This window comes from Lissotriton helveticus, chromosome 7 (genome assembly GCF_964261635.1).
Source record: "Lissotriton helveticus chromosome 7, aLisHel1.1, whole genome shotgun sequence".
Taxonomy (NCBI): Eukaryota; Metazoa; Chordata; class Amphibia; order Caudata; family Salamandridae; genus Lissotriton; species Lissotriton helveticus.
The window spans coordinates 88,057,528-88,201,706 of record NC_136068.1 but is presented as its reverse complement, the minus strand read 5'-3'; positions in this window follow the sequence as shown (position 1 = coordinate 88,201,706).

The window sequence follows — 144,179 nt, the reverse complement described above, 5'->3', positions numbered from 1 at the left end:
CTGGTCCTGGATACCTATCTCCGCCAGTCGTGACAGCAGTATAGCATGATCGATCGTATCAAAAGCGGCCGACAGATCCAGGAGCACCAGCATCGCTGAGTCTCCTGAATCCATCGACCACCTCGCTGACTCTGCCACCTCAATTAGCGCCGTTTCCGTGACGCAGTTCTTCCGCGTTGAGACCTGACAATCATCAGGTAGGGTAAGGTGCATGTGGTACAGTTAGCCTTGAGGCTGCAGCATAATTGGGCCGTGGTATCTTGTGCAGGGTCTCAGGAGCAGCATGCTTTCATCTTTCTTTCAGCCTGACCTCGCTTTGTCTGGGCTGCAGCCTGCCTGGGATCATGTCTCCATGGTAGACTTGGATGACCAGTGTGCTATCTCTGGGGTTCCTGGCATAGGAGAGGTGTGAGATTCAGTCTCTTGGTTGGGTAAAATGTCTGCTAGTGATCTGGTTGGCTTCAATGGTGCCCCTCTTCCTCCATTGGGCTGGCACAGAGTTGTAGCACTCTTCTTCTCTGCACATCTCGGCTCCCTCAACTCTCTCATCACCTCACAAGAGGATCCAGGGCTTTGTCCAGTTTCATGCCAGGGACCGCTGGAGGCCTTCCGGTGTTTGGGCTGGATGTACGTTGTTACAACGCATGCTTTTACCACGCATGCTTTTACAATGCAGGTTTTTCAACGCAAGTCGTTACAACGACTTGCGTTGGGGGGTGCTGGATAGTGAATAGTTTAATTTACTATTCCAACTCCAGTCCCCGTGGATAGTAGGGAAGGTGTTGGATAGTAAACTAAACTATTACCTATCCTAGAGCGCCCCCCAGCGCAATTCGTTGAAATGACTTGCGTTGAAAAACCTGCGTTGTAAAGGCACTGCGTGGTAAAAGTTGCGTCGTAAAGGATGTTTCCCGTTTGTGCTTCTCATTGGCACGGCATCCAGGCAGTGCAATGCCACTGCTCAGCTGTGGAGGCAGCAACACGACCAGCAGTGACTTCTGTAGAAAGTCTGCCCTGGCAGGTAATGCAACCCCTGCCTGTGCAGGATCCTTAATGAGTGAGTGCCTAAAGCAGGTGAGCTCTCAGGCAGCTGGGCGGATACCTCAATGTTCTTCCTCTTGTTCTCTTTTGCCTGCGTAGTGCAGGTGTCCAGAGCCTTTCTATTTTACTGTACTTGTTAATGCCTCAGTGAGTTAGCGCCCACACTCTCTATTTTGTGTATGCTGTAGGTGTCCCAGTAAGCTGGTGCTCACAAAGCCTTTATTGAATTTTTTTCTGCCCCATATGTTGCGAGAGAGAGCTGACCACCTCCTGTGCTTCTTACCGATTGTGGGGCCATATTACCAACAACTAGCGATATTTATCGCTAAATGGGCTTAGCGAGTTTTTTTTTTATCGCCAAGCATCACCGGATATTATCGCAGAGATAACGTGCTATTAGCAACGTTTATCTCTAAAGCGATAAAATATCCGACGATAGCGGCGAAATGCGTGAATATCGATGAGAATACAGTGATATTCACGCATAAACGCTAATAGGGTCTTAGCCATAATATCCACCTCTGATTGGATGTAATGGCTAAGAACTGGTCTGAGCAGGCGTTAGCTTTTGGAGATATTCACGCTTAGCACGAATATTTCAATCACTACGCCTGCATTGATAATACGCGATAGCGATGTTAGCGACTGTTTTTAGTCACTAACAGGTTGGGTACGCCCACTTTGCATGTCATTAGCGATAAATATCGCTGACATGCAAAGCGGGCCCCAAACCACTCGCTATCACCTAAAAGCTGTCACTAACTGATGTTAGTGACATTTCGCCCGCCTTGATAATATGCCCCGTGGTGTCTTGGGACCTAGCCCCACATATTGTGTAAAGGATCACGCAGACACTGTAGCACGATACTGGAACTGGCCCAGGGCACGTGCGCCCCGCTCCTTTTATTACTAGGGTCACCTTACTGGTGACACCTGTGATGGGTGGGTGTTAGTGTGGGTGTATTACACTGGCAGAACACTAGAACGTGTCCAGCAGGACACTACACCGATGATGGGCCAAGCGTTTCCTGCCTGGCCTCTCATTTTGATTCTGCCTTTAGGGAAAGGGATAAACTGTGCCCTACTTCTTCCTGCCAGTGGAGGCAGCAACCAAGCAGGCCATGCTGTAGGGGATGGGTAGAGCTAGAGGCAGTATGGTGAGGCGAGGGGGAATGCTATGGTACTCTCTGAAAGGGGGCTGGAGCAGCAAGATTCCAGTGAGTGTGCGGAGCCTGCAGCTGGACTTTGGCCTCCGCCATCTCTGTCGACCCGCATGCCTCTCTTTGCCCCAGGCTTCTGGCTGTTTATTTTTGGGCAGTAGGTGTGCGCACTGCATTGTTCATGAAATCGTGTTTTTTAATTTTACCTTGCCAACTTTGCTTCTTTTACCGAGACATCAGCTAATTTAGAAAGCAGTGTGGGACTGGGAGACAGCACACAGCCCCATCCGACTGCATCTGCTTTTTAGGTCGAGCTGACGTTAGCATTCATGCGAAGCATGAATGCTGTCAGCTCGACAACTAATGTGATCCGTATTTAGGAGAGTGGACACCAAAGTGTTACGAGCGTTTTCAGTGTCGGATTTCACCTCGGGAGCGAGCGTCTGGTAGCTGCGCATGCGCAAAGCCCTTGCTCACACACAGGCAGCCCCCACCTCTCTGCATGCACGCACGCACACACACACACACACACACAGGCGCGCGCATGCACACGCAGGCATACAGCACCCATACAGGCACACATACAGGCACACTATCCCCTACCTCGCATTCTCTCTCAATCACACACAGTCACGCATGTGCACACACGTTCCCTCGCGCACACACGCACACACTCCCCCCCCCACGCATACAAACAGGCACGCACGCACTTTACATCAGCCCTGGGCCCCACTCACCAACTGCGCTCTTCCGGCGGGGCTCCTCACGGCGCGTCTCCATCTAAATCGGGGCTCCCTCAGGTCAGAGGAGCCCCGCAACAGGCGCCACACTCCTCCTTCTCCCCAGCCCCCTCCTGGGGACCCGGGCTACACCGGACGGCAGGGCGCTCCATGCGCCGGCAGCTCGCGGACCTGGGGAGACGGGACTTCCGGTCGGCCGCGAGCGGATTGGCCGGCCGGCCAAGAGCTTCCGGGTCCGTCTGCAATGGCGGTCACGAGGCATCTGTGGTTAAGGACGTTGAATTATTACTGTCCTGAAGTGTATGCCGTTGATCTTCCTAAACAATGCTGCTTTGAAGATCCGGAATGTCGCTGCCTGACAGGTCGGTTTGCCGGATTGCGTGACTTTATCATTAAAAACAATGTCCTTTCAGTTCCAAAGTGCCCGGGTAAAGAGCTGGCCGAAACGAGGCACCGTCCGTCATCTTTAAAGCAGATTTGTGCGTTTGATTCCACTGAATGTTCCAAGCCACAAACAAGTGTTTCTTTTGTCAGTGCATTTTTCATTGGTTTGATTTTTTTCATTGCAGCCCCTTTTGTGAGGCCGCCGACACTACCTCAACTAACCCAGCTGCATTTCAGGACCCAAGCCGCGCCTCCAGCACCACGAGCTCCGTGTGCGCATCTCACCAACGGTTGGAGCGGCGGCTCCTATCTCAGGTACTAGGTGCCGCTTGCCTTGCTGGAAATCTCCAAGACCACAGAAGCATGTCTTTGCTACTTGTCTGCTCCACAACCCCTCCCAAGTATCTGCTTGAACAACTCCCCCCTGCATCGCTGCATGCCCCCCACCCCCAATTGCCGCTTCTTCTAATGTACTTTGACTGCATCGCTAGTTGCCCTATCCCTCTCCCGCTTTTGAGCTAGGAGGCATCATCAGTGATTTTATGCTGTGAGTCTAGAGCCTTTTAGGGGAGGTTTCTCATCTCCTGGTGGCGCTCTTAAGGGCTGACTGCTTAGCGCTATCGGGGGTGAACAAATTGAGCAGCATGTGTCTTCATCTGTGTAAACATGCACAAGGCTCATTGAGCCTGATCAGACCGTCCAGTCTGGTCATAACAGTGCTAATGCCACTGAGATTGTGGTTTCGATACCCGTAAGGGCAAATGTTTAAGTTGATCCGGTGACTCATTGAGCAAAAACATCCATGGCAAGGGCTTGTGCCTTCATTCCACCAATGTTCCTCCCCCCACGCTAGTTTAGAGGGGAGGACAGCAGATCACTTCACCTCCTTTTATTTTCCCGATGTTCTTTAAATGCGCACTTCGGGATGCGGGGCACGTGATTTATTTAATTACAATGCCTTTGCCTGGCTTCCCTCGCCCTAGCTCAACTGTAGCGCGACCTCGGAGGAGAGGACACTGGAGGCTGTTCACTTATTCTTGTGGCTTGGAATATTCCAGCAGGTCAGTTGTGTGAATACCACTTGCATAATCGCACTCCCTCACTCGCGTTCTGGTTTCTCCCCCCGTCAACCGTCGCCTGCTCTCCCTTGCTCCCTGGCCTTGCCCGTCCTGTTCCCAAATAGCCTCCCATCGTTTCTTACTGTCTTCCCAACTCACTAGAACATCAAAGTGCCAACTTGATTCGAACATATTGAACTGCTTTACGTGATCACCAGTTACTTGCACACGGTCCCACCCTCTGACCCACTACTAGTTGTGAGTTTATAGCAGACTGGTTTCAATCCCCACACTACTATCGCGGTTTTCAATTCTCCTCACCCTCCTATTGTTTACAATTCTTAACCCACCCTCCCATCGTTGTTTTCAGTTCTCACACCTACCCGGCCATCGTTTTCAATTCTCAGCCTCCTGTGGAAGGCCTCAATAGCTACACCACGAGCTGTAAAGCATCACTGTGTAGCACGCTACTTCGCAACCGCAGACATTTATCAAAAATAGTGTTGCTGTGAATCTTACACCTCCGGCTGTTAACATCTGTCCAGCACTACCAACAAAACGGCTCAATAGGACACAGCACGGCTTCTCCAACTGAAATAACATCATAGAAGAGTATTCAAAATTTGAACAGATGTCAAGACATGGGTAAATAAATCGTGCACTATCGCCTTTGGCAAACACAAGTAAGTATTGCTCTAAAAGGGCCACAAACAGGTACAACGGCACACAGTGCACGCAATTGTTACAACAGACTCGTTATTGCCTTTCGTGGCACTGTAAGAGTACAATACTACAGTGCCACATAATTATATGCTACATAATTACAATGCAACATACACTCCAAACAATACCACTCAGTGCCACATAATTACACGCCACAATTAGACTCTACTGAAAACATACACGCCTCATAATACCACTCAGTGCCACAAAATTAAATGCTACAGAATTACACTGCGCTCAACGCAACATACACTCTAAATACCACTCAATTCCACATAATAACACTACACATAATTACACTATCCATCGCCCCTCTCTATCCATCCATCGCCCCTCACTCTATCCACCCATCGCCCCTCACTCCATCTGTCCATCTACCCATCGTCCCTCACTCCACCTACCCATCGCCCCTCACTCCACCTACCCATCGCCCCTCACTCCACCTATCACCCTCCCTCCCTCTATCGCATCACCACAGCATCACTCAGCACCACCACAGCATCACTCATGGGCACCACAACATCACTGACGGCCACAGCATCACTCGTCGGCACCACAGCATCAATCTGTGCAACCATTCAACAACAACTGGTTAAAATATGTTCTCTCAATGTTTCAAGCTTTATTACAAATGTCACAAAAAGATGTTAATATTTCACTTCTGTTCTTGGATTTTCGTCACAATAAAATACACTGAACATAATCTTCACAAACGTTATTTACAAAAGTTTAAGCTATTGCCATTATAAATTACAATAACTTATTTAAGTATTAATTATTTAAAAAAATAAAAGCCTGTTATTTGTAATATCAATACATCTAAGTCATGTAAATATAACACATATGGCATTACAAATGCTATAGGTGTCACATTTGCGAAAGTTATAACTATTGGCATTGTAAATGACAGCTATTAATTTCGCTATTTTCAAACCCAACAAATAAATTTAAAAAAAAATTGTACAATACCAATAGCTCAAACTTTCCTAATGCGAGACCTATTGCATTGCAAATGCTTGTTTCTGTTTGTTGTTTCATTTTACTGGGTTTGGTATATGTAAGAAATTGGGTTGTTGTTTGAGGTGGTGTTAGCCCTTCTCAAGAATCAATCACAAACCTTATCAGGGTGAACCACAAACAGTCACTAAATTAACCTGCTCTTTACCCGTTGCTAGTTTAGCACAAAAGCAGTCTTAACCTTGTGGCAATATGTAAAGTAATTATGCAATACTTAAACAGTAATGAAGTTAAAATACAACACAAGAAAAATCCTACACTAATTTACAAACATGCAGTACCATTTAATAAACATGTGACACCAAAACAAAACATCCCAATCAGTAGAACCAGAGATATGCAAATTCAAAGATTTAAGGTGTGTGCCTAAAGCACAAAGCGCCACTTACAGTAATCTGGTTGTGTCAGACTGGGTAAAAGTCACAGGTTCAGGAAGACTGCGATGGAGCACGGGCCGGATGCAGGGATCAGGTTAGTCCCATGAAAAAATATCCTTCTAAAGTCTAGCGCAAAGAGTTCCGTTCACAATGGAGGTCATGAGGAGCAAGGAGTGCATCTTGGATGGTCATGGCTGTAGCGCCAAGTGCAGGCCAGGAGTCACAGATGTTAGAAATCAAACCCAATATGGTATTTATAAAAAGACAGTGTTGTAAGCTGAAAAAATGCAGACATTTAAAAATGAAAAAATGAATTTGTCCTTTTCTATCTCGGCGTGGATGGCACTGTGCTAATCCTACGCTGGTGTTGAGAGTGCTCTAACAGGAGCTGCCTTCCACCTAAACTTGAGAACTACCCAGAGTTCTCTCCTTCTTTTTTGCATATATATATATATATATATATATATAGCAAGGCGTCAGATTGAGGGACTCTCGATTCACTTTTCAATGAAATAAAAATTCTGCAAATGCGAAACCTGACTGAAGTGTCCATTTCTCCCTGGAGGTGCTGTGCAGCATTCTTTTGGAGCATTTTTCGATATATATATATATATATATATCCAGCGTACAACTCCAACTACTTCCAACCCGCAACGCCGGCGGCAAAGAAGGAGACTCGGACCCCACAGCTCTTCAGGCAAAGTAATTCTTTATTTCACCACAGCCTACAAACTACGCGTTTCGAGCTATAAGAGCCCTTGATCACATACCATATATATATATATATATATATATATATATATATACACACACACACCTACACATAAATCGGCATTACTGCAGTAGGCTGAAAAATAAGGAGACCTCATAATAGGCTGCCATGTAAGGTGACCTCATGTTGTACATAGTTGTTTTACAGTCAGTTCATGAGTGTTTGGACAAAGCTGGGCCATTCTTCTTAGGTATTCAGTCCCTGATGGATGGGGTTACAACGTTCCATCCATTTACACTCCAACCTTTTTAGTACCTATTCTGCTTCAGTGTTGGCATATCTTGGTCTTGATATTTTGTGGTGTTTGACAAATAAAAGGCAGATCACATGAACACCAGATACAGTAAACAACATTACGTGAGCTGTGATTGGGCATAAATGTTAGCTCATGTTTCAAGTTGCCATATTCAAATACCTTTCTATCAAATGAGAGGATGCAGGCAATACAGTTGCCACACCAAAAGTGACCCCTTAGTTTGGGAAGGCCCTGTGCTGCATCTAATGTCATTGACTTAGAAGTATCTCAATATTGTGTCGGTGAAAGTATTAAGTGGTCCTTAATGTTCTTACCCTGTTTGTAAGCAAACAACAGTGATTTGAATGTGGGGTCTCTGTTCTCTATTAGAAGCCAATTTTTTGTGATTAGATTCCGAATTTTATTGGGTTTGAGTACAAAAAAGTGGTGGTACAGACTAGTTTCTCTTCAGAGGTCTTGTTTTTGGGAGTTAGTAGTTCTTCTCTATGGCAATACCAGGCACGTTTCAAAGAGCTTTTCACTAGTTTTTTGCAAACGTGGCCCGTGCAGGTAAGAGCGGTGGGGCCAGGTTGGGGGGGATTCGACAGACGTCCACAAGGGCAAACCAAATAAATAATTAATTTTCCCTCTTTGTCGCCTGTTGAAATCATCCCCCACCGGCCCCACCACTCTTACCTGCACAGGACATGGCTGGGTTTTTTGGGTATCCCCTGGCCATTCATTTATCTCTTAGTATTATGGCTTCTCTGAAGTAATCTTCCTTGCGTGAGCAATTTCTATGGAGACATAGAAATTGGACGAAGGGCACGCGTCTCTTAGAGCCCTAGGATGACTGCTTCTGTAGGATACGAGTGTGTTCCTCTCAGTAGGTTTCCTATATAGGCTCATGTACAATGTGCCATCATGATGTTTAATAAATACATCTAGGAAGGGGATCTCTATCCTATGTATAGTGCATGTGAATGTGAGGTGTTTTTGGACCCCATTTAGGTGTGTCAAAAACTCCTGGAAGAGTTGCCTATCACCTGACCAAATTAGGAAGACATCATCTTTGTATAATTTCCAATATTTAATGTAGGAGCGAAACCTATTCTCTGCCGAGAGTATTTGTGTCTGTTCAATGTAGTCCATGTACATATTAGCTGGATATGGAGCAAAAACTGCTCCTTTTGATGTACAGGAGCATTGTAGGAAATAGTTGCCATTAGACATGAAATAGTTGTGTTGTAGAGCAATCTTCAGAAGGGAGATAATGAAATCAGTGGGGACTTGAGAGGGGTGTTCACGTTTTTTGAGCAAGTTCTCCATTATCCCAATGCTATCTTCTTGAGGTATGTATGTATATAAAGACATGGGGCCTCATTTAAGAAAAGTGTTGCATTACTGCAGTAAAACAGCGATGCAACACTTTTCAGTGCGCCCTTCTTGCAAAACCATAGATGCGCTGTATTTACTGTACGGTAACCATGTCGTAAGGATTGACAGGTACGTCAGGAATCCTAATGTATCTGTTGGTGCAAAAAGTATGCATTGCTGGAGTGGGTCTGAAAACAGACACTACTCCAGCAATGTGTCCTGTCACATGGGGCAAGCCCCTTGAGAAATGGCCTGTGTCAGTCCTACGCCTGCTGTGAGGCAGGTGTAAGCATTTGACGCAGTAGCGTCTTAAAAGTGTCAGTGAAATCATATAGATTTCACTGTGACACTTCTATAAGCCCACCCTTCTTACATTATACCTGACGTAGGTATAATGCTGCACAGGGCTTTACAAAGGGACACATCTGCTTAGATGCGGCACTTTGTAAATATGGCGCAACGTGGCACATTTTTTACGCCACCTAAGCGTCACAAAAAGTGGTGCAACGGCAGCGCAAAGGTCTCATAAATAAGCCTCATGATGTCTATAGTAGCCGTGGGATCAGTTGTATTGATGCTATGGCCTGGTGGAAGGACACGTTTTCCCGAGGAACACGACAGAGAACGTGCCTTTGCAGCGGAACCACCGGCTATTGATGCACATGACTAAGCATGGGCGCAAAATCCGTTCCGCTCGCGGATTTTGCGAATTTTTGATAAATTCGCGATCCGCGAACTCCCGCGAATTTACTGCAAATTCGCAAATCCGCGAGCGGCAGATTCCGGGGGCAAAAGTTCAAGCCTTGCTGGCCTGTTGTAACTATTTTACGATGGCGCCGGCAAGCTGCCAGCGCCATCCTAAAAAAGTTACTAAGTTAGCTTCAACAGGAAGCTCTAATAGATAAAATAAAGCCCCTGCTTTATTTTATCTATTAGAGCTTCCTGTTGAAGCTAATTTAGTAACTATTTTAGGATGGCGCTGGCAGCTTGCTGGCGCCATCGTAAAATATTTATAACACACACATGGTCACTGAAACTAGTTGAAGCTCAAATGCAGTGACTCATTCATCTGCCCAAAAAAAATCGTGAGCGTCGTCGAGGCAGGTGTGCCTTCTTCCCAAATCTACCGTCGAAAACCAGCTGTGGCAAGGAAGCTGAAGGGACCCCTGCACCCCTCGGGGGATTGCATAGTAACACACACATGGTCGCTGAAACTAGTTAAAGCTCAAATGCAGTGACTCATTCATCTGCCTACCTTCGAAAATCAGCTGTGATGCTGGATAGAGGCCTTTGCATTTGCATCCTTGACTTTCACGAGCGCAATCCCCGTGCTGTTCCTGTGACCAGGAGCTTCTGTCTCTTCATCTGCTGTTCTGATCGATCTCTGACCTTTTATGCACACAAGAGGCATGTTGTGCACTCGCATGGAAGCCCCGCCCACACACTCGCGGTGTGCACCGTCTTCCCACCATTGACCCACTATGATGGACAGCTCACTCAAGGGACCCCTGCGCCCTTCAGCGCGATTGCATAGTAACACACACATGGTCGCTGAAACTAGTTGAAGCTCAAATGCGGTGACTCATTCATCAGCCCAAAAAAAAATCGTGAGCGTCGTCGAGGCAGGTGTGCCTTCTTCCCAAATCTACCGTCGAAAATCAGCTGTGGCCCGGAAGCTGAAGGGACCCCTGCACCCCTCGGGGGATTGCATAGTAACACACACATGGTCGCTGAAACTAGTTGAAGCTCAAATGCAGTGACTCATTCATCAGCCCAAAAAAAAATCGTGAGCGTCGTCGAGGCAGGTGTGCCTTCTTCCCAAATCTACCGTCGAAAATCAGTGTGGCCAGGAAGCTGAAGGGACCCCTGCACCCCTCGGGGGATTGCATAGTAACACACACATGGTCGCTGAAACTAGTTGAAGCTCAAATGCAGTGACTCATTCATCTGCCCAAAAAACAATCAGACCTTTTACCCACACAAGAGGCATGTGCACTCGCATGGAAGCCCCGCCCCAAATCCGCGGATCCGCAAATCCGCGGATTTTGCGGATCCACAATCCGTAAATCCGCAAATCCGCGAATCGTGGATCCGCAAAATCCGCCCATGCTTACACATGACTAGGTACATCGCGATGCCATGTATGCCCCGCACTTTTCTTGTTTCATATGCTCTCAAAGCCTACCAGCACCTTTGATGAAGTGGCATTGATTTCCTTTGGATGATGTTCTCCTTATTACCTGGTGACCACACCATTTCTTGGCTAATTGTTTTTAGGTATATGTGCCCGCATATGATGTACAGCAAGTAATGACATTATAGCAAACTGTTGTTGCCAACATATACCTTTGTATGATCGCGATTTTTTGAGATATGTCTACATTGTAAATTCTTTGATATGTTATGCAATCCATATAAGAAATGCAATAAAATATATTCAAACACAAAAATGATGTCCATAGTAGCCAGCCAGTCAGTTTCTACATCGAAGGATAAGTCCTCGACGAGGTTGAGCATGTACATACTGTCTCTTGTATCAGGACATAGTCCTTGATAAACATGTTAATATATATACCCAAGGGTTCTAATACCGTACCACAACCAGATAGGATTGGTCGACTAGGAGGGGTTGATAACACTCTTATGAATTTTCGATAGGGTGTATAGAACAGGGGTGCAAGCCGAGGATTTTACATATTAAAGAACTCAAATTCTTTTTTTAGAAATATAACCCTGTTCCTTTGCCTCAGAAGTGACTTTCAGAAATACATTTTTAATCGTGGATATGGGATTGGTAGTTAACTTCTTATAGAGTTTTGTATCCATAATTTGTTTCTGAAGTTCGTTCTCATAATTTGTTTGATCTCTTATGAAACTCCCACTCCCTTGTCTGGCAATACTATGGATCCGTCATCTTTTAGAGTTTGCAAGGCTTGTCTCTCAGCTAGCATGATATTGTATGGAACAAAGCATCTGGAAGGTTTTATATTATCCAAGCCATAGAGAATATTTTTTTCAAAGGACAGTAACTCCAGTGACATCATCGAGTCACTAGGGTAAAAAGTGTATGGAGGCCTAAGACCTTTTATAGAGTCATTCAGTGTGGGTGCTTGGTCAAGGAAAATAAATTGTCAATCTTACTTTTTGAAAGAAATGGATAAGCTCGGGTTTAAGAGTGGAAACATCTGTTTACTCAGTGATAACAAAGTATAAACCTTTACTCAGTAGTGAAATCTCAGAGGATGAGAGCATATGTTGGGACAAATTAAAAATGAGTATTTTTTCCATGTTATTTATGGTTTCCTGTATTGATGTTCAATGTCCCTGTTGTCCCCATTGGTGGTATTTCCTCCTGGCCTGGCATTCCCCATGGTATTGGTACCATGTTGTGGCTCTGTCCCTACCTCTCTGGCCTCTCTCTAAAAAAGGCTGCCCTGGATGTATGTTTGTTTGACTTGGTCCTTCTTGAGCATCACAGTCATCTGAACCTCCTGATGATTCTGAGAAGATAACAGGATTCTTCTTCTTAAACCTACCCCAAGTGTTTTGTCTGTCTTGTGTACAAGAGGTGGTGTAATAATCTTCTCTTAGGTAGGGATATAAATAATCCTGTGTAAAGTTTTTAATGTCTTTTGTGACTTTATCTGCTTTCTATTTTAACTCAAAGGAATTTAACTCTTCTATGAATTTGTTAATTTTATCCAGGAGGGTTTTAGCTTCTGCTATCCTGTCTTCTCCTCAGAGTTCTCTTTCTAGAGTTTCTATCTCTTTATGCTCTTCTTTTTCATGTTCCAGTGCAGTTTCTATGTCTAGCACCATCCAAATGCGCGAATAGGCAGTAGAGATATGGCTGAAGCCACCCAAAACGTTTGTCTTCTTTAAAGATGCCAGGTACATTCCTGACCTGTAGTCCTTGTGGTATGATACCTGTCTTTCGATATTCTGCTAACATCCGGGCATGTAATTCAGTTCTTACATGCTTCCTTTGAGCTTTTTCAAGATGATTTTCAAGAACAACTTGTTTAGGGCTAAGTGTTCTGCTTGGTTGAGCTGTAAACAGTTATGGACCGCTTATAATTTGGGCAATGTGTTCATCAGTGTACAACGGATCTTCTTGATTTGTCATCCTCTCTGGAGTGATTGTAAGACACAGGGAGGGCAAAAATCTCGACCTGGATAGATGCCCTTGCGGTGCAGCCACTGGTCAAAGTGTTGTGTTCAAGGAACAAGGACAACCCTACTCACACGGAACCAGGGTATATAGTATGCAAGGAGAAACAACTGTTCCTGTGGATCTTATAAATAAAATTAATAATAATATGTGCACAATCACAATTGTTAGTCAAGAGGATAGTCATAGAGAAGAAAACCTTCATACATATTTCAATATTATGACCAAACAATGTATTTTGTAAATATTCATATATATTTGGGGAAGGTATATAACCGTAGGAAATCAGTGGTGCTCAGTGTCCCAATTGAATATAGAACCAAAGAAAGTGACAAATTGTGGCTTACATCAAGGTTACTAAATGTATTTAAACGACCATAGCATGATGCATCATTCATAAGTACTGCCAACTGTATACTTTGTTTGGCAACGCTGAGATAATATTTCCAGGTACCCATCAGGCCCATCTGTGCCCTACTTCAGCAGGCTATATATTTTTATCCTTTTGTTTTTCTAAGTCATTTTACCCTTTTTGCCCTTGTTCTTAGCTGTCCCTCGTTTTCTGGTCGGGACAAGACCCCTCATTAATTCAGGATCAAAACGCAGTTGACTATTTGTGTAAATGAAAATCCAGGTGCAGTGGGACGATGCAGTGGCGATCCGGGCCCTGCATTGATTTCTGCAACCGCAGACAGGTGATTCTTCCAGGTGCACAGCAGGGCCTGCGTCACAGTCTTACTGGGCAACTGGGACTTCGAAGACTCGGAGCACGGGATGCACACAGGTGCTGTGTCGATATTCTTTAGCCGCACTGCAGTGGTGCATGGAAATTCTTTCTGCATGGCGGTGCTGCGTCATAAAAACTGGTGCTGGAAGGGTGATGCATGGATTTTCACCAGGAGAAACAGCAAAACAACCTCAAATGGCCCAGGGCTGGAATTTGGCACCAGAAGGCAGGTCATAACTCCCAGCAGTGGAGTTCAAGGATGCTGTAAGGGAAGTTGTTGTGTCTCTGAGACTTCTTAACAGGAGGCAACCTCCACATCAAGCCCTTAGAGAATCTACTCAAACAGGATACATGGCAAAGTCCAGTCTTTGTCCTCTCCAGCAGAAGCAGAAACTGAAGGTCAACCCAGTGAAGCATACATCTAGTGTAATGGGGTGACCTAGTGCCCCTCAGAACCTGGGTGTACAAGAATGTGGAGAAAGTTGGTTCTGTCGGTTAACAGAATTGATTCTTTGTATACTCCATAATAACCAATGCAGAACAACAGTACTCAAACTTTTCAGTAATAATCAATGAAAAAGGAGAAAAGACAAGGAACATGAACCATCGACACACCAAATTTGAATCAGCGATAATACTGACCCTACTCTCTCCGCCACATGTGAAATGGAAATTTAAAACCCAAGCTGTTCGGAGCTTCATGTACCCAGGGATGTATTTCCTCCGAATGATCATTTTTAACAATTCGTACAGCACTGTATATATATATATATATATCCTGTTCACATGTAGCACCTTTTTTTCATACTTTTTTCACACTAGCACTTGCGCCATTTGAACAAAGTGTATGTTCATGAACTCTGACAGCCGTATAATGTCAGTTCGACATCATAAAATGTAAACGAATATATGGATTTGTCCTGAAATACAGACTGTGTTTGATTCAAATTTGGTGTGTCGGTGATTCATGTTCCTTGTCTTTGCTCCTTTTTCATTGATTATTTCTGAAAAATGTGAGTGCTATTGTTTTGCATTGGCTATTATTGAGTATATCAAGAATCAATTCTATCACCCGACAGAACCAACTTTTTCCACATTTTTTTCAACCTAGTGAAGCAACACATAGCAAAGGGGAGGTAATCCACCTCAGAGCTCTAGACAAAGGCTCATTATGATCCAGAAGTGTCCTAAAGTTCTACTAGTATATACTACTTCAACTACGTATACAACTTTTATCCTTTGAAGTCAGCACATCTCAAAGAAAGTCTCTCTGGCTCACCAGAACCAGTTCTGCCCTGTCCTGGCTAGGTGCACTACAAGAGATGGAGACCCCATTGTGAAAGGTGTTCAGGTGTTCGTGACAACTCCGCCCACCACTTCAGCCTAAGATGACTCATCAGGATATGCAGGACACACCTCAGCTCATCTTTGTTTTACTGTTTAGAGTGAATGCACAAACCAGTCCCTGTCAGCTATAAACCAGATGTTGATTCCACCGGCAGGCTGAGGCATGAGTGGTTAGACAAGAAAATGCCCAATTTCTAAAAGTGGCATTTTCAAACACACAACTTAAAAAATAACTTTACTAAAAGATGTGCTAGTCAATTCTGAGCTCATGGAACCTAAACTCCAAATCTATATCCCTTCCCATTTGAAAGTTACACTTGTAAGATGTTACAAGGTATATCAAATGATAACCTATGGGAGAGATAAACGTACAATAGTGAAAAACAAAATGCACAATAGTTCACTATCAGGTCATGTAAAACACACCAACATGTCCTACCTTTCATATATACTGTACCCTGCCCATGGGCTACCTTGTGCCTACTTAATGGTGCTTTAGTTGGGTGTGCTTGCCATGTCGATGTGGAAGTTTAAAACTGCACTCACAGACACTGCAATAGCAGGCCTGAGCAAAGTTTACAGGGCTACTCATGTGAGTGGCACAACCAGTGCTGTAGGCCCACTAGTTATACCAAAGAAAGTACCTCTCACACCATGGATCAATAAGTGTTTTCCACACCAGAGATCCCCTAACGTAATCTCCGTGGGTGCTCAGTTAGTTACCCTTACTTATTTTTATGATTTTCTTATATCATCTTAAATAGCGTCTTTCCCTTTTTCTTGAATTTAGGATAGACAACTTGTATTGCTTGTACCAAAACTTTACTTATATGCCATATAACTTGGCTATTTCAAGCATGATGTCATTAAAAAGGAACAATACAGTAACACATTGACATATTTACATGAAGAAACATAAACACATGATGAAGGACAAACTAGAATGTAAATCAAAATATTAATCTACTACATTCAAGAAAAAACATACATAAAACATTGAATAAATGGATTCTAGACATAACACTCACTAGACATTACATGCATATCTTGGACATTGCCTATATATTAGATATTTTAATTGTCCTATTACTGGGCCAATTGTTCTGTATGTTAGATCTTCTATGCCCTACTCTACTTATCTAAGTACCGGGACCTATCTACTCCCTCTCCTTGATATTGGTTTAGTGTATGGTCCTACAGAGGTCAGAGTGAGGGTGTATTGGTTCTAGCCTAGGCCATCTCAATTACACATAGACTATCCGTCTTTTAACACAGTTTTTTCAGGTGGTCACTCTTGGCCTCTGGAAAGTATGTGCCAACGCGTTTCGACCTTCGTGGTGGGATCAGGAGCGATTTGGTGGAAGGTCTTCCTCAGGGCTGGGGAAACTTTGGTAGGACACAAAACTATACCTCAATCTTTCTTGGGCATATGGTGGAGGAGGAGATCTGACCTTAAAAGGGATACGGTGTCTTCATGATCCTTTATACTTGGCTCCTTTTTTTAAGCTTTCTTGGCATCAATGTTTATCTCTTCTCACTGGAGGACTCTTCGGTAATTCCAGCAGCTCTGAAGCTTCTGCTGTCAGCTACCAATGCTGTAGGCCCACTAGTAGCATTTGATTTACTGACCCTAGGTGCACACAGTGCACTTTACTAGGGACTTACCAGGAAATCAAATATGCCAATCATGGACAACCAATCAACATCATAATTTTACACACAGAGCATATTCACCTTAGCACTGATTAGCAGTGGTAAAGTGCCCAGAGTCCTACAGCCAACAAAAGTAGGGTAAAAAAAATAGGAGGTAAAATGCTAAAGATTTGGGGATATACCTGCAAAAAGGGCCAGGTCCAACACATACTCTGTGCATGCCACTGGTACACAACTCCAATAATTAATATTACAATACCTTTCACTCTACACATAATATTTATGAATACAGGAAGTCAGGAAGTCGGAGTACAAGAGAACTCTTTAACGTATTCTAACATGCCTTTGTCATTCGGCTCCAAGTTGTCCAATTGCTAAGCTCTTGAAAGGACAGTATGAAAATTTTGAACTGGCAGACAAGTAAAATAAATTATGCAAGCTACACATCTTGGGGTGGGGGGGGGTTCATAGTTCTTACCCAAAGAACATGGGGCCATATTATCAAGAAAGGGCGATACATTATCGCCGCTTTTGTTGGCAGGAAACTGCCGCTAAAGCGGGGATAATGGGCTTGATAATATGGACTTGTGAATTGCCATAGAAGCCCAGGTTCTGGTGTTAACTTGGGCTTCTATGAGAATTCACAAGGCCACCATTATCGCCGTTTTATCGGCCATTTCCTGCCAATAAAAGCGGCGATAATGTATCGCCCTTTCTTGATAATATGGCCCATCATTTGAACTTCCACATTGAAACCCACTTCCTCAACAACAACGAGCAAGTATCTCAGTGCTGAGCACTGAGAGGATTCACTGCTGTGAAAGCAGAAGAATGGACAATGGGTCTATTCACTATTAAAGTCAGAAAAGTGTAAAAGGAGATCTCCACCTCCACCTGTGTGCACTTCCCTGACTTCATGTTATTCACAAATATTCACAAGAGCACATCTGGAGAGCTGTGCCAAGCCGCATTCCCATGCTTACCCTTGAAAATGTCCTGTTGGCCATGCAGTATCCTGTTGTAACTTCACAGAGTTCTCCAAAGCAAACAACTCCACACAAGGCAATTGTAATCCCCTATGTAACTGCACATTTGGTAGGATCTGTACGAGGAAGTGGAGGAGAGAGGTGTTAGCCTTCATGGCTTAACGCCTCTCTCCTCCATTTCTGAAACGCAAGGCTGCACCATATTTGCAAGAATGTGGGGCAGACTTGCGTTTCCCCCTGCGATGGCGCTAAATTAAATGCAGGCACCCTTGCACTAGAGTGCAAGGGTATCTGCGTGCAGGGGAGGATTGTTTATGTGTATGAAGGTGTCCCTTCCTGCACATAAACAATTCTAGAAATGCTATCCTGTCACTCCTCATTTCACCAACTTAAGACCAGTTTTTACCTGGTCTTAATTTTGGTGCTGCCTACTATGTACGCCACCCTTGTACATAGGGGGCAGCGTCAAAATGAATGGGTGTTGCGGTGGAACACCTACGGCAACACCCACTGCCCACCGCTTTCACGCTAACCATAGCATGAAAGGTGGCCTTATTTACAAGACAGCGTTAAGCCACGTTAAGCCTTGTACATAAGGCACAGCCCCTGTGTTAAATTCTGGATTGTGGCGTAAACATTATCGGCGCCATCTTGTCCTTTTCAGATCCATACGTGCGCGTAAGCAGCAGCCATTTTGTGTGCCTTGGCCTCTCTGTCCACTGCCAATAGCCTGCACGTCTCCCCCCCCACTCCCCGGCCTCGCAAGCTTCCCCCGCGCCCTGCCAGCCCCCGATCTCTCCAGCCTGGGCCATAAATGCACCCCCAGCGCGACCCTGCCTCAGAGCCACTTCCCGTGCTGAACCTCCACACTCCTTTCATCTCACTCCTTTTGATAACCTCTTCCTCCCTGCCCGATTGCCCAAGCTGTTCCCAGGCCACCACCAGGCCCCGCAGATGTAGTTTATTGCCCCCTACAATAGGAACTCACCCCATCAAAAGAGCGGGGATTAACCAACGCTTTCGCACCCCGAAGATCCGACTGATCACACACATCCCCGTTCCCAGCGGAATGTCCTGCTGCGCGATAACCACCACATGCTGAGATCGGGGTGGGGACTCTACTGTAGATGTGTGTGGGAACAGGCCTGGACCGGGGATTCCGAGGATGTCTTTTCTGTCCTTCAAAGAAACATTACGGATGCAATGTATGTAATAAAGCTATAAACCTGTGTATAAGAGGCCAGGCCTCAGAGATGCGATTAGAGCACCTCGAGAAGATACCCTGTTGTCTGATTTGACGTGTTCTGCTCCGTCGGAATAAACTCCTTTTTCCTGCCTTCTGTCTCCAGCGCCTGCCTCTTTGTTGGTAATCTCGAATGGTATGAGAGGCGGCTAACGCCGGGCAAATACTAAAGGGTTCTTGGTCGACATCGGTCCTACCTTTTTAACAATTGGCGTCCCAAACGTGGGGCCCATCAGCGACACGTGGATCCAGTGGGAGAGGTCCTGACGACAGTGTGAACAACTGCAACGATCGGGAAGAGCTCCTGCCCAATAGACCCTCGTCTGGCAGCCGATTATCCGAACTTCACCGGTTCTGAACAGACCTCTCTCGAGTGATCTACGGTCCTGATTGGGAACCATCAGGAGTGCCACAGCAATTACGGAGAATAGAGGACGATCAGGCGCTGGAAGCGGAAGACGAGAAACCGTCCATGCGGTCCGGGTAAGGTCGTGTAACACAACGAATTGCGAATTGATTGTTTGATTGTCATTTGGAAAATACTAGTATTACGCATTTGATTGTTTGGTTCTGAGAGATTCTCTGTCTACAAACGGGGAAGGATAGGAGTATTCTCCCTTTGCAGATAGTGAAGGGTAGGTAACGCAGGCCTTTGCCCCCGTTGTAACCCGTCGTGCCTGCTTCCCTCTCCATTTGATTGATTGTTATCCAAGCATTTACTGTTTTGGAATTGGTTCTCTTTGGATCATTCTCTATTTGCAAACAAGCACAGAGTCGCAATACTCTGTTTAGTCTTTGCAGATAGTGAAGGATAGGTAACGCAGGCTTTTGCCCCCATTGTAATCCGTCGTGCCTATTTTTATCCCTCATTTGATTGATTGTTTATCCGAACATTGATCGTTCGGAATAGGTTCTCCTTGGGTTATTCTCTATTCACAAATAAGCACAGGGTCGCAATACTCTGTTTAGTCTTTGCGGATAGTGAAGGATAGGTAGTGCAGACTTTTGTCCCCTTTGTAACCCGTCATGCCTGTCTTTGCCCCGTTTGTTGGTAGTTGGTTCAGCCCGGACCGCTTATTAGAGGTGAACCATCCGGCTCCACTGGAGGGCACACTTCAGCTGCATTGAAAAGATGGGTACTGCTCTATTGCAAGCCTTTTGCAACTTAGCGACCAAACTCAAAGGCCCCCTGGTCACCCCCCTGCTAACTGTAATGAAAGCTAAGCTACTGCCCACAATAGCATATGGGAGTGTAATACATCATGGTAAAAGTGCCCAACTCATTGACAAAATACAAACGAAAGTCTATAAACGTGTATTCACCTTATCAAACAATGCATCACCGGCTCAAGTAAGACTTGAATTCGGTTTGCAATCCCAAGTGCTCCTGAAAAAGTATGAGACCATCAAATTCTGGTATGATGTCTGGAGGAATCAGGAAATTGAGGTGTACCGCGCTATGTGGGAAGCAATCCATAAGAGTCCTAACTCCCATTATGCCAAGTATTTAAGACTTTCACTAGAAACGACCGAGTTGGCAACACTCTGGGAAACCAAGCTTCCAGTTTCATCATTTAAACAGGTGGTAAAGAAGATTGCCAACAAGCACTCGCTCCTCAACGACAAGTTAACCTTTAGTCAACGAACCCACGCCTGGATGACAATCCAATCATATAAAAAGCCTGTACCAGCAGCCTATCTAGACCTCGCTTTCTCGCCATTCATAAAGCGTAAATACCTTAATCTAAGGTTGGGCAACCTTCCAACAAGTGCAGATCAACCGAAATGGAGGCCCCAAGAAAGTAAGGATTGCGATTTATGTGGCGCAGGAAAACAAGATTTCATCCATTTGATTTGCATTTGTCCTGCTCTGAACCAGGAACGTCGGTGTTGGCTAAAGGCCAAATTCAAGGAATACGGTATACGTACATGTCGGTCTGCGATTGTACAAATCCTATGCTCAGTGGATCCTCAATTCATTTGCAGAACAGTCAGACTTATTGCCTACTTCGAGAAAAAGCGAGGGCTATTGGCAAAGCCTTGAAATTGTAACATGAACCCTTTATCAATGTGGCTCAGCTAGGGTTCCTGATAAGTTTACCCTCGAGCTTGAATGATATCTGATTTTATAAATTTTATTTTTTATATAGCAGTGTTAACTCCTTGTTTTTTAAATACTGTGGTATTTTATACTTTGTAATGGTTTTTATTAACTATACAATAAAGGATTATATACACTGGAGGGCACCCCTAATAAGGATATGTTTACTAAATATGGACTAGTCGCCGTGGCTTATAGTAAGCTGTGGCATAAATACACGAGAAAGGATCGGGAAAATCAGTGGCCACTGATAGGATCCTTTGATAACGATAAAATAAACGCGCTGGGTACAGCCCTTTATAACAATAAGACAACACCCACTATGCTCGATAGCTTCGGCATGTGGCGCAAAGAAACAGAACAACGGAAAAAGAGAAATGAGGTCAGATTAGAAAAGGAATTACGCAAAGCAGCTCACCTAGCCGCTAACAAATTGAAGGAAGAAATAAAAGAAAGAGAGGAAACCAAGCTAAAACAAGATTCCGAATCATCGGGCCAGTGTCCCGTCAGGACACACTCTCCACTTTACCCCGAGCTACCTTAGAAACAGCGAACGAACGATGATTTACTACTAGGTCCCCCGATCATCTACATGCCCCCTCCATATGCCCCTTCCCAACCCTTAGCACAGCACCCGCTACCCCCAATGACAGGCGAGAGTAGTGCCGGAGCCTCGGTCCTCACGGCCTCTGCGCCGACCGAACCCCTTGCACTCAGCGCAGCACAAGCAGCAACTTCAGGTGATCCCGAAGCGGGGAGGAAAGACCCCGCGAGATCAAATAGATTAAGTAAGGACGAACGAGCCGGGATCGATAAGATTGTAAAGACACTGGTGGTGCGAAAGGAAAGTGAGGATTATGTAACGGATATGTACAATACACATGCCAATAGCCACAGACGACATTTTGTCGTACTCCTTTGTTACCACACCCTTAATGCCTACGAGGACCGATACCAAGGAAAAGGTCCTGAAAACCTAACGACTCTGTATAGGAAAATTGATGTAGGAGACGGAGACGAGTGTGATGTGGCGAACCTCTTCGCGCGTACGCTTGAAGTTTTCCGCCACCTCACGGAACTGAAACCAGAGACTAACACCACGACTCCTGCAGCGACTGAAGCCAGAGTAGAAAAAATTGACACTATGATGCTCATAAAGGAGGCCGCTCCCTATTGGGTCCCCCCACGAGGACAGGGAACACACGATGATATTAACCACCAAGATGCGAGAGGGGGGGTAGTTTACAACTGGGTTTACCAACGATGGGATCGGCAAGACATCCTGACGTTCCGAAAGTCCTTGCCTGACCTGCGAAAGAACCCCAAAGCCTTCTATACAGAATTAGCCACCGCTTTGGGTTCAACAATCATGACCCTAGCGGATATCGATTTGTTTTTCGGGTTATGTCTGCCAGCTGATGTGTGGAAGCAAATCCGGAAAGTCGACCACCTTGAGCTGTTCGGACATACCTGGATACAACTCAGTGATGTAGACAAACAGCGAGAGCCGGGACAGAAACCTATGAAAACCATTCTAGACTTACCAGATAAGATCGTGCAGAAATTAAAAACCTTAGTCCCAGAAAGGAAGGTGGACTGGTCGGTAGTAACGGCCTGTCGCCAGAAACCCCAGGAAGACGTATCAGAATACTTCTCCCGGTTTGAAACGGTTTTCTCCGATTACAGCGGCCAGGACATGACCACTGCAACCGGACATCACTTGTTTGTCCAGAACTATGTGAAAGGCCTGACACCAGAAGTCTCGCAGAAACTACAGACTAGCGAGAGTAGTTGGGCGGCCTCCAAGCCCGCAGCTATCCTTCAGATGGCTCAATACTATGAGCGACAAAAGAACGAGAACGATCAAGCGACTGAGAAAAAGAAAAAGGACTTGAAAGAGAGGGTAATGATTGCTCAGTTGCAAGGGGTGACTATAGGAAGGGAACAATATAGAGGGAACTACCAGTCGAATGCTCCTAGAAATCCACCCCCTAGAGACCGCACACCCGCACCCAACGCTCCACGAACAGACCTCGATGAGAACCAGTGTGCGTTTTGCAAAGGGTTTGGCCATTGGAAGTCTCAATGCCCAGTTCTGCAAGAAGCACTCAGAAATAAGGACACGAGAGACGTAGCCGGCGGGCCAAGAAATAGAGGACAGGGACGAGGGCACACAAACGACACCAACAACGACAGACCTAGCAGATCGAACACGTTTGACCGTCCCCGACAGAATCAGTGCCAACAGTCTGACTGCGACAATGCCCACGACTTTGCATAGGACTGCCAAGGGCAAGGAAGGGATCCAGTCGAGCCCTATGTTGACCAGTAAGGTCCTTATGTCACCGCTAAGGTCCTAGGTATGAAGTCTCCATTTCTGGTAGACACTGGTGCGACACGTAGTGCATTATCTAAACGACTGATTCCAAGGGCACCCTTGTCTGGCTCACACATAACATCAATAGGTTTTGATGGAACGCCCTCCACTAATCCCTTGTCCGCGCCGATCTCCTTCGACTTGGACAGTAACCCCACTGACACGACGTTTCTGATTTCCTCCAACACCCCCGATGCCATTATGGGACTTGACTTACTGAAGCATTTCCGAGCCACTATTAGGTGTTCACAGGACGGAGTTCGAGTCATTCTGTACGATAACCCGACTCTGCTCGGACCTTTTCCCTTACGACACATGTTCTCCATCTCTGACGCTGACTCATCCTTACTCGACTCTCTACCTCTGTATCTGTGGGCCAAAACTGACGCTGATGTAGGACGCATGATGATTGACCCTGTGCACATAACTGTTCGCCAAGATGCGATACTCCCAAAACTCCCACAGTATCGGATATCGCCCGAAGGTGAGAAGGCATTGGTAAAGATAATTCAGTCCTTGGTAGAAGCAGGAGTGGTAGAGGAAGTAGTCAGCAATATTTGCAACAGCCCTATCCTACCCATTGTAAAGAAGCAGGGTGAGGGAGATGAGAAAGCGTACCGCTTCATCATCGACCTTCGAGAGGTCAACAAAGTGGTTGTACCTCAGTACCCCGTAGTCTCGGATATCACCACCATTCTGACCCTGATTCCTTCCACGGCCACCACCTTCACGGTAATCGATCTCAAGACCCCCGAATGCCAATCTTCCTTCAAAGAACTTCGAGACGCCCTTTGTTCTGCACCAGTCCTAGGAACCCCCGATTACACCAAGCCCTTCTCTCTCTACACTCACGAAAGGGAGGGGTGCGCTTTGTCTGTCCTGACTCAAGCCATTGGCCCCAAGCAACGACCATGTGCCTATTTCTCTGCCACTCTTGACCCCGTAGCAAGAGCCTTGCCTGCCTGCCTTCGAGCCGTAGCTGCCGCTGCCGTCTCTATCAGACAAAGTGAGGGGATCGTACTCTCGAATTCACTCACGGTGTTAGTACCCCATGCTGTTGACACCCTCCTGAATCAGACTAAGACGCAACACCTGACTAGCGCCCGACTGACTGGATACGAACTGACTCTGCTTGCACCCCACATCACGCTGAAAAGATGCACCACGCTGAACCCAGCCACCTTGTTGCCTCTGCCCGAAAATGACCCGAATGTCCCCCCTATACATGACTGTGTGACCCTCACGGACGAACAGACTAGGAGTAGAGTTGACCTCCGAGACACTGCCTTCCCAAACCCTGACGGAGAGCTATGGGTAGACGGCTCTTGCATTAAACTCCCCGACGGCACCACCTCAGCTGCCTATGCAGTTACCACAGCCAGAACTGTAGTTGTAACCGCCCGCATCACGCAACGATCCGCACAGGCGGCTGAACTGATTGCCCTCACACGAGCATGTATCCTAGCAAAGGGGACGACAGCAAACATTTACACGGACAGCCAGTACGCCTTCGGGGTGGTTCATCATTTTGGGCTCTTATGGAAGGAGAGGGGATTTCTGACATCTCATGGCACACCCATCCTGCACGGAGATCTAGTCTCCGCTCTGACTGAAGCAGTTCTCCTCCCCAAGCAACTGGCCGTAATCAAATGCCAAGCACACAGAAAGGTGACAGACGTCATAGGACAGGGAAAGCACTGGCCGACATCACTGCTCGAACCACAGACGACTCACATGTACGTGACTAGGTCACAAGCAGAAAAATGGACGGACGCTAGGGAAACTATTAGGGACATCCAGATGGCCAGCTCACCACACGAATTGACTGAATGGGCACGGGTGGGATTGAAAGACGATGAAGGCTGCTGGCGGACAAAGGACACTAACAAATGGTTGCTACCCAACTCGTACCTGATCCCCATACTGACTATGGCTCACTCCCCTGCACACATAGGATCTGCCCCCATGACCGAATTTGTCTCCCGAGTTTGGCATAACGAAAGAATTGCAGACTCAGCCAAGCGACTAGTCCAGCAATGTCTAGTCTGCCTGCAACACAACCCTGGGAAAGGAACTGTCGTACCTCGGGGAGGGTTTGGCGTCCCCAACCATCCATTTGAGGTCCTACAGATGGATTATATCCAGTTAGAAAGATGTCAAGGACCGAAGTATGTGCTTGTTGTTGTGTGCGCTTTTAGCAAGTGGGTGGAAGCCTACCCGACTCGTGACAACACTGCTATTGCCACTGCAAAGGTGCTACTGAAAGAGTTCTTCCCTCGCTACGGCCTCTGTCGTATTTTATGGAGTGACAATAGCCCCCACTTCATAGCCGAAGTTATCCAGCTTATTCTAAAGGGGTTGGGGGTACGACAAAAGTTCCACGCAGTTTTCCACCCCCAATCTGCTGGACTGGTCGAGCGACACAACGCCACTCTGAAACTTAAGTTGGCAAAAATAGTGGCTACCACAGGCCTAAAATGGCCGGACGCTCTCCCCCTGGCACTACTGTCAATGCGTTCCACCCCCACCAAACACCACTTGACCCCTTACGAGGTCTTTTTTGGCCGACCCATGAGCATCTGGTCTGCGCCCAAACCGACATCTATTCACGACGTCCCGGACGTCCTAATGTCCGACTATCTGTATAACTTGACTAAAACACTGTCTGTTATTCATCATCAGGTGCTGCAGGCCATCCCCGATGCTTCCAGGGGCCCCGGACACTCCATCCAGCCTGGCGACTTCATTCTAGTGAGGAATTTCCAGCGTGCAAAGAGTCTGGAACCCCACTGGACGGGCCCCTGGCAAGTCTTGATCACCACCCGAACAGCTCTTCGAGTGGAGGGGAAGCGCAATTGGCTGCATGCACACCATTGCAAGAAGATCTCGCCGAATCTGACAACGACCGAAAACGTGACCACGCAAGAAGAGCTCCTGAACCAAGATCGACCATCTCTGAACTGCTACCCGGAAACAGACACGCTTGAACTGACAACATTTCCCGATCCCACTGTGCCATCCAGAGAAGGGTACAACCTACGACGAAAGGAGGGAGCTTCGGCTAAGTAGACCACTGACTAAGTTTATATTCTCAGAGTGGTGACCTAACACTACTAAGGTTGCCAGGAGAGAAGCCAAACGAAGTCTGTGGTTCTACCCGCTACCGAGCCCCTTGAAGATGATGGAAGCGCCCGATACGAAGATGATGGAAGCAACCGGATACCCAAAGACCCACTACCGCAACCCAAAGACTGACAAAGTGCACAGCTCAAAGACTATTGCCTTCTTCGTTACCCTTCTCTTCTGCCTCCTCCTCATGACCACCCTCTGGACCTTGGAAGAAGGTTCGCCAGCACATAAGACACTTCTAGCCACTGTACTACCTGTCACTGTGAAAGAACACCACTTGATCTCTCTTTCACCTCAACTCCGAGAAAGACGCAAGGAGTTCTGGAACAACTCCTTCGTACAACTGTTACACCAACACAACCTTGCCGCCAACGCCACCAATTGCTGGATCTGTGGGTTGCTGCCACACGCCACCGGACACTCCATCCCATTCATTCCTTCGCCATTCTCTGTTCACGGCTCCTGCCTCGCCTGGCTGATTCTCCTACAGGAGAGCTACAGAGATAGAGCAATCTCCAGCGAAACCATGTCTCACTTTTATCATGGGGCCTGGCCGAACAAAACAAAAAGAACAACTGCACCCTTTTGCCCTCTGACGTCCAACACCTCTGTTCACCTGGACATCCCAGCCAAAGAACGTGTTGAAATGCAGGTGTTCAACAACCCGGCCAGACCTACCTTCTCCTACCTCCGGAAACGAACGGCAGCCACCCTGACTGTGGCCCTATCTGTTGTCAATGTCTCGGGTCTTATATGCATCGAAGGCCTCGGGACACAATTTGTAGGTCACAGTGCCTGCAACATCACCAGAACCTTGGACACCACTGACCCACCCTCTTTTGTCGCTTCCCCAAACATGTACTTTGTCTGCGGTACGAAAGCCTACACCTGGCTCCCAAAAGGCTGGGGCGGTACCTGCTACATTGCCTTCATCCTTCCTCCGACCTATGTGGCATCTGCAAGCCACCACCGACAAAAACGAGAGAGGGACATTGACCAAGCCGACTCTACCGGAGCACAGTTCCTGGACGCAATGAAGGGACTTGTTCCACTCTGGGGTCCAATGACAAACAGCCGTGCCATCCGACATTTGACCCAGGCCGTTGAAACAACTATGAACATTACAGCTGGCATCCTCTCAAATAACACAGCCGAGCTTCAAGCGGTCCGCTTGGTGGCTCTTCAGAACCGCCTTGTTCTAGATGTAGTTCTAGCAGATCGTGGAGGAGCGTGCCGCATCATTGGGTCCAGCTGCTGCACCTACGTACCGGACAATTCACCCTCAGTGTACAAAGCCATCGAACATCTCCACAGACTTTCCTCCGAGGTTCATCAGGAACAAGAAGAATGGTCGCTTGGGAGTTGGTTTTGGAGTGCAATAAAAGACTGGGGGTGGAGGTTGTTTATGATTATCCTGATACCGATCATTGTAATTTGTGGTTTTTGCCTAGGCGTCCAATGTCTGCCACCTTTGTGTTCGCTTATTACAAATTGCGTCTGCCGCAAGACTCTGGACTTTGAAGCCGAACGCATGAAAGCCTTGTATGATGTAGAAATCCGTAATATAATGGGGATAGACATAAATTGACAAGCTGGCTAGATATGTTGAAAAGGGAGGACTGTTAAATTCTGGATTGTGGCGTAAACATTATCGGCGCCATCTTGTCCTTTTCAGATCCATACGTGCGCGTAAGCAGCAGCCATTTTGTGTGCCTTTGCCTCTCTGTCCACTGCCAATAGCCTGCACGTCTCCCCCCCACTCCCCGGCCTCGCAAGCTTCCCCCGCGCCCTGCCAGCCCCCGATCTCTCCTGCCTGGGCCATAAATGCACCCCCAGCGCGACCCTGCCTCAGAGCCACATCCCGTGCTGAACCCCCACACTCCTTTCATCTCACTCCTTTTGATAACCTCTTCCTCCCTGCCCGATTGCCCAAGCTGTTCCCAGGCCACCACCAGGCCCCGCAGATGTAGTTTATTGCCCCCTACAATAGGAACTCACCCCATCAAAAGAGCGGGGATTAACCAACGCTTTCGCACCCCGAAGATCCGACTGATCACACACATCCCCGTTCCCAGCGGAATGTCCTGCTGCGTGATAACCACCACATGCTGAGATCGGGGTGGGGACTCTACTGTAGATGTGTGTGGGAACAGGCCTGGACCGGGGATTCCGAGGATGTCTTTTCTGTCCTTCAAAGAAACATTACGGATGCAATGTATGTAATAAAGCTATAAACCTTTGTATAAGAGGCCAGGCCTCAGAGATGCGATTAGAGCACCTCGAGAAGATACCCTGTTGTCTGATTTGACGTGTTCTGCTCCGTCGGAATAAACTCCTGTTTCCTGCCTTCTGTCTCCAGCGCCTGCCTCTTTGTTGGTAATCTCGAATGGTATGAGAGGCGGCTAACGCCGGGCAAATACTAAAGGGTTCTTGGTTGACATCGGCCCTACCTTTTTAACAATTGTCGCCACCACTAAGTCACTATAGGTGATGTTGTGGTGGCAATAGGGGCTTGTACATATGCCCATTGATGTCTCTGCATAGAATATATTTATCGTCATGAAGAAACCCTTTCCTCTACTCCCCCGCCCCCCTCCAGCCCCCAGAAAATCAGAGGGTGATCCAGGCCCGTTTCCACAGCGGGGAGTAATTTACACCTGCCCACGGCTGTGGTAAAAACCCTTATTTTTTTAAGAGTCGAAAGGGGGATAAGAGGAGTATGTTTATACCCACAAAAATACATTTGTTAGCATTAACAAAATTCCAGTGCCACTCACGAGTTGGGACAGCCATTTCCCACCCCTGCGTAGGGATTTACAGTTGCAGAGGACTCTGCACTTTTGGCAGGGATATTATCACGTGTAATCTTCTGGTGAAATCCTAGGAGATGTAAGAAAGGTAAGTTTGTTTCCAAAATTAGAATTAAGCCCTTGGCCGCGGCAGTAATTCTGCCGCAGCGCTGGGGGGGAGGGGGGCCGCGCAGCGCCGCCTTGCTGGTGACGGAACTACTCCGTCACCAGCCACGGGCGCGCTGTGCTTGTGACGGAGTGGTTCCATCACGGCCCCGCCCGCATAATAGAACGCGCCGCTCAGACGCGAAATTGATGCCGCGCAGGCGTGGCGGCCGGGCCGTGACGGAACCACACGTTCATTAGCACAGCCCACCCATGGCTGGTGACGGAGTGGTTCCGTCACCAGCGCTCAAGGGGTTAAATGAAATTTACCTTTGAGAATGGGAACCCATAACTCTTGCATGGACTATTACCGGCTATAACTAACAATTTTCCAATATGTTGCATTAGCCAAGCTACTTATTGCTTTAGAAAAAATATAAATTAAAATCATAGTTAAAATTGTATCTAAAAGTTAGATTGTAAGTACAAGAAAAGCCTCTGCTATACATCAAAATACAGACATTCCCATATGAACGCCTCATTATTCATTGATGTTTCTGGCCTAAACCGTAACAAAGCTAATATCATGATCAAATTAACTGCATGGCAAATCTCCCCTGCACAAATTTCCCTCCTATTCTCATCAAAGGAGTACATAGATGAAAGGACTGTTTTATATATAAACCAACATTTTTTTAACTACAATAGAGAGGATACCCGAGTCAAATCCAATTCAATTGCATTATACTCCTTTGAAAAGCTTAAAATAGAAAAAGTAACAAAGAAATTCTAAATATAATTAAAAGCGAACGTTTTTATAAAGTGAAGCATTTATTTCCTCACTTTGCAGGTAGGATGTAAGTGGCACGAAAAAAAAAATGAATGTGCCTATGAGCTTTCAACAAAATAATCTCTCTCTGTTTGGAAACTAGCATGGAGGAAAATGGGGAGATTCCTCTGCCATTGATATTTATACACTGTAGCCCCAAGAAGAACATTTTGATTTACATACCATAATATTTTTTTTCACCATAAAAGTGCAGTGCAGGAACACACCACATTGTAATTATGAGTATATTGCTGATTCAGACCTTGACTTATATGTACCATAGGTTCTTGAAGAGATGCCCACAGAGTGAAGTGTTGTAGGAAGTACACATAAATGTAAATCACTTGGTTCACGCATTTATTGTAAACACAACTGAGTATCAGATGTTCAATAAAAGTACCATGACCAAAAATGTTTGATTTTATTTTGATAGTAAATATCCTATTAATTAGCAGTAATTTTCATTACTCCTGGCACTGTTTCCTCGTCCCATTCATTACAAGGTGAGATATATCTATTTTGCAGACAGAGAAAAGGATGAAAGGAATACTGGAACCATGCCACATCCCCACCCAGAGGGAGTACTGAAGGCATACCTACCCAGCTTGCCTTCTGAATTACCAAGCCACAAATGAAGGACGGCCATACAGGAGGAAGGGAGGGAGGGGTGTAATGAATGGGACAAGGGCAACAGGATCAGGAGTAATAAAGATTACCGGTAAGTAATAGGAAATTACCCCCAGATCCCTCCTGTCCTCATCCCATTCAATACAAGGTGAGAATACCCAAGCCAGAAATCCGGCATTCATATAGAAAGGAACACAAAAGGATACACCACCAAACAGTCGTACCAAAAAGTGATGCAGCAACACAGGCAAAAACACAAGTCCAGGGCCCACAGCATGTAAGCCCTGAATCGAAAATTGGTGAGCCAACACACAAAACAAGCATGAGATGACAATGCTTGTCAAGGTAGCAAAGGGAGGCCCAAGTAGCAACTCAGCAACTGTCCAAAACAGAGCCCTCGCACCCCTGTTGGGGGAGGATAGAGAACCCCCAAACAATGGACAAAGATAAAGGCCCCATTCCCCCTGTGCCCCCCTCCCACCAGGGAGGAAGCCCCAAAAGAAAAAACACAGAGTCAGGCTCCCCACGGAACAACTGCAGCCGACCCAGAAGCAGCCACCAAAGCAGGCAGAATCAGTCCCTAAGAAGTAGGAACTAGAAACAACACCCTGGGCACAAAGAAAGAAACAGATACAGCCCAAGGCCAACAGTAGAAACCAATGGACCCCAAGCCATCAGAACCCCCAAGGGAAACGTGTCATGTGCAACACACACGATCAACACTACTTTCTCAATTCTGTAATCAACAGTCAAAACAATAGAGAGAAAAGTATTGTCATTTATTTAACAATACCAGTTTTCAACCAATTGTCATTAAATTAACAACACTTTTAAAGAGCCCCAGATGGGGGGAGAGGAAAGGAAGTGAAGGGGGGAAGGGGTTGTGCTCAGGGCAGTGTACAGTCAAAAAGAAATAGACATAGTCAAAAATGGATTCAATCACAAATGATATTAACATATAACTCAAACCAAATCTAACACAAAGGCCTAAATAGTTAAGGCGTGCATTGCAGGATTATTACAATAAAGGCCATCAGCGGTCACACATGAAACATTAAATTTGATTAGAGGACATGTGCCGGAAGTCCGAAACAAAGGAAACAAGAGCCGTCGACGTTTCGACCCCTGGCCGTAGGCTGAATAGGGTCCTTTTCATCAGGACAAGTGCGGGAAGAGGAAGGGCAAAGTTGGAAGGGGCATTAATATCTGTGAAATTAAAAACAATGGATCAGATCACTGATTTTTAAGGCGTCATCTTATTTGACAGAAATCAGTTGTATTAACAAAATTTTAACAAAAAATTAATTAGCCATGGGCTCAGGGCCAAAGGGGACTCAGAGCGTGGGAAAAGAGTAAGACCAACCTATAATCTCGGTCACACTCAGCGATATAAATTCGCATATATACAGAGGAAAGGTGTATATTTATATGGGTGGACCCTCAAGCGACTGAAAATTGTTTTAAAGGGGCTCCACTCACATGATTTCTCAACCAATCAGCCGATTGGTAAGACTTTCTTGGGATACGTTCCCACTCGTCAACCAACACGAGAGGTAGGGTGCAGAGCAATAAGCCCCAACTGTAAATAGATCATTAAAAAGATTAACTCAAGCGCTACTTATAAGGATGTCCAGAGTGGATACCATTGGAACCTTCCCATTACTTACATTGAAGGAGCGATATCAATAGCCACTTTGGGTCTGTACACTCAAAAATCTTATGTTCATCACACTTCCAAAATCAATGATCACTGAAAATGAGAAAGTGGGTTCAAATTTGTAAAAGCTGCATAAATGGCTGGAATTATTTAAGAGTGTTCTAAGGGACAACACGTACATACCTTCAATTGAACATTAATCTAAGAGCCGACTTTCCTTAAGTGTGATGTCGGTCTATCTTTTGGTTTGAAGTCAGTCTCTCACATCGGATTACAGCAAAAGACCGGACTGATTTAAACATTCCATCACTGTCGAGGAGTGGCGACCTTTGCAGGAAAATTCAAATTAAAAGGTTGGAGCTTTTATCTCAAATACCTGAACGGTATGTATTCAGAGTTTTTAACGGAGGGGAGGTTGGGGGTAAACTAATCCCAAACTTACATGTTTTATTGGGGACGTTTAAAGTTCATCGCCGAAACCCCATACTTGCTTCGCGGGTTTATCTGGGCGGGAACCGTGATAGACTCAACTCATGGGCGGATGTTTCTACCGATGGGGAAAAAAAGAGAGAGAAAGAATGGGAAAGGGACGGGCATCAAGGATAGTAATATCCCGTCCTGATTTAACATAGTGTGCATCAATCGTTATAAATGCGGCGCACAGTACTTACAAGCGCTTCGGGGAAACCTAGCAGTCAATGCAACTCCGCGACCCAGCTAAGCGGAGTTGGGGGCGGAGACTACTTTTGATTGACATGTCCGAAATGGAAGAGTTACTTGGAGGCTAGCGTAGTCGGAAAGCTAAAGTTAACTAAAGACGGGTCAGCATTAAATTGGATGATTCCAAAAAATATGATACACATTACCAATATTAGGGGCTAGAATACAAAAGCTCGTGCACTTCTCGAGCATGAGTGTGTAAACGAGCAGCATCAGAAGTATTATTGGGAAAACTTGATATAGTAAGAAATGGACGAGTTACTTAAAGACTCGCATTGTCGAGGGGATGTTGTAGTATTAAAAACCACGTTCCGAGACATATGATACAAATTGACAATATATGAAGATCGAATACAGTAGCCCGTGCACTTCTCATACATGAGAGTGTAAACGAGCAGCATCAAACATGTTGTTGGAAAAACATAATACCACCTCAAGCACTTCTCCAACATGAGAGTGTAGATGAGTTGGATTGCACATATTACGATTTTAAATCAAATCCACAGTAGTTAAATTGTTCAACCAAGTGCTGCCAACTGTGCCAGACTGCTATCCTGTTCATTCAAACCATGTTTTATCGAATCCAAAAGGGACATCCATTTTGATTCTCGTGTGTTAAGAGCTACTTGTAGGTTACCCCCTCTTGTGCCTAGGGATACTTTTTCGACCACCCACCATCTTAACTCTGTCACTGCATGTCCTGTGCTCTGCCAGTGGTCTACCAGGGGGGCGCCCACTACCTTGCATCGCAGTCTGCTACAATGGGACGAGATACAGGATTTAATCTTCTGTTGGGTTTGCCCAACATACAAAAGATTACAAGGGCATTTTACAATGTAGATCACACTGCTGGAGTTACAGTTTGTATGATGTTTCAGGGTGTAAGTACGTCTACCATGAGTGAAGGACTTAGTCTGGATGGTAGTTTCACAAGCCGTGCAGGTGCAGGTGACCTGTAGTGCCCCACCAAAGGAGGTAGATTTCATAATGTCGTAAGTGTTGGATGGCTCTCAGGTTCCAGGTAGGAATGAACCACCATATCGCGTATGTTTTTAGCCCTTTTGAATGAGTGAAGTGGGAGGTGTGATTGTTTGATCTCACTTGCCACTAGGTGCCAGTTCTTGTTGATAATCTGCTTAACCTCATTACTCCGTGTAAAAAAGGTCGTGACACAAATAATGCGTTCCAGCTCCGTTGCAGTAGAGGGTTCCGGACTCAGCAGGCTTTCGCGTGGGTTATACCATGCCCTTTTCCTGGCCCGTCTGACCATTCGTGCTGGATACCCTCGTGCGATGAGACGATCACTTAAGATCTCAGATTCCTTTATATAATTCGCTCGTGTGGAGCAATTTCTCCTGATTCTCAGGAATTGCCCCACGGGTAAGTTGTCCTTCAATCCTCTCGGGTGGTGACTCCCATATTGTAACAAGGAGTTACGCTCTGTTGCTTTTCTAAAAAGTGTCGTCTGGAGGTGATCCGTATCCACATATATGGAGATATCAAGAAATGGAATGGACTCATTGCTGGATTCCATGGTAAATTGGATGTTAGGATTTCTGAGATTAAGCCACACATGGAATTCAGCTAGTTGTTGTTTGTTGCCCGCCCAAATGCACAAGACATCATCGATGTATCTGACCCAGAGGGTCAGCCTGGTATGAAACGGATTATTGATGGAAAAAATATGCTGGCTTTCAAAATGGTCCATATAGATGATGGCCAGATTTGGAGCAAATGTAGCCCCCATCGCTACACCCTTGGTCTGAACAAAAAACTCTTCTTGAAAAATAAAGAAGTTCTGTTTCATTGCAATGCTTAACAGCTCGATAATAAAATTCGTGGGAACTTGTACAGGGGCTGGTCTTTTGTCTAGTACCTCCCGAATAACATCCAAAGCATCCTGTTGAGGGATGCTAGTATAAAGCGATATAATATCGCACGTCACTAAAAGCTCCTTTTGTTGGTCAAATGGTCTTTCATCTATCAAATTGATGGTTTGTGTGGTGTCACGAAGATAGGCTCTGGTGTTAAGTGCAATTGGCTTTAGGAAGAAGTCAATATATTTACATAGTGGCTCCAACATCGAGCCGCAACCCGACACGATCGGGCGTCCAGGGGGACTCTCAAGGTTCTTGTGAACCTTGGGTAGGGTGTAAATTGTGGCCAATCTGGGAAATTTTTGGTTTAAGAATTTAAATTCTTGCTCACTGAGGAAGCCATCGTCCAAACCTTTCTGCGTAGTTGACAGGATGGTAAGAGCCAAGTCTCTCGATGGGTCGCTCTGTAACTTGCGATAGCTGATGCCATCTGACAATTGTCTATGAATCTCTTCCTTGTATTTGATCAGATCTTGCACAACAATCGCCCCGCCTTTATCGGCGGGTTTGATAATCACATCTTTGTTGGTGCTAAGGTCAGTCAATGCCTGTTTTTCCTTTTTGCTTAGATTAAATTTCACAAACTTTTTCTGGTCGAGTAATTGATCTACAGCGGATGTCACAATTTCTTCAAATGCCAAGATCTTGTGGCTCATCGCGTAGGTCGGTGGAAAAAAGGTCGAAGGTTCTCTCAGGCCAGTGATGGAACATTGTTGCCTTGCCGTTAAACGTCCCCAATAATACATGTAAGTTTGGGATTAGTTTACCCCCAACCTCCCCTCCGTTAAAAACTCTGAATACATACCGTTCAGGTATTTGAGATAAAAGCTCCAACCTTTTAATTTGAATTTTCCTGCAAAGGTCGCCACTCCTCGACAGTGATGGAATGTTTAAATCAGTCCGGTCTTTTGCTGTAATCCGATGTGAGAGACTGACTTCAAACCAAAAGATAGACCGACATCACACTTAAGGAAAGTCGGCTCTTAGATTAATGTTCAATTGAAGGTATGTACGTGTTGTCCCTTAGAACACTCTTAAATAATTCCAGCCATTTATGCAGCTTTTACAAATTTGAACCCACTTTCTCATTTTCAGTGATCATTGATTTTGGAAGTGTGATGAACATAAGATTTTTGAGTGTACAGACCCAAAGTGGATATTGATATCGCTCCTTCAATGTAAGTAATGGGAAGGTTCCAATGGTATCCACTCTGGACATCATTATAAGTAGCGCTTGAGTTAATCTTTTTAATGATCTATTTACAGTTGGGGCTTATTGCTCTGCACCCTACCTCTCGTGTTGGTTGACGAGTGGGAACGTATCCCAAGAAAGTCTTACCAATCGGCTGATTGGTTGAGAAATCATGTGAGTGGAGCCCCTTTAAAACAATTTTCAGTCGCTTGAGGGTCCACCCATATAAATATACACCTTTCCTCTGTATATATGCGAATTTATATCGCTGAGTGTGACCGAGATTATAGGTTGGTCTTACTCTTTTCCCACGCTCTGAGTCCCCTTTGGCCCTGAGCCCATGGCTAATTAATTTTTTGTTAAAATTTTGTTAATACAACTGATTTCTGTCAAATAAGATGACGCCTTAAAAATCAGTGATCTGATCCATTGTTTTTAATTTCACAGATATTAATGCCCCTTCCAACTTTGCCCTTCCTCTTCCCGCACTTGTCCTGATGAAGACCCCGTTAAAGGACCCTATTCAGCCTACGGCCAGGGGTCGAAACGTCGACGGCTCTTGTTTCCTTTGTTTCGGACTTCCGGCACATGTCCTCTAATCAAATTTAATGTTTCATGTGTGACCGCTGAAGGCCTTTATTGTAATAATCCTGCAATGCACGCCTTAACTATTTAGGCCTTTGTGTTAGATTTGGTTTGAGTTATATGTTAATATCATTTGTGATTGAATCCATTTTTGACTATGTCTATTTCTTTTTGACTGTACACTGCCCTGAGCACAACCGCTTCCCCCCTTCACTTCCTTTCCTCTCCCCCCATCTGGGGCTCTTTAAAAGTGTTGTTAATTTAATGACAATTGGTTGAAAACTGGTATTGTTAAATAAATGACAATACTTTTCTCTCTATTGTTTTGACTGTTGATTACAGAATTGAGAAAGTAGTGTTGATCGTGTGTGTTGCACATAACACGTTTCCCTTGCGGGGACCCCTTCCACATATATCATATAACGCCCAGGTCCCCGCGACTGCATGGGTTAAACCCCCTTTTGTGTAACATCAGAACCCCCAAGGCATGAAAATGGCTGGCGGAAACCAAAAAAAAGACACAACCGGAAGTATAACAAATGAAATGTTCACCAACCCCAAAGGTGCAAAGGGGGCACATTCCAGATCCCCCAACACCAAAGGCAGTCCCAGAAAAGGAGCAGAGGTCACAATGAGGGGAAAGAAGAGAACACCACTCAGTGCATTGCTACCCTGAGGACAACCACATCCAGGTACCACCAAGGGGACTAACCTGCAAATACAGGTGCCCACTGGGCTCCAAATAAACAACACCAATGGCTCACAAAAGCCCCCATACAGAACTGCAACACCTCCAACAGGTAGCATTCCGGGGTCCCACTGAAGAAACCCCCACTCACACCAAAAAACTACCCCAATGCCCCTCCACAGAAACTCAGTAGGGAAGGCCTATAAAACTGATGAAGGGACACCGTCAAATGCAGACAGAAGCCCTGTGCACTGCAACCCACACTCCTCAACATTCAATCCAAGAGATGAAGCCCTGGAAGAAACAACAAAGGTGCTTTACGCAGAAGAGAGGGGAGACAAGGAACCATCAAGTGTCCCTGTACAGGAAAGAGAATAAGACAGGCTTACCAAGAGTAACGGGCCACAAATAGGACTGTTCTACTACCCACTGGAAGTTCCCAAGCAACTGAGCCAAAAAAGTAGGGACTAGAGCAATATGGGGAAAGGCACACAACAGCAGAACTGGCCAAGGAATGAACAAAACAGACACATCCCATATTCCAACAAGCTAGCTGTGGGCACAAACCTGAGGAACCCATGCCCAAAGCCGGGAGCCAACAGGGCCAGGAAAGGAACACCAAAATACTGCACACCTAACAAAAAACTTCATTGGTGAGAGACATAGCCTGGGAGGGAGGAAAACCCTGACTGAAAGCATCTACCATCCCAGAGCCCTAATGGAACCTGCCACCAGAGCCACAGATGGGCCACTACCATCGAAAAAGATCCCCAGGCAGATCTGGCCGCAATGGCACCTAGCGGGCACAAAAACTGCAATGGAAAGATGGCCCTAGACAGACCACCAGTGCATAATCTGGACAAGTGCCTGAGTCATCAGTACCCACTGATTGAAATCCCAAGATCAAGGATCCTAAAACACAGATGAAACCACAGAAGCTGCAGGTGAAACTGGGCTCAAAGAACCAGGAATACAGCTGCCTCCATATGACCCAGTATACTCCACCACAGCCACAGCAGAAGTGATGCACCCCAGCAGAATCCAAGGACTCCAGCAACCTGAGGACCAATATCCAGACGCAGAAGGCTGCCCCCATTCGATACCCAAGAACACAGGGCCAAGAAGGAAAATCCAAAAAAATAGAAGTTACCAAGGGGCGAACCCAGTCCTGAAGGACCTCCCCACCAGCTTAAGCAAACAATGCAATGCTCAGACCATAACAATTAAAAGGGCATCAGACAGAATGCCAGTTATGTGGGTTGGCACAAAACCCAAGCTAGCAAACAAAACGGCCTGAAGCAACAGAAGGGGACACTGGCCACCCATATCCCAAAAGGCAGATCCCGAGAGCTGCCAAAAACAACTGGGCAAAAGACCCTCCTCCTGGGACCAAACTGAGAGACCAGGACTTCAAGACAAGAAAATGCTAACCAGGGGCACCAGCAACAACACCACAATGTACTGGCAAACAACCTGTGGCAGACACTGAAAGAAGAAAAGGAAATATGAAGAACTACAGGAAGGTGCCTACCCCACTGCCCAGACCTGAACTAGCAACAACCCAGGTCATCGGCAATCGCCCTAGTAGACAGACCACGTGGCACAGACAACCTCAGCTGCACTCCACAAAAACAGTCATAGAAGGAACCGCAATCAAATGGCCAGAACCGTGCGACAATTTGACCAACTCACAGGTCCCTTGGACAGAGAGAAGGGCATCGCGCAAACTGCAGCAGAGCCAGGCCACTGAGAAACACACCATAGAAAGATGGTATGGAAGCCAGGCCCAATCAATACCCAACCTAGCTGATGAAAAGAGGAGGAAGTCATAAAGCATCAAGGGCCAGATGTAGGTAATCCAAATTTACCGATTCTAAAATACCGAATTTTACCGATTCGGTATTTTAAAATCGGTAAATGCTATGTAGAAAAAAATATGGTAAGTATTACCGAATCTGTACGATTTGGTATTTACCGAATCGGTATTTACCGATTCGGCCTGGAGGCCCATAGGAATAAATGGGAATTACCGAATCGGTAAATACCGATTCGGTAAAAGAGGGAAACATTCAAGGGTGGCAGGGTGTCACATTGACAACCTGTTGCACCCCTGAATAGTGCTAGTGTGCACATGTGGCACACATACATGTATGTCTGCCACATGGCACTGTTGAAAATGCACAGATTTGCATTTTCAAAGGTATTCGGTATTTACCACCAACTAATAGTTGGTGGTAAATAACGAATCCTTAAAGCCCATAAGCACTCTTAAAGTGCTTCCTACATGCCATTTGCCGATTCGGTAAATACAGAATCGATAAATAATGATTTGGTAAATACAGAATCGGTAAATACCGATATGGTATTTACCAAATCATCCCCTACATCTGAAATGGCTCAATACCGGTCGGTAAGCCTGAAATTTACTGAATTTCGGGTTTACCGACCGGTAATGGGCCACCTACATTGGCCCCAAATGGCAAAACCCCCAAAAATACAAACTCCAGGGCAACCTGCCAGGAAGCGACATTCCCACAAAGTCGGGACCAGACGGGACCCCAGGAATCAAGACTCGTTACTTCGAGTCAAGCAGAAACATACGCATTCCTCCAGGAAGTACCCAGACAAACCACATTTTACTAGCTGTCCAGACATATCTATCAATCAATCAGGATTTGTAGAGCACGGCTGCTTCACCCATGAGGGTCTCAAGGCACTGTTGCTTACTCCTGCCTGTTCTATCGGTTGAACAGCCATGTCTTGAGGTCTTTCCTGAATTCATGGAATGGTGGTGAGGCTCTGAGGTGCAGGGGAAGGTCGTTCCGGGTTTTGTCCGCTAGATGGGAGATGGAGCAGCCTCTGCTGTTTGGCGGATACAACAGGTGCCAGCTAGGGCAAGAAATCTGGAACTGAGTTTCCTGGTGGGCTGGAGAATGTTCACGCATTGGCTGAGGTACACAGCTCCTTCGTTGTGTAATGCCTTGTGTGCGTGGGTGAGTAGCTTGTACTGGCATATCTTCATGACTGGTAGCCAGCGGTGTTTTCCTGAGGGGAGAGGTTATGTGTCCAATTGGGGAGGGCGAGGATAAGCCTGACTGTTGCGTTTTGGATTGTCTGTAGATTCTTCATGAGTTGGGCTGTTAATCCTATGTAGAGGGAGTTGCCGTAGTTGAGTCTGCTGGGGCCGGTCAGGACGTAGCCTATCAGAAAACCTCCCGCCGCACACAGGCCATGAGGAAGCAGGCGGTGAAGACAGCTCTGGCTTGCTTCTTCATAGATAGCTGGCTGTCGAGGATGATGCCAAGGTTGCAGACATATTCGGTGGGTATCAGGGTTGGGCCCTACTCCAGGCCCATATAAGCACACATATGCCCAAGAGACCACAGGAGATGAACACCGAATCGTCAGGGTCACAGGTAAAACTGTTGTGTTGCATGGCTATGTGGAAAAATAAGACTTTAACCACTAAAAAAATGAAACAAAAGAGCTGGTCAGGCCCTAAACCTTTTTAAATGTAACGTGGTAATCAGCAGGAATCAAACCCATGTAGTAGAGATAACCTTAACAGCAAATTCACAAGGGAATGCTACTGAGCTATAGTACCTGCCTACCCAAACTGCGCCCAAACCAAAACAAGAAACCATCCCATTGGCTTTCTTACCACCGCCCATCGTCTGGTAGGAACACGTGGAACCCCCCTCCAGCAGACAACCACACCCAGCTGAAATTCTGGCCAGGGAAAACTCCTGAGTTAGGATTCAGGTGCTCCACGTGCTCCAATCCCAGCTGCATCGACGCAGTCACCAGAAAAAACTCTAATATGGCCCTCAGATCCCACGCATCTCTGCACAGGCCCTGCAGACAGGGAGATGTGAATGCTGCCGGCTGACACCTACGACCAGCTGAAGAGATGGCTGGTGAAAACCGCAACCAACAGGGTGCTCAAGCCCCACAAGAGCAGCCTTATTCCTCGTTGTCAACATTCTGTTGACAGACTTAGAAAAGAACAGAAGAAATGCTGGGTAGGTATGCCTTAAGCACTCTCAGTGGGAGAAGGTGGGGTATGGTTCCAGTATTCCTTTCATTCTTTTTCTGTCTGCAGGATAGATATATCTCACCTTGTAATGAATGGTACAAGGACAGGAGGTACAATCACTCATGATCCAGATAGAAATAGACAATGGTTGTCTGATTGAGGTCTCTCGTGGAAACATTCTTCACATTACTCAGATGCTTCAGAGCAATGTAACATCTGCCAAAATGTGTTTCATCTCCTCAAGGACTTCTTCTAGGCACAGATATTAGATGCAGTATTTTTTAAACAGGAGTGTATCAAGATTTCCAGAGCGGCTGATAGAGGACACAAAGGTGTAAACTTGTGAAGCCCTTGGCAGGGTGGATGGACATGTGAACCACTGTAAGTTTTAAAGATTTGTGCAAAAGGAAGTCTGGAATATAAATGTATATACAGAAGTACTTGACAGAGAGGCCGTAACCAAGCATGTGTTGTATTAAAGTCCTGCTTACCAGAACTTCATAAACACCTGTGTACAAACCTTTATACCATTGGTAAATCAGCACTGATCATTCAACCATCAATTCCTAACACCGATTTCTTATCAATGTTAGATGTAAATTATCTTTTGGAACTGATTTCATTTTGTGCAGATGTGTGAAAACAACTATTCTACTGCTAACTCTGCAATTGCTTAATTTAGATCATATGTATTTTATATTATGGATCAGCACAATCTGCAGTTAACACAGTGCTTCAGTTGAATCTGTTAACTAGACTAGAACCCTGCTCTTTTAATGCTAGTATACCACAAACGTCCATACACTATCCTCTAGGTAATCAGGGCCTCACAGACGTCCGTTGAGGGGAAGATTGGAGAAATTAAGATTGATGTATCTCTCCTCAGGCAGGATCTTCGCAACGCTACCACGCGGCTCACAGAAGCCGAATCACGTCTATCCACAGCTGAAGACGATATCACACAACTCAAGGAGCAAGTACCTCACCTTCGATCACACTAAGGAGCTCCATAGGCGTGCTGAGGATGCCAAAAACCGGGCACGTCGCACCAACCTCGGCCTGGTGGGGTTCCCTGAAGGGGTGGAGGCGGGCCAAGGGCCACCTTCGTTGAAGACTGGTTGAAGTCGTGGGTGCCCAGCGATGCCCTGTCAACGTGGTTTGTAGTAGAGGGGGCCACAGGTCTCTGGCACCCAGACCTCCTCCTGGTGCCACACCCCACCCCATTATTCTCAAGGTCCTCAACTTCAAAGACTGCGATGCCATCCTGTGGGCGGCCCGTGTGGCTGGTCCCCTCAAGTTTCAGAACCAGGTCATCATGATATTCCCGGACTACACCAGGGAAGTCCAGGACCTCCGGCGCTCCTACACAGAGGTAAACTCAGTGCCCTGGGCCTACAGTATCAGCTCCAATTCCCAGCATGCCTTTGGGTCATTTTTCGAAATAAGACGCAATTCTTTGACTCACCCGAGGCGGCATGGACATGGCTGACAGAGGAGCGCCCCCTCCGCCAACAGCGCCCTGAAGGACGGAGGTCGCCGGGGCGCCAGCACCAATGCTGCACGCGGTCGCACAGGGGGTGCCAACTGCAAGCACCAGCACTCCAATCCTTAAGTGCAGCAGCCCCAGATCCTCAGGACTCCTCCGGCCAGTCATAATCTCCGCCAAGCCATAGGCACAGCTCCGTCGAGGGCTTGGCGGGCTCGTCCATGCCGTTGGCCCAGGTGGACTCGGACCTTTCCCGCACCCCCACCCTTTAATGACAATGTAGTCCAAATCTGATATATGTCTACCACTGGGGGGGAGCGCATCACCGGGGATGAGCGTCTGACTGTTGGCTTGTCCAAATGTTCATCTACACTGTTTAATGCCGATGTACTGCTTATCCGTTCTTCTGGAGGGGTCCTCCACGCAAGCGTTTTAGTTTGGTTCAGTTAAATGGGGGGTCGACAGATGCTTCTGTTCTCAAAGTATGGGGTGGAGGGAGGGCAAAGGGGTTGGTTTGGGACAGGTTTTTTTCTTTCTTGTTGTCAGGGGCTGCGATTGTTCGCTCCCTAGGTTTCTTATGGTTCTGTATTGTTTAGATGCACCACCATCCACACGGCACACGGGCCCACCTCTATAGGGGTCCAACTCACAGGCTCCTTCCCTCTAGTGCGCTGTCACACCTGCTCCAGGCTTCACATTTGCCGTCGACTCTCCAGGGTCAGATCAGCTTCGATAACGACCCCCGGCCACCATGACTGACACAACGACTCCAAAGGCTGCCTTCCATGTCTTATCCTGGAACGTTAATGGTGTACTGGACCACCACAAATGGACGGCTGTACTGCGCTACGCACAACGCCTCAATGTAGAAGTGCTTCTGCTCCAGCAGACACACCTGATGGGTAACCTCTGTCCCTTTCTTGTGCATTACGGCTACGATAGGGTTTGGCAGTTGGCACTCGGGCTTCGCTCGAGGATCTCGCAGTGTGGCTGTAACACTGAAACGCACCCTTCCCTTTGTGCCTACGCAAGTTCTCCATGACCCACAGGGCGCGTACCCAGGGGGGCAATGCCCTTAACCTTGTGTCCATGTACTCACCCCCTCGATGCTTGCCACGGCCCTGCTGTCTGCCCTCCCCTTGGGGTCCATCGTTGTCGGGGTGACTTTAACACGGTCTCCACCCCGCTTCTCGACACGAGAAGCCCTCTATCCACCTCCAGATTGGCACAGCAAAACAGTTCACAAAGAGCGCGGAATGCCTTGGCCTCTGTGATACATGGCGAATCTGGCACCCCCACGCTAAATAGTTCACACATACTTCTGCCTCCCACCATGTGCAGGCACGTATACATACAATTTTCCTTCCTACGACAGACTACTCCGCAATCCAAGATGTCCGCATACTCCCAAGAGGTATCTCCGACCATTCCCCAGTGCGCCTTAGTATAGGGGCTCCCCCCCACTCGCGCCCTATGTGGCGGTTGAATGCCTGGTTTCTACAGGACAGGGGCTTCAAGAAGGCGGTGGGACAGGAGTTAAAGCACTATTTTGTCACCAATGAGGGGTCGGTCCCTTCCCCGGGTACCCTGTGGGAGGCGGGTTAGGCCATGATTCATGGATATGCCAAAGGCCACGTCAAACAGCAGCGGCATGCCAAACTGTTGCAGATCACCTCACTAGAGGAGCAGGCCCTACGCCTCGAGCGCTCCCCCTCCACAGATGACAATGCTGATCACGAGCGGCGTCTTACGAATATTCAAACTGAAATCAAACACCTCTCCCTGGAGGACGCCAAATTCTTGTGGAGGTCGTCCGTGGCCAGAGTTTATGGTTGGGGTGACAAGAACGGCGTAATCCGCCACAGGTTTGCCACGTACCCCAGAGCGAACTGTATTATTCCAGAGATACTGGACCAAGAGGGGTCAACACAACATTCACCGGTGGCCTTGGCCGGCACATTCACTGCCTCCTACCGTCAGCTCTACGCCAAATGGACCCCCAATCGGTCACTTCGATGGCTGCTGGATGTGGCAGGGACCCGCCTCCCTCAAGTGGACTCTACTGCCCTAACTGACCTTGACCGCCCAATCTCACACAACAAAATCAATGAAGATATTGCTTAAAACGCCTCGGGTAAGACTCCTGGCCCAGACGGCCTCCCCCAGAAATACTACGCAGCATACCGTGAGGTCCTTGTACCTCGCCTGGCAGATCTGTATGCTGAGGCCTTCGAGAAAGGCTCCTTCCTGCCAGAGAAGAATATGGCGACCATTGTGGTCCACCCGAAATCACAACCGCCATCTCCCCACTCACTGTGCTATCACCCCATCTCCCTTATTACCGAAGGTAAACTATTTGCCCCAATTCTGGCTCAACGGCTGCAGCCCTATCCTACCACATTTGTCCATCCGGACCAATGCGGTTTCATGCCCCAGCGAGGCACCAGACATTGCTTCCGGTGGCATACCTGGCCCTGGCGCACCACCAGATGCTCTTCCCTTATTATTTGGCACTCCTGCTCATCGATTTTGAGAAGGCGTTCGACTCCGTGGACTGGACGTACTTAGATGATGTACTGGTGGAGATGGGCTTCGGCCCTCAGTTCCGACGGATGGTTGGGGTCCTTTACACCCGCCCCCAGGCCCACGTCCTAGTTAACAGGGCTCTTTCTGAAGCCTTCCCCATTCAGAGGGGAACGAGGCAGGGGTGCCACCCTATTGCCTCTTTTCTTTGCCTTGGCAATGGAGCCTCTAGTGTCCATGATCTGGTCTGCGAGCCTCGTTCGAGGATGGGAATGGCCCAGCTCCGAAGTGGACAAGATCGCTCTTTACGCGGACGTTGTCCTGCTCTTCTTAACCGATCTTGCCCAGTCTGGCCCCCAGATCCTGAGCTCCTTTGGGCAGACCTCTGGCATCCGAATGAACCCTAACAAGTTGTGATTTTGTCTTAAGTTATGATTTTGTCTTAAGACCAAAACTTAAGACAAACTTAAGTTTAACTTAAGTTTAACTTAAATGTAACTTACGACAAATTCTAATTTAAGACAAAATCCTCACTTTACTACTACTAAATGCCTTCTGTGAATACCAAAAGTAGTAAATTTAGGATTTTGTCTCAGATTAGTTCTGTGAATCTGCCCCTGTGTGTATACGTGTGTTGGTGAGTGAAGGGATGTCTCAGTGGTACATGTGTGAGTAACTACATATGTGAAAGGCAGAATTTGTGAGTGTTGGTGTATTTAAATGACTATATGTAAGAGTGAGTGATTGTGTCAGTGGCTGTATGGATGAGTGTGTGCTTGTATCAGTGATTGTATAAGAGAGTATGTATGTGTTAGTATCTGTATGAATACATGAGGTGGTGTGTGTATAACTGCATAGGTGAGTAAATGGGAGTGTGATTGATTCTTTGCATGACTGACTAGTTGTGTGACTAACTCTATGGATGAGTGATGGTGTGTGAGTGTCTGTATCGGTGTATGAGTGCCTATGATAATGCTGCATTGATGAGTGACTGCATGTATGAGTGACTGTATGGGTGAATGAGTGGATGTGTGTGTAGACCTAGGAATCAGTGAGTGGGTATGTAGTAACTGATATTGGTGTGTCTATGGTTTTGAAAATAGTAGTCTGTATTTTAGAGTGGGTGTATCAAAGTATATATTAGGGTGTGAGGAGGTACATCAGATTATCACGTGGATGATATAATCAGTGAAGTCATCAGTGATGTAATTTGAGATGTCATCAGTGATGTCACTGACCATGTCATGAATGATGTAATATGTGACGTCATCAGCAGTGCATTGCGGGGGCGTGAGTTATAGCTAGCTGAACTAACTATAACAGCCAAAATTCACTGGTTTTGTCTGAGTGAAATGTCCAACTATCTATAACGTCCCTGAAAATTGTGGTTTCTTCAGTGAATTTCTAAGGTTTTTGAAATGCTAATTTCTAGCTGTAACGTCCCTGAAACCTATGGTTTTTTCAGAGAATTACTAAGGTTTTTTAAATACTCATATCTAACTATATTGTCCCTGAAACCTATAGTTTTTTCTGCGAATTTCAAAGGTTTTTTAAGTGCTAATCTAACTATGCCTTCGGGGGTAGGACATGTGCAGAAAGAGAAAGAAAGGCACAGAAAGAAGCAAGAGAAATGCAGAAAGAGGCAACAAAAGTCCAGAAAGACGAAGAAAAGTGCAGATGGAAGCAAGAGATATGCAGAAAGAACCAAAAGAGGTGCAGAAAGTCATCCTGTGCCCTCAACTTTTTGCTGATGGGTATTGTTGGTATCTGACTCTGACTAACCAGGCCTAGAACCAGTGCTATGCTAAAAGACACTTAGAATACAGTGAAAATACCTACATACACTAGGGAACACTATGTTTTTGGGTACCCCTGTGATTGGCATGACCTCCTCCGTAATGCCCTAGTACATAATAGTGAGTGGCCTCTAAAGATGTCTTAGTGATCCTACTTTGTGGGACTTACTGGAGGTAACAAGAGGGGTAGTTGGCCCTAAAGGACATCCTTGAGGCTAACTACCCCTCCTATTGCTTCCAGTAGGTACCACATAGCAGGATTGCCAAGTACTCATACCAGGCCATGCCCCCTTTGCCCACCACTCCGCAAACATGCTCCCTGGTGTGCTCTTGGATGGGGATTGATGTCCCCTTCACTGCTGGGGGTCCTTAGGGGCCAACTTGCCTACCTTTTATAGCCAGTAAGCCCCACACAGTGGTATAGCTGAGAGGTGGACAGAAGCCACGCCCCCTTTCTCCACCACTTTACAAAATGCCTCCTGGCGCACTCTTCATTGGGGGATGAAGTACTCTTTCCTCATGAGGGCCCCTGGGGGCCAACTAGCCCATTAGGTATTTCCAGTCAGCCCCACACAGCTGGATTGTGGAGAGTGGTCCCAGGCCACACCCCCTTTATATTTTAGTATTTTTGGGACCCTGGGGACCCCATCCTCCAGGTCCTGACCCCTTTTAATTTATTTTTTTTAAAACAAAAACGGGAAGGAGACCGTGCGGCACCACTCCCGAGGCCAATTTTGGCCCCGGGGACCCCATCCCCCAGGACATGGCCTCCTTTTTTAAAATGTATTTATAGGGAGGCGTGCCTTATGGCCCCCCCTTCCATGGGCCAATTTCGGCCCCAGGGACCCCATCCCCCAGGGCATGGCCTCCTTTTTAGGTTTCCCACTGGCCGTAGCAACTGCGTAGCAGTTGCTCCGCCCAGGGCGAAATCTAATGTTATCTCAATAGTGGGGACTTGAAACCGCCCCTTCTTCCATTGGCTAGCTCCATAAATGGAGGCTAGCCATTGGAAGAGATTGGCTGTCAATCACGCTTTCCCCGTGAAAATGCGATTCGGGGGCGTTCCTCGGTCTTTTTTTAAGTCCCGCCCCTTTGTCCTGGGCCGCGTTGTGATTGGCTGCCGGCCCGGGACAACCCCATGACGTCATTCCCCGGGCGCACTGTGATTGGCTGGCCGGCCCGGGACCTGACTTGTTATACTGCTTGAACTCGACCCCAAGATATCGGAGCGCTTTACATGAGCGCCAGTTGCATTATGGAGGGACACATTCATGTGTTTTTTAGGCACGGGTAGATTAAGTGGTTTGCCCAGAATCACACTGATGTTGAGCCTCTAGCCAGACTCGAACCTGGATCCGCAGCTTCAAAGTCGGCCGATCTGGCCGTTAAGCCACACCCTCTTGAGGCTTAGCCGGGCCACTCCTAGTAGTTGAGCACCGTATATTCAGCCCTTGTATTTTTGCACGCCAGTGACCTGTATGAGCCTTATACTCAAGCTGCATGGGTTCGAATCCCACCTCAGCCACTTATTATCTTTTTTTGTTGTTGCAGTTTTTATACTGCTTGAACTAGACCCCAAGAACTCAGAGCGCTTTACATGAGCGCCAGATGCATTATGGAGGGACACATTCATGTGTTTTTTAGGCACGGGTAGAATAAGTGGTTTGCCCAGAATCACACTGATGTTGAGCCTCTAACCAGACTCGAACCTGGATCCGCAGCTTCAAAGTCCACTACATTCATTCATACCCCCACAACAGACATACATCCATCCCACCACTCGATCCATACATCCCCCCACTGCATCCAACCATCACACTTCATCCATCACAATCCATCCCACTAAATCCCTATTTACATCCACCACTCCATCAATCGATAGCCTCCCTCCATTCCATCCATACAAAACATCCACTCCATTCTGCCAGCCATCCCCTAATCCATCCATATATCCATCACCACACTACATTCATTCATAACACCACACCATACATCCATCCATCCATCCCACTACATCCAACAATACATCCCAAAGCATACATCCTTTAGCCACTCCATCCATGCATTACATTCCAAACATGTAACACTACATCCAGACATCCATACTATCCATCCATCCCATAAACTTCATCCATCCATCCATCCATACACTACTACATACATACATACAGCCAAACCACAATTACAAGTGCAGGGGATGAACAGTGCTAGTGTGAGTTCAGAGTGATGAGTGTGTCTTTGATAGTGCAGCCCATTAAGGTCATACTTATTTGTACTGGCCATGCTTGTTTCTTAACTTCCTGACATTTTGACGCAGCTTGAACACATTACTTTTTGTGGTCCAGCCCACGTAGTTTAACTTGTCTGATTGCAAAAGGCCTACTGTGTGCCTACAACCTGTCCATTGCTTACCATTGGTTGTGTTTATTGTCAATCTCATTTATTTGCTTCTTATTCGATGACTTTTTTTGTCTCCGATTGTACTCCGTGAGAGTGCATAGGTTTATCATCTCTTTTCTTCTGTCCCCAGTGTGATCCCCACAAAATTTCCACCCCCCTATGTTCAATGTTTCTCTCTCAGAGCTGTTGGCAATGTAAATAACAATGCCATTTATTTATAAGTAAAAAAAAAAAAAAAAAATTTCATGAGCAATGCCAATAGCTCTAACTTTTCCAAAGGCGAAACCATTGCATTGTAAATGCTTGTTTTATTTATTTCTAGGGAATGGGGGTGAAGGAAGTGGCCCTTAGTGGTCACTCGGGTTACTTACAACTACCTACTATGCCTTCTCAAGTAATGAAGAGTTGGTCAAACAGTAGAGAATACAAACATACGTTTATTAGCAATACTCTGCAGAGGAGTCCAATCTGACCTGTCCCCTAAGGTGTCTGCCGAGGGACTGACCCCCGAACAGTCTACAACACGTAATAAATCTTCCCAAAGGCCTCCAACCACGCCCACAGTGGAAAATTAAAGGCCTAGGCCGAACATGAACAAAGAGGGCACAGAGGGATGAGCTACCACCTGCCAGATGGGTACATGTTATCAGCAAATCAAGGTTACCGTGCTGAGCCTCAGCGTCTCCTAACGAGTGAGCAGAACTACACACTTGGATAGGTATGCAGGAGCAGAATGGTCTATTCATTAGTAAGTCGAGAAACAGCCTTGAACAGAAGAGAAAAAAATAACGAAATACAGTGTTCTGCTGAGACAAGCAATACGAGTAATGAGGCATAGTTCAGGCACAGTCTAAGAAGCCTAATAGGGATTACCAAATAGAAAATGGAGTCACACTCGCTAACTGAAACCTGCACATTACGGGAATAACTCAGTGGGTTGCATAACGTAAAAACAAATTGTGTCTTAGTATTTAGTCACACACTGTTAACCTAATATAGCATGAAAAAGTACATTGATGGAATGGGATTTTCAAACCTAACAGACCCTCCTTTTAGCATGGGTGGCTAAATGCTTTATTGAGGCTATCCGGGAGGGTCTTCACAATTCTAGTGGGGAGAAAGTGAATGAATAGTCACTCAAGTTACAAAGGAGAATAAAGCAGCACATGAGTATCAAAATCTACATAACACCTTAAGTGCTCATGACGAGCTCAGCTCGTCATGAGGCACGGTGCTCAGGTGCTCATGACGAGCTGAGCTCGTCATGAGCCGTGGAACACTCACATGCGGGGTTAATTCCCCTGCTGTGCTGAACATTCAACGGAAACGGGTGTGGTCATGACGAGCTCAGCTCGTCATGAGCACATGAGCACCATGCCTTATGATGAGCTGAGCCCCCCAGCACAGCGGGGGAATTACCCCCGCTGCGAAGGGGCTAGTATTCAAACATGCCCTCATCAATGAGCATCATGTCGTGGATATCCTACATCATCATAGTTGAGACCTTGTTATCACGGCCTGACAAGTTAGGGGTAGGGGTGAGCTTGCTCACACAATAGGTGCAAAACGCTGGAAGGCAATTAATACATAGGCAACATGGAAAGATGACAGAATATACAGTAGGGGCGTTATCAGGAATGTACACACAACAGCTGCTGCCGATGACGTGGCAGGCTCCACCCCTATCAGCAAGAATGACGTCTAAAACCATCTGATTTTGGAGAGCAATGAGCCTGGTAGCCTGAAGCTTGACTGTAATATTAGTCAGTATACCTGCAGTAGTATTCCTAACTCCCTCAACTACACTGGCAAGGCGACGAATATTACGACTATTAAACATGGGACCCCAGAACGGCAGAATGCCCTTCATTATGTCAGCAAATTGCTATAGTGAGGGATCTGTCTGATTAATGTTGTCTTGGTTGACAACTCTCTTAACTCAATGCAAATGGAGATCCCTACGCTGCAGCCTATGATCCTTGTGATAATTATACAGTGCAATGTAAATGGGAGGTAAGAAAAAAAGAGAAATAACACTGACCAGACCGTCCCTTGGGAAGCCATTTATAAGCCTGTTCCACAAAGATGAAGTATACATTTGGAGATATAAGCAAAGGTGGGCTACTAGTAGTGTTCAGTCGGTACGTATAGTTACAACTGCACTGTCCTACTGGAATGTTCCCTGAACCTTCAACACAGGAACTCGCTGTTACATTGATCAAAGGGACGGACATGGCTTTATCTTCAGTGATATTGCATTCCTGGACACATTTAAAATATGCAGTGACATTGAATCCTTGGGAATCCAGCATTTCATTTTGTAACCAAGTAACATTCTCAGTAGCTTAAAAAATGTTCATGCAAGCTTCTGGATGTAGAGTACCCTCCTTGCCATCTGCCCCAAATGTATATCCCTGATGTACCACTATATACTCCAACACTGCCTCGTAATCAGACCATACCATTTTCATAGCGTCAGCATGATAGTGCATGTATACCATTAAAAGCAATTGGAACCAGGCCTAACAGCTACCTAAATAAGAGAGGGGCAATGATACCAGTAAATCATCCGTGTGCATAACAGAGGGGAGTAACTCACACACCCAACAATTCAAGACATTAGTGGTACTGTGTACCTGATAAAGCATCTGCAGGAAAAGCGTCCTCGGCATAGGTCTGCCTATGTCTCTCCTTTTGCGGGGCCAGTGTTATGAACAGGTGCTCAGGTGGAGCCGCGGTAGTCCCTACCACAGTGTGCACAGGATGCTGTTCTCCTAAATACCAGACATCCCCAAATGGTGTTAGAGTTACTATGAGGATGACTACTACCACTACTACCCTACTCCCAGTAGGCCAACTAGACCACACAGGACCATTCTGCTGTAATGGAGGGGCCACCAGGGGCTGTTCCTCCTTCATGACTGCACGGCCAAATGGGTACATAGAAAGAAACGTTAGGAATTGGAGCCACAAAAATACAACCAACCAGAGGGGCACAAATCACCCAGTGTCCATCTAGAGTCTCGCTAGAAGGCTCCTATTGTTCATCAACGACGGTGCTATGAAGCACTCCCACAGGGGAGCTGCGCGATCGCAGCCCTTGCAGAAAGACAAATACTCTTCTTTCAGGATAGGGAACCCTCCCTCCGAGGCAAGTACCCTCAACGATCCTGTCCAGTGTCCAGGGTAGTGAACCAGTGTAGCTCACTCTAATCTAATACAGGCACCTTTAGGCATGGCACCTACGCCCTAAGCTCAAGTCCTTCTCTAACTCCTGGACTGTTCTGCTGGTGCACTGTCCTTCTTTCCGGGCTGCAGTATGTACCTGTTAACTCCAGGCACTGTTTTGTCAACAAAAAGGGGGTAAAACTCAGGGTCAGATGGGCATTGAGACTCAGATTCTGGTGTATTGGAAACAGGGTTATCTGGGGAGGCCCTTATCTCTGGTGGGACCGCTTCCAACAAGGCTGCGTCACTTTCTTCATCTGTTTGCGCTCACCTCAATCGGGCATCAGAGAAGGGAACGAAGCGGGGCACCAGCTCTCCTTCCTGGTAAGCAATGCCGTTGAATATCCACTGATCATACAAAAGTGGGAGCTGCACCTTTTTTATGTGAGTCCCATGGACCCAATGCTTTTGGCCCTCAAGGGTGGCGAGCAGGACAAGCAGGGGCCCCTTCCACCTCCGCTCCAGGCAGTTCTTTCATTGTAAGTTCTTTACAAGGACGAAATCCCCAGGCTGTAGCTAATGCCCCTGCCCCTCTGGTACTGGTTGCAGTGTGGCGTGAATCTGTTGGTGAATAGAACAAAGATCTTTAGACAACTCATACAGATAAACTATAAGCAGGGGGTACTCTATCTCAGAAAAGTGCCTGGGTCCCGGAACACTCCAGACATTAGTGGGGCGTCCGAAGACCACCTCGTACGGGAACAACCCTGTTCTAGAATGCGCTGTCGCCCTGGTTGATAATAAAGCCAAAGGTATTGCATCTGGCCATCGAAATCCTGTGCTCTCTTGAATCTTTGCTAGTTTCAGTTTGAGAGTACCATTGTACTTCTCAATCAGGCCTGCTGACTGGGGTTGGTATGCTGCATGAAACTTCTGTCTAATATGCAGACCTTTGCACACCAACTCAATGACTTTTGAATTGAAGTGATTTACGTTGTCACTCCAAATCACACGTGTGGGAAGAACTCCTTTAGGAGTGCCTTCACCATCGCCATAGCTGTATTCTCTATAGTGGGAGATTTTTTTTTTTTTTTTTAAGGATCCAATGACGACAATCCATTTACTGAATGCAAAAATCAGTACTAGCACATACTTCAAATCGTTGACCCTTTCAATTTTGATGAAATCCGCCTGGAGAACCTTGAAAGGGAAGGAAGGCGGTGCAAAGTTACCTGCCGATGTAGGAGTACCTTTCCCAGGATTATGCTTAAAAAAAATGATACAATGCTTCACTAGGTGTGTGGCCACCTTAGAAATATTATCGTTCTGCCATACCGGGTCCAGGAGTTTACATATTCCTTTGGCGCTAATGTGTGCTAAGCAGTGGGGCATGGTAACAACAGGGAGAACATAAGCCGTGGGCAGCAACCATCTCTGCTTCCCAGACAGATCAGTCCAGCACCCATTGTCACCCAAACACCCCGTACTCTCCTCCCATATTGCCAGTTCATCTGATGTTGCCTCACTTTGTATTTCCCTGACATTCTCCAATGTGTCCTCGAACATTCCATTGTCTGGGACCCACCTAGCGGGAGCTGCCACAAACACCTTTTTCATCTTTGATCGAGATGTCTCCTAAGCTGTCTGATCTGTGAACGCAATTCCCCTCCCAACATCGTCTGTAATGGCTTTGTGAGGGTACATTTTAGTATTGGCAACTTGTCAGGAAGTGTCAATGCTGATAGCAGTCTAAGTATCAATTGACCATGCTGTATTCGTGACCCATGCAGGGTCAATATCCTCTCTGCCCAGAGGCACCCAAAATTATGGGCCACCCCAAAGGCGTACTGGCTGTCAGTGTAGACATTAACAGCCAGTCCCTCACTCGACTCACAAGCCCTAAGGAGGGTAACCACCTCAGCAGCCTTGGCCAATTGGTATGGGATATGGGATGTCTCTACTACAGTGTGTAACGTTGTGATTGCATAGGCTGCAGTGGTAGTGCCATCTGGTAGCTCGAAACAAGAGCCATCAACATATAGTTCCTCTTGGGTGTCAGATAAAGGAACATCAGTCAGGTCTACCCCCCTTTCGTTTCTTCATCAGTCTGAAATAAACAATTATGGACATCATTGTCCTTTTCTTCTGAAAGGAGGGGTAGTAACGTGGCTGGGTTCAAAGTGGCACATTGTTTGATGGTAATGTGTGGAGCAAACAAAGTTAACTCATATCCAGTCAGAAACACACTAGTAAGGTGCTGCATCTTTGTCTTATTCAATAGCATATCCACAGCATGAGGTAACATTACTGTGAGATCAGTATCAAGGGCGAGCCCTGCAGATTGTCTGATAGAAACTGCCACCGCCGCAGCAGCTCTCACGCAGCTCGGGAGAGTTCTGGCGATGTTATTAAGAATAGCAGGGAAACAAGGGCAGGGTCTCTGCTTACCACCGAAACCCTGTGTTAGAACATAAAGCGCACAACCATCCGCCTCATGTACGTAGAGCACAAAAGACTTCTGGTAATCAGGAGTACCAAGCACAGTTGCAGAGCAAAGTGCAACCTTCAATTACTCAAAAGCTTTCTGGCATGCAGATGTCCAAGGCAGGGGTTCATGCACTTCCTTGGTGGTCAGGTAAAGGAGGGGTTTTGTTAGTAAGGAATAGTTAGGGATCCAATGACGACAATACAACGTTATACCAATGAACACCCATACCTCGCATTGGGTCTTAGGAACAGGCATATTAGTAATAGCAGCTATGTGTTCAGGTGTGAGTCTGCCACCCTCCTCAACAGTAGGTGACCTAAATAGGTGACCTCCTGTCGACAATATTGAAATTTGGTAAGTGACACCTTGTGCCCATGATGTGCAAAATACAACAATAATTTAACTGTGGCTTCTTTGCAACCATCATCAGTGTCCGAAGCCACAAGGAGGTTGTCAACGTACTGCAACATCACATTACCAGGGGGAAGTTTCAGAGAGTCCAATTGAGCTTTCAAAGCTTGACTATAGATACTAGGACTTTCTGTATAGCCTTGTGGAGCACAACAGAATCCAAAGCTCCAGCAGGCTATTGCAAATCCGAACAGATATCTATTATCTGTATAGATTAGAATACTGAAGAAAGCATTCTTCAAATCGAACACGGAGAAGAATTTTGCTGACGGGGGAATCATTGTCAAGATCGTGGTAATGTTGGGAACCACAGGGTACTGGGGAACGACTATGTGTTCACTGTTCTAAGGTCGAATACAAAGCGGTAAACATCAGGGTGGGCGTCAGAAGAATCCAAAGGTGCCTTTTTAAGAACAGGGCTTAGCGGGGAGGGGTGCATCCTTTGCAAAGCATTGCTTAGCACAGGCCACTTGTGGTCCAATAGTCATGTAAAAACCATCTGGAGAACAAAAGAATTGTTGCATGTAACCGTTTTAACAAATCCAATCCCAAAACATTCTCCCCACAATTTGATGTTAAAAAAAATGGTAAATCAACCGTAAAGGGGCCCATAGTCAAAGCAAGAGGTTTGGAAATGGGACTAACAACCGGCACACCTGAGAAACCCACGGAAACATTTTTTGGCCAGACAGAGCTGCCCCCGGGATCAGTGAACAGGAAACCGAGCTATTCATAGCCCCTGTATCAACTAAAAAGGTCTTGGTCGTACCTTGTATAACTTCAGTGACATAGGGTACGTGCCGATCTACATACACCAGAACTGGACCCTTTCCCTGTCCCTGGCTATTCTAGCTGTAAGGCAACCACGTCACTTCGTCCATGTCATAGTCATCATGATAGTGCTGCCTCCCTCAGGTGTCGTCGAAATAGTTCCAGCTCTGTCTATTAGACTATGTGTTCTTGGATCGCATCTCTCCGCGGCCTCCCCCTCCCCTTCCACCTCCTCTAAACCCTCGACCTCTGGGGCCTCACCTTTCTGCAGCAACCCCGGACACTCGTTCCGCCAATGTCCCTCCTGCTTACAGTACGCACATTGATTGAGCCCAATGGGTCCACTGGAAGCACCACCACAATTAGACTGGGGCAGCGGCTGGGCCGAACCCGAGCCTCTGCCTCCATTTCCCCTTGCTACTTGTTGCATCAACACCCTTGTCTTTAATTCCTTCTACTTTTTCTCCACTTTCTCTTTGTCCTCATTCACTCTATGCTCATAGTACTGTGCCATAATCAATATTACTGATGGGGAGGAGTCCTTTCCGAAGCCTGCAATCTGCAATCTCGGGGAGCAAATTAGTGACAAACCTGTTAACAAACAAACAAACACCACCCTCCTGTGACAAGTCCTGACCACTAAAGTCTAAAAACACTCCTTCAAATCTGGTAAAAAAATCGGACACACTTCTGATGACACACACTCAACTTATCCGAATCCACTCGCTTCGGCTGGATAAGGGAGTGCATGTAAGTGATAATATGCCCGACAAAGCTAGGAGCTCTGCTTACGCTCCTTATCCCATGCCTTGATCTCATCCCATGTGCCACCCAACTCCAGTGCATGATCCTGCATATGTACCTGCCTCCATATATCTACTGGTACCAACAGGCCAAAAAAGAACTCTATGTCAGCTAATGTCATCACTGTGGAGGAGGCCCCTCCGTCAATTCTTTATAATATGCAGTAGGGTTCTTCCGAGGCTCCGGCAGCTGGCCCTTTGGAGATAGGACCTCACTCCTCTTCCAAGGAGTATAGATCCACTGTTCTTGAAACCAAGCGTCGACTCGTGGTCTAATCACAGTGTCTGTGGGGTTGTGCAATTCTGGTATTTCAGGGTGGTAAATGGGATGGACCTACCTCATGGGATGCTGTGTCCCTATCATTGAAACCCTTTGGAGCAATCTGCCTCTGTAACCCACCAGTGTCGTTACATTGCTAAAAAGATAATTGGGAGCCATACCTGTAGCATATACCCTATCCCGTATGTCATAGATGATTTGCGGTGCAACACCTTGAAAACACTGTTTCCACAGTCCTATCAGCTTGGCCGACATATGCTTAAGAGCATGCTGCTGAATGAAGGTCTCATAATCTTTCATCACACTCCACACATCTTCCACACTATAGATCGCGTTCCAAGGCCACTGAGCTGCTTGATTCGCCACCATTTGTGTTTCCTCAGTACCCACAGAAGAACGCAGTAATACTTTCTCCATGCGTTCTGGCACTGCTGCCCAATATGCTTCATGTATCCCACGGACAGATGTTTCGACATTGACAATATTTGCAGTGTCACACTCAAGGGGGAAAGAGCAGACGCAGAGACAGGTACCATCAAGTAGAGAGACAGGACAGGAGAGCTAACGGCACCCACCCCTGTGACTTGCAGAAGTAGAGGAGAAGTAAGTGGGGCCGGGCCTGAGGCAGTAGTGCTAGAAACAGAAACACTAGAGAGCACGGCACTAGGGGCCGAAGACTGGGACATCGGAACTGTGGGGTATGTCCGCTCAGGGGCATAAGGAGGTAGGGGGCGAGAACCCAATTGCTCTTCAACAAAATCATCACCTTCCTCTCTAGTAACATTACATTTATCAGTCTGTAATTGGAACTTTCTATCTGCACATTCTATGCCTTTCTCTATCTTTTATCTTTCATAGGCCACTGCTTTCTGTGTTATCGTTTGCGTATGTCTCTTCCGGGCTTTTTTCTCTGCTCTCATACGCCGTTGCTTTGCTTCCTTCTGTCATATTCTTAGAGAATCAAACATCGACTGCCTACCCTTTTTGGCAAACAATGTGTCCTGCAAGAAATTCAATTTAGAAATTCAATTTTTGTCATCAAAAGAACCAGTGAGTGGCCATTGTAGCTCAGCATTGTCCCTCACATATTTATTCCTCAATGTGCTAAATATAATAGGGCCAATACCATGCTTGACGAATACGTCAAAAATTGGGGAACCCTCCGCAGGCGCAGGCTGTCTCTCTTCCAGTCGGGCATCAGTGGAACAACATAGACTTCGCAAACATCCTAACTTACATAAACAAGGCATCTTAATAGAAGACACATACACTGACCCCAACGAACAAGTATAACATCAACGAAAATAATAAAAGAACAAATAAACAAAAGGGAAAATTGTTCAAGAACCAAACCAAAACGGTCCAAAAACTGCTCACTGCAGTCCGGAGACTGCACCAAGTTCAAGAAAACAGGCTCTAGCCCCAGACCTTTTCGAGAGACGACCAAATTACCAGTTGGCCTGGCAGATTGTTTGCAAACAGTCCGCGTCTTTTAAAAGTTTCTACAAACCTACCAAGTTCAAACCACAACATCCCAAAGGCCGTACCAAGACACAGCCTGACGGCTCGTGTCGTTCAATCAAGGCAGTTTGAAAAATGCACCAAGACTGTCTGGACACTGTACAAAGACACAATCCATAGGCCTCTGCCATTCAAGAATGGCACAATTTTTCCAAGATTCAAATGACTCACCTGGTGCACATCATTTATTGAACTGGAAACACCCTGAGTGGGTGTGGCCTTCTAAATGCCTTGAGCTTCGAGAGGGCACACAACACCAACTCGCACCTTCCAGCAGTGCATGCCTCGCTGTACATTGATTGATGACGACTCTGTGCACCCACTCAGGGTGTTTCCAGTTCAATAAATGATGAACAAACCAGCACAGAGTCGTCATTCCCTCAGCGAAAGCGAATCCATGAATAAGGGGCGTTCTGCCTCGAAACGCGTCGGATGTGTATTATTTTTTAAAGGAAGGCCAGAAATCAATGTACAGCGAGGCATGCACTGCTGGAAGGTGCGAGTTGGTGTTGTGTGCCCTCTCGAAGCTCAAGGGCTCATTGCTACACAACATTTACTACACGGCTGCCCTGGACGTGGGGAGGGGCACCAGTTTCTCCTCGGACGATGCAGTCATATGGGAAACGGCTTTGGAGAAGAACCTTCTTTTCCCTTAAGCACACTGACTCGAAGGAGATAATAATTGATTTCTGGACTGCCCTGCCTACTCAAGGTTTGAAGAACAAGCGTTAATACCGCAGGAGGACTGAGCCTACTATAGGTATGATTTAACTCTGTGCACTATGGACTTCAGATACCAGGATGCTAACCGGCATTTAGAAGGCCACACCCACTCAGGGTGTTTCCAGTTCAATAAATGATGAACAAACCAGCACAGAGTCATCATTCCCTCAGCGAAAGCGAATCCATGAATACGGGGCATTCTGCCTCGAAACGCGTCGGATGTGTATTATTTTTTAAAGGAATGCCAGAAATCAATGTACAGCGAGGCATGCACTGCTGGAAGGTGCGAGTTGGTGTTGTGTGCCCTCTCGAAGCTCAAGGGCTCATTTCTACACAATATATATATATATATATATATATGTCCACCTCACTCCCTCCGAAGGAACCGGGACACCTAGACTGCGGTGCAATGCAGGGTCAGAGGACTCCCAGCCAATAGTATCGCGTCTCACACAACGCTCCAAAAGGTCGCGTCTTCCGTGATCAAGCCGAACCTTCGGTGAAACGCGTTGGGCTGGTTTCCGTTGCACCATGTATTATGCTGGAATAAAATAAGTATATGATATACGATAAGCTAGATTAATGGATTGGTGATTTTTGCTGAATTGGAGTGCAAGACGCGACCTTTTGGAGCGTTGTGTGAGACACGATATATATATATATATATATATATATATATATATATATATATATATATATATATATTACCTACTGGCAGCCGCCAGTAGGTAGTTATAGTTAGGACCTATTTTCCATAGGAAATCCACAACATTCTATTTGGAATAACTTTGGCGCCGATTGACAAATCTTCGCGAAATTTTCAAAACTGGTGGCCCGCTCCGGATTGCTCCTATCCTGAAAGTCTCTAGGTGATTCGTCAAGTGGGGGCCGAGAATAAAGGAGTCCCAAAACGTGTTTTTCCCATGCAATTTTCCATAGGGACCATTAATCGCTGCTACAGCCCTAACTGCTGAACGGAATTACACCAAATTTGGCAGAAAGGTAGACCTTGTTGTGTCTTTTGCTTAAATGGTGTAAATCGGTTCAGTAGTTCCTGAGAGAATCAAAATCACATATATATCTATGGCCGCGGTGGATCCGCGCACCCTGCCAATCACGAGCTGTATTCTAATTGGCTGTCAACACTCCAAATCAGGAAGTGTTGGCAGCCACCTTGGACCTCGGTAGAATCGAGGCACATGAAACCTAATAAAAAAACGTGCAAAATGCAAAAAGGGGGCAAGGTAGAAACACCCTGACCCCCTAGGTCTGCTCAGGGGGTCCGGCAAGCACCCCCAAGGCCAAAATAAATAACCCTGCACCCTGCGCGGATTTTGCCGATAAAAAAAAAAATTAAGCACGGGCTCCTGTGCTTCAATGCTAATTAGCCCCCTGGGGGCCAAATCCCAGGGGCATGTTAAAAATAAAGTGTGGGGGCCCAATCCCCCCCACACTGCCCAGGGACTGCCACCCCGGGGCAAAGTATGAATAATTGCGGGGGGTACACGTCCCCCCCGCAGCCCCGGGGACCGCCCCCCCTGGGGCTTAATATTATAATGTTGGGGGGGCCTCTAAGGCCCCCTGAGCCCCGAGGACCACCACCCTGGGGCTCAACTTCATTGAGATTGCGGGGGGCACATTGCCCCCCGCAGTCCCAGGGACCGCTACCGGATGGGGCTTATTTTTCATTAAAAAAAAAACCTGTGTCGGAGGGACTTGACCCCCCCACTCGCCTGGGGACCACCACCTCCGCAGGGGTTTGAAGATGTCGGGAAGGGGGTCACGCGGTCCCCCTCCTGGAGCCTTGCCATGGCCCTGGGGACCGCCACCCCCCAGGGTCAGCTCCTCCAGTGTCCCGGGATGCCCACCCCTGGGACACTGCTGGGACTGCCGGGACAGGGCGGGAGCCTCGCGGCTCCCACCCTGTTATTGCAAACTGCTTTGCTTCATTGAAGCAAAACAGATTGCTTTTCCACATGGGGAGCAGCATGTTAGTTGCTCCCCATGTGGAAAAGAAATGCTGGCACCTGCAGGAGGCCGGGAGCCGGCTGGGACCGTGGAGGGATTGGGGACCCCCACACGCCCCAACAAATAGGGCCAGCCCCGGGGGATGGGGTCCCTGGGGCCACAAGTGGCCCGGAAGGAGGGCCACACGGCCCCCTCCGAAATAATAAAAAAAGAGGCTGAAATGTTTTTAAAAAAACAATGGCCAGGCCCCGGGGGATGGGGTCCCCTCGGCCAGAAGTGGCCCGGGAGGGGGGCCACGCGGCCCCCTCCCAAATTATAAATAAAACATTGTTTTTTTAAAAGAGAAAGGCTGGCCCAGTGGGATGGGGTCCACGGGGCCATAAATGGACAGAGGACCGGGGCCACGCAGCCCCCCTCCAAAAAAAAAAAAAAGTGGCCTTGCCCCTGGGGATGAGGTCCACAGGGCGATCATGGCCTCGGGAGGGGGGCCACGTGGCCTCCGGGCTCCCCATAAAATTTAAAACTTTTGTCCCTGGGATTTGCCCCCCCCGGGGGCTAAATATTAAAGCCTGCGCTTCATTTTTTTTTTTTTTACGGCAGGATAAGCGCACCCTGCGCGTATATTGCCATTTAAAAAAATGTAATAATAAAAATTTCCTGCCCTGGGGGTCCTTGTGGGACCCCCTAAAAAGGTCTAGAGGGTCAGGGTATTTATACCCTGCCCCCTTTATACGTTTTACACACTAGTTCCACTGATTCCTTCAGCCTCGCTTCTAGTGAGGCACAAAATGGCTGCCAACACTTCCTGGTTTGGAGTGTTGACAGACAGTTGATAGCCAATTAACATGAAGCCGGTGATCGGGAGAGTGCGCTCAGGGTGCCCGGATCCAGCGCAACCAAAGATATATATGTGATTTTGCTTTTTATTTTCTCAGGAACTAATGAACGGATTTACACCATTTACGCAAAAGGCACGACTCTGAACCAAGGTCTACCTTTCTGCCAAATTTGGTGTAATTCTGTTCAGCAGTTCGGGCTGTAGCTGCGACTAAAGGTCCCAAAGGAAAATTACATGAGGAAAACACGTTTTGGGACCTCCCTTTTTTCTTGGCCCCAGTGATAGAGCGCGCGGGTCACCCAACCAATAATTTCGCCGCTTCCGGCTTCGGGCCCATATATTTCAAATCACCATATACATTGATCGGATGACCTCACGGTCTACTACCAATAATTGTGTGAGTCCCTCTCGTTATTCTTTAAAGTACCCGACTTACCATCCACCGATGCGGGTACCTATGACCACAATGGATCAGGGAGCTAGCTGTAAAAGGAAAGGCAGCAAAATACAAACCCAACAAGTAACATTCAAAACTCTTTGCAAATGACCACGGACAACTGGAAGTTTTAAAGTCTTTATCTAATTTAGTAAAAATCAGAGAGTATCAAATTCACAGTAATTAAACAATCAATAACCAGAATAACATAAATTACACAGCTGAATAGCAAATAAGTCAGCACAACCATTTATACTACTAGGAATCAGGGCACATTCTATAGTTGAAGAAGCAGGATTTAGAACGTTTAAGATGAATCAATAAAGATGGGATAGGCTTTGATTAGGACTAGTATTCTAGAACTATCTCAGGGAAATGAGACAGGATTTCGGGACACGTATATATCTATAGGAGAGACTATGAAGAGAAACACGCTATGCATCAAGGCAAAAGTTCTTTAGACAGTTTAAGTAAGGATGTTCTAGACCATATAAGGAAGTGACAAACTGCAATGCAAAATATAATTTCTAACAGGTAGGGCAACATAGGAAAACGTTATGAAATAAATGCAAATGATTTTGTGATTCAATGGTTGCGGAGAAAGCATGGAAAAATAACATACGCAAAGGTATGTCTTTATTGAAGCAAAAGACAGGAAATTAGAAAGGTGCAAGATTCAGAGTTTTCAGAGCAATATTTACCTAGACTGGTGTGGAAACCAAACCCTGGCCGCGGGTCAGTTAAGGACAGGAAACCCTCAAGGAAGGATACCCCTCAATGGACAGCAGGTGCAGAATGGACACCCAGGACAGCACAGGAAGACCAGATTAGGATCAGGACAGGAAACCCTCAAGACAGGACCCTCAGGACAGGACCGGCACCCGCAGTTCGGAAGCAACGCCTGCGCTCCACCCTCTCTGCAGCTATCGATCAAGACCCCGATTGGGTCAGCGAACTCCCAGCAAAGTGCTCCGCCAGCACTTTAAGGTTTAGTAAAACCTTAGTCTATGGTCAATTTCGGACAGAGTGCTGCGCAGCTCTCTGTATCTTCAGTCACCTATTGAGTGCGTTGGGTCAGTGACAGGTCAGCTAAACCAGACAAGTCGGACAAATTCCCTAGGTGAACCCAGGGTAGATATACTGTTTTGGGACGGTGTACCACCCCCCAATGTTGCAAAGTGTCAGAATCCCTCAATTTGGATTGGTCCTAAGGTAGGATTTGGGTAACACACCAATCAGAACAGACTATTTGGAGGCCTACTTTGCATCTCTGGGTACCGCCTAGCGAGATTGGGGTTCTCATGAGAAAGTCCAGTGGAAAACAATGAAAGAATTACAAATGTAACAATAGCAGTACAATTTGACTTCATCGGCTGGGTGAAGGTGCATCTTCCCAGGCACGTCTTGGCTGCCACTTCTGGTTGGCAGTCGTTCAATGACACTTGTTCTCCCTTGGACATGCGCAGTACTGCACTTCATCATGGACTCCCAAGCACCCCATCAACCCTCCATACCGTGGATACATGAAAAATAAGCGAAAACAAATTAGAACATAGAAATAAATGAATGTATTACACGTCGTGACTTTATACTTCAGATATATCATCATAAAAATGTACTATACAATTAGACATTAGTAATATATACACTGTCACAAGAGCAACTGCACGAGCAGCACCACGTTATTGCAAAAGCTGCGTATTACGCATGCGCATCCTTTCCCACCAAACTTATAACTACGTCAGGTCACGTGAGTGTGACTGACGCATGCACAGAAGCCATTTCAAAGCGGCGGCCATGTTTAGGGACACGGATTAGTTGTAGTAGAAATACACATAAGCAAGCTTCATCTACTTCGGTCGGATATGAAAAATATATTAGTAAGACGAACAAATTTTATAAATTGGTTACACACGGGCGAGGTTCATGACTCGAGCAAGTCGCAAATGCGAAGCTTGCTCTATCAATCCCCTCTTTGATGATATTTACTATCATCACAAAAATAATGGAACCAGATGCCAACTTCTCACACTCTATACAACTCTATCTCTTCCAGCAAGCGATTCAGCTTCTCTTTCTCATTTTTGGTAGGGTGAGAATTTTTCACCTTTTTGTATATCTGATTATTCATTTCCTCTAATTCAAGCTCATCCACACTTCGTTTCACTCCTCTGGCATTCACTTGATGCTTTCTGGTGTGCTTACGGCATTTGCAACAGACAAATATGAAAAATAGGATAAGACCTATAATTCCAATTGGCATCAGTACCTTGAACAATAAGCTTTTACCTAAACTAGCAAACCAATGACTTACATTGGAGAGACCATCTACCAGTCTCTTCCAGGCACTATCAACCTCGAGTGGTTTGAGTTCCTTTTCCAAATTAGTAATGTTTTTCACATATCTTTTGAGCTGCACACTTTTGTCCGGAATGTAAGTGCAACAATGTTGCGCCTTCAACATCCGGCAGACTCCGCCCTCTTTTGCTAATAAGGTGTCAAGAGCAAGTCTGTTCTGCAAAACCATTGATCTGATCGCAACCATTTCGGTATTGACCAGCAGAAAACCATGAGCTGTGTCCGTAGACAACACATCCACTATGGTGGATAATTTGCAAATTCTGTGAGTGTTCAGAACCACTACCACTCCAGGTATCAGTGCACTGAAAATACTACCCATTATTTCACCTACGCTTTCTCTTTTACTACGCACTAAGCCATTAGTATTTTCACTGCTTCCAGCAACTTCATTCACATGGTATATTTTCGGTAAGACAATGCCAAAATAGCAGCTTCCATACCAGTGATCCGGCAATTTGAAATAAGCCGTGTCTCCACATATATAATAGATTCCAGGAAACACAGGCTCTGACCCATTTTTGAAACCCCATCCTCCAATTACCTTATAATTATGTTCACATTCACTGGAACCAATGAAAATGTTATTATAATAGCTAGTCTTCTCGCGGTGAAGACATAGCTTTCCCTTCCTTTCAAAATCCAGCAACAGAGCAGGTCCCGCCCCACCATTTGAGGTGCCCTCCATGTCCCCAGCCCATTTTGGCGTTTTCTGTCTTTCGTCATCTGCCTTTCTTTGTATTTTTATTCTTCTCTTCTCTGCCATGTTCAGGAACATCTTTTCCTGCTCACGCAAAGAACAGGTCAAGTTATCTCTGTGTGCGTCACCTATGTCTATATTACCTATAGTCAGAAAGTATTCGCCCATATAGCGAGTAACGTCACTTTTGGTATGTACAGGATTCAGGTTCCCACGTATAGGAAGTTCAGAAAAGATCACGTCATTGTTAGAGTAATAGTACTGTAACGGTCCTCTTTTGTAAAATAAGCTTGCTAAAATGCTACAGGATATTCCGTATGTCAGGGGCAGGTGATGGTATGTCACGCCTTCAGCTACAGAGGTAGGTAGCTTCATGCAGACATAGCAATCTTCAATTTCCATAGTCTCTACATAGTGTACTAACAAGTTTGCGAAAACATTTAAATGTGTCTTGTTCTTAACTTCATGATAATGTAGTCCTCCCTCATCTGATGCTTCTAGGTCTCTTTTTGTTTGTCTGAGTGCTTTCTCATGTCTTGCTACACTCTGTGTTGTCAGCTCTTCAATGTCAGTATTTATAATCTCAGTAGGGTCAACATTAGTATTTTTGCTCACCGCAAAAGGAATGAAAACTGTTAGTCCTATCCAAACTAATATCACTATAATTATACTACATACACATACCTTGCAGCATGTTTTGCAACAACTGCGACTAGGTCTACCTCTCACGTTTGAATCAGACATTTTGGCTCAGAAGAAGTTTCTCGACCCCTCTTTGTGTCTCTGCACGAGTAGCTTACTTTGTGCAAATTCACGGTGGCTCGTCTTCTTCTTCGGCAGAGTACTCAGCAACTGGTTCTCCGTCACTTTCGTCAGTTATATCAAGATCTTCCAATTCTTCCAAAACTAGCGTCCTTTCAGGAGACTTGTATTTTTTGTTTTGTCTTTTTATTCGATCACTCCTCCTTTTGGAAGTGTCTTCTTGTTGCTCAGCTATGCGAGCACTTCTCCTTTCTTCTGCACGTTTTTCTTCCACCGTTTTTATCCTCAGCCTCAATTTCTTTACGAAGCCAGGTTCCAGGTGCTTTCTTTTCTTAAGTCTTTTAGTTGGCACTTGGATTTCGTCTTCTCCTCTTGCCCTTTTATTTTCATTAGTTTGTGGCAATTCTGCTTCTTCTTCCCTTCCTATCTGACTAGTTCCAGGGCTCGCATCTATTTCTTCTGCCTGGTCACTAATCTGGCCTTGTTCAGGAGAGTTTTGTTTTTGCTTTTCAAATGTCTCTGCTTCTGTTTCCTGAACACGTTCTTCTAACCCTATCTTATTCTGTTCGAGCACTTCGATCCCTTGATTTTCTTCTGCTCGAACTATTACACTATGTCTAGTCTGTCCCTTTTCGACATCAGGAGTCAGTGGAGGTGTATCAATTGTTTGCTCAGTCCCTGTCTGACCTACTCCTTCCTCAGTTTTGATGTGAATCTTAATAGTCTGAGGTTCTTCGCCTGTGCCTTGCTTTTCCTCTCTATTCCACTCTCTACCTTCCCAAATTCGCTCTCTTGTTCTGATTGGGTCTTCGGTGAGGTCAATCAAGGGTATCCACTCATCTGGCCATATGCTTGGCAGCTCGTCATCAGCTACTTCTGGACCAACTTCTGGGAACCCCTCAGCAGGCTTGACTCTTGGCAGCTCGTCATCAGCTACCTCTGGACCAACGTCTGCGGACCCTTCAGCTTGACTGGTACTGGGCTGTACGTTGTCAGTTACTTCTGGTCTTGCTTCTGCAGGCCCCTCTGCTGGACGGCCTTCTTCTCCAGGCTCCTTGTCTGGTAGTACCTTCTGGGTGTGGCTGGCGTGGATCCAATGGGGAACACCTGCACACTTCACTGCTGTGGTCGTTACCAGGATTACTTGGCGCTTCTGTCCCCACCTCGGTGCCAGGCAGCTCGACCGAGTATGCTTCTTTATTTTGACCCAGTCCCCTGGAACCAGTTTGTGAAGAGGAGTTGTTGGATTGGCGACGGCGTCTTCTCCGATCTGGCGAGAGATATAACGCACTTGGTCACCTAATCTCTTGCAGTATTCAAGCACCAAATCATCAGTAATACTCAACAGTTTGCTTCCTGGTACCCACGCTTGTCTCATCACTCTTCCCATCAGGATTTCATGGGGGCTCAGGCCTGTCTTCCGGTCTGGAATACTTCGGAGTCCCATCAGAACCAGAGGCAGGGCCTTTACCCAGGTCATGCCAGATGCATCACACAATTTCGCTAGTCTTGTTTTGATAGTCCCGTTTATTTGTTCCACCACTCCAGAAGCCTCTGGATGATATGCACAGTGGAGTTTTTGCGAGATCCCAAAGGCCTTACAGAGTTGATCGATCACATCATTCTGAAAATGTCGGCCTCTATCTGATTCAATAGTGACCGGAACCCTGAATCTAGGTATCAGTTCTTTCAGTAAACACTTGGCTACTGTCAGTGCGTCACTTTGGGGAGTAGGGTAAGCTTCCACCCATTTTGAAAATAGGCAGACAATGACAAGGACATAACGCTTCCCCTCACAACGTGGCATGGTGATGAAATCAACCTGTATTCTCACAAAGGGACCCCCTGACCTCCCATTTCTCCCTAGTTCCACCATTGTTCTCTTGCCTGTATTGAACCGTTGACATGACAAGCACCTCTGGCAGAGGGACTCTGCTACCTTCCTGAACTTTTTGCTGTACCAAGTCTGTTGGAATACCAGAATCATGGCGTCCCTACCAATGTGTGATCCCTCATGTATCAGTCTAGCCATTGTGCCAAGCAAGTGTCTGGGTAACACAGGCATACCATTTGGGCCCAAGATGACACCATCCTCACGTCTTGGTCTACACCCTTCTTCCTTCCACTTCTCTCTCTCTTGCCAGGGTGTCGCCTGCTGCCATTCTCTCACTTCATCCCATGTAGGCACTTCTTCAAACACTCGAAGTTGGCAGCTGTTTCCGGCCCCCCCCGTTTCGGATTGATTATCAGTCGATCCGTGGCGCAAAATTTTGCCACTCGATCAGCGAAATCATTTCCCAAAGATACAGAGTCAAGGCCCTTCTTATGGGCAACACACTTGACCACTGCCAATTCCTTTGGTAATTGGATTGCCTCTAAAAGGTCTTGAACAACTTTTCCATTTCGAATAGGGCTACCTGATGAAGTCAGGAATTCCCTTTGTAGCCATAATTGGCCAAAGTCATGCACAACTCCATAACAGTACTGACTGTCAGTATACACTGTTATGCGTTCATTTTTCCCCAATTTGCAAGCTTTTATCATGGCGATCAATTCGGCTACTTGTGCAGACTTTACTCCAAATAAATAACCTGCTTCTTCAATTTTTGTTAAGGAGACTACAGCCTAGGCAGCATTCAGACCTCCTTGTTCATATCTTAGGCATGAACCATCCACAAACAATTCTTTGTCATGCACAGGCAAAGGTGTTTCTTTAATGTCTGGGCGTGGTTTTGTGCTAAATTCTGTTAAATCAATGCAGTTATGCTCGTCTTCCTCCCCATCTTCCATATCCATTGAGTTAGGAAGCAGAGTGGCGGGGTTCAGAATGTTGCACCGGACAATTGTTATATTTGCAGCACCCACGAGAATCCTCTAGTATTTAGTCAGCCGACTAGGGGTGAGATACTGAGTTTTCGTTCTTGTTAGTAAAATCACCACTCCATGTGGAACATACACAGTTACAGGATGTCCCATGACAATGGATTCACTCTGCTCTAAACTTGTACAAGTAGCAGCTACTGCTTTCAGACATCCTGGTAATCCAGCTGCCACTGGATCCAGGGTGGCAGAGAAATATGCCACTGGCCTTCTGGTTGTGCCATGCTCTTGTGTTAGGACTGACAACGCGCAATTATCGCGAGTGTCACAGAACAGGGCAAATTCCTTGGAATAGTCTGGCATTCCCAACGCAGGGGCTGTACACAGACAATCTCGCAGTTTTGTGAAGGCTGTTAAGCTTTCATCATCCCATTCTACGATATCCGGTGTTCCTCTCTTGGTCATTTTTATCAAAGGTCTAGCTAGGACTGCAAATCCCAGAATCCATTGCCTGCAGTATCCTATCACCCCAAGGAACATTCTGATTTCTTTCTGAGTACGGGGAAACTGCATCTTTTGAATTATTCTGACTCTTTCTGACGTTACTTTCCTGATGCCTTTCTCTATCTGGTGCCCCAGATATTTCACTGATTTTGCACAGAACGGTAATTTTTCAGGGGCCACTTTATGTCCCTTCTCACTCAGGTGATTCAGTAGGGCAATGGTGTCAATCACACAATCCTTATGACTTTTGGACGCCACCAAGAGGTCGTCAATGTATTGCACCAAAACAAAATTTCCAGGTAAGACCAAAGTTTCCAAGCATTTTTTCAAGATCTGATTAAAGATAGACGGGCTCTCTGTGTACCCCTGGGGGACCCTATTCCAGACATACATGTGACTGTTGAAAGCAAATGAGAAAAGAAATTTGCTGTCTGGATGCAAGGGAATGGAAAAAAATGCATGACATAGGTCTATCACAGTGAACCACTCAGCATCCCAGGGAATCTGGTACAGAATCACTGCTGGGTTCGGAACAATAGGACAACAAGGAACCACTATTTTGTTTACCTTTCTTAGGTCTTGCACTACTCTGTACTTGCCACTAGGCTTTTTGATACCCATTATCGGCGAGTTGCATGGGCTACTCATTACTTCCTGTATGATGTTTCCTTCTAGCAATTTCTGTATTTCCAGGGCAACACCTGCTCTCACTTCTGCATTCATTCTGTAGGGTTTAGTATTAGGGTACACTGCATTGTCCTTGATGGCTATCTGTATGGGGTCTACGTTTTTCATTAATCCTACATCTTTTCCAGTAAAGTCCCATACCTCTGGCTTCACTGTTTCTTGGAGTTCTTTGGGCAAATCCTGCATAGTCATTCGTTTAATTTCTGAGTCAGGTCTGATTAACATTAATTTATAAATGCCATCTTCATCTGGGGTCTGAATTTCGACACCCTTTGGTGTGCAAAAGATGGCACAGTTCATTTTGCACAGCAAATCACGTCCCAGTAAGTTCACTGGACTGGTGTCACAAACGACAAATCTATGCATTTCTTTAAAGTTTCCAATTGAGATCTCCATGGGCTCGGTAACAGGAGTACTAATCAGTTGATTAGATACCCCCACTACTTGGATTGCTTCTCCCGAGAGGGGTAGGTTTGGAACGTCCACTGTTCTCACAGTAGAACGGGTAGCGCCAGTGTCCAACAGAAAAGTGACATCATTTCCGTCAACCTTTCCTTCAATGTATGGCCCTGACTGGTCTACCGGCAAGGAGGCGCCAAGTACGCACTCCTCGTCCTCCCCTCTCAGGCCCCGTCAGTACTGGTCATCACAAAGGAAGGTATCACTTAGTAAATACTGCGAAGTTGCTGTATTTCTGTTCTCATTGCTCCCCCAGACTTCTATGTCATCACCCTGCGTGGATTTTCCCTTAAATACTGGCTTTGGTGCTCGGGGCAACTGAATCGTTTTTACCTGTTGTTGGGTCTTTCTTGGTCTTTCATTCTGCGTCTGTGGAGTTAAATCAGGTGTTTGGGAGTTATCATCCTGCAAATAGGGACACTCGTCTCGCCAGTGTCCAATTTCTCCGCACTGGTGGCAGGGAAATTTCTTCTTTGCCTCCTCCCTGCTCATTTTGGGCCGGGGCTTTCCTCCACTCCCACCCCCAGGACCTGGATTCTGAGTAGTTTTGGCCATTTTATTCAATTGCTTTTCCTGCTGTTCTGCGAGCTTCACTTGAGCCCACATAACCTTCTCCTTGAGAGCCTTTTTCTTCTCTGCCATCTCGTCCTCACAGTACTTTGCGTACCGTAGGACCTCATCCATCTTTTTAGTATGCCAACAGATTTTGTTATCTTTTATCCATTGACAAATTTCGGGTCTTAAACCATTTACAAACCTGTAAATAAAATTTGTCATATCCTTCATCTCGATGTTATCTATACCACTGTATGTTTTGAACACCTGCAACAGCCTTTCATAAAAGGAATGCACTGTCTCGTCTCTTTCCTGCGTGGTTCTATCTATCTTGGTCCAATCAGTTTCCTTTGCTGGCACCTTTAGTTTCAGATGCTGTATTACCTGCTCATATTTTCTCATTACCTCTTTCGATGGTTCCCCTGTTTTTTCGTCTCTCTGGTATTCTTCACTCGGCCATGCTATGGCAATTTTACACTCGGTCCACAGATCTACCGGGACCACAATGTCGAAAAACCCATCCAGGTCTTTCCACAGGCATTTTTGCACCTTTACGAACCTTTCCACCTGTCTGTACCAGTCAACTGGCTTTTCGCGCAATTTCGGGAAATCGTTAGTAAAGGACACAATATCCTGTCTGGACCATGGAACGTGCACATATTTTCCACCTGGTACTTCGCGCATAGGGCATAACTGTTCTGGTTTCTCAGCTTCCCTTAGAACAAATTCGGGAGTTGCCTGTCTAGACCTGGCCTCATCCTTTTTCTTGACCCATCTGGCTTTCCATCTTTCCACATCTCCCCATTTTTGCAATACTGTCAATAGTTCCTTGACCTGTGCTTTCTTCCCTGAAACATTCAAGTTTTCCAAATCTTTGTCTGAGAAATCTGCCCTATATGGTTTTTGCAGCGGTTTCGATCTTGAAATATCTATTCCCATGCTAGCAGCAGTGTCTGTCAGTTTTTCATGAAGTACTCGGGTATTTCGGGTGAGACTTTTGCAGATAAACAGCATTTCGTCTTCAGAGTAGGTATTTAATCTGTCTAATCCTACGTTCCCTGCCATCAATTCCTCTATTTCTATTCTCAGTTTGTAGAGATCTAAAGTTTTTGTTGAGGACGTTTGCTTTTCCAATTCCTGACTCCATCTTTCGATTTCTTCAGGAGTCACCAATGTGACACTCCTAGTACCCGAGGTCGATTCTATCTGAATTTCCCTCGTACTAAACGTGTGCGGCTTCGGTATCCTTTTTCCGGTCTTTCTAACGGGCAGATCTAGCAGCGAGACCTCCGACTCGCACTCACTCGTTTGGTCATCTACAATTAATGGTTCTGGTCTAGTTGGTGCAATGACAGGAGTAATTACTGGAGGTTTCGGACTTCCTTGACGGTCCCCATATAACGGAACCACTGGTCCGATAGTTACTGGGATCGTCAAGGCTTCAGGACTTGCATTTAGTTGTGACATTTTCCGTATTATTTCAGCTCTCTGATTTCCCAGCGCTTCTCGCTCTTTCTCTTCTAATGACCTGTCCAAGGAGTTTCCATGTAACACCTGCGGGGTCAGAATGGGAGCATACCTCGGGGCAGAGGGATGAGTCTCACTCGTCCCTCCGCCATAGTTAGGCTTCTGAAACAAACTTCCTGTGCCCAGGATTCTTGTATCCTCCTCACTCTGGGACTGTAATAACGGCATTTCTGAACCTAAGGACCTCACCTCACCTCCGTAAGGGGGACGAGAGCAGAAATCTCCTTCCCGTGAATATCCCGTCTCCCCACCTACAGGTCTCCTGGGGTAAATACTTCTGGTTTCTACGGGTCCTAGATTTTCAGTATAAGGAGGAATTAGATAATTCCCTCCTACACTTACGGACCTGACCTCTTCCCTTTGTAGAGGTCTCCGGGGAATATCTCCTGCACTTGCAGGTCGGTGTCCTTCATTATAAGGAGGCGGACTTCTCATGCATATGTCATCTAACAATTCGTCATCTGATTCTCCGAGGGGCCCCCAATGTTTGTTTTTTTCTGTTCTTTTCCCCCCCCAGGAGGATCTTCTGCTGGCATCATGGGAAACAGTCCCTCAACAATCATGCTCTGTCTCCTTTCTTTCATCTTTTTGTCTCTAGTTTCTTGTTTCAGTTTTGGGTAATACTTTGTCAGCCCTTTGTCCATTCGGGGCTTATCTCTTTGGAAAGCCTCAATCTCCCATTCCTCTAATGCCTCATACTGCGTTAGTCTCGGTCTGGGATGTAATTCATTCATTCGGGTTCTTAAATTGAATAGGATCCTACCATTAAAGGTACCTTCTAACGGAAAAGCCATTATTCCGTCATCCTTTGTGTATTTCACCCAATTTTCTAACCACACACATGTACTGTACCCTCTGTCGAACATCATGAAAGAGGCGGGAGTATTTGGTGGTGGAATAACAATGCCCTCTCTAGTTTTGATCGGCTTGTCCTTTTTGAAGTAATTCTTTACCTTATTTACAAGGGACATTTTTCTCTTAGTTCCGTACATAATATTAGGGTTACGACCTTTCCACTGATCGTTCCTAAAACCCAACTGTCTTGGATCGGGTCGAGTATATGGCATATACGTATGCCACATATAAGTTCCTGTGAGCGACTTTGTTTACAAATCACTTCCAATCGGAGTACGTTTTCTAATTTTGTGTGGCCAATGAAATGCACGAGTTAAAATAGTTTTGACCAATGGGTGCGCGGCCCCTTTGCGAGACAGTTCTCACGCTCCGGCGCTCACCCCTCCTTCACAATTCCAGCCCCGCTACCCGCCCGCTGTTTCTACCAATCCCAGCGCGGCACGGAGTGACGTCAGAGACGCTTCGCGACTGACTCCCTCCCTTAACTAGGAAACGGAAACTTTCTTTCTTTCTAAAGTGCTAGTGCTTGGTTATTTTACAACGAATACACATTCGCCACAGTGCTCAAGTGTCTAGACAGGAAAGAGTTGTTTTACTGCAAGTAAACTACTTCCATTTACTTTTCACACACTGCGGGTAGATCTCTTCCGCCTACCCTTCACTCTAGCATCAGTGAACCTGTTACTTCCCTAGACCCATCCACTCTTTCCGGGATATATCCGAGTCTAAGGTTTCCCAGCGGACCCCTTTGCTTTCACCCAAGCTCCGATGAACCTGCTACTCTTCCGATGTGACCCTTATTAGGTTACGCCACTATTGGAATTTTGCCAATGAACCTCGTTACTAACATTTATTCACACATGTATTCAGAAAAAACCCTAGTTAGTGCTTCCGGTTCTACCTAACCTGCACCTAACTTTCCTTGAGCCTGCGACCTCAAGGCAAGTAGATTCTATTCACCACTTGCCATTCAATTCCCCGGGGATTTCTGACAACACTTAACAAACCGTTTTACATACGCATGGGTTAATACATATAACAATATAAGAACAAGAATAACAATTTTAAAACAATTCATAAATTTCAAAAGCAACGCATCTCAAGAGAGTGATCAAATCCCCGAAATTGCCGCTCTTGTAGCAGCATCAATATACTAGCAGCTACCGACTTGACTAGCCTAACTAGTCCTACTTAACCTTTAACTATTCCCTAACCATAACTCTGCTACCAGAAAATTACTGATAGAGCGCGCGGGTCACCCGACCAATAATTTCGCCGCTTCCGGCTTCGGGCCCATATATTTCAAATCACCATATACATTGATCGGATGACCTCGCGGTCTACTACCAATAATTGTGTGAGTCCCTCTCATTATTCTTTAGAGTACCCGACTTACCATCCACCGATGCGGGTACCTATGACCACAATGGATCAGGGAGCTAGCTGTAAAAGGAAAGGCAGCAAAATACAAACCCAACAAGTAACATTCAAAACTCTTTGCAAATGACCACGGACAACTGGAAGTTTTAAAGTCTTTATCTAATTTAGTAAAAATCAGAGAGTATCAAATTCACAGTAATTAAACAATCAATAACCAGAATAACATAAATTACACAGCTGAATAGCAAATAAGTCAGCACAACCATTTATACTACTAGGAATCAGGGCACATTCTATAGTTGAAGAAGCAGGATTTAGAACGTTTAAGATGAATCAATAAAGATGGGATAGGCTTTGATTAGGACTAGTATTCTAGAACTATCTCAGGGAAATGAGACAGGATTTCGGGACACGTATATATCTATAGGAGAGACTATGAAGAGAAATACGCTATGCATCAAGGCAAAAGTTCTTTAGACAGTTTAAGTAAGGATGTTCTAGACCATATCAGGAAGTGACAAACTGCAATGCAAAATATAATTTCTAACAGGTAGGGCAACATAGGAAAACGTTATGAAATAAATGCAAATGATTTTGTGATTCAATGGTTGCCGAGAAAGCATGGAAAAATAACATATGCAAAGGTATGTCTTTATTGAAGCAAAAGACAGGAAATTAGAAAGGTGCAAGATTCAGAGTTTTCAGAGCAATATTTACCTAGACTGGTGTGGAAACCAAACCCTGGCCACGGGTCAGTTAAGGACAGGAAACCCTCAAGGAAGGATACCCCTCAATGGACAGCAGGTGCAGAATGGACACCCAGGACAGGACAGGAAGACCAGATTAGGATCAGGACAGGAAACCCTCAAGACAGGACCCTCAGGACAGGACCGGCACCCGCAGTTCGGAAGCAACGCCTGCGCTCCACCCTCTCTGCAGCTATCGATCAAGACCCCGATTGGGTCAGCGAACTCCCAGCAAAGTGCTCCGCCAGCACTTTAAGGTTTAGTAAAACCTTAGTCTATGGTCAATTTCGGACAGAGTGCTCAGCAGCTCTCTGTATCTTCAGTCACCTATTGAGTGCGTTGGGTCAGTGACAGGTCAGCTAAACCAGACAAGTCGGACAAATTCCCTAGGTGAACCCAGGGTAGATATACTGTTTTGGGACGGTGTACCACCCCCCAATGTTGCAAAGTGTCAGAATCCCTCAATTTGGATTGGTCCTAAGGTAGGATTTGGGTAACACACCAATCAGAACAGACTATTTGGAGGCCTACTTTGCATCTCTGGGTACCGCCTAGCAAGATTGGGGTTCTCATGAGAAAGTCCAGTGGAATACAATGAAAGAATTACAAATGTAACAATAGCAGTACAATTTGACTTCATCGGCTGGGTGAAGGTGCATCTTCCCAGGCACGTCTTGGCTGCCACTTCTGGTTGGCAGTCGTTCAATGACACTTGTTCTCCCTTGGACATGCGCAGTACTGCACTTCATCATGGACTCCCAAGCACCCCATCAACCCTCCATACCGTGGATACATGAAAAATAAGCGAAAACAAATTAGAACATAGAAATAAATGAATGTATTACACGTCGTGACTTTATACTTCAGATATATCATCATAAAAATGTACTATGCAATTAGACATTAGTAATATATACACTGTCACAAGAGCAACTGCACGAGCAGCACCACGTTATTGCAAAAGCTGCGTATTACGCATGCGCATCCTTTCCCACCAAACTTATAACTACGTCAGGTCACGTGAGTGTGACTGACGCATGCGCAGAAGCCATTTCAAAGCGGCGGCCATGTTTAGGGACACGGATTAGTTGTATTAGAAATACACATAAGCAAGCTTCATCTACTTCGGTCGGATATGAAAAATATATTAGTAAGACGAACAAATTTTATAAATTGGTTACACACGGGCGAGGTTCATGACTCGAGCAAGTCGCAAATGCGAAGCTTGCTCTATCACCGGCTTCACAAATCACCCAGAGACTTTCAGGATAGGAGCGGACCGGGGCAGGCCACAAGTTTAGAACATTTCGCGAAGATTCGTCAACCGTCGCCAAAGTTATTGGGAATAGAATGTTGCTGATTTCCTGTGGATAATAGGTCCTAACTATAACTACCTACTAGCGACTGCCAGTAGGTAATATATATATATATATATATATATACCAAACCTCATTCTTTATTCATTAAAAATAACAAAGGTTACAGGGACGTTATAGTTAGGCTGACAATTGACTCATGCAAAATCAGAGAAATCTGCAGTTAGAATTAGCTGAGCTCACTATAATTTACGCCCCCGTAAGGCACTGCTTATGTCCTCACATATTACATCACTGATGACATCTCAAATGACATAACTGAAGACATCCCTGATGACATCACTGATGACATCCCTGAAGACAGCTCAATTAATATCACTGATGGCATCATTAATTTAATCACTAATGACATCATCCTTTGATTGTGAGGGTTTTCGAAACGTTACTGGGTGTTAAATATATATAGTAAGGTTAGTGGCTGGGGGAGTTCTTATATGGGTGTGTGATTGGGTGTTTAAGTGTTGTATACAAGAGTGAGTGGGTATGTGAGAGACTGTATAAATGAATAAGTGGGTGTACATGTATTTCTGTGTGTGAGTGAGTGGGTGCATCAGTCGGTGTATGAGTAAGTAAGTGGCTGTGTGAGTATCTGTATGGATGAGTGAGTTGGTGTGTAAGTGGCTATAATGGTGAAGGAGAGGGTGAATGAGTGGCTGTATGGGTGAGGATGTGGGTGTGTTAGTGACTGTAAATGGTGAATGAGAGATTGCATGAGTGGCTTAATCGGTGATTGTGCAGATACATAAATGTCTGTATGGGTGAATGACAGGGGACATAAGTAACTGTATGGGTGCATGAATGGGTGTGTAAGCGGGTATATGGGTGAGTGAGTAGGTATGTGAGTCGGTCTATTGGATACTGAATGGGTATGTGAGTTGCTGTAATGGTGAGTAAGTGAGTATGAGATAGGTTGTATGGGAGAGTATCTACTTGTCTCAGTGACTATGTAGGTGTTAGTATATCTAGGAGTAAGTGAGTGGATGTGTGAGTAACTGTATGGGTAAGTGAGTGGATTTATGAGTGACTACATGGTTGAGTGAGTCGGGATGTAAGTATTTGAATAGATGACTGATTGAGTATGGGAATGGCTGTATGGGTGTATGAATGGGTGGGTAAGTGTCTGTATATCTGTATGACTGGATGTGTCAATGACTGTATTGGTCAGTGAGTAGGTGCATGAGTGATTGTATATGTAAGTTAGTGGTTGTCTTAATGGCTGTGATTTAAAACTATCTGGATATGTGGTTTAAAGCAGTTGAATAGAGTGTGCATGTCTTAATGATGTTAAAAAGTGGGCTCTCTTTGCTAAAATTGTTCATTTAATGCGGGCAGACATCCTTTGCATACAGGAAACTCATGTACCATGGGGGAAGCGTGATCTCCTTAGGTTGGCTGGCTATGAGCTTCTTATTTTTTCTAAACAGACTTTTATGACTAGAGGGGTCGCTATATTTATGAAGCGGGGTTTAGGCTCCTGTAAAAGGACATTGGGGGATAAAATGGGTAGGTGGGCCATAACTGAAGTTTCTATAGGGGGCAAACAATTAACGATCTGCAATGTATACGGGTCGAATTTAGACGACCCAGAGGTGGTGCAACAGCTAAATGTGGAATTGGCAGCTTGGCCTACCCCACTTTCATTATGTGGTGATATGAATATTAATACTTTAAGTAATTTTGATTTAGTTAGTGACTCAAAATATGTGGGTAGAAAGCCAAAAGTATTTAATGCGCTTCGGACTCTCCTTCAGGAGCATGGTTTGGTTGATCTTTGGTTTCTACATAATAAAATGGAAGATGGGTTCACACATCACTCTATTCCCCATAATAAAAGTGTTAGGTTAGATTATGTTTTCCTCACAGTGCAGGTGGCAATTGTTTCTTCTATTTCTTGTTTTCCTCTGCTTATTTCAGACCATAATCCATTAATAGCAGAGGTCGAATGGCCTCGAATTAGGAAACCCCCTAGGGAGTGGACGTTTGAAAAGAAGCTGCTTTGCGAAGATGAGTATCGGGCCTATATTAAAAAGTGGATAGTTCAGTTTCTAAACATAAATATTGGGTCGGCATCTGAACAAGTGGTATGGGATACATTGAAAGCTGGACTGCGTGGGGAAACTAAAAGCTTCACCTCGTTCAGATGGAAGTATGAGCAAGAACAGATGCGGAGGCGCATTGAGGAGCTAGGAGAGGCAGAAATTGAATTGACTCTGAACATTAAGAATGGCTATGACACTCAGTCGAGTCAACAAAAAGTAGCAATCTTGAAAGCTCAATTACTGGAGCCACTTGGAAAAGATCTTGCATCGAAGTACCTACAATATCGTACAGAAATGTTTGAGTTTGGGGAGAATTCTGGCAGGGTTTTAGCTAAGAGACTTCGCCAGCGCAGTATACAGAATCAGGTAGTGAAAATCCAAGATCAATATGGAATAATACATGATACCCAGGAGGCAATTAATAGAGTCTTCTTGGATTTTTACTCCTCTTTGTATACGGAAGATAGGGAGGATACCCCTAGATCGGATATTGAGAGGGCCATGGAGGAGTATCTTATTGATATGGAGACAATCAAAATCTCTCAAGAACAGGCTGAATTTTTGGGTTCTCCCATTCAAATGGAGGAGTTGGAATTGGCCGTTAAATCTTTAGCTAACGACAAGGCCTGTGGCCCAGACGCGGTTCCCCTGAAATTTTATAAACTTTTTCTGGACGAGATTAAAGTTTTTTTCCTTGAGGTCCTAAGGGCGGCACAGAAGGGCACAGTGCCGGAATCATGGCAAAATGCAACTATAGTTTTGTTCAAGAAAAAAGGGAAACCAGAGTTGCTGTCGTCATCATTTAGGCCGATATCATTAATCAATGGAGATTCGAAAGTCTATTCTAAGATCTTGGCTTGTCGATTCGCGCAAGTGATCACCCCGCTGGTCTCCATATATCAGCATGGATTTATTCCAGGCAGGGACACAGCGGACCATGTAAGACGCTCCATTGCATTGTTAGACTGGGCACATGTCACGAAATCTCCCCTCGGGTTGATCCTGTTGGACGCCGAGAAGGCGTTCGACAGGGTCTCCTGGGGGTTTATGTGGGCAGTACTTAGATGGAAGGGCTTTCCAGATGGATTTATACATGCAGTTTCTGCTATGTATTATTCCCCAAGCGCCCAACTGCGTATCTCAGGGCAGCAGACTAACTTCTTCTCTATCACTAGGGGCACACGGCAGGGGTGTCCCTGCTCACCCCTGCTGTTTGCCCTATATATAGATCCGTTTCTCTCTAAAATTATGGCCAATCAGGCTATAGTTCCTATTAGGGCTGGTGGCATCTGCTACAACCTGCTAGCATATGCAGATGATATAGTTGTGATAACATCCGATGTTCCATCTGCGTTTTTGGCATTGAAGGAACTATCCAATCAGTTTGGAGCAGTGTCGGGTTATAAGCTGAATGTTTCAAAAACGCAGGTGGTTCAGACTCCCGACATGCCTATATCTGAAGTCCCAGTTGTATCTGAAGCTACATATTTAGGGGTATGGATAAGCTCTATAGTCGATAGGATTCCGGATCTAAATATCCTCCCAATTATAGAAGCAGTCAACACTAAACTCGAGAGACTCGACAATCTACATTTATCCTTCTATGGACGTTGTAGTGTCCTCAAAATGATAGTCCTCCCGAAATTTTTATATTTGTTTAGAACTATTCCGCTGTTATTTTCTCAAGATAGTTTGATAAAGGCAGAGAGGGTTTTTGTGGGGGTATAGGCGATCGCGAAGAGCGGCTAAGTGGATGTATCTTCCCCGAGATAGGGGGGGCTGGGCGGTCCCCAGTTTTGGTTATGTATTATTGGGCAGCAATGCTGCAAACTATGGGAGTGCTGATAAGTGGAGATAGGGCGATTGTTCCGATGGCTAATCAACCTACTATATATGAGTTAGGACTAGGTGAAGCGGCCCAGGGTATACTGTTGGAAGTTTTGGAGCCTAGCTATTATAAAAGGACACGCTTCAAAGTTCTGATTACTGCATGCTCTATTTGGCGGAAAATCAGGAAACATTTAGACATCCCAAATTTGAATCTTTATACACCATTTAAAAGCAGTAGAGTGTTTCCTAGCATTTTTCAAGACCAAGTAATGCTTGGTTGGCAAAGGAAGGGCGCCTATATGCTGGCTGACCTAGTGGAGGATGGGCAACTTTTAACATACAGTGATATTAGGAACAAATATAAACTACCCCAGCGCGACTTTTTTAAATATTTGCAAATACGAAGCTTTGTTTATAAACAATCGAAGACCTTACCAGTTATATTTAATAAGCTATCAATTATTGAGATAATTGGGATATGGAGTAGAATAGGGGTACTTTATCAATATATAGTATCAACTTTTCCCGATGATTTGGCAGTACAAAATGCCAAGTGGGAAACTAAATTAGGACGGACAGGTATTGATCTAGTCCCGGTAATGGGATTTGCCAGTAAGGTCATTGTATCAGGCTCATTGAAGACCCAAAGCTATATGGCCATGTTAGATCTTTACTATACGCCAATGAAAATTGCAAAATGGGGTGCTAGGAAGGGCAATACTTGTGCTCGTTGTAATTCAACAACCGCGGACATAATACATATGCTCTATGCTTGTCCAGTATTAGCAGGGTTTTTTCTTGACATCGAGCATTTTATCAACTCCGTACTTAAGATAAATTGCTTATTGACTCCCGCATTGGTAATATTCGGGGTTGATGTGGGCAATAGCTTGGCTAGTACTCATTCTTTTTATAAATCCGCTTTTCTTTTCATTGCCATGTCCCAGGCACGTCTATGTATTACATCTCAGTGGTTGTCTGTGAAAGCCCCAACATTTGTACAATGGCGAGCAAGATTGTTAGGCCTGCATAGGTTAGAATTCTCTGTATTTTCTTGTAAAGGGGGGAGGAGCCAGCAATTAGCAACTAGGATTTGGGCGCCGGTGGCTGAATGGGTCGGTTAAAGATTTATTGTATTATGGGGTATTGATGGATTTGTGTGCTGTCGTCATTGTTGTTGATATTTATTTTTATTTTGTAAACCGCTACAGAAGTGTCTATTATTAGATTGTCTATAGGGATGTGCAATGTTACTTTATTGTAATGTTTGTTTTTTCTTTTTTTGGTTTAAGAACCAATTCTGCAATGTGTATTGTCATGTGTTCTTTGTGCTTCAATCAAAAAAATAATAATAATAAAAAAATGAATAGAGTGTGCAAAATACCCACTTGGGTTACATTTTTAAATAGCCTTTGTAATTTGCGTAAGCCTATATTATAAGTATTAGCAGAGTTGCCTAATTTTGCCCCCACAAAAACGATACTCAATAACAGAGGAACGAGGGGAAGGCTTTGTCCACCAAGGGAGTGCTGAAAAGATAACTTGATTAGAAAATGTCCTCATATATGAATTTATATACATGTATATTTTTGTAACCGCAGATAGGTTCAAATACTGTGGATAATTTAAATGTTTATCGCAAAATGATTTAAGATGGATTTAAAACGGAATTGCATATTTAGAAGATTACGATGTAAAAAAACTACCAGTCTGTTTTTTGGGTATTTATGTCACAGGGACCACTTGTGTAACACTATGTTTAAAAATGGCCGATCTGAAACGGTAAAGTTGTTGGTGAACAAGCCTGCTGGAGAGGCGAAACGAGTCTTATCAGCTGACTGAATAAATCAATTCTGTCCAGTACACGGCGTCGTCAATCCTTGCTTTGTGAGGAAATTGCAGATATTTAATGGACCGTGCCTGGGTGGTCCATCTACGACGACGCAATCGCTGCTTTGGTAGTGCGGTGGCTGTACCTTAGATTGGGGGAAAGATATTACCTACTGGCGGTCGCCAGTAGGTATATATAGTTAGGATTTTTTCTCTATGGGTTTTTTGAAAATTCTATGTCTAATAACTTTGGCGTTTGTGGACGGAATCGGCTGAAATTTTCAGGAAAATGGCACATTTTGTTTCTGAGCAGCCCTTGAAAATTTGGGGGGGGTTCGTCCAGTGGGGGCCGAGAAAAAAGGGGGGTCCCAAAACGTGTTTTTAACATTGAGTTTTCCATAGGGCGGTTGGCCTCACTTTTAGCCCGAACGGCTGAATGGATTTGCACGAAACTTGGCAAAATTGTAGGGACTGGTAGCCCGATGTGCCTTTTGTAGGTCTCAATATATGTGCTCCAGTGGATTTTGAGAAATTAACGTTTAAAAAAAGATATATATCTGTAACAGCGGACCGGTTAGCGCTCTGGTTCGCGGACTTTTCGCGCAACGGAGCTTTGTGAAGCGAAGCTGATTGGTTCTCCGGCGTCTGTCAACATTCCAAACAGTCCGTAGCGGCCGCCATCTTGTCTCTCGGTAGGATCGAGAGACAAGAGGAGGTCAAAACAAAGGGGGAAATAACTATAAGGGGGCATAGTAGATCCTCGCTGACCCCCTAGGTTTGATGTGGAGGTTTTAAAAGGGCCCCGCGGGGCAAAAAAAAATAATAAAAATAATAATTGAACGGCTGAATGGATTTGCACGAAACTTGGTAAAATATTAGGGACTGGTAGCCCGATGTGCCTTTGCTAGGTCTCAATATATGTGCTCCAGTGGATTTTGAGAAATTAACGTTCAAAAAAAGATATATATCTGTAACAGCGCTCCGCTTCGCGTAACGGAGGTTTGCGAAGCTGATTGGTCATTCTGTCACTGGGCTATAGTTGGGCTACATCTGGCTGATATTTGGGCTACATTTGTTTTTTTGTGTGTCTGGCGGCCATCTTTGGGCTACATTGGGCTACATTGGGCTTCATTGGGCTACATTCGGCTAATTAGCAAATAGCTCATCGCAAACTAGGAATGGTAAAGAATCGCTATTTATTCCTTAAAGTTCGCTATTTAGGAAATGCAAATAACTTTTATGATACATATGGCGGTTCATCTCTAACAAGATAAGAAGCATAGGGATAGATTTATGATGACTGGCGCATCACCAGGGATGTGTTAGTCATTCTGTGCCGCTGTTCCGTCACCTATGGTGTGCTGCATTTACAATGCGGCGCATCATGGGGCAAAAACAGCACAGATGCGTGATGTATCTGTGCCGTAAAGGTGGCGCATTGCTGGAGTTGTATCGCAAGTGTGATGAAGCTCCAGCAAGGGTCGGGGTGCCCCTGTCGCAGGGTTTCTGTTCTCACACAGAACTGTGGACAGAGGATTGGAACCTCGGCGAATTAGGGTGTCCCAAAACTCACGTTAGTAATCAAAAACTATTTAGCAAGCTAGGTACAGTGTCACATTGGATATAACAAACTCTCAATGTTTAGACAATCCAGAATATGAACTTATAGTACCTCAGGATACGTGGAACTCATGAACAGTCGGTCGTTATATATTTCTTAGAAACCAGAACATGGAGTTAAGAAGAACACATGTGTATTTGAAATGTTTATTTACTAATGCCGTCTTCTCAGGCGTAGTACCTTAGATAATAAAAGTACACATATTATCAGTAGCAAAATTACCAGCATAGTTACTAGTACATAAAAAGTGAATGGTGATAGTATGTTAACATGCTGTAAATGAATAAGAGTTAGCAACACTTATAAGCAGCCGCGGGCCGTGGAGGGAGTTACGGTGAGGCAGGGAGGCGGGGAGGGGGAGAAGCAGGGTGGAGAATACAAGTACACATATTATCAGTAGCAAAATTACCAGCATAGTTACTAGTACATAAAAAGCGAATGGTGACAGTATGTTAACATGCTGTAAATGAATAAGAGTTAGCAACACTTATAAGCAGCCGCGGGCCGTGGAGGGAGTTACGGTGGGGCAGGGAGGCGGGGAGGGGGAGGGGCAAGGTAGAGAGGGCTCCACCCTGCTTCTCCCCCTCCCCGCCTCCCTGCCCCATCGTAACTCCCTCCACGGCCCGCGGCTGCTTATATCTCACCCTCCCTAATACACATATTATATTATTTGCTAAGAAGGTCTCTTTGTGTTGGTTTAGGGCGTGTCCATACTTTAGTGTCTTAGATTTGAAGGAATCACATCAGCATACACCAGCTCTCTCTTCATGTGAACCGCATCAACTGTTGTGTATGTGTGTTCGGCAAAGCAATATAAAACCCGCCTCATGCCCAGAATTGGCAGAAGTTGCACTTATGTTATGAGTATGAAGTCGTGGAGATCAGACCTCATAACAATTCTGTATCGTGTTGTTCTTGAAACTTTAGCACTCGCTGTACAGATATAGTTTAACAAGTAAAGCAGATAGTAGACCAATAACATATTATTCTCATGTAAACCACGATGAACTACTAGGTGGAAAGCTAAAGCAACAACTAAGTGTCGTGTGCAGAAGTTGCAAAAAAGGAAAAATGGCGTTTAAACCGGTAATGAGCCCATGCTAACTTAACACGGTGTAAAGATATCCAGGACCTAGATGACACCTCCTCATGATCCGGAAACGAACTGAATAAGATAATAGAAGTGCCATCTCATGAGAGCAGATTGCAAGTTTATATGTGGACGGTCCGCAAGGTAAAGCATTAAAAACTAGGAAAATTCAATGCTAAAGAAAAATAAAACAGCCAAGTACTTTATCGAGTCTTAAGCCAATAGGCAAGGTAAATAATAAAAACTTGACAAATAAGTCAATGAATTGTCAATGAAATGCTAGTACTCAGCATATCAAACATGAAAAAGGTCTATGACATAACTGTGTATGCAAAATAAGCTGCAACAGCCTCCAATAGGAAGTCACCGTCTTCATCCGAAAACAGTTCAGCCATCCAATTTAAAAGCGGAAAAGAACATACGTGCTCTCCCAGCACCGGATCCTCTATCACCATCAGAGGACAGCTCGGTGGGTTTTCAAGAAAGCTGTGTTCCAAGAAAGACTGTGCTGCCGCCAGTAAATTCCAGGGACCAAGTAGTCCATGCATCAATGCCACAGCCATAATCCTTTCGCCAGGACAAATCAACTCGTGAGTAATGATAGGAGTCATCAGCTGATTAAAGTCGACATCAGGAGAAACCGGTCCGCAGAGACACAAATCAATGGCCCAATCGAAATCACAGGTCAGGCAGTGAAATACAGGCTGGACACAGGTGAAGTAGGAGAACCGAAAAGATAATCCATATGCCGTGCTTAATATCGCCAACGGCATTGTGCCATAATATTCTAGCATGCGATTGCGGAACAGTGTCAGCAGCTGCAGGGTCGGAGGTTGCATAGGAGGGACATCCATATTTAAAAATGTAAAAAAGCACAAGAGCGTCCGCTGGTAATGCAAGTAAAAATGCAATCCACGAACCAGAGTGGAGAAAATGGAATGAAAGGGAGCAGGGATGAATCCAAAGATTTTCTCAAATGAAGTCACGAGACCACTGGTAACAACTTTAAAAAAGTGTGCCAGGGATTTTGTGGAGGATGCGTTAAAGATAGTCGGAAACATGTTGCTGAAATTGAAAGGCAAACCTGTGTACGGGTGTTCGCTATGTGAAGTACGAAAGTTTCACGGGCCGAACTCAAGGCCACCTCTCTCTGAGACAAAAGAGCTCTTATTCTTGTCATGCCGTTGAAACGTGTCCCAAGGTTGGTATTTGTGGCCAGATTGAAAACTCCCTATGTTCATGTGTGGGAGGAAATAGAACATTTCTGCAGCAAATAACCCGTTCACTTACTGTTACGATAAAAGGAATACTTTTTAATTAACTCAGAACAATCTTCATTATTGAGCATCAAATAACTACCATTTTCCAACAACTTGAACGTGGGGATGATAGCAGGAACTGGCGTGCCTTGCAACACGCAAGCCATATTTGGTCGGTGTTTGTTGCATGAATCGTGTAACTGTATGTGCCTACACATTAGTGAATGATCTGGCGTCTCAGTGCATTCCTCTCCATTCAGATAAACTTCTTGATCATCTTTGAAACATCTGTATGTGTATGGAAGCGACCAGACCTCATGAACAAAAGCACTACCTAAAGGTTCATAAAGACCTATTGGTATATATTTCATACAATTTGAAAACTTATATAAAGCAAAAGGCAGCGTTATTAAACCGTGGATAAGGCATGTTGCCAAAAAACCCGCAATCCTCTGCTGATGATGTCACTGAGCATGTCATGAATGATGTAATATGTGACATCATCAGTAGTGGATTATGGGTAATAGTATCTCTAGTTTACTCCCCTATAGCTGTCTTTCTTTTAACATAAGTGTGTGTTTCCTTCCCTTATACTTACTGTTTTTGGTTCGCTTCCAGTTCGCGTACCAGCGAGCGAACTAGGAAGCGAACTAAGAGAAATAGAGGTTGGCACAGTTCCAAATATTGTACCAATTTTTTAATAACGGGGAGGTAGTTCTGAAAAGAACTTTTTTTTTTATTTTTCTGAACATTTTTTTACTGTTTTTGAATTTTTCGGAACAGTTTTATATTTTTTTGGGTTTTTCTTGGAGGGGGCAATGAAAACGATTCATTGTAAAGGGCTCAACAGGAGCAACAAAACAAAAAAAAGAAGTATTTATTATTTTGGGCGTTTCGGACAAACTTGCATATGATAGTCAATAGCTCTGTTGATCAGAGTGATGCTTCTTTCTCCGTAGGAAATGAATCCATCGCAAAATACGCAGGTGTGTTTTACTTCACCAAATCTCATTTGTATATTTGGCACCATCTCCCTGCCCTCTGGTCCCGTTACTTCCGGTACAACAGATCTTCTGGCCATAATAGGGAGATTATCTAGGTCGTTCCGAAACTGTGCAGCACTGTAGTTGTTAGGATGCCACCTAGTCATATGGCGATGCATTGTGTAGTTTCCGAAACTGTATTTTTTGTCGGTCCCTCTGGACAGTCTATCTTGACATATAAGGCAAGTTACGTATCTTGCATTTACTTTTTTCTGACCTTTGGGAATTTTAAAAAATTGCCAAATGAAGTTTTCTTTCCGGTGAGACGTCTTGGGCTGCTCAGGCAAAAACTGCCTCTCTTCGTGCTCGTCCTCCTGTTCCTCTTCTTCTTCTTCTTGTTGAATTACAACTTGAGCAGGTGGTCCACTCTTCCTTGGATGTGGTGGAGGTGGTGGGGAAGCACCAGCTGAAGCTACTAAAGAAGCCATTGCTCAGTGATCACAAAGGGTCTTTCTCTCACAATGATGAAAGTCAGAGTGAGGAAAGAAGGAGGGATTTTCATCATTTGGGAAAAACAAGAGTTCTCAACCAATCAAAAGTGTTCATTTTAGATTATATGACCTAGTCTTACATCATTAGGAAACCAAAAGTGAAATGAACCAATGAAAAGTGTTATTACCAAGTCACATGACTTGCTGTGTTTACGTTAAGCGCTTTGCAGGGCCTCCCGGTTTGCTTCCAGAAACCTGCGCTTTGGCACTCGCTTCGCGTACCAGTTTGCTAACGTAGCACGTCATATGACGTATCAAGCGACAACGTGGAACGTCATGCGGACGGGAGGCGTCACGATGTTGTTTTCTAACGCGGCACTTGCGGTAAAGAAACGTTTACCGGCTCGCGGTCTATTTCGCGGCATCAAGGTCAGCTAACGGGAAGCTTCCCGATTCGCGAAGCGGGAACGAAGAAAAAAAAATATTTAAAAAAAAAATTATTCATAAACATATAAAATATATTTTTGGATTTAAAGAAGAATACATTTTACAGCTACAGATATTAGCTGTTAAAAAACCAATGAAATTCACAGAAAAAACCATAGGTTATAGACCATATATAGTTAGGAATTAGCATTTACAAAACCTTGAAAATTCACTGAAAAAAACCATAGGTTATAGACCATATATAGTTAGGAAATAGCATTTAGAAAACCTTATTTTACTCACACAAAACCATTGAAATTCCATATATAGTTAGTTGCACTAACTATATATCGCGCACCTGCAATCCACTGCTGATGATGTCACATATTACATCATTCATGACATGGTCAGTGACATCACTGATGACATCACTGATGACATCTCAAATGACATCACTGATGACATCACTGATGACAACATCCAGTGACTGTATGCTTCTGTAAAGTTAAAATATGTCTTACATATTGAAGAATGAGTGGATGTATAAGTGTCTGGATGAAGGATTTAGTAGGTGCATGACTGACTGTATAAGTGAGTGATTAAATGTGTCTCACTGAGTGCATGGGTTAGTGACTAAACTGTTTTAAATTGTGCATCATTGTGTCTGTTGTTTTGTAATCTGATGCATGTGTTGATCATTAGCTATATGACTAACTATATGGGTTATTGATTAGTTGCCCAAGTATTTGTATGGGAGACTGAGTGTGTGTGTGGGTGTCTGGGAGGTGTATGACTCTGTGCATAGATGTGTGAGCAGTTGATTCACTAGATGTATGGGTTCAAAAGTGCATGTGGAAACATCTGTATGGGCGGTTGACTGTGTGCATGAGTGTATTGGTGAGTGAATGGATATCTCAGTGCTACATGTCAAAGTAAGTACATATGTAAAACACAGTACATGTGATAGTTGACATATATAAATAACTGTGCATAAGAGCCAGTGAATGTGTGAGTGGCTGTATGGATTATTGTGAACTTGTATCAGGGATTGTATAACAGAGTAAATATGTGTTATTATATGTTCCAATAAGTAAGGTGTGTATAACTATATAGTTGAGGAAATCGAGGTGTGATTGATTCTTTGCAAGACTGACTAGGTGTGTGAGTAACTCCATGGATGAGTGACAGTCTGTGAGTGTCTGTTTACACTGAGTGTATCTAAGGTTATATTAGAGTCTGAAGAGGTTCATTGTATCATCACATGAATGATGTCATCAGTGATGTGATCAGTAATGTCAAATGAGATGTCATCAGTGATGTCATCAGTGATGTCATTTGAGATGTCATCAGTGATGTCATCAGTGATGTCACTGACCATGTCATGAATGATGTAATATGTGACATCATCAGCAGTGGATTGCAGGTGCGCGATATATAGTTAGTGCAACTAACTATATATGGAATTTCAATGGTTTTGTGTGAGTAAAATAAGGTTTTCTAAATGCTATTTCCTAACTATATATGGTCTATAACCTATGGTTTTTTCAGTGAATTTTCAAGGTTTTGTAAATGCTAATTCCTAACTATATATGGTCTATAACCTATGGTTTTTTCTGTGAATATATATATATATGGGAGCATGTGAGCAAGGGCTTGCTTAGCCGAAACGCGTAATGCACTTCCCCAGCTGTACTTGCTAAAATAAAGAAACCTGTAACTGATCCTGTGGTCCGTCTCCTGTGTGAACGCCTTGCTGGTCCGTGGAGGATTGGAAGCGGCGTGGAGGAGTTTTCGTGCATATATATATACATATATATATACATATATATATATATATATATATATATATATATATATATATATATATATATATATATATATATATATATATATATAATATGTATATCATGTGATCAAGGCTCGAGAGAGCCGAAACGTTATGGCAACAGCACAAGAAATAAAGTAATACTTTGCATCCTATACCTTGGTCCGTGCCTGTTCCTGTTCGAAGCTGCGAGAAAGGCTGCAGCGCGAGCGAGACGGAGGTTTCTGCCATATATATTTATGTATATGTATAATATATATATATATATATATATATATATATATATATATATATATATATATATATATATATATATATATATTCATATATATATATATATATGTATATATATATGCACGAAAACTCCAGTGGAAGGCAGGAGCCGAAACGCGTAGACCGTCCATTTGATGCACGTTATTCTTTGCACTGGTGTGTAAATAAACGCTGAAACTCATCTGTTGCTGTGCCGTGGTCTTTACTCCACTTAACGTGGGAAGAAGAAAGCTGTGGCTATATATATATATATATATATATATATATATATATATATATATAGATATAGATATAGATATATATATAGATATGTTTGCACTAGATACCGGTAATCCAGGGCTCTAGCAGCGCAGCGGTCCCTTCCAAAAAAACGGCGTTTTTTGAAAATATGGCAGCAAGCTTCCTGTACACCATCCAGGTTCAGAAAGGGTCGGGACACTCCGGGATGCTTCAAATTCGTTTATTCAGCAACAACAGTTACAAAAGCCGACGCGTTTCGCCGTGACCAAGCCTTCTTTAAATAGTTTTTTGTTACCTACAGGGAGCACTAAGAGTGACAAGAGGTTGTATGTTCACACGTTGTGTGCAAGGCTACGGTTGACTGTTAATTTTAAGATAATTAGTCCTGTGTGGCATGCAATGGTAATCACAGCCAAGCAAGACACCTCTCACTCACACTGTCAGCATTTTAAGTGAAGTAAAGAAAGATGTTACGCCTTCCATCTGAAATGCCTGCCAAGTGATCGGTTGCTCATTGGGGAGGGTCAGGCCAGGTTACAAGGCTGCTGGACTGCAGATCAAGGCATATGGATGTGAATCAGATACACAACACTTTTTTTATTTAATATTTTTTGATGATTAGAACCAAAACAGTGTTAGTTCAATAACATAAATAGAATTATAGATGGGTAACAGTAAATTAGGTGGATATGTTTCACCAAGGGGTTTTGAATGACATCAAATAGACAGTGAGAGCAAAGCTTGAGGTGTCTATGTTGCCAGTCAGAACACTGAGGTGAAAAACATCCCCATCATTTTCTTTTTACCCATCTATTTTATGTTATGTATGGCCCCCCCAAATCAATTGTACCTGCTGTCAACAGCTATGCTAGGGCAGAGGAGTAATTTTGACTCCTCTCCCTGTTCCAAATGATGCCACTCAGAACCACGAGGTGAAAAACATCCCAGTAATTTTCTTTTTACCCATCTATAATTTTATGTTAATTATGGCCCCCAAAATCAGCTTTCCCTGCTGTCAGCAGCTTTGCAAGTGCAGAGGAGTGATGGGGGAGCCATAGATAACTTTACCTCGCATCCCTGGTCCAAAAATATATTACCTTCTGCCACCCACCTCAGCACTCTCTGTGCCCTCCCTTCCCTCTATAAGCGGTGCTCCCTGCTTTCCAGTGCCAATCTGACAGGCTCCTTTATAATTTAACAACAGTGGTAAACAAGTTCTAGTTCCTACCTTTATAACGTCATACTAGTGAATTACTGGATTAAGAAGCCAAATCATTCAAGCTAATATTTTACTTCCCAAAAAGTAACAGGTATTAAGAAAAAACAAACAATGCTGGGTTCCTGTTGTTGCATAAGCAGAATGTTTCCTGAGCGCTAACAGTATTAAAAGCCAAATTGTCAATTTAAACAGCAGGAATACTGTATGTGGAGCCAAAGCACTAATGTCACATTTCAAACTGAAATATGCCCCAGAGAAGGCAAAGGCAGTCATTTAAAGTGTGGGATGCCTGACTATCGACTCCAAAATATTGTTTGATGATAATATCATGGTCACAATATTGTGATCATAAAGATATCGAGGACAAGTGTATCTTTTTAATTTATGTCACTAAAGTTGTTTCAAATATTGTTCACTAAACTATAATGGTACGTAATATAGTTATTTCAAGTTTATAAATGTAATATGTAATGATATATTTCTATGTCATGTAATAATAGCTTTGCTATGTTTTTATAGCAACATTTTTACTGTTTGTATTGTTTTTTTCAGGTTGTAGGTTTTTTGGGGGTTCCTGATGGGAGTGTTTTATTTAACATTTTTAAATACATGTTATGTTATGTTATGTTTATTTGTACCGCGCACAGCTGCCCCAGCGAAGGGGCGTCCTGGCGCTTTGACGAGGCAAACACAACACAACGCTAAAAGAATCAGTAAAGACAGGAAGAACATCAGGGAACTAAACAAATAAAAAAGTCTTGACAGCCCGCCTAAACTGAAAAAGGTCGTCAATCGCCCGGATGTGTGGAGGGAGAGAATTCCACCACATAGCCGCTCGCACACGGAAAGAGCGACCACCCGCTCTGGCCAGTCTGAAACGAGGAACCACTGCCAGATTCTGACCTAAAGATCTAAGGGTGCGCGGGGGAACATACGGTGTCAGCAAGTTCTCCAGGATTTGAGGAGACATACCTTTAAGGATTTTAAATGCAAGGCAGAGAACCTTGAATTTAATCCTTTGGGGTATGGGGAGCCAATGGAGCGAGTGCAGAGATTTAGAAACCGAACACCTTCTTGGCTGACCAACCACCACTCTGGCTGCACATGATTATATTAATCTAAATGATCTATATCACATTTTAAAAAGAACATTCTAATCATATGTTAAACAAATTGGTCTCCTTCCTCTTGGGATGTAAATTTTAAATTCTAATTATAACACAGACAGTGGGGTTTAATGGCTTATTGAGTGGTAGTGTTTTTGGATAGGCGTTCAAATGTTATTATGGTATTTGCCATTTTTATTTAACATCTTACACTTTGTTGTGGCTTGATATTTTTTTGATTAGTGTTACATTTTGGCTTCAATGATTTTCTTTGTCTGTTCAAATTATGAGTTATGTGGTTTCCGGAGTGCTTGGGTGCACAGATTTTTAATTTCGAAGTTATTATAAAAATGTTAGATTTGTTTTAATATTTTGTCTTTGCAGTCTTACTCATCTTTAAATTGTACATTTAATTGGTGTTTTTGCATTTTAAAATTCTGAAATGTTAAATGCTAACATTATGTGCTGGGAAAATTACAATAATTTTTACAGCTTTCTTTGTGATTTATTTAAGACTTTCCCCCAGCCCCCAAATGTATGCATATTCCTCAATGCTTGTAGCATTGGAGTTAGAAAAGTAAATCCTACCCTTTCATATAAATAAATCTCACAGCTCTCATTTAGGGCTACCCCCAATATTACTAGGATGAGAGCTAGAATAGTAGATTTGCCCCACCCACCTTCCCCACCGCAACAGATTCATTCATTTTTCCCAATGTTTCTAGGACGTGGGTTTAAATAAAAACTCTAAACCCATTTATTTACCGTTTTTTGTTGGGCAGGAGTTGAATCTCATTCTCTCCATTTATGCACTTCCTTCAATTGTTGTTGGTGTGAAGTTAGAATAGTTTGTGTCACCCTTTTCAATTTATGCATTTCCTCGATTTTAGTCAGATTGGATTTAGAATAGCATATCTAACTCTTATATGCATGTACGTTCCACAACATTAGTTTGATTGGAGTTTTAATATTAAATATCACCCCCTTGATTAGGCACTTTTCAAAGTTTTAGTTTGTTTGGTATTAGAATAGTCAATCTCCCACCACTTAATAATGCTCTTTCCACAATGTTTGTGAGACTGGATGTTGAATAGTAAATGTGATGCCCTTTAAATGTATGCACTTTCTTCAAATATTGTTTTACTGTTTTTAGAATACTACATGCAACTCCTTTTACTCATGCACCTTTCTGATTTTAGGTGGTGTGGATTTAGAATATTAAATCCCAAACCTCTTAATAATGCACTTTCCCCAGTGTTTGTGAGATTGGTGTTTGAATAGTAAATGTCACTCCTGGAGCAGCGTAATTTAAACTCTACCCTCTACAGATACTGTATTCATATTTACGATATATAATCTGTATGCTTTAACACATTAACTTATGTGTTTCACCCTTCAGCAATATAGATAAATGTAGAGAAAAATTGTTGTGAACATTTAGAACTTGCATGTAGGTGCATTTGAGTGAATTAATAAGCCATGTATATACATTTATTGGGCATGCACGTTATAATGATGATACCTTGATTTCCTATGGTCACTAATGTTATAATGTGCCTCCATTTTTTTCTTGAGCTAACTTAGCTTGATGCTAGGCTTAAGCCGAGTGTTACAGATTTTGAAACTGCTACCGTGCTGTTTTTTTTGCTCTCTGCAGGTGAATTATTACGTCCCTCATTAGCTAGAGAAAGGCTCATTATTTTGTATTAGAATGATAGTGAGGTGTGAAGATAAGAAGTTGGCGGCAAATGTGGAGAAATTACTATTGAAGGAGTCTCTTGGACTCTCAAGAACAAGCAGATGTGTATCTAATTAGGTTGGGGAGGGAATTTAGAGTGTAACTGACTCTCGACAAATGCCGGCATGGGATTGACTCTGGGATGTGGGAGCGAGATATGGATGTTCTGGGACTCTTGATTGTGCTTTAATTGGTGTTCCATAGTGGTTAGAGGGGATACCATTTCTTGATTTGAAAGAGAGCAGATCTTTCTACTTTTCCTGAATTTCCCAAGGGTGAAACTTCATGCTAAACTCTGTTTCATGCTGACACCTTCCTCTTTTCCTCTTTAGCAATCCTCTTTGCACTTTCATTTCTTAAATTTAGCTAGGGCTAGTTTCTTTATGGAACACTCGGTTTGCATATTTTGAATTCTTTACAAATTCATTATTTGCATACTATACTTCATAAAACTTAAATTCAAAATGCTTGAATGCCTTAATATTTTTCCTGCAGTTATAAGTTTCATTAATCAATGCAAGCTATGCTGATTGTAACAAACTAATAATTTTAAAATAAACCTTTATGATTGCATATCATTCCATCCTCTCTATTGTTATTGTGTAACTGTATTGGTTTCACTGAAATGCAAATGAATTCTGAATGATAACTCTCCCTCAATGTTTCGAGTTAACTACCAAAGGTCCATATGACCAGTGGGGGATACTGTTTTATGACTACACCTAGAGCCTGAAGTTTAAAAATACCTGTTCCATCACTTCCTTAAATTTATGCACTTTCAAAAAAAAAATTAAAACTGGAGTTAGAATAGTAAAGCCTACCTATTTTATCAAAGAATTTTCCCCAATTGTACTTGAACTGTAGGTAGAGTAATACATTTTAACCCCCTCAATATATGCACTTTCCCCCGATGTTTGTTGATTGGAGATGGAATAATAAATCTCACCCTTGTTTTTATGACCTTTACACAATTGTTTTGGATTGGACTTAAAGTAGTAAGTCCTACTCCCTCAATACATGCACTTTCCCCAGTGTTTCCGAGACTGGAGATAACATAGTTAACCTCACCCCTATAATGAATGCACGTTCTATAATGCTTGTGGGAGTGGAGTTAGAAAAGGGAATCTCACTCCCAACAAAATATATATTATTAAGGTTTACTGGACAGTGATTAAAAACTGTATATTTAGCTTTTTTGTTTTTCATTTCTTATGGTGGTTTTTTTATTTTACTCTTAAGTTTCTGAATATTTTGTATGAGATAGTTAAAAAAATATTTGAATGATTGGTTATTTAACTTATTTATAGTGGCTATATATCTATATATCTATCTATATATACATAGCTATATATATATATATATATATATATCTACATATATAGATAGATATATAGAGATAGATAGATAGCTAGATAGATAGATAGATAGATAGATAGATAGATAGATAGATAGATAGATAGATAGATAGATAGATAGATAGATAGATAGATAGATAGATAGATAGATAGATTTATAGTACCTACTGGAGTTCACCAGTAGGTAGTTACAATTAGGACCTAGTTTCCATAGGAAGAACGTTTTTTTATTTGCCAATAACTTTGGTGTCATTTGACGAATGCCTGTGGAGTTTTAAAAACTAGCATGACGCTCACTTCAGCTGCTGTCTTGAAAGTTTTGTGGTGATCCATCAAGTGAGGCCCAAGAAAAAGGGGAGTCCAGAAACATGTTTACCCCATGTTAATTCCCATAGAAATTTTAGACACGACTACAGACCGAAATGCTGAACGGAATTACACCAAATTTGGCAGAAAGGTAGCTGTTGGTCCAGAAAGCAAACTTTTTGTAAATTGGCGTAAATCCATTCAATTTTTGTTTAGATATTAGGAGAAAAATCCATTTGCATATATAGAGACGTGAATGCTTTGTGAACCCTCCTGATCTCATGCTGAGATCTGACTGGCTGCTAACATTTCAAACCAGGAAGTGTTGGCAGCCATCTTGAGACTCGGCTTTAGGTGAGTCTCAGATTTTTTTTTAAAAACAAACATTTGAAGGGGCAGGGTAGGAATAAACTGAGCCCTAGCCTCTTGGGAGGTCTCAGTCTGTGGGACCCTGTCAGGGCAAAACATTTTTTTTAAAACAAACAATTTCAATAGGAGCTATGCTGGAGCCGCAGCACCCACTGAAAAGAAGAAAAAAGAAGCACAGGCTCCTGTGTTTTTCTATTATTTAAACCCCGGATCAGCGGGGTCCTGGGGGCATGCGGGCTTGAATGAAATCCTATAGGAGGGAGGCACACAGAGCTCCCCTCCTTGTGCGCCAGGGACCACTACCTCCTCTGGACTATTTTCTGTGTATGGGGAGACCCCCAGACCCCAGGGACCATCACCTTCCAGGGCCAAATTGCATTTGTAAATTGGGATGGGGGCCCACGCAGCCCCCTTCTGGCCGTTCTCAGCCATGGGGACCGCCACCACCCTGGGGCAGGCCTTACTGAATCAAAGAAAAGGGGCTGTGCAGCCCCCCTCCTGGAACTATAGATGGCCGTGGGGACCACCACTCCTCAGGGCCACTGCTGCTATGTCCCGAGGTGACAGCACCAGGGACATAGCTGTTTGCTGTGGCTTGGCGAGAGCTTTAACTGCTCTTCTCACCAAGCCACAGCAAACACTCCACTTTCAGCAAGCGAGAGCAGTGAAAATGCTCTCTCTGGCTGGAAGCAGAGCATTCGTCTGCTCCCTGCCCATTGTCAAGCGAGCAGGGAAGCAGAAGAAATGCTTTCCCATACAGATAGCTGCATGTTTAGCAGCTCCCTGTGTGTGAAAGCAATGCTGGCTGTCGCAGGAGGTGGGGAGCCGGCTGGGACCATGGGGGCCTTGAGGCTCCCCCCTTGATCCCGGTGAAGAGCAGAAAGAGACTAAATAAAAGTCTGAAACGAGCAGAAAGAGGCAGAATAAAGGTCAGAATGAAGCAAGATAAAGATGAGCAATTAACAGAAAGAGGCAGAAAACAGGTCAGAAATTACCAGCAAGAAGCAAAATAAACTTGAGAAATGAGCAGAAAAAGGCAGAATAAAGATCAGAAACTAGCAGAAAGAGGGAGAATAAAGGTCAGAAACAAGCAGAAAAGGAAGAATAAAGGTCATAAACAAGCAGCAAGAGGCAGAATTGAGGTCAGAAACGTGCAGCAAGAGGCAAAATAAAGGTCAGAAAGAAGCAGCAGGAGGCGGAGTAAAGGTCAGAAACTAGCAGAAAGAGGCAACAGAGATAAAAATGAGCAGAAAGAGGCGAAATAAAGGCTAGAAACAAGTAGAAAGAAGGAAAATTAATGTTAGAAATGATCAGCAAGAGGCAAGGTTAGAAACTAGGAGAAAAAGGTTGAAAAATGGTCAGAAACAAGCAGAATGAGGCAGAATAAAGGTCAGAAATGAGCAGAAAGAAGAACAATAAAGGTCAGAAACGAGCAGCAAGAGGCAGAATTGAGGTCAGAAACGTGCAGCAAGAGGCAAAATAAAGGTCAGAAACAAGAAGAAGGAGGCGGAGTAAAGGTCAGAAACTAGCAGAAAGAGGCAAAATAGAGATGAAAACTAGCAGAAAGAGGTAAAATAAAGGCTAGAAATAAATAGAAAGAAGGAAAATTAAGGTTAGAAATGATCAGCAAGAGGCAAGGTTAGAAACCTGGAGAAAAGGTTGAGTAATGGTCAGAAACAAGCAGAACAAGGCAGAATAAAGGTCAGAAATGAGCAAAAAGAGGCAGAATAAAGGTCAGAAACTAGCAGATTGAAGCAAAATAAAGGTCAGAAACTAGCATGCTGAGAAATGCTGGGATCTCATTGAGGCCCACCCTTTTTGTCAACCACTTTGCACAGGGGCCTCCTTGTGTACTACTGGTTGGGGTGATCCCCACTTGGCTGCTGAGGGTGGTTGGGGGCAAGAACTCGTATTGTTGCGATAACCAAGTAAGTTCCCCACAGCCAAATTACTGAGACGGCTTAGGCGGCTCCACCTCCATTCTCAACCACTCTTCACAGGGGCCTCCTGGCATTCCACTGATTGGGGGATGAACTCCCCTTGACTACTGAGGGTTGTTGGGGGCCAAGAACCCCTATTGTTGCCATAACTAAGTCCTCTACAGCGGAAATGCTGAATCATCGTTGGAGGCTCGCCTCCTTTCTCACCACTCTGCATGGGGGCCTCCTGGCATACTACTGGTTGAGGGATGAACTCTCCCTGGCTGCTGAGTGTCATTGGGGCCAAGAACGGCTATTGTTGTGAAAAATAAGTCCAGCACAGCTGGATTGCTGAGATGTCGTTAGAGGCTCTGCTCCCTTTCCCAACCACTCTGTACAGGGGTCTCCTGGCGTACTTCTGGTTCAGGGATGAACTTGCCTTGGCTGCTGAGTATTGTTGGGGGCCAAGAACCCATACTGTTGCAATAACTAAGTCCCACAGATGGATTGCTGAGAGGTTCTTCAGAGGCCATGTCCTCTTTCTCAACCACTCTTCACAGGGGTCTCCTGGCGTTCTACTGGTTGGGGGATGAATTCCCCTTGGCTGATGAGGGTCGTTGGGGGCCAAGAACCCCTATTGTGTGAAAGGTAAGTCTCCACAGCCAGATTGCTGAGATGGCATTGGAGGCCCCACCCCCTTTCTCAACCACTCTGCACAGGGGCCTCCAGGCGTGCTACTGGTTGGGAGATGAACTCCCCTTGGCAGCTGAGGGTTGTCTGGCTGTTGGCAGGCACCCATCAAGGCTCTTCACACTTCCCGAACGCTAAATGACGTGACGAGCTTGCCAACGGAAAAAGAAATCCACTCCTTTGCGGAGCGTGGAGTTTATCGGTAACTCTGCATTCTCTCTGACATGCAGAGTTGCTGAGTTCCGCAAACCCTGCAAGCCGGCCTACAAAAATACCAAAAGGCACAGAGACCCTATATTTGGGAAATAGAATATAAATTTTAAATATATATACATCTTGATGAATACAACACAATAATCTTATGTGCCCACTCATTCATGTAGCTCCTTCTCTTTTGGTACAACCCTATTGCAATTGATTCCTGTATCACGAATAGGATATATCTAGTACATATTATTCAGAGATCTAGTTTATGGTTACCCATAATTTTGCCGAAATGCCTTTTTATTCCCTCTCACTTATTATGCAGTGAATGGTCTTACAAACAACATTTTATCCTGGTCTATACCCGAAGTACATATTAGCGAGAAGAGAGGAGAGGGGATAGCCCATCACAATCCCTTCAGTCTGCAGTATGCCAAGGCTCACCTCTGCAACCACTTTGGGACAACCAGACAATGCTGCAGCCACTGGATCAAGCGCAGCTGAAAAATAGCCGATGGGGAACTTTGTCTCCTCATGGGCTTGTGTTAGTACAGAAAGTGCACACTTGTCCCTTTTGTGACGAACCAGCACAAATTTCAAGAGCAGGTGCGTGAGCTCCTGAAAGGCTGCCATGCTTTTGTCACCCTTTGGTAAAGGGTCATTGACATCAGTGTGTGTCATCCTTATTGAAGGCTTCACCATAAAAGAAAAGTTTGGGATCCATTATCAGCAGTAGCCAACCATGCTCAAAAACGTTCTAACTTCTCCCTGGATAGTTGGTAACTTCATTTTATGGAGAGTCTCTATGCGTTCATGAGACACCCACCTCACTCCCTTCTCTTGATGTCCCAGAAACATGAAATCCCTCTAACAGTATTGTAATTTCTCTGGCAAGACCTTATGCCCGTTCTCAGCTAAATGACTGAATATAGCAAAAGTGTCCTGTTTGCAAACTTCCTTAGTCATCGAGAGAATCAAAGATCATCGATGTATTGAATTAACATTGAGCTGCACGGCAACTGCAGAGACTCTAGGTTATTTTTAAGTATCTAATTTAAATAGGATGGGCTCTCCCTAAACACTTGTGGAGTGAGACACCACACAATGGTTTTCTCTTGGAACTGGAACACAAAGAGGAACCGACTCTCTTCGTGTAACGGGACCAACCAAAATTGTTTGCAAAGGTCAATAACCATGAAGCACTCAGCCTCTGGAGCAATTTGGAAAACGATCACAGCAGGGTTTGGTACCACAGGAAAGCATGGAATGACAATTAGGTCCCCACTTTTTATTTGCCTTCTGTACAGCCACATTTGGAGAGTTACATGGAGTCCCAATAACTTCCTCCTAGATACCATGTTCTATCATGCTCTCAATAATAGGGGTGATCCCTGTAATAGCTTCTGGGGTCAATTTGTATGGGTGAGTCAGTGGAAAAACAGCATTGAGTCAGAAGGTAATCTCAAAGGGCCTTGCACCTTTAATCAATACAATCACTTAAGCTGTGAAATCCCAGGCCTCCTCCTTCACTATCTATTTCAAATGTACGTCCAAATCCTCTGTCATAATGGCTAGATATAGCCTAACAACAGGGTCCAGGGACTGCAACTTAAATTCAGTGTTAGTCGCGTGTGTTTCAATTCCGACCCAATCCTGCCTGCAATATATTACACAGTTGAGTTTGCAAAGGAGATCACTACCTAGAAAGTTTACAGGGCTATAATCAAAGATCAAACATTGGTGTTGCATTCTGATTTCTCCTATTTTTACTGGTATAGAGGAATTAACTAGGTTAGTATGCTGATGATTTGTAAAGCCTACAACTTGGACTTCTTTTTCTGAGAGGGATAAGTTGGGGACCTCAGCCATCAAACAAGTGGCTCCTGTGTCTATTAGAAAAGATATAGGGTGTCCATTAACCTCTCCGTCCACAAATGGTTCAGTCTGGTCCACTTCCAGGACTGCACCAAGTATGCACTCCACCCCCACTGGCACCATAATTGGTCCTGGTTGAAATCTATGGGAGTTTTGAGCATCATGGAGACTGGGCTTCCCTGCTGTGACAACAATGGATTTTGGGGTACCCTATGGCTTGGTTGCGGATGGGGAACACATCCTTGTGCCTGCATCGGGTTAAAGGAATTTGGAAGAACTTCAGATGTTGGAACTGTCAGTGCAGCTCTAGGGGTCTAGGTACTGGGGAAAGCTTTCCCTGGGTGCTGAATTAATCCTCTGGGACTCCTTCACAATTTGTTACTTCCAATGCCCTACTTAGCCATATTTCCCTGACCTCCCCCATTCACAACCCATTCCCACCATTGTTCTGTGAAGTTCCTTGGATTACCATTCAGAAAACTTGTGTCTTGGAGTGGAACTTTAAGTCCCCTAGCCCCTCAATGCTGTGCCAACTGAGTATGGAATATCATAAACTTCTATCTGAGCCCTTTCTGCATGGCTTCTATGTATAACTGCAATATTTGTCATACTGTAAGATCTCACCAAAAGGCTTGCAATGCCAACAAAGGACACCCTGGATGATTTGGTTGCAAATCTCTGGCCTTAGTCCATGTACAAAGGATGCTAGAAACGTGTTATGTCCCAGTTTGTCGTTCATTCTGCTGTGCTCTCTATACATCCGACTCAAACTCTTGGAGTAAGTATGCACAGATTCTTTCAGCTCTTGAACGTTCAGAAAATCTTAGGTCAATTCATCTCGCTTTGAGGAACCCTTGTTTTTAGATGCTTTATGACCTCATTGTATTTGGTTTTAACAATGGGTGAAAGGGGCATTTGTTCCTGCCACTTGAGACAGTTCATGTGCAGGCCAATCAACTGCCCTTTTACACTCTGCCCACATGTTGTTTACGACTGCCACCTCAAATAACACACCCAGGTCCTCCCGCAAAACCTTGGAGATGGTCAACATCTGTTCCATCTGCATATGCTACTTATTTTTTTTTTTTTTTTTTTTCAAAACCTTTATTGGAGTAAGCATAGAAAAGTACAAGAATGGGCCTACAACCTCACGGGCTGGCCGCTAATAACAAGGCAAAATGTATGTAAGAGAATATACACCCGTGGATAGACACAGCTCAAGTACAAAGCGCTACTCTATAGACCTCACAGAACAATTCGTATTTTTATTTTTTACAAAAAGAAAACACAAACACTAAGGCGAATGGACGATAAGTAAGGTCAGCCCAAAGAGCGGAGGGGACGGTTCCACGATCAGGAGAACACACCCAGAGCCCGGAGGCTCCAATCAAGTCGGGGAGGGGGGGGAGGGGAGCAGCGGGGAGAACCGGAAGTATAAGAAACTTTACGGAAAGGTTCCGGGAACTCTAGTCTAGGGAGAAAGGACAATCTCAGCAGTGTTATCAAGGGGAGGGGTGCAAATACCCCCACGATATTCATTCCACTGGCCCCAAACCTTCGTCCACGCCCTGGGTCTGCCCCTGGCCACATAAACCGTCTTTTCACGAAACATGGACCAGTCCATATTGTCCTCCCACCTCGAGACCTCAGGGGGCCTGGAAGCGCCCCAGAGTTGCGCGACATCCCGCTTCGCAATCATGTAACCAAGAGTAGCCCATCTGGTCTGGGCCACAGAGTAATCAGTGGGTTCCCATACATTCAACAGACATCTGCGAGGCTCCGGTCGCAGGGCCACCTCCGTAACAGCAGTCATCACCTCAAGCACAGCAGTCCAATAAGCAACTATAACCGGGCACTCCCAAAGGATATGCAAAAAAGTCGCACTCAAGCCACGTCCACGCTTGCATAGCCCATCCGAAGAAAAGCCCATCGTAACCAGACGCGGACCAGTGACATAGACTCGATGAAGAATCTTAAGCTGAACCAAACGGAGACGGGCAGGAATGGCCACCTCCTTGGGAGAAGAGAGCGCCGATTGCCAATCCTCGTCGTCCAGTTCCAACCCATCGCGAACCCAAGCCTCCCGAAGTCGGATCAGCAAGTCCACCCGATTATTAATCAACTTCTTGTAAATCAGAGAAATAGTACTATCGGGAAGATGCCCATCAAGGACACGGTCCTCGAGGGGGGAAGAGTCAGGCAAGGCCTCATCAGGAGCCAAGACTGAGACGAGGGCATGTCGGACCTGCAGGTAGCGAAAAAATTCCCTACCACTCAAACCATATTCCGCCTGGAGGGCCTGGAACGACTTCACACAACCATTCGAGTACACGTCACCCACCTTACAGATCCCAATCACATCCCAGCGGTCGAAACCCTTGGTAGACCAGAGTCCGCCCAAACGTTCGGATGCATAAAGCGGTGTCGCTAACGTCAATCGATCCTCCCACCCCAAACTCACACTCGCAGCCCGCCACACCGTTACTGCAATCCTGGATGGGCCCACAAGATGGCGCCCGGCCGATCGGGAATAGAGCGCTCTAGTAAAGTCCCCACCTGGAAGCTGGAGTCTGTCCATCTCGAATGCAGGATTACGACCCGGGGAAAACATCACATGATTATTGGCGGACAACTGGGAAGCCCAATAATATCGCTTGATATCGGGGAGCGCCATGCCCCCGTCATACCAGGGGATGGTGAGCTTTGCGAGTGCGATACGCGGTCGCCCATCCCATATCAATTGCCGTTGAAGACTCTCAATCTCTTGGAAATAGGTCTTAGGGATAGCGTCATAAGAGTTGTGAAGCGCGTAAAGGAATCGCGGCAAGGACATCATTTTAAACAGGGCCGCCCTGCCCAGCGGTGATAAAGGAAGCTTGCGCCAACGGGCCACATCCAATCGCAGTCTAAGCAACGGTGGGAGGAGATTATGCTCAAAGCGGAGCGTCGGGTCCAACGTAATAAAAACCCCTAAGTACTTGAAGCCCGAATGGACCACTTGAATGGGAAGTCTACTCGGCAAGGGGGGCAAAACCCCCGAAAGAACATATACACAGGACTTGGCCCAATTAATAACGAGGCCCGAGTTGGCCCCAAAAGAAGCAAGAACATCAAACAGAACAGATAGAGATTTACGCGGGGAGGTGAGGTATAAAAGGATATCGTCCGCGTAAAGCGAAACGCGGTCCTCAAAGTCCGGAGACCAGCGAATCCCCTTGAGAGACGGTTCCCACCGGAGCCAGGCAGCCAACGGTTCCAAGGCGAGAGCAAACAGTAATGGAGACAAGGGGCATCCCTGACGGGTACCCCTGCCGAGGGTGAAAGGAGCCGAGACCCTACCATTCACCACCACTTGCGCCAGAGGTGCCGTGTACAGCAACTTGACCCAACCAATAAAAGCAGGCCCAAAACCAAATTTCTCAAGAGCCGCCCAAAGATAGGGCCACTCCACCGTGTCGAAGGCCATGGATGCATCCAACGATGCCAAAATGGCCGGCTCCGTCAGAAGCCCCGCCCTCGCGATCGCGCCATGAAGACGACGTAGGTTCAGAGCCGTGTTGCGATGTGGGATAAATCCAGATTGATCCGGATGGACCAAGTCACTAATGACCGTCAAGAGACGGGTGGCCAGGAGTTTCGCCAACACCTTGGGTTCAACATTTAGTAGGGATATGGGTCTATAGGAGGAACAAAGATCACGTGGTTTGCCCTCCTTGGGGATGACAACTATCGTGGCTAGTCTCTGATCATAAGGGAGAATACCCCGGTCCCGGGACTCCAGAAACATGGCACGGAGATACGGAGCAAGCCTATCCGGACGCAATTTGTACAATTCGATTGGCAACCCGTTCGGGCCCAATGCTTTGCCAGAACGGAGGGAACGGATGGCAGTAGCTATCTCATCAACCGTAAAGGGGGAGTCCAACGCCACACGGTCCGAATCAGAAACAATGGGCAGGGCTATATCACGCAACAGAAGGCGAGAGTCAACCACATCCCTCACAGACACAGGGGTATACACCACACGGAAATACTCGGCAAACCGGTCAACTACCCCAATCGGGTCCGTTACACTCACACCACAGGCAGACTGAATCACGGGTACCACACGATTAGCTCTCTCCTTCTTATCCAGCCACGCCAGCAATTTACCCGCTTTATCACCCACATCATACAAACGTCCCTGTTGCTCCCGAAACATCACTTTGGCGGCATCCGTGACCAAGGACTTATAATCAAATTGTTTCAGACCCAGGGCATGGAGCTTCTCAGGCGTGACACCAGATTCCAGGCCCTCCTCTAATACAGAAATTTCCCCCTCAAGGTCAACCACTTCTCTATTCCTCGCTCTCTTAGCCTCAGCAATAAGGGAGAGGGCCTGCCCACGAATCACAGTCTTAAAGGCCTCCCACAGGGACACAGCAGATGAAACCGACCCCTCGTTATCCAGAAAATACGAGTCGAGGGACTTAAGTAAAAGGGTGCGGGTCTCAGGGGAGGTAAGATACCACGGATTAATGGGAGCCACCCTGCCCGCTGCTTCCACCCCAACCTCAAAACGAAGCCAGAGCGGAGAGTGGTCAGAGATACCCCTGGGCAAGTGCACGATCTCACGCACAGCCGGGGACTGAGCCGCAGGCATCAGGAAGTAATCCAGTCGAGACAAACTCCCATGGGCCCCGGAGTGAAAGGTGTACTGCAGCTGCGTAGGATGCAAAAGCCTCCAGCAGTCCACTAGGCCGAAGGTATCCAAAAAGCCACCCAACCACTGCTGAGCCGCTGGGGTATCCCTAGGAGGGTGGCGATCATGAACGCCAGAGACTACGGAATTGAAGTCACCAGCCAGAAAGAGAGTACTATCAGGAAGGTCCAACAAGACACGGCCCAAATCTGAAAAGGTGGAAGTCTGCAAGCCGGGGGGCACATAAACAGTTAATAAGGAAAGGGTACGGCCTTCATACCGACCCACAAGGACAGCATACCGCCCCCGGTCATCCTGTATAACATCATCAATAGCCAGGGGGAGGGAAGCCCGAATGAGGATACCCACACCCCTGGAACCCGAGGTGAACCCCGAATGTGCTACGAGGCGATAGCCCCACCTGTTCATTGCATGACAGACATTGCCTATCAAATGAGTCTCCTGTAGGAAAACAACATCAGGAGATAAACGTCGTATACATTTCAACACCACACTGCGTTTGATACGATCACCCAGACCATTAACGTTCCACGAAACAAATCTCAACCCGCTACCCCCCATCCCACCCGACAAAGCCCAAACCCCCCATCAATGAGCACGACCACAAAAAGCAATTCAAATACAGAATAAAGTCGCCTTGAACACAGAACATACAAACAATGAACTTCCCAACCACCCACCCCCCAAATAACAGGAAAACACCCCCCACCCTGCACCCCTGCAAAAAGCTAAAAAGCCACCCCAACCTGCAGTGTGCCTGTCGCCCAAGAACCCCTATTCTACACAAAGACCCCGGAGGAGGAAAGGCTCCGGCCCACCCGCCCCCCGATCAATAAGAACGAGGATAAGACCATACATCAAAACATATATGAGGTAGAGGAACATAGGCTTACATCCCTGGAAAAGTCATACAAAACAAGGCATCAGTCAAAAACGAAACGTTTAGCTCTCAACACCACCTTCAGCACCGCCCGGGTGGGCTTCGGACTCAGTCTCAGGAGGTCGATTAGGCAGGGAGTCCAGCCAGTCATTCACAGCCTCTGGCCGATCAAAAAAGAAAGTTCGATCATCATGCTCCACCCGCAGCCTGGTCGGAAAGAGCATTGCGTAACGCATCCCCAAGTCCCTAAGACGTTTCTTGGCGCCACGAAATCCCATCCGCTGCTTCTGGACCTGTTGGGAAAAGTCCGGATAAAAGTTCACCGTGGCATTTTCAAAGGCTACTGGGCCCTTCGCCCGCGAGGCCTGCAGGATAGCGTCCCGATCTCTGTAGTGGAAAAGCTTGGCAACAATAGGTCTCGGCGGGGCGCCAGGCTTGCCCTGGCCCCCCGGAACACGATGTGCGCGCTCCACTGCGAAAAATTTATTAAGGCCAGACGGTGAAAGGTGATTCTGGATAAGATCTTCGACCAGGAGATCAACCGAGTGGGGTTCTGGATTTTCCGGCACACCAACCACGCGAACATTACAGCGACGCGCCCTGTTCTCAAAATCCTCCAAGCGGCGGGTCATGAAATCGTTCACCCTGCGGAGATTGCCAATCTCCGTCTGGATATCAGAGACGTCCGTCGTGAGGCTGGAAGATTTGATATCCAACGATTTCACCTTTTCGTTCGTCTTGGAGAGATCGGCTCGAATCAAATTGACCTCAATCGCCACAGTGTCCAGTTTGTGGGCCAAAGTTTCATACTGGTGGCCCATGGATTCCCTCATGCCAGAAATGGCGCCCATGATGTCTTGCAAGGAGGGCTCCGGCGACGCATCTAGTACTTGGTCCGACGCAGTGGGACCGGGCAGGGCAGCTCCGGGGGACCCCTTAGAGTGGGTATAACGATCCATGACATTAGATTGAACCGGACCCCCGCGCAGAGGTGCCTTCGTCTTGCGCGTCTCTCGGTCCCCTCTGCCCGCCATTTTGAAGATGCGTCACAAGCAATGTCACCAGGGTCGACAGGCCGAGCACCAGAAACGGAGGCCCCTGGACCAAAAGACTACAAGAGAAGTAGCACCAGGATAGATGCAGCCCACTCCAGAAACAGTGCAGCCAAGGGCCAAACAACCTACGTGGAGAGCGGCCGCAGATCTGGCACAGCCCTCTCACCAATGTCCCAGTCCGAGGCAGAAACGAAACCGAAACTTAAGAGGGGGTCTCACATGTCCAATCCCCCTGCCGTTGTTGTTCAACTTCAAGACGGCCACCGAACCTCACCCAGTCCCGGGCGCACTTCGAGGGCGGAGCCCAAAAGTTCAAGTGAACATAATTCAGACACCCAATGTCCAAATTCGTTTATGAAAAGTCCAGGTAGATCAGCCCAACGTCCTCTATATGAATCCTCGCAAAAATCAGGATTAAATCAGGATATTAAGCCGGGAGTGGCGGGAGTCCGGGGAGCGCTGTGCTCACGCGGCCATCTCGGATGCCCGCCAAGCTCCTCCTCCATATGCTACTTATTGGTATTCTTTCTGAGCTTGGAAGAATGTTTGTAAAATGGAAAAGGTCTGAGCACGACCACGTACATATGCCTCTCCCTGCACTTTGTGCAAGAAAAATCCTTTGTCTCACCTCCAGTGGCTCCTTGGTCGCCTGCACTTTCCTTTTGCTTCACATTAGCCTTCTCTTTTTTAAATCACAATTCTCTGAACTTTTCAGTATCACTCCGTTCCCTAATGTTTTCCATCAATTCCCTTGCATGTGTCCTCAGCCTGCTCAATTTCAACATCCATAGCTCCTTTTCATTCATTGCCATCCTAGCCTTCTTCTACAACTTCTTTCACTGGGTTATATCAATGCCACATTCGCCCGCCACCTTTTCCATCCTTGCATAAGCATCTCTTGCCAATGTCACTATACTCAGATTGTCCACTCCCCGTGCACTGAGGAACAAACCACCACTGAGCCTGATTAATACATCCATGCAAGAATAGATTACAGTTCTAATTTGCTGCAACTGATTTTGCCTCACAGTATATCTCGCCTAGCAGGCAAGTTCAACAGTTCAGCATTCTAACTTGAGGATCCTCTCTTCAAATGTGAACAATATCATCAGAAACAAAATAAACAATCCTCCAACAAATCCACTAATCTAAGCCACATAATAATTGTTCTCAAATGTAGTCAACTGCATTCCACTGCTATGCACCTACTACAACTCCCAAGATAAACTGTTCCACAACTAATTAATTTTCTCATTTCGCATGCATCTTTATTCTTCTTCAGCCACATCATCTCTCTGGAACCAAGATCAGGATGGGACTGGTTCAATTTACGTCTCAGGGCAAATCTGTCTGGACCATGCGAATGCATGATTCTAAGGATTTGCACCAAGAGGAAACAAGCAAGAAGAAACATTTTACTACAGAATACAATCAAAGATTCTCTCATGGTAGTATACATTAGGTTTTATTTTTTGTTACAGCTTATTAGAGCAGTTAACAAATACATTGTTTAGCAATAGCCTGGGAAAGTTGGGATGTCCTTGGTAAGATACAGTGAGGAAAGGTTTCTGGCAACACTATCTGCTTATTTGTAAGAGCCCATTAATGATTTATTTAGAACAGAAAGGCAGCTATAGACATGACTTGGCATATTGTGACATCGCTGCAAGATGGAGGGCAATGTAAACAAAATCAAAATTAGCTTAAACTCAATTCATAATGCATTTAATAAAAAGAGGCAAGAAAACAACTCCTACAAACTCCCTTATAACCATTTCTAAACTCTTCCATCCTCTGTCCCTACTTTGACTTATCCCAAACCTCTTCTTATTGCTATGATCTCCAAAATAACACCTACTAGACTCTACCTTCCTCTATCCCTCCTTTACCCTTTTCAATCCAACTAACAGACTCAAATGTCCACCACTCGAATTAACAACATAGCTTTACCTACATTAATCCATTACTAATCCACTTTAGGCTCCGGGGTAGAATGTTACTCGTCGAAAAGAGCTTCTATACCGGTAAGCGTGGGGGTAGTAAGCATAATATAAAACACTTACAATTACAATACATATTGGGTAACTGCAAAACGGCTATCGAGGGGTTCAGTTGTCATTTTTATTTCACGAGGTCAAACCCCAAGACATTATTATAGAGACATAGTACATAAATTACTCATTATATATTTATATTAGATTATTTATCAATTGATTTTAGTACTCTTTAAATAGATTTAGACCATTTCAGCACCATTCGTTTAGTACTCATTGTTTGCCTGAAACTGCAGCTATGTCAGTCAATGTTCTGAGAAATATGTGTTATGAAATAATAAAACTTGCTAAAAGTTTACGCCACTTTATTTGTAAACACTTATGCATTAGTAAAAACTTATTTCAATATTTTAGTTGGATCACTGACATAATATCGACAGTCACAATATCGAGATGTCAAAATATCAAGGTAAAAATATCGACTGACAAAATATCGACTTCCTATCTTTAAACAGGTAAGTACAAAAATATCGACTCCAAAATATCGAGTGTAAAAAATATAGACTGTCAAAATATCGATTTTTTTAAATGTCTTAAAAGTAATTTAAAAGTAATATAATAATAAATCAAAATATTTTTAACTTATTTAAAATACTTAAATAAACATAACATTAAAAAATAATTAATTAAAACGTTGGATAGTGTAGGGGTTAAAATTACTATTCGAACTCCAGAGAGGGCAACAGTAGGGAAAGAGTTGGATAGCGTAGGGGTAAAAATTACTATTCCAACTCCAGAGAGTGCAACAGTAGGGAAAGAGTTGGATAGCATAGGGGTAAAAATTACTATTCCCACTCCAGAGAGTGCAACAGTAGGGAAAGCGTTGGATAGCGTAGGGGTTAAAGTTACTATTCTCACTCCAGAGAGTGCAACAGTAGTGAAAGAGTTGGATAGCGTAGGGGTAAAAATTACTATTCCCACTCCAGCGAGTGCAACAGTAGGGAAAGCGTTGGATAGCGTAGGGGTAAAAATTACTATTCCCACTCCAGAGAGTGCAACAGTAGGGAAAGCGTTGGATAGCGTAGGGGTTAAAGTTACTGTTCCCACTCCAGAGAGTGCAACAGTAGGGAAAGCGTTGGATAGCGTAGGGGTAAAAATTACTATTCCCACTCCAGAGAGTGCAACAGTAGGGAAAGCGTTGGATAGCGTAGGGGTAAAAATTACTATTCCCACTCCAGAGAGTGCAACAGTAGGGAAAGCATTGGCTAGCGTAGGGGTAAAAATTACTATTCCCACTCCAGAGAGTGCAACAGTAGGGACATCGTTGGATAGCGTAGGGGTAAAAATTACTATTCCCACTCCAGAGAGTGCAACAGTAGGGAAAGCGTTGGATAGCGTAGGGGTTAAAATTACTATTCCAACTCCAGAGAGTGCAACAGTAGGGAAAGCGTTGGATAGCGTAGGGGTAAAAATTACTATTCCCACTCCAGAGAGTGCAACAGTAGGGAAAGCGTTGGATAGCGTAGGGGTTAAAATTACTATTCCAACTCCAGAGAGTTCAACAGTAGGGAAAGAGTTGGATAGTGTAGGGGTAAAAATTACTACTCCAACTTCAGAGAGTGTAATAGTAGGGAAAGTAAATACTTCATATATAAATATAAATAACATAAATAGTAATACCAATTACAAATTAATTAAAATATTTTACAATTGTATAAAATATATTAAATAATTATTTATAAATACAAATTAAAATAATTTAATTATAAAAATTACCTACTAATACGAATTAATTACCTCTTAACAATAAATTAATTTACAATTTAAAAATCAATCAATTAATTTTAATTACCAATTATATTTTAATTAATTACCTATTAATAATTAATTAACAATTAATTCTAAATAAATACCAATAAATGTAATGACATATTTACTTAATATTAATTAAATTACTTCCCACCCTATTCCCCTATAAACCCACAACTCGCTACAGAAAATAAATTAATTAAATTAACATATTTATCAATTAATCAATTAAAATTATTTACCAATTATATTTTAAATAATTAACAATTATTATTTAATTAACAATTAATTCTAAATAATCAACAATAAATAAATTAACATATTTAATTAATTATAATTAAATTACTTCCCACCTTATTCCCCTATAAACCCACCACCCGCTACAGAAAATAATGTAATAAAATTAACAGATTTATCAATTAATCAATTATAATTAATTACCAATTATATTTTAATTAATTACCAATTATTAATTAATTAACAATTATTTCTAAATAAATATCAATAAATAAATTAACAAATTTAATTAATTATAATTAAATTACTTCCCACCCTATTCCCCTATAAACCCACAACCCGCTACAGAAAAGAAATTACTAAAATTAAAATATTTATCAATTAATCAATTATAATTAATTTCCAATTATATTTTAATTAATTACCAATTAATAATTAATTAACAATTAATTCTAAATAAATATCAATAAATAAATTAACATATTTAATTAATTATAATTAAATTACTTCCCACCCTATTCCCCTATAAACCCACAACCCGCTACAGAATTATATTACACAAAAAATTAAAAATAATATTAACTTACCTTAAATTCGATAAATTTGTTGTCTATATTATGTCTGGTCGATATTATGTCCATTCTATATTTTTGATTCGATATTATGTCCATTCTATTCGATATTAATTTTTAAAAGTCGATATTTTTGTTGTCTATATTATGTCTAGTCGATATTATGTCCATTCTTTATTTTTCACTCGATATTGTGTCTAGTCAATATTATGGACTCGATATTTTGACTCTATACCATTTTAGTTCTCTATATTTTTTTAATTGATATTCTGGTGAAGTATTATGCTATGTTCTAAACTGCATGTTACGTTGCAGGTGTTATTGCAGTCGACATTTTTATACCTATTATTTTTCGTACTTTTGATATTGTTCTTGTCAATTCTTTTGTACTTTTCATAATGAGTATAGAAAATCGTTATTTTGGTCTTCAATATTTTGACCATGATATTTTTGTATCACAATATTTTTATACTCGAAATACTGACACTCAAGCTTATTTACAGTTTGGAGGGTCATGAGCACTACTTTAAAATTGTGGACCTTCCCTTGCGCCAAATTAGTGGTTCCCCCACCTTACTTGGAGGTGCGGAAACTACAGGGTTTCTGATGAAGAAACGCATGACCCAATAGCCCATCCACAAAGGGTCTGCCAGGTCACAGTGAAGGCCGCCCCGCCCCGTTTAGCACATGGTGACATTACTTATCATCTCTGCCTGGCTCTGCCAAGCTAGCCATTCACAACAAGTCAGATGTGCAGTGAGGAGACTCCCTGCTCATCAGAGCCCACTGGCTTTTGTCAACCAAACCATATGTTGAGGGCGGACCATGGGAATAGCACCAACTCATCCTACTTCTCTGCCTTCAGGCTATCCACTGCAATGATAAATACTCTGAAGGCAGTAAAACCCCCACTAGGTAGATGTGGATCTTTAAATATGATGGTTGATTCTCCATGAAAGGAGCAGCAGCCAGGACCTATGCTTAATTTGTGGCCCATCCACCAGATTCTAAATTAACCTCCAGTCTGTTGAGGCAATCACCACCAGTTGGTGGGAAACAACCTTTACAACGCAACTTTTACAACGCACTACCATTACAACAAAATTTTTACAACGCAACATCCATTACAACGCATGCATTTACAACGCAACCATTACAACGCATGACACTACAACGCACACCACTACAACGCATGCCATTACAACGCAGTCATTACAACGCATACCATTACAACGCATAGCATTACAACACATAGTACCCTTACACTATCCAAGACTTACCCTACTGTTGCACCCCCTGGAGTTAGAATAGTAATTTTTACCCCTACACTATCCAACACTTACCCTACTGTTGCACCCCCTGGAGTTAGAATAGTAATTTTTACCCCTACACTATCCAACACTTACCCTACTGTTGCACCCCCTGGAGTTAGAATAGTAATTTTTACCCCTACACTATCCAACACTTACCCTACTGTTGCACCCCCTGGAGTTAGAATGGTAATTTTTACCCCTACACTACCCAACACTTACCCTACTGTTGCACCCCCTGGAGTTAGAATAGTAATTTTACCCCTACACTATCCAATACTTACCTTACATGCAATGTAATGTTATGCGTTGTAATGGTATGCGTTGTAAATGTAGTATGCGTTGTAGTGAAATGCGTTGTAAAGGTAGTTTCAAAGAATTCGTTGTAATGGCTTGCGTTGTAATGGTATGCATTGTAATGGATGTTGCGGTGTAAAAAATGCGTTGTAAAGGTAGGCGTTGTAAAAGTATGCGTTGTAACGTCAAACATCCCCAGTTGGTTGCTTCACTTCAATGAGACCAGTAAAACAAAACATTTGGGCTGGATTGTGGAATATGAGGGCCTCACAGACAGGGTGTTACATGATTATTATTATTACATTTGTCATGCTACAAGAACTTATTGCACTTTACAGGCAGGGATATGCCACACAAAGCTGAAAGTGTTACTAATGCTTCAGAAAGTTTATGAACAATAAATCTGAACAGTGTATATGTGTTGAAAAGGTGTTAATATTCAGAGAAAAACACAATCTGTTCTTCACACCTATATAACAGCTCATTAATATATTTTAGTTAGTCAATGTTTAATTTGTGCAAAAAGCTCCCAGGTCAATTTCAAGCCTAGCAAAACGTATTAAAACGTATTGCACTTGAAAGAAGGCTGATAGGATAACATTACTCAGGTCAATCTAAAAGGACAAAAAAAATCATTCCAGTACAGCAACAAAAACAAAAAAAATGTTCCAGAACCATGATCATCTTCTCTGGCCATAAACGTAGGAGTAAAAGGATTTCTCAATTTAATAGGGGTGTATCAAATAACTTGATGGAGAAAACTGATTTGTTTTTTACTTAAGACAAAACCTCAAGGTCTGTTAAGAAAATCGGGCTGTTATTCTGTTTCCATGAAAATACACATCTTGGCACTATGTATGACAATGTACTGAGACCTTCACCATTTTCATTTAATGCACAAGATTATATCTGCAGGAAATCCACCCTTTCTGTATGGTCACCCAAGATTTTTCACCCTTTTTCTGGACACTTTTTTTCGCTCATATTTTGAACCCTGCTACAAAGATTAAAATTTCTGTGCTGTTGTTTAAACATGGCTACATTGGTTTATGTAACTTGCTTGTAGGTTCCTAGAATATGATGTACAGAATGCACCCAGGGTTTGTAAGTTGAATGCTACTTATGGACTGCAGCACCTAATGTAGCACCCATATATAGCAGTGCATATATGGCTTCAGACCGACCCTGTGTAACCTGATTACTGTGAAAACCCTGCAGTGTGACCTGTACAAATAACTGTTTTTGACAGGTAAAGACCTCCCTTTTTAAATATTAGTAAGTCAGCCCTATGCAGGCCTTGTATCCCTCAAGTCATGGTGCATGGTATCTAAAAGTAGGACATTTATACAATTAATATTGTCACATTTCTACAGTGACAAAGGCCAAAAAGATATTTTTTACTTAGGCACCTCTGGAAAAATGACAAAGCCCCTTTCTACATTGTAACTTCAAAGATTTTTTTGACTGAGACTTGAAAAGCTCCAGAGCATCAGTAGGACCAACCCTCTTCAAGTCTCTGACCTGCGGTTCTAATGAGGTGGCTATAGTTTCAGCTTCGACATTTACAAAGAGTATTTTCAACTGTAAAAAGAGACAACATCCCTGTCTGAATTAGGGCTCACATTTTTTTCTAAATGTGCAAAATCCAGGCTTGAGCAGGAGCAATATACATGCTGTATTTGACAAGTGCTACATCGCAGTCAGCCTTAAATTAAACCTAGGTCCAGGTTTACAACAGCAGTGGACTACCACTGACACATTTTCTTTTTTTGGTGCTATGTTTCTCTAAAGGTTTAACAAAGCATATCTTCAGTTTCTCTCACTGTCTTACTGGATTTTTGCTATTTTGACGCCATTTATTTATTAAATTGTAATCTCTTTTTCTAATTCGATTTTGGATTTTATACCATGGCTAACTTTGAAGGTAATAATATCTATCCTTCACACCAACCTCTTCACCAATGGTACCGACATTTGGAAGAATTTGATTGATTATATTTTCAAGGTATGAGAAGACATTGAAGATCAATGCAAATCCTTTTTTGAAATGGCTTAACGGGCTTAACAATAATCTAAGGTTTATCTGCACGTACAGAAAAGATGGTATTAATTACCTTGAATTAGCATTTTATGGGTGCTGGGTGCTTATCCATCATTCTTTACAGTAAAACTAAATAGCTAAATTCCAAGTTGTTCTATCAGAGCCATCATCCTTGGGCTTTATGGGATAACATGTAGTTTGACCATTTCCTGGATGTAACCTGAAATAGAGTATTGAGCTTTATTGAGAATTCTTCCAGGACTGTGCCTAGTGTTTTCTCAAAACCACATTTTCAGGATAAAACACATTCTGGGAACAGAAAAGTTGAACCTTAAACAAAAGGTTAGGAGTTCCAAAACTGAGCACTCAGGATAGAAATTGCTGTATGTTTTTAAGGGTTTATCTGACCGTGGGTCCAATAGTAGCAGTCTTAGCTTTAGAATTGCTGTTGGCTAATGTAGAGGAAAACAACTTAGAAGAAATGACCCTCTGCAGTTATGGACTGCTTGGTGCACAATACAAAGAGTCTTAAAAGTTATGCCATCATTTTTTGTGTATACACTGAAGAGCTGCAAGTACACAAGATTTTGATCGGTCAGACCAATGAGAGTATGGAAGCCATCTTCATGTCCATGCAGTGATGTAAATACTGAGTAATGTCACAATAATGCACTGTTGGGTCTTCTAGTTTCTTCTTGAAAATGCTACGTTGGATTTCGCGCTTTACTCTTAGAAAACTGCAATGTGGTAATGCACCTTAGGGTGTACCACTATTACTACACGACTATAATTGTTTTACTCCACTTATTGAGATATACAATAGCACCTGATGTATCTCACTACTGCATTGATCACTTTAACCATTATCTGTGATAAACATTGCCTAAAGAAATACACACATCTGAATGGCCTGAATGAAGGCATTCCACAGACCATGAGAAATTCCTTAGGATAATCACTATTAATAATAGACATTGCCTAAAGAAACGCACATCACACAACGCAGTGCTCCGCCGGTTCTGCTCCTTCTTAACAGATAGAACACAAGCTGTCAGCCTGGCATCTTATTACTTGGAAGACTGCAATCTCAACTCCGGAGTCCCTTAACGTTCATCACTCACCCCCACCCTCTTCAATCCATACATAATATCTCTTGCCGATGTCATCCCGCACATGACATCAACATCCTCTGCCACGCAGACAACATGCAACTCATACTGTCCCTCAAGGATAAGATCCACAACACAAGAAACAGGATCACCGTCTGCATGACCAAAGTTGATTACTGGATGAAAGCCAACTGCCTCAAGCTCAACAGGGACAAGGCAGAAGTAGTGGTCTTTGGCAAGAACACCTCACCATGGGACTCCAACTGGTGGTCGGCCGAACTCGGACTTACACCATACCCAGAACCCATGACAGGAACCTTAGAATAATCATCAACAGTAAATTGGGCAAAACTGCAGCAGTCAACACCATCACTGCATCCTGCTTCCACGCTTTCAAAGATACTGAAGAAGAGCTTCAAATGAATCCCAAGCAACACAAGAAAAACTGTCAATTACACCCTAGTCACAAGCATTTAAAACAATGGGAACACTCTCTATGCTGGGATCATCAAGCAACGTACTAGAAGACTACAGACCATTCAGAACTCAGCAGACAGACTCAACCTCAAACTCCCACAAAGAACTCACATTCATTACGCCACACCTCTGGTAATTACACTGGCTTTCAATACACAAACAAGCACAATTCAAACTCATCACACACACACTCATGCCACTTCACAACTCAGGCCACCCCATCCTGAACAGTCACATATACTTTCACCAACCATCAAGACACTTCCACTCCTCAGAAACATCCCACGCTTACATAGAACAAGATCAGGAGAACACATTTTCTTTTACAATGCTTCTAAAGTGTGGAATGATCTCAATCTCCACATCAGAGCCTGTTCCTCTCTTTTTGAATTTCGTAAGAAGCTGAAGGCCAGACATTTTTATTATTCAACCTACCAAAGGTAAAGCTAGGCACACAACTATTCAGTCAGTTGAAAGAACAATTAATTAGGAACAAGAATCATTAATGGACTGAACTGACATCAGACATGTATCTGGACAAAATGCATGGTACAAAAATATATTTTTTATTATTTTTTGTTATTCAATTATCATTTAAAAAGCAGTCATTGTTATCTCCTGTATATATGTGATGAACAATCTACATATATGCAATGCTGTGTACATTATTTCATTTCCATTAGTTGTACATGTCATTAGAATTTATCCAACTAGACAATTCAATCTAAAACATGGCTAAAGAAAGTGGTATTCTTTAGCCATGTTTTAGATTGAATTGTCTAGTTGGATAAATATCCAAAATAAAATCTCCACACAATGAATTGTAGGATAATAGTACATAGATAGGAACAGACAATGGGGTACCATTATTAGTCCTGACGAAAGACCCAGAACGTAAGAGGCCTGTGACACTAGACTGAAAAATGTCAATGTAGAACAAGATGAAAGACATTATTATCCCATTCAGAAAACCTGCATTACACTATTGTTAACCAGACCAGGGTCACCCAACATTAAAGTGACAATGGGGTGCCTACTAGGTATTTTTACATCTTCACTATCAGGCCCCTGTCAGAGAAAATATCAAAAGTGCTTCTTAGAATACAGTTGAGCCCATCCTGGTTTATAGGGACCAAGATGAGACCCGATGAAGCATGACACTAATAGGCCGTGTGAGGGTCACAAGAATAACCCAATTGAGATACAAATCAATTCAATTTTAACTATGCCCTACTGGTGTCCCTTAATTTTTGTAAAGAAACATAATGGCATTTTTTAAATTGCATCAGAAGCATTTAAATCATATCACACCAAAAGCTTGACATCTATCACTACCAAAGCTCTCACTGAATGAGGTATGGTAATTTCAATAAATTGTAAGCATTTGTTAAGCGTCAAATCTGAATTCCATGTTGTGTGGGTGCACCGCAGTATAGAGTTTCTTTTCTGCCATTCATAGTCCTTCTAAAATAGAGGGAGGGTAGAATTAAAAGGTTTGAAAGAACAAATTCTCTGGCCAATGATCTTCTCTCGAAAAAGAAGTTGGGTATAGTTGGAGAACCGATCAAACTTTGAAAACTGTAAAGCTTGTCACGTAACCTCAGCTTTGGGCGTGATGTTTCACACATTAGCAACCCTTAGTTTATTTGTAAAAGGTAAAATATATGAACAAGCAAAAGACAAAATGTGTGACCTGACAGATCGAGAGGGATAGATGATTTCATAGTTGTAGTGACTGTAATTGGTAAACTAAGCACCAATAGTGTTGTCCATAAAGCAATTTCAGAGTGTGCTTGGAGGTGGTTGGGGAGATAGGCACATTCATGTCCGCTTCTAAAAACTTGGTGCAATTTTGGAGTATACCCTCCTCTCAGTCTCATGCCTGTTTACCTTAATCTCTCTTATTGTGATTCTGCAAATGTGTCTCACCTCCTCTCATGGATCACAACCTCTACTTCTTTAAAACTCTATCCCTAGAACCCAACAATACCAAGCATCCTCCCGCCTACTTATCTCCCCAACCATTTGCATGAAACCACATTACCCCACTAATGATCCCACCTAACTGGTATTATTTTTAATCTACCATAGAGAAACTGAAATAAATGTATGGGTTAATCCGCTTGAGAGCACATAACTATTCCAATTAGCCAACAATACCCCTGGGTTAACCACCAACATTGGGTACCAAAGTAGTGTGCTACTTGCTGTAAAGCACGTCAACGCCTCACCAGGGGTAGTAAGCACTATATATATGCAATTACAATAATAATTTCAAATTACATTTCCATCACTAAATAAACTGTGAAATTGGGTTGTCTCTAACATGTGCTATGTAACCATTCAACTCTTTTTCTTTTGACGTGTTTGGCGCATTTGCACCCTCTTCTGTATTTCTTCCTCCTATTTCCTCTCTTTCTCGCCACATCCAGGGCATCCCCTTCTGATCAACACTGTCTGCAAAATTGCCTCACTAAGAATGGGTCATTGTAAGCAGCAATGTTAGTGCTTCCAGTATGCCCACCCACTTTCCACAACCACTCTTCTGCTTTTATGTCATTGCCTCCTTTCATTAACTTTTCCAACTGCGGGTTGCGCCCCAATATGCTGTTGGCTGTTTCATCTGCTGCTTTATCCTCCTCCTCCTCTGATGTCTGCCTAGTTTGCTCACTGGATCAAAAGCACCCCACTGAAGCAGTTATAGTGGTAGAAAGCAACTGCTTGTCACTTCAACATACCACAATATAATGGGACCTATCACAGTTCAATATCTGGTTAGTGATGTAAGCAGCCCAGTAACTGACAAGTGAGGTATGCTTTTGAAAATATTAGGGAGCATATTTATGACCCCAGTCGTGTCGTTTTTTTACCATGGATGCAACTCAAAACTTTGATGTATGCACACAAGGATACCTTGCATGGACCTGAAAGGCTTCATAAATATCGAGTAAAGCAACGCAGCACACATTGTTGTGTTGCCTTACTCTGCACAAGGGGGGCATTCCATGGCCATTGCATGGTTGTACCCACACAACTCCCATGGTTTATGAGGCATTGCCAGATTTACCAGAAATGGGGAACCTGGGAATGCGCCAAAAACTACACCTTTGTTTAGTTTGTAAAAAAATAAGTGCCGGGGCTCTCCTCAGGAGGCAGCTTGCACTAGCCCATTTCTCCTGTTAGCATCACCTAAATCAGAACCAAATATTCACCATGGAAGTGTGGAGAAGATGTGGTGTAATGGCCAGAGCTGCCGACTTCGGAGCTGGGGAACCAGGTTTGAGTCTCGGCGTCGGTTAAACAGCCTGTGGTTCTGAGCAAATCATTTAATCTCCAAATGCCTACCATAAATTAATGTGTCCTCAACTGGTGCTCATGAATAGCACCAGTGTTGATGATTTAGGGCCATATGTATCAACACATTTCCCCATAGACACAGAATGGGCAAAACCCTTTGATACACCTGGCCCTAAATGAGGGTGCAGAGCCCCTAAACCACCGGCTCAAATTAAGCACAGTTCCCAGTAGAAATATCTTTATTTCTCCTTGTTACTTCCTCTTCCAATGTGTGCTGCTATCTGCTTCTGGGCCACTTGCCCACCTACACCAGGGGATGCGGTAACTCAATGCAATTCCAGGGAATACAGGGATCGGGAGCCTCCATCGAGGTCTCAATCGGTCCTTAGGCCAAGATTCAGTGCCCCCCAAGAACGTGTGTGCAGGAAAGGGGAGGGCACCCTCGATTCAGGGGAATCCTCACCAGAGACTTCACACATGGATAAATGGTCAATAGGCAGCTGCAGCAACATTGCAGCCTTTCAAGCATGGGATTCCGCTCTTGCAGAACAAAATGAGGTCAGCCCACCTTGGCCCCTGGGGACAGGGACAGTGATGGTGACTGCAGCGCTTGTGGTCACCCCTATCACACCGGAACTTGTGGCAGGCCAGGCCTTCTCTGTCACCGCTGTTCCCTTTCACTGAAGGACAGGCCCATGCCTGGGGTTCGGGCCGCCGACACCAGGCGCTCCTTCCTCTTGGTCTTCCTAAAGGGCTGGGCCCTCCCACTGGTGAAGTCAGCATTGCACTGCAATGCTGGGACTCCATGCCAAGGTTTCCTTTCAGTTTGTGCACCGCAGCCTGGGGCCACATAGCAGAGCCCCGGCTGCCGATAACCAACACAAGACAATATGTGGGGACATGACAGGAAGAGGGAGAGCGCGTCTTCCACTTCAGCTCTCTCCTCCCATTGCTCAGACCCCCGGGGGAAAGTGCAGTGCTCGACATGTTGCAGGACAACCAACAGTGCTCCCTCCTGGTGGTATTACGGTATGAGCCTCGGGCACCAGTATCCAGAAGAGCTAACCAGGAGCTGTTTGCAGAAGAAATAATGCGCTCACCAGGCACTAGAGTTTGGAGAGCACTGGGACACCCTAGTGCATACAGGCAGGCCAGCATGAGGGGTCTTCAGAGCAGAGTAGCAGACCTTATCCCAGGGCAGCACGTCCATACTATAGAGTGATCCAGCCCCACGGCAGTTCCTCCTGGCAGTCCAGAAGCTTTCCGGTTACAAGAACCACACAGTGTCTAAAATCATGGGGTCACATCCCCTGTACTTCTAGTGAAAAGGTCTATGTTCTTGGGGCACTTCAAACACTTTTTTAGAAGTGCACAACACCCCTTTTTAAATCCCAAGCCCTAGCCCCAGACACACTTGTGAAAGGCAGGCACAGCCCTAGTCAGGTGCAGGTGCAACTCCTCCCACCAATCTAAATGGAGTCCATGCCTATTCAGGTGCAATGGAAACTCCTCCCACCACAGTAAATGCAGCCAAGGTCTATTCAGCCTAGCGCTGAGTCACCCAGGAAAGGCAGGACACATCTCAACCCCCTTGTGACTGTCTAGAGTGAATGCACATTCCCTTTCTCCTGTCAGTCTAAACTGGAGGGTGAATACACATCCAGGCAGGCCACTTAGACTCATAAGCACACAGAAATACCCACTTCTAAAAGTGATATTTCTAAAATAGTAATAACAAATCCACTGTCACCAATAACAAGGGTTTCCAATTAATCCAAATATGGCCACGCCACCTCTCTCATATCAGAAATTACCACTGAAGCTCATATCAGGGAATTTCCAATGCAACCCTATGAGAGAGTAGCCTCACAGCAGTGAGAAACCACATAGGCTTTTTGTCACTACCAGGACTTGTCACACAGTTAAAGCACATGTCCTACCTTTTACCTAACACAGCACCCTGCCCACAGGGCTAACTAGGGCCTACCTTAGGGGTGACATCTGTAGAAAACGGGATGTTTCAGACGTGATAAACACTTTAAGTGCCACGTCACTGAGGCTGCAAAATGCATGTGCAGGCCCTGCAGAGGCCTGAGGCAGGTTAGAAAGGCTATTTCAGCGGATGGTGCAAGCAGTGCTGCAAGCCCACTAGTAGCATTTGATTTATAGGCCCTGTGTATATGGGATACCACTGTACAAGGGACTTACAAGTCACGTATAAACAGTTGCAGAACAATCTTACCAAGTTTACAATAGAGAGCACATGCACTTTAGCACTTTAGCACTGATCAGCAGTGGTAAAGGGCCCAGAGCCATAAAACCAACAAAAACAGGTCAGATAAAATACAGGAGGACGGCAAAAGGTTTGGGGATAACCCTGGAAAAAGCACCAGTTCCAACACATCCATATTGTGAAAGACTTTTGGGACTATGCAAATAGCAGGAATGCCCTACACAAAAACCTAATGTTACATACTGAACATCCCGGCAGAGCGCACATATAGCTACATCTTACGTAGCTTAGGAAAGCCTGAAAATGTAAACACTTTCAGACCCTGGTATATCCCTTGGTAGCTTGTAAAATTACACACTTTGAGACAGTGTGCGAATGACCAGCTGGATCCATTTGATCTCCAAAGGCTCCCAGCCAGTAGCCTACTCAGACACCGGGAATTACTTATTTTAAGAGAAATGAGACATGCACTCTGGTTGTGCTATAGAGGAAAATCAAAAGGCATCTAGCCCCTTTTACTCTGCTGCATATGGTACACAAACTGTGAACGGGCAATGCTGTCACTGTCAGTACATAGCACAAGTACACTGTTGGAACAATCCTCAGGTGCCATCTGCATCCCAGTTTAGACTCAACAATAGCAGAACCAGAATACAAGGGGCTAAATTCAAGCATTGATGCAAAGTCACATTGACTATGTCTCCAGACCATTACCAAATGTGTTTTTCTACATAAAGTCATTGTAGGACGCATTCCATGACAGAGTAAGAATTGCTTTCTCACCTCTGTTAAGATGCCTTCTGGTAATAATTTTATTTTTTACCTTTCCACTATACTAAAAAGTAAGTGAATGTGTTTATTATTAAACACACTCTACAGAAAATGTTAATTGCTTACATTTATTTTAGTGGACATGGCATGTATATCATATATAGTATTATGATTTAGGTGATAGTGGTGTGCCCAGGGCTTATGGTGGGTTATATCTCTCTACACCAGGTACGATGTGGTATAATACCATAGCTTTTGCTCAAATTAGGACATGGCCTGTTTACCAGAACATTGGGGCAGCCCTTCTGGAGTATGATCACCATTTGCCCACCAAAAGTGGCTTCGCCCTTGAAGCTTGCCTTTTGGGCCACCACCCTGTGGGTCTTCCTACAAGGGGAGGTAACACCTCCCCTTCTATCAGGCTACTATGGTTCCCGAGCCTGGGAGTCATTCACACGATTCCCCAGAAAGGCAGAAGGCTGTGTGGGCAACATAGTGGCAACTTTTTAAAAGTTCAACTTGGGCAATCTAGTTGCGTTTAATGCCATGAATAATTTGATTAATGCAATACCTTGAATTACCCATTTCAGTAGTCCCATTCAGAACTCAGCCAGACTGAGAGGTCAGCCAGTAACTCTATTTTAGTAAATGGGGCTACTAACTTTTTAACTGCAAACATGACAATTTGGAAGTTTTGTTCTTATGACATATATTAAAAGATTATACCCTACCTAATAATATACAGCTCACTGCCTTAGGATTCCAGGGGCCTTTCTTAGGAGAGACTTACATTTATTGTTATGGGAAGTGGGGGGGTTGCCATTGTTTAAAACGCATATTCGAGCTAGCGGTTTTAAAAGTGCTATTCCAGGCTGCAGGGGAAGGCTGGGAACCATTTTGCACTTAGTGACACACAGGGTGGCACAATCAGTGCTGCAACCCTGGGGGGACACTCTGTCTTACATACCCTGGGTACTCTTGGTATTATATACTATGGACTTATGAGTAAATGGAGCTTATACCAATTGGGGTAACCAATTCAACCTTACGTTTGTAATGAACACTGGCACTGTGCCTGATTAGCAGGCTTCAGTGCACCCTCAGGGTCAAAAAAGCAGACGCTAGTAGTCCAAATGGGGTCACAAAGTGGGGGGAATCCTGAAAAAGAAATGTCAGGGCCATTCCCTCTGGGGCACTGACCAACATCAACCATGAAAAACTTACCAAGATTGGACCTTAGTTAAGACTGTGCCTCTACCACACTTGCCTCTTCCCTCATCTTGGGACTGTGAGGTAACTACTGTGCCTAACTCTGCCATAGCTAGTGCAACACTTAGCTGAGCTAAAGAGGTAACTGTTTAAATCTGGGTTGTTGGATGACTGTGGTGTGAGCCCTGGACAAGCAGCAACCATAATCCTAGCCATCCTAGTCATGGTAAGGCACAAGCAAACTGCAAATTAACCTGTGCTCAACCCCCTAGGAACTTTGCAGAGAACGGTCTGGCTTAACTTAGAGGCAATGTGTTAAGTTATTTGGTAACTGTATAGTTAAAAAATGTGAAAGAGTTGTGTTCAACATCTCCGGCCTGAGTGGTGCAAACAAATCCAACAGGGAGATGGTCCGGGGACAATAGGAAGTAGTTGGACAGGTACCTGGTCACCAAAGCAGCCTCAAGTCCAGCTCCACACTTTACATTAAGGCCACCATAGACTTCAATGGAGTGGCTCTGATGTTGGGGATGCTGAAAAATGTTCTGGGTGCTGTGCTGTCGTCGGCGATGTCCTTGTGGTCATTCTTTGGTTCACAGGTAAGGTCGGGTGAATTTGGCCACAGCGTTTGGTGTCCCTCAAAGTCCTATTTGAGACAGTAGAAGGCCAGCTGCAGCTGGGCTACAGATCTCTTTACACAGCGGGTCCAGCTGTATCCTCTGGTGAAGGCTGGTGCCCATCTTTGGCAACCAATCTGAACTCAGATGAAAATCATGGGTCTCGCAGACTCAGGGGCAACTTTTGACCATCGAGGATTGGTCTCTTGGGTTGGGCAGTGCTTCTTCAGTCCTTTCTCTAGTTCCATTGTGATCTGAGGTTACTGTTGGCAGGAGTGCCACATTTATACCCGGAAAGTGCCCTGGTGAGGCTGATGCAGTCACTAGCCAATAGGCTACCAGGATCTCTTCAATCTTGTTATGAATTTTGGCTATGCGTGGCATCTAAAAACCCCAGAGTGCACAGTTCTACCCGTTCTCATGTCTGCATCCTTCCTTGGAAGTTAGGAGCTTTGTAGCACACCCTAGAGGTATGGTTATCTGTGGGCTACAAGCTCACAGGAAAACTAGTTTAAGTACTTGTCTCCTTTGTCTGTTCCCACAGCCCGCCTGTCTACCGGAAGATAAGCGCAGCCCTTCAGGAGCGAGTGAGAAACTTAGTGTCTGTTGCAGTACTCCCCTCACATTTTCCCAGGCTCTCAGTGCCAGTGTTTTTTCCGTAAAAATGTACCACAATTGGCATCACTTCAGCAACCTCTATAAGTCGATAGTAAAATGGTACCCCTGGTACCTACAGCACCGGGCCTGAAGACTCACCAAGACCACTGCAGGCTGTGTGTCTTGGTGCAGAGTCCAAATGGCAGACAATTGTGTGTATGCACCCATACACTGCATACCTACCAGAGCTATGCCACACCAATACCTAGGCAACCAGACCTCCCGCACTCTGCACCGAGACAAAGAGTCCTCCCGAGTCTCCAAATGCTCAGGAAGCAAACACTCGTCAAGACCCACTTATGGGCCCACCTGTCCAGAAATCACTTCTCTAAGCTGCCTGCTCCTGACCGCGAGGACATCTCGACGCATGCTGCTTGGCTGACCTATGTGCTCTGCACCCGACCCGGCCAGCTGTCGGAACGACAATCCAGCTGTGCTCCAGTGGTCCTGAGGCCCTTGAGACCTGCTCCCTGGAGTGGGCCTCCTCGGACTAACCTGTAAGTCCCCTAGTGCATTGCGTTTTCAAGTGGCCCCCTCTTTCATAGCCCGACAGCTGCCAACGACCTCAGCATCCTGCTCCTGGATAACTATCAGAAGCAACCTTTCCCTCCTGAGGCGGAAGCCGGGAGGTCTCTGTCTTTACTTTGGCACATTTGAATCATTTCCTCTGTAATTTTACTCGTGTGTTTGACTGCGCTTGATTAAGAAGCATTTTAATTATTTCCTCTGTAATTTTACTCGTGTGTTTGACTGCGCTTGATTAAGAAGCGCTAGAGATTAGAGACTCCCTTAGCGCTCCTAAGCGCTTTGTGCTCCTTTCCCCCTCACCTACCTCCGGACCGCCCTCAGCCGAGCATCGACGCCGAGGGCTGGGATCTCGATCTTGGAGGCCATATTGGGTGTGGGCCAGGTGGATCACGTACTCTAGCAGCGCTATAAAAAAGAAATAGGGAACTTTAATAGTGATAACTATCAGAAGCAACCTTTCCCTCCTGAGGCGGAAGCCGGGAGGTCTCTGTCTTTACTTTGGCACATTTGAATCATTTCCTCTGTAATTTTACTCGTGTGTTTGACTGCGCTTGATTAAGAAGCATTTTAATTATTTCCTCTGTAATTTTACTCGTGTGTTTGACTGCACTTGATTAAGAAGCGCTAGAGATTAGAGACTCCCTTAGCGCTCCTAAGCGCTTTGTGCTCCTTTCCCCCTCCCCTACCTCCGGACCGCCCTCGGCCGAGCATCGACGCCGAGGGCTGGGATTTCGATCTTGGCGGCCATATTGGGTGTGGGCCAGGCGGATCACGCGCTCTAGCAGCTCTATAAAAAGGAAATAGGGAACTTTCCTAGTGATAACTATCAGAAGCAACCTTTCCCTCCTGAGGCGGAAGCCGGGAGGTCTCTGTCTTTACTTTGGCACATTTGAATCATTTCCTCTGTAATGTTACTCGTGTGTTTGATTGCACTTGATTAAGAAGCATTTTAATTATTTCCTCTGTAATTTTACTCGTGTGTTTGACTGCGCTTGATTAAGAAGCGCTAGAGATTAGAGACTCCCTTAGCGCTCCTAAGCGCTTTGTGCTCCTTTCCCCCGCCCCTACCTCCGGACCGCCCTCGGCCGAGCATCGACGCCGAGGGCTGGGATCTCGATCTTGGCGGCCATATTGGATGTGGGCCAGGTGGATCATGCGCTCTAGCAGCGCTATAAAAAGAACGGTCATGACTCCGCGCAGCGGACGCGTACTGCGGACGCGCCGGATCTGCGCCGGAGTCGTGCCAGAGTCCTGCCCGTCTGCGCCCGTCCACGACAGGACGGGCAAGGGGCCAGGCATTCTGGCCAACGACAGGTCTTTACTTCCAAGAATTTGCGTGACATGGATACGGGCAGGCAGTTCTTGCACCCCATTATTGTGACTAGATTAAATGATCTAAATATTCTTCTACCTGACAAGGGTCCATCTGAATCCGTTCCACCTCCTCTGAAATGAACCTCTTTAAACACTAGGTCCCTTCAGAAACACCACCTTGAGGTTTTTACCCTTCTCCAAGATGATGTCATTGACATTTTAACACTCACGGAGACTTGGCTGGGAGATAATTCCCTGCCAGATATCATCGCTGCCCTTCCTAGCAACTATGACGCGGTATGGCACAACCGCGCTGAAAATGCTTGAGGCGGGGGAGTAGCAATTTTGTTTAAGAAAAACTTAAAAGCCGTCAAAATAATTGCTGAAACTATAGAACTAGCTGATATATTGGGAGTAAAGATCATGCTGAATAATGCATGTTTAGTGATCTTAACTGTGTATCGTCCCCCAAGTTCCACGTCAGTCTTTAATGATTTGTTTGCCCCAATTATGTCTGATTTAGGTACCAGATATCAAAAAATTGTGGTGACAGGAGATTTTAACCTGCACTGGGATAAAGCTGATAAAGACCTGTTATCCAGACATCTGGAAATTACCATGTCCTCTCTGGGGATTAGACAGTTGGTGGATGCCCCTACCCATATTAAGGGGCATACTCTAGATCTCATCTGGACATCAGACCCAAGGGTAAGCCTTGTGGACATTACACCCTGTATTTGGTCAGACCATTATTTGGTGAACTGTGAGATTCCAGTTGAAAGTTACGGCTCTCAAAAACCCCCAAAATTTAAAAAAGTCCGGCAGTGGACAAAAGTTGACTTACAAGCTTTGACCGGTAGGCTTCCAGACAGCATCCTAACACTAGCTTCAAAAGGAGACCTGGATCAGGACTATAAAGATCTTATGCAGAATCTGAGTCAGGTTATTGACCAGATAGCTCCGGAGAAATTACAAAAGGTAAAAGGAATAGAAAAAGGTGCCCCATGGTTTACCCCGCTCTTGAGGGACCATAAAAAGAAACTCCGGTGCTCAGAAAGAACATGGAGGAGAACTAAGGATGGGATAGATAGGGAACACTATAGAACTGCACTTAAGCTATATAAGAAATTGATCATCACAACAAAAGCAGATTTCTACGAAAACCGTATAAGTCAAGCAGATAATGTGCAGAAGGAAACTTTTAAAATCCTAACTGAGCTAAGTAAAAAATCAGAAACATCGGAAACAACAATAACTGCCGATAGTTTTCAAAGTTTCTTTCTTGAGAAGGTGGATACCATCCTTTCTGAAATCAAGAGCAGTACTCTGAAGGGCCCTTGCCCTTCACAGGAGGCTCAATCCTCCCCTGAAGTATATATTTCTAAACTTCCTGTACTAGACCCGCTAAGACTTGAACAGATTATGAATAATATTAAATCAGGCTCCCCAGCAGATCCATGTCCCCCTAAGGTATTTCGTTTAGCATGCCCTATTCTGGAAAATCACATTATCTGCATTCTTAACAACTCAATGGAGACTGGCCAACTACCATCAAGCCTCAAGGAGGCACAGGTGAGGCCCCAGTTAAAGAAACCTGGAGCCGATCCGGCCAATTTAAAGAACTATAGGCCGATCTCCCAGCTGCCCTTTCTGTCCAAAATTTTAGAGCAACATGTGTTGAAATCCCTTTCCTCTTTCCTGGAGTCTCACCATCTTCTCCAGGAGCGGCAGGCGGGATTTCGGGCACATCACAGCACCGAGTTGGTGATGCTCTCGGTGCTGGATGAGCTAAGAGGAATGGCTGACAGGAAGAAACCGAGCGCCCTGATACTTTTAGATCTATCAGAGGCGTTCGATACTGTCAGCCACTCCCTACTATTGGACAGATTGGGTGCGTTTGGGATAAGGGGTCAAGTCCATCAATGGCTCCAATCCTTCTTGACGGGTAGGACCCAGAGAATACAACTGGGGGATGTTACTTCCAGAGTGGGCTTTCTGAAGTGCGGAGTCCCGCAGGGCTCTGCACTATCCCCACTCCTTTTTAATTTGTACCTTCAGCCATTGATTGACACGCTGGTAAAAATGGGTTGCCGTGTATTTAACTACGCGGACGACACCCAGCTATTGCTGAGTATTGATAATACAATCCTTGCACAAACTAGCGCCCAGAACATACTCAGACATACGGTTGGCTGGATGACGGCCAATCTGCTGAAAATAAACCCGGAAAAAACTGAGGTACTAGTGATCTCTACTTTAGTCTCGCCGTGGAGCGACCTCTACTGGCCCCAGGAACTAGGTCCCTCACCGATACCGAGTGACAATGTAAAAAGCCTCGGAATTAAGATTGACAACGAATTGTCTATGACCAGTCAGATTTCATCAGTGGTAGGGATGTGTACTGGCTTGATCCGACAGCTACGGAAGCTGGCCCCTCTGCTCTCCTTTTCCGCACTCCGTATGGTAGTCTCGGCCACTATTGTGTCGAGACTAGATTACTGGAATGCTCTTTACCTTGGCCTACCCACATTTTTGATTAACCGACTACAGGTGGTCCTGAATGACGCGGCCCGTTTGATCTTCAAGGTACCTAGAAGATCTCATGCCTCTGCCCTTCTACTCAAATTACATTGGCTCCCCATCGAACAGAGGGTGGAGTTCAAGAGCTTGTGTACTGCCCATAAGGCCATCTATGGGCAAGCTCCTGCGTATATCAAAGAACGCTTGGAGTTATATACTCCCAAACGAGCTCTACGGTCCGCAGAATCCCAGCTTTTGGTATGTCCCCGCTATAAGTTAAAAACCAAAGGCGGTAGATCCTTTTCGGTTCTGGTTCCACAGATTTGGAACAATCTTCCAGAGTCACTTCGGAAAGAAGCAAATCTTTTGGGGTTTAGGAAGCAGCTAAAAACTCTGTTATTCAAGAAGGCACTAGATCTAGTTAAATAAATGTTATCATAATTTTCGGATCATCTTAGTTTCACGTATTTGTTGCTCTGTTTGTTTTAAGCACCTAGAAACCTGGTGGTGAGTTGGCGCTATAAAAGACTAAGTTAACAATAACAATAACAATAACAATACGGGACGCTACCGAGAATCCGCTGGAGGAACATTGGACCTGGCCTTGCTATCTATTGAAATGCAAAAGGTGAAAATAGAAAGTCAAATGTACGATTTTACATGCATTTTTGTCTTTTTCCCGACTGATTTCAATGATGAGTAATTGCGCACAAATGTGGTTGATTTTGCAAACTCTAAAAATGTATAACTTTAAAAGTACTTACTGTGGAACAAAGTTCTTGGTCTGAAAAATTATATAAAAATTATTATTTGTGAAAATCGGTTTCGTATTTATTCTTGAGTGTGTGTCTCACTTATTACCTCTGTGAGTACAACAAATACTTAGTACTACCCTCGGATAAGTCTAACTGCTCGCCCAGACTACCACAAATAGAGCATTAGTATTATCTACTTTCGCCTCTGTATACAAATCTGGGCATCGCTGGACTCTCTGCACAGTGTACTTCATGTTAGTGCACTATATATAGAGAAGCCAGCATCCTACAGAATGTGATCACCATATGCCCAGCAAAGCAAGCTCCGTCTTTGAAGCTTGCCTTTTGGACCAGCACCCTTTGAGTCTTCCTACAAGGAGAGGTAGCACTTCCTGAGTCTGGTACTCATTCACATACTACCGGACAAATTGGGCAACAAAGTGACAACCTTCTAAAAGTTGTCTTTCCTTAAAAGTAACATTAAATTCATCTTGGGCATCAATTTGGGTTTAAGGCCATCAATAATATGACACCTTGAAGTACCTATTTTAGTAGTCCCATTCAGAAATTAGCCAGACTTACAGGTCAGCCGGTAACTCAGTGTTAGCCAATGGGGCTACTCATTTTCCCACAGCAAAAAACAATTTGCAAGTTTTGCAGTTAGGACATATATTAAACGAATATACCCTACTTATTAATATACAGCTGCCTGTCTTAGGGCTCCGTAGTCCTTGCTTAGTGGAGATTTACATGTATTCTTAAGGGAAGTGGGGGCTTTACCAATGGTTTAAATTAACCCTGGGCGAAGCACTACGCTACGCTCACGGAGTTTGCGAAGTTTTCGCAACTTCGCACTACACGAGCTGCACATAGCACAGTGCGAACATGCGTAGTGCAGCGTAGCATAGTGCAGCGGTCATTTTTTGCTTGTTCGCGGTCCTGAACGTCATGTTCGCGACCGCGAGCAAGCAAAATGACATCCCGGCGAGATTCTCAACGCGAGGAGGTCAGGTTTCTCATTGTGAGTGGTTGCGCATGCTCGCGACCGCTCTCAATGAGAAACTACCTGTTCGCGTTGAAAAAGCTGCCGCTCGAGTAATAATCTACTCAAGCAGCAGAAAACTACAGCTCGCACTGTGCAAGATGCCGTTTTCAATGCTTGCACAGTGCCGATGCTTGTCCGCACTGTGCAATCATTGAAAACGCATCTTGCACAGTGCGAACATGCTACTACGCAGCTCGCATAGTGCTACGTGAAGTTCGCGTAGTGCGAAGTGCACTTTGCGTAGCTTCGCGTAGCGCTACTTCGTGAACTACGCCCACCCTTAGTTTAAATGCCAAAGTCAAACTAGCATTTTTAAAATTGCTCTTCAGGATGGGAGCCTTTTTGTACTTTGTCTGACACAGGGTGGCACAATCAGTGTTCCAGCCCTGGGGGGATGGACACTCTGTCTTACATGCCCTGTGTACACTTGGTACCATATACTAGGGACTTATAAGTAAGTCATCTTATGCCAATTGGGGGTATCCAATTCAGCATACATTTTGCAATGGGTTGCAATGGGTTAGAACACTGCAACTGACGTCTGGTTAGCTGGCCTCAGTGCACTCTAAGCGTTGAAAAACCAGCAGCCGGTAGTCCAAGTGGGGCAAAAAATGTGGGGAACCTGCAAAAAAAGACTGTTTCCTCACACTGGGACACCTAGTGAGGTTGGTTTTAGCTGGGCAGTTCACAGTAGAAGAGTACTGGTGCACCAACAGCAGTCCTTGAGCAGTCTTTGGGCATTAAAGTAGGTCAGCAGGGCAGTCTTCACAGCTGGGAAGTCCCTCTTCGCGGTAGAGTCCACGGGTCCATAAGTGATCTATATAATTTTCGGTATAATGTGCATGCAGATCTTTCAGCTAGACTGTGTCTAAACGCTCATGACGAGCTTTCATCCGAATTCCCATTGAAGAGGGGAGTGCAGCAGGGTGCATATTGGCACCCCTGCTTTTCATCTTCTAGTTTAATGGGTTAACAGCTCATTTAATTTCAACTCATGTAGACACCCCAAGAAAGCCAGGCTTACTCTCTGCCGACAAGGCAGACCTTTTAGCTCTTACTCCTAATCCACTGTGGCGGCTGTTGGGCCGTTTTGCTCTTTTTTATGCAAGATCTCGATTTAAAAAATTATACTAAATCGCATATGATGTCCTGTGGGCCCGGTAAACTAAGGCTAAATAAATTGATCATCAAGGGGCAAGCATTTACTAGTGTTGTCAATTTCTGCTATCTTGGTTGACTTTTAGTTCCTCTAGATCTTGGTACTCCCAGCTTAACAACTCTAGTCTCAGACTCAGCAGAACTACAGGGAAAGTTTGCAATCTTATTAGACCGGGCACCATATGGACTGTCTTGCCAGCACTAAAGGTGTATAAATCCCAGTGCATTTGTGCTGCTACCTATAGAACAGGTTTGCAGGGTTCTAATGAAAGATGTTCCCTACAGGAAGAGGAAAATCATTTTCTCTGTTGGCTGTTGAATTTACTGCCCACTACTTCTATCTTTATTATCCATTCAGAGCTGAACCAGGGATTTAATTCAGACAAGGTTCACCAGGCCCCTCTTTTGTTGTGGGTCAGTATCTAGACAAATTCGGCAGCTACATTATGATGTCATTCTTTTTTTATTTTTTTTAAATCTTTTTATTTACTTTGCTCAAATGACCATACATTACAGTAATCACAAGTGCTTGTACATTGTTAGGTTTTATCATCACATTATTGTTATTCGAGTGAGGTACGAGACTGTTTGTCTCCAGTGGTTCAAGGGAGCACAGATTCACTATGGGACATATTTTCTAACAATGAGAACCAACATGATTCAGTGAATCCGCCCTCCACCCCGCCCGAGTATGATGTCATTCTTGAGTGTCTCAATCTTGTAAAGGCTTTTTCTATTCTATGGCTGAGGTATATTCAGGACACTCTAGTTACCCTGGGATTGTCTTCTCTGTGTACTGAGCCCAGCAGCATTTCTAAAGCAGATAAGATAAAGGTGAAAGCAAGAATTCCTGGAACACCGTGAAGACCTAAGAATGAAAAATGAGCTACTTAAATGCACGGTCCTGAAGTATTATAGATCTTGAGCTACAGGAGAACACACTATGTATCTATCTATTGATCTCACACAATGGGAGTGATCAATTATTTTTCGTTTCAGGGCGGGCTCAGTTTATTGGTCCCTGTGCTTTAAAAGTGTCCCAGACCCAGACCTAGAGGGGAGTATAGTATCATCTTGCCCATGAGACAATCAATTTGCACAAACACAATTGAACTTAAGGTTTTTTATTAGTAATATGCAAAGTTGGCCTTGCAAGCACTTTTTGAAACCCTTGTTATGCAAATTTGGATTCCGACGGTGTAAAGTAGGTTTGCTTTATTTACAGACTTTAAGCTCACTTGAAATTGTTATTGTGTCTGTGCCTTTCTGAAATCAGCTATCCGGGCAAGAAAAACAATGATAGGGTATCTGTTCATTGGTCTTTGTATTCTCGCATAATTTTTATTGTAATCTTAAAATGAAGTATTTTTTAGGTCTTAGGACGTTTTAAACAGATGCATGTTTTTATTGTATTGGATCAGAGTGTCTCTCAATTAGAATAAGTGTATTGAATAGTCACACTTATATCTTGCTGTAAATTTTATCTATTTATATTTTGTATTTGCCTGTATTTATTCTGTGGTTTTCTTTTATGACCTATAGAGGTTGAATAAAGATGTTTGAATTGAATTGATCTGAAGAGTTGATATCTGAGGTGCAATGTTTATACCTGGTACCTTATTTGAAGTGGGAGAAGTTTCTGGAGGATTCCCTTGGAAGTGCACAGGTTTCCTGCCTCCCCATACCTGGTTCCAGGCAAACTACAGGGGGCATGCAGCTTTTTGTGTGAAGGCAGGACACAGACTATTCAAGTGCAAGTGGGGCTGTGCCCAGCTCTTCCCTCCCATCCTGTCAATGATGACCATCCAGGCACAGCTAAGCTCTTTTTTGTGTGTAGCTGTCTTGGAGGAATCCAAAAAGACCAATTGACAACTACACATGCTGCAGGCACTTAGGGCCAGATGTAGGTAAATCTTTTTTTCCGACTCTTAAATACCGACTCATACCGAATCGGTAATTAAGAATCGGAAAACGGGATGTAGATAAAAAATCGGTAAAATATACTGATTCGGTATCATTTGGAATGTCAATTCGGAATTTACAGAATCGGTAAATTTCAATTTGGCAAATACCGAATCGGTAAGTACCCATTCATTCCTATGGTCCTACTGGCCCATAGGAATGAGTGGAATATACCGATTCGGTAAATACCGAATCGGGAGAACTGAAAAATTACATGTGACCCTATAAACCAATCAGGAACACCCACCGCACCCCACAACAAAGGCACAGAGGAACCAACCAATCAGAATCAAGCACCCCTCCCCAGTACCTGGGAGTGGCCACACCCATGCAGGTGCAGAGCAACTGAACAGTTAGCAGAGCCGGAGGAAACAGAGAGGAGCTTGCTTTCCAGAGCTAGCCTGTTCATCAGAATGGAGTCTCAGAAAGGGCAGAAGGATGCAGGAGACCGCAGAAGGAAAGTCAAATTTAGTCCAGCAGAACTGCAGGTGCTTGTGGAAGAAGTGGTAAAGCACTACACCAAAATATTTGGGAAACAGTCTCTGCATGTTGCAGAGTCTGTAAAAAGAAGCATATGGCTTGACACCCAGACAAAGGTGAATGCCATTGGGATGACGCACAGGGAGATCGACGACCTAAAGAAAAGATGGTACGACCTGCGCATCGTCAATAAGAAGAAAATTGCTGCCCACAGAAAGGAAGCAGGTGTCACAGGTGGGGGAAAAAACCAAGCTCCCAGACTTACAGAGCTTGAGGAGCTAGTTGAATCCACCCTGGAGCCAGAAAGCATCCATGGAATTGGGGACATGGATAGCTCTGACAGAGCTTCAAAGAAACAAGGTAAGATGCATGGACAGTAATCCCCACCCATTACCCTGTCCCTCTTCCCCACTGTGTGTAAGCATAACACTCAAAAACAGCTTTTACTGATGGCCAGCAATGCGTCATGGGAGACGTAGTCATAGGTACATACATGCAATGCATGCACCATATAATTCAGCAAGGCATGCCACACACAACTTCGAGCAGCTGATGTAGACTAGGCAAATGTGTGATATAAATGCATTTAATGAAGACACACAGAGGAACGACACCACTGACCCTATGTCCATATCTTTTCACAGGAGAATCCTCACGCAGTACAGCACCAGAAAGGGAGGAGAGGGCATGAGTACCTAAAAGAAGGGAACATGACAGACAAAGGGCAGGTCACAGCGCTCTTGGAAAAGAGAAATCCACATCCCAGGAATCCACAACACCTGAGCGAGCCACAACACCTCAGCCGCATTCCCGTCTATTGTTTGGAACACCTGAGTTGGAACCAGCAGCACATTCGCCAATACCAACCACAAAGTCATCAATGCAGGGAAGGGCAAGGAGGGCTGATGTGCCCCCTCTGAGGAGACTGCAAACATCAGATGAGGAGGATGAGGAGGGTGAAATGCAGATAAATCCAAATGTGGCTGACAAGGCCAGGCAGCAGAGTACTGCAGGCGCTGTGCGGGCCAGTGTCCTTGGCAGAAGGGCAGGGAAGAGTGGTGCAGGGCAGAAAGGAGAGGGGGTCTTCTGTGGCCTGGAGGCCGCCATGGTCAAGGTGCAGCGCATGCAGGCGAAGGCAATGTTGGCAGTGCACAGGCAGGTGCGCAGCATGAATTACAAACTGTCACACATTGACCATGGAATAGGCAACATTGCTGGGAGCATGGAGGCAATTGCTAAGGGGATGACAGACATCTCAACGTACATGGGTGTACTGTCTGACAAGTTGGACAGAGACCACTTAGAGCGTCGCAGAGAGCGCCAGTGTTTGCGGCAGCGGTCTAAGGCCCTGGACCGCTTTGCCACAGCAACGTCACTGCTGTGCAGGTGTTCAATTGCAATGCAGGATCCATTAGTGCACTGCTGCACAGACTTATCAAGGGGCATGGGGAGAGTCACCTCTGCGATGGAGCAGATGCTCACTAACCAGTCAGGCACTGCTGGTGACACAGGTGTGGATGACACAGAAGGGTCTACCAGCAGGAGTGGCTCCAGCACACCTGAACCTGAGAAGCGTAGGAGCGTCGGGCACAACATATTTGACCCAGCCACCACCCAAAGTGTGGATACCGAGCCTCGTGCATCCCACACTGTAGTGCGTGCCCGAAAACGTTAAGGATTGCCCACACCCCACAGGATTGGTCACACTGAGGGTAACTGTGAGCACGCAGCCAAGGACACAGCCATTGTAGGACAATGGCATTTGAACACTTGCACGATGTAGTGAAAATTAAACTACATACTTCACATACTACACCTGTCTGTGTCTCATTCATTACCTAGTAATATCGACGTGTGATCTCTGCCCGTCTCAATCTACCATCTGTTGCTGCTGCTCCTGTTACTTGGGGCTCTGCCTGTTCTTGATCATCATCAATGTCCTCGTGATGTGTTACCTCCACCTCTGTGCCATCTTTGGTGGCAAGATTGTGCAACATGGTACAGGTAGCTATTATCTTGCAACACAGGATGGGGGTGTACTGCCGGGCACCTCCACTCTTGTGGAGGCAGCGGAATCTGCTCTTGAGGAGTCCAAATGTTCGCTCCACAACGTTGCGAGTAGACCTGTGAGCCACATTATAACGCCTCTCACTCCTGGTAGTTGGATTGAGGTAGGGTGTGAGCACAAAGGGACGCAGGGCATATGCACTATCACCTAGGTGCTAAAGGGAGGTTCATTAGTTACATACGCATGACACATACATCTGCCATAACTATCAGGGTGTATCACAGTTGTTTACCTAGCAGATATCCTCCCCAAACTCTCCAGCAACAAGCCGTGTGTATATCCCACTGTTCTGGAAAATGTAGGAGTCATGGGTGCTACCGGGATATTTGGCCACAATGTCGGTGATGATGTTGGCAGCATTGCATATCACCTGCACATTGATGGAGTGCGTTGACTTACGGTTTCTGTAGATGTGTTCAGTGGCTGCAGGTGGACAGAGTGGAATGTGGGTGCCATCTATGCATCCTATCACGTCAGGGATGTGTGCCAGTTGATAGAAATCAGTTTTTGTTTTTGCAAGTTCCACAGGTGTGTCAGGGAACCGGATGTAATGTTCCATTCTCTGCGTCATGGCATCCAGGAACTTGCGGAAAAAACGTGACAGGCAGCTCTGGGACACACAACCAACTGCAGCAATCACACTCTGGTAGCTCCCAGAGGCAAGCAGGTGTAGGCTACACAGCACCTGCATATGGGGTGGGATGGCGTGGGCCCTGGGTGTTGGGTGTTCCAGGTATGGGTGGAGGTCCCTAATCAAGTCTAGGATGGTTCTGGGGTGTAGCCTGTACCTCTGCAGTATCTCTGGCTCAGTCAGTTGGAATAGGGTGATCCTCTGCCTGTAGACCTGCTCCTCCCTTCTCCAAACCCTCTCTCCTGCTGCCTGTAGCCATAGCCGCCTCGCAATCATGTAGAATGCCGCCATTCTTGCAAAACTGTGGCATTTTGGGGGCTTTTTTATAGCCTGCACCTGGTTACCACCTGCTTTCAATCCATGGTAAATACTGACTCTTAAATACCGAATTTCGAGGAATTCGGTATTTTTTGACTTTCCTACATCTCGATGGGCCATTTTTACCATTTCTTATTTACCGATTCGGTAAATAAGAACTTGGTAGATGTAGATTCGGAAAATACCGATTCGGAATGATACCAACTCATATTTACCGATTCGGGTACTTTTTGGCACCTACATCTCAGATTCCAAATACCGGTCGGTAACGGCCGAAATTACCGAATTTCGGCTGTTACCAACCGGTATTTGGCTACCTACGTCGGGCCCTTAATGGCTAAGGCAGATAAATGCAACTTTCTAAAAATTGCATTTTCAAAATTGTAATTAAAACATTGACTTTTCCATTAAAGAAGGATTCTCATTAAGATTCCAAAGACACCAAATATAAACTGGTTACCTGCTCCCATTTGGTAGTTATCACTTATTAATGTAATAAGGTAATCCCTATGTTATTCTATGGGAGAAGTAGGGGTTGCACTATTGAAAAACGAATGTGAGAGATTTTCACCACCAGGACATGTAAAACTTAAAAGTGTGTGTCCTACCTTTTAATTACAGTGCACCCTGCCCTCTGGGCTATGTAGGACCTTTCCTAGGGCTGACTTTTATGTATTGAAAGGGAAGGTTCAGACCTGGCAAATGATTTATTTTGCTGGGTTGAAATGGTAGTTTAGCTGCATGAACGGTGGTTATAAAGGTAGGCCTGAGACAGATTTGTAAGGCTACTTAAGTGGCTTTAACAATATTTGCTGCAGGCCCACTTGTAGCATTTGATTTACAGGCCCTGTGTACTTGTAGTACCACTCTACTAGGGACTTATAAATAAATTAAAGATGACAACTGGGGATAAGCCAATGTTACCGTGTTTAAGGAGTGAGCACATGCACATTTGTACTGGTTAGCAGGGGAAACATCCTTCACGACGCAACTTTTACCACGCAGTGCCTTTACAACGCAGGTTTTTCAACGCAAGTCATTACAACAAATTGCGCTGGGGGCGCTCTAGGATAGGTAATAGTTTAATTTACTATCCAACACCTTCCCTACTATCCACGGGGACTGGAGTTGGGATAGTAAATTAAACTATTCACTATCCAGCACCCCCCAACGCAAGTCGTTGTAACGAATTGCGTTGAAAAACCTGCGTTGTAAAGGCATGCGTAGTAAAAGCATGCGTTGTAACAACGTACATCCGGTTAGCAGTGGTATAGTACACAGAGTCCTAAAGGCCAACAGAAACGAGATCAGAAAAATATGGAGGAGTAAGGCAAAAAAGTTGGGGGGAAGACCACCCTAAGCTGACAGGTCTAACATATGGTAGAGGATACTTTAGTCCTAATATTTTTTCACACGTCACCCTCTTCTCCGATCCCTCCTATAAATTCTGTGCTTTGATTATGAGTTGGGGCAGAAAAGAAAGACAACCAGTAGCTATCAATAGGCTTAGCTCAGGCATTTATCAGTGACGTGAAATACTGTATGTTCTGGGCTGTTATTGGGCTAATGAGGAATTATAGGCAAAATCAGACATGCTGAATTCTAAATGCATCAGAATGTATATCTCACTTCCCTAGAAGGTTTTGGGAGATTTATTCAGCCAAATTCTTTCAGGGTAAATTGTAGGGGGTGGTAATTGATGTATAGATAACCCGGTTTCTTTTCCCTGAACAAATTCCTCTTTGAGCTGAAGATTGGAAGTGACCACTCCGAACTTGTAATCATGCTCTTACTCTCTTACTCTTGTTATGAAAGAGGTACGAGTTTTGGAAACATGTAGAAATGTGGAATCTGTAGTGGAAATAAGCATGCCAATATGTAATTAATTGCAAAACCAATGCTTAATTTGAGGCTGTAGTTTCTGGTGCTCGGCACCAGCACTTAATTGTCAGCAGCAACTCTAGTGGCAGTCCACTACATTGTGGCGCTGTCCAAGGTGTGCACAACAACTGTTATTAGTAAGTCAAATGGCATTGAAAATGAATTATACTAGCCTCTCATGCCATTAATATTGGTTTTGTGTGGCCTGAAATAGTCTGAATTGTCACACTTGTAGGAGTGCAATAGTTAGGTGTTATGGTGGTACTGTCATTGGCAGCGCTGGCAGGGGCAATGCATGGTGCAGGCTGCAGTGGCCTTCCGAGAAGGGCCTTAGTACTTCATTTTTTACAAATTAAGTCCTGTGCAAAACATATTTAAACAGTGTAATATGGAACCTTCAAGAGCAGATATAATCTACTATGGATAGCAGGGTTGGCTTTAGTCGTGGGGGAACGGGTCCTGGCCGCCTAGCTGGGAGTGCAGAACTTACATAGCAATTGACTTTGAGTCATGTATTTTTTATTTATTTGTTTTATTCTAGGCTGCCGGTGGCTGTTCGTGCAATTTATTGGCTCTGGCACGAGACGTTGCAAAGTCGAAATTCAGCTGTAATTGTATTGCTATTTACACAGCACTTTCTATATGGCTTGCAAGGCCTAACACATGTTACGTGTCTTGCTTCTGTAGAGTGGCTATGGAATGTCATTTTATCACTTCATGTGGGTATAGAGGCCTTAAAGAAAACACTCTGCACGGGGTTCACATTAAGTTATTGAGGGGGTTCAGTTTATTTTACCAATTGCAACATGCATTTGTGTAAGTAACTCTAACCACTAGTATCTGTAGTAGACTCTTGTACTTACTGCCATTTTATGTGAATTTAGAGTTTTTCTGTTTGTATCTTTTATGTAACTCATGTACTCTGAAGTCCTTAAGTAATGTAACTGGTCCTTTTGTGAAGCGCTCTGACACTTTCGGGTAAAGTTCGGGCTATATTAAAACGCATTAAATAAATAAATAAACTGTGCAGCACCGATTCCGTTTACACTTCCCCTTCGGCAGCCTCTGAACGCTGTGGAGTGGCTCCGTTTTCAGTTTGAGGTGATTTAATCACTTTACCCATGCTTTACCATCCTCAGCAGCACGCTCCTGCTCCCAAAAGTGAGCTCTCCTAATTACCCTTGCCAATCCCTTGGGTTATAGGGTTGACGGCAGATAATGGGCCCATTTATCTGAAACTGTGGAAAGAACTCGCCCCGGGCACCCGACGGGGCTGACCCGCCTCCGAGTATAATAAAAAGTAAAAAAAAAAGCGCGCCTTTTCCGCGCGCGACTGCCGCAGCCTCGCGCCCTTCTGTCTGAAGTCCCCCCTACGCCCTTTGAATATCAGTTATGAGCGATTCTATCCGTTTCAACCGCACTCCTTTTTTGCAAGATGTCCTCGCCTGTGATCCTATCCCCGTGATCCGGCCATCAAAGCCTGTTTAATCTTCACAGGAT